We start from the raw sequence: 140,133 nt of genomic DNA on the forward strand, positions 1-140,133 counted from the left end.
ACTGTATGGTCTATGATCTTGACAGTGTTCTTATATGGTACGTAGTATTTTTCCCATCAGTGTTAATGGTGCTGGTGGATGTTTCCGAAGTTTAGTCGCAAACATGACTTGCTTTTCTCTGGTTTAGGAAAGACTCCCCACCTGAAGAAATATGCACAAACCTGGTTCAATGCTGACTGGGCATGAGCTTTCAAAGTCAAAGCCTCTTCCCCTTGAAGTAGAAGTGTCATCAGCATTTACTACTTTTGATGTTCTCGGTGGGACGGTGCGGCTCAGGTTTAACCCTGCCATGCTGCAGGGATAGGCATCTCGCTGTGGTAGTGACCCACCTGCGTCTGATGCCATCCAACTTGCTGGCATCTAATAAGGGAGTATTTTGACAGAGGGCAACACAACAGGGTTTTAGCTTATTGTTTTGCATCGTGCCAGGGCCATATTCACAAGAAAATTGTGTTCTTTCAATTTTTTTTTTTAATTTCTTGTGTAAAACAGTATTGTTTTACAGTGTTATATGAAAATTATTTTAGCTTTGTAACTAAATATTATTTTCTTGTATAATGATATTCATGTTTTGATTTGACAGGGTAATATTTTTCACGAATTATTATTTAATTTACTAAAACACACTGATGCCAACCGCTTGCATCCCTCTGGTTGTTCAGGCAGTTTTGCATCGAGACCTCAATGAGTATTGTGTTTCAGATGTGGGGCCATGCATCGCGCCGAACACTAGCCATAGTAGGCCAGTATAGCAAAGCGGATGTGACAGCCTTGAATACCATGCTGTCTGTCACCCGCGCGATGGTCACAGCTGGAACTATTTTCTTGAGTTACAATTTTACATGTCTGTAGTTACAGGGAACATTTAAAGCAGGCAAAACACCACTCATCTTTGTAAGTTATTTGCAAATTGATGAGAAGGAATGTGTATTTACACAAACATGACCTAGACTGGCCACCGATTGATGCGCGTCTCGCGCGTAAGCCACATGGGTGGTGATTTCCATCCACCAGGGGCAGGCAGTCCTGGCTATGCTCCTCTTGGTAAGGACGCACTTCGCGACCATGGTGATAAAGCTTGTCTGCATCCAGTAGCAGCAATAGTGAGTTCCTCAGATAATCATCTTGTTCATCGGCTTCATCTACACGATCCCTTTCATATATGGACCAATAAATTTAATCAAGACGTGTAACAGTGCATCTTCGAAACCATCTGTAATGTTATGCTGGGACACGAGATTTTCTCTGGCCCTTTTGTAGTGGATTTGGGCCACTTAGGGGTTGTGTGCTAGAATCATTTATGTGCTCCCCAACCAGCCTGCGGGTGTTTAATGGAATTTTACTCTGTACTGAGTTAGGGCAATTGTCTGCATGCTCCCCTGAGTTATGCATTATGCACATCACCGCACCCATTCATTCGTAGAACGGATGCTCTATGTGTTTCGGCGCCAATGGTGTGCTATTAGTATAGCTTTTATAGTTACCCACTGTACTCTCTTTGCACTCCTAGTGCCTAGTCATGCATCAGTGTGACTCACAGACTCAGTGACCAGATCTTTGAACAGCTGTGGTTCGCATCAGAAGGTTCTGTAATGGTGTAGGAACCTGGTTGTCTTCCGAAGATCCTGCAATGGTTTAGGAACCTGATTGACTTATGAAGATCCTGCAATGGTTTAGGTACCTGCTTGCCTTCTGCCCGCTGTGTAACAGCAGGTCCACCGACTTCGCGTAGAGTGGCAGGTTACAGACAAGCATAGTTGCTGTAAAGAGTGTGCAACAATCAATAATTTATAACAGTGTTCCGAGTGTGAGCATGTAAATATTTTAAGTCAAACTGAGAATATGCTAGTGAAAATAAGTTTAAACAAATCTTGTGCGTGGAATAAGAATTTTTATTTTATTTTATCTTTGTGGCAATATTGTTGTAATGTAAAGAATGTAGGTCCATGCCATTTAACTTTCCAATAGCGAAACGGTGGACATGTTGTCATTGTTAATTCATTCGATGGCAGAACACCATTGCTACCTATGAATGCATTGCAGTATGTCTGTGTAGCTTATTGGCAGAATCTGTTGCTCTATATTTCAGTGATAAGGTGATATTTGCAGAACTACAAAATCAGTCTATTAGAATACTCCATCACAATTAACATATACATACTATAAAATTAAATTAAAAACTGGTTTATTATACTTAATCTTATCTTTGTTATTTACTAAAGATATTTTCTTTATGGTGTGTATATATCAACAGTGAGTAATATTTAGTGTTAATTAATCAATATTGATTGATAACTAACTATTGATATCCTTAGCAGATATTTTGAAGTGAGTAATATTTTTTCTAAATTCTTGTTTATTTATAAAAGTGTTTTCTTTCTCTTTCTCTTTCTTTCACTCTCTCTCTTTCTCTCTCTCTCTCTCTCTCTCTCTCTCTCTCTCTCTGCTATTTTACTCCTTACACTATACTTACAAATAAAGGTTTGAATTGTCAAAAAAGTTTTACTTCTATCTCATGTACTGAGCTACATGGGCTCTTTTTTTTGTAAGGTAAATTTCCAAGAAATACCTGCTACCTATTGTATTGTAGTCATTACTGTGGCACAAATTCCGGAAAATGTTTACATATATATGTACTTGTGTTGCTGCATGTATATGTGAGTGTATCACTATGCTATGAGGAATAATAAGTGCAAAAATCACTTCCAAACTGACACATACATTAAAAAGATAAAAAAGATCTCGATCGATTTCGTTAATGAGTTAAATAGCACCAAAGGAGTAGAAATGGGGACATTATTTTGAAAAACAGAAACATTTACTATAGCTACCTTAATATTTAAAATATAATTTTCATTTCAGTTTAATAAACCTCATGAGTCATATTAACAGAAAAAATTGCTATAACTACCTTAATATTTCAAATATAGCATCAGTTTGATGTTATTAAACCTGTAAGAGTAATACCTAAATATTTTGTCAAAGTATATTTTTGATTCTACTAACCATTACTGAAAGGGGTGGGACAGAAACTAGGGTTCAAGAGCCAAAAAATTCATAGCAGGCATACTATAAAATTCAGTCACAATTTTCGTAAAGCTTCAAAATACGAGATGTGGCAATTAAATAATCGGACTGGTGCTGCTACCGTCAAACAGCGATCACGCCGCAGCAGGTTTGAAGATGTCTTTGCCCTGAGCTCGATGGCTAGAGTTGTACGTCGCTCGATCTCGCTGTAACAATCGCCCGTTCAAGTCCTTGCCCTAGCGTCTCGGTAAAGTGCAAAGTGTTCAGATGGAGCAACGAGTTAACCTCGAGTTTCTTGTGAAACTGGGGAAAAGTGATACAGAAGCTCATGCCATGTTAAATGAAGTGTACGGAAGTGAATGTTCATCGCGCACACAAGTTTTTGAGTGGTTAAAAAATGTTTAAGTAGGGACTTGAAACGAAGGAGAACGATCCGCGCCCTGGAAGACGCTCAACATCAAAAGCGGACGACAACATCCAGCAAATGAGTAAATTGATCCGTGACACTCGTCTTCTGAGTGTCCGAGCTCTTTCTGAAACCTCAGGAACTAACAAAGAAAGTACTGCCCATAAGATTTTCCATGAATCATTCAACATGCACAAAGTATGCGCAAACATGGTGCCAAAACGTCTTCCTCCAGAGCGAAAGGAATCGAGAATGAACATTTGTGCTGACCTTTTAAACAACATTGATAATGATCCACAATTGAATCGGTCATTTGAGAAACGTCATGAGTCCAAAAAACTAGTATTGAGATAATCAAGAAAAACCTTCTAGTTTCTTAAAGACTTAAATTAAAAATATACAGCTTGCTTTTTAAGTTGAATAAACATATTAGCTGTGTTTTAATACCGTAACGTCCTTAAAAAAGGTATTATATATTTATTTAAGAATAAATAAAGTTAATGGACTGATGACGTTTCTCAAATGAACATCTTATTATGAAGCTGAAATAATGTTTTGGATGACATTACACCCTGAAAATACTAACTTTAATAACATAAACACAAAAAAGGTCTTGTATTATTATACGGACATCATTTTAAGACGTAAAAAACCTTGTATTATTATACTGACATTATTTTAACATGAAAAATACGTTTCCATGTTTTACTTTTGAAATACATACGGAGTCATTTTTAGTTCTCTTTTTTTAGCTTGTAAGTTTATCATTTCACGAATCGTCTGTTGCTCCAGTTGCTGTTGGCCATTCCAAAATTTCTTGATAAAAACCTGAATGTTCATTAGGGATGTATTTGATGAGTTTTGTGATATCTTCAAGCTTCTTGATGTGGATTGGATTTTTGACTGGGTCCAAATATGTATATTCTGGGCCTAATGGATGAATTAGTATATTTTTAGGGGGAGTGGTGTAGAGTGTGTAATGGATCTTTCATCATTGCTGTATTTTCCGAGTTAATGCTCAGGCAAGATTGGGGTGGATGGCCAGTGGCAATCTATGGTTTTCAGAGGAGAAACGTCACAAGTCAAGGACTTTTCGTTCAGAAGAGAATGTCACAAGTCCAGGACTTGTGACGTTTCTCAATTCACAAAACAATTCTATTGCGCCTAGCACCGAGGATATATCATGGACTCATGCCGTTTCTTGCTGGAATGCTCGGCCTTTGCATTCTGTTTACTTTGTTTGTCATAACTCATTTTCCATAAAAATGGACTCATGACGTTTCTCAAATGACCGATTCAATTGTTAGTCAGAGTGATTACTTGTGATGAGTCGGTTTTTCACCTATGATCCTGAAAAAAAGAAGCACCAATCGATGCATTGGAGTAGCCCAAACTCACTATGGCAAAAAAAAAAAAATCTCAGCCTTGATTATTTTTTATTTCAAGCGCGGAAATGTCTACGTTCTCTGGGTCCTCGGACAGACAGTCACTCAACATAATTACGTCGTTTTGACTGCCCTTCGTGAACGACCGAGGAGACGAAGATCCGATTTGTGGAAGAACAAGTCCTGGATGCTTCACCAAAACAATTCCACCTTGTCTGTAAAGGCGTTATTTGCGAAATACAGCACCAACATGTTGGACCACCAACCCTAATCGTCCAACCTGGCCCCCTGTGACTTTTATTTTAATTACTAAGGTCAAATCGTAGCTTAAGGGAAAAATATTTGACAACATGGAAGCGGTGAAAACAAAAGCGACAAAGGTTCTCAACAAGCTGACAAAAGTGGTTTCCAGCACTGCTCTGAACAATGGAAAATTCGTATGGAGCGGTGCAGGGATTGGCAAGGAGAGTACATTTCTAATGTAATTGGTGATCAATGAAATGTTTTGTAGCAACAGTCCGGTTATTTAATTGCCATACGTCGTATTATTTAAAACTTTTAACTGAAACAATTTTTGATACGACCAACGGTTACCTACTGAAAGGAGTTGAAAAAAAAAGAATGAGTTACAAAGCAAATGCATAACGTACTTACTATGTACACTGTCAATTCCTTTCAGGTTTATTGTAATCCGTCTACATGTTAAAACTTTGTTTGAAACATTTGTTGATACAACTAACCAAACTGTAAAGGGTGGAAAAAACAGGTTTCGAAAGACAAAATATATATATATATATAACCTATGAATTCTGTTTGAATTTATTGTGAGCTTTATAAATATACATATCAATACATTTTTGATACAAGTAACCATCATGCCCACTACAAAAGTGCTGGGGAAAACCGGGGTTTAAACCAAACAAATTTTCACATTCATCCATATAGACCTTGCGTCTGGCGCAAATAAATGTCGATTTTTATTTCTACTTACTATAAACACTATTAAAACTGTTCATATTTATTGTATGCGTATAAATATTATCTAAAACTTTTGTCTGGAACAGTTTTTGATTCAACTAACCATTAATACAAAAGGTGGAAAAAAACAGGGGTTGAAGGACCAAAAAAAATAAATACTTATTAGCGTGCATATTATCAAATCCATTGCATTTTTTGGTTTAACTTTAGAATATATTTTCTAAAACTTTTTCTAAAATATTTTTTTATTATAGGTACCAAAAATTACTGCAAGGAGTTCAGAAAAATGGTGTTGAAATAACTTATATATATACATATATATAACTTTATTACTATGTACATTATCAAATTCATTAACAAATGGCTAATCATATTTACTTAAACTTTATAACAGACACTCATTCCATGGACTTATACCGCCATTGTTGGAACTAAGATGATAGCATTACCTCTGAGGGTCATGCTGTGTATTATTATTATTATTATTATTATTATTATTATTATTTTGGGTCAGAGTAGGTGTAGTGAAACTGAAACTACATGACGCTGTTTCTTTATACTACTGTTATAATGTCGATTTTATTCTTTAAATATTCTTATAAAAAAAAGCCTTTTTAGTTTCGTCTGTTTTATCAATATTGGCTTTATTTGGATTGATTATCTCATTTAGTCTTAAGGAAACCTACGATTTACAAAGTCTTTTTTGTACATGCCCGAATATTGACCTTCATGTAACTTGGACTTGACATGTAATTAACCTTTAAACGTTTTCCTGCGCAATAACGCTGGCGCCATCATGCTGAGCTTGCAAACAGGTTGCCTCAATAATGTCAGGGAATTTGAAATCAAAACCGGTCGCGGAACAGCGATACTTGCTACAATTTTAAAATATTTTTCTCGTATTTAATGGCTTAAGTACCAAGTGTTTATTTGTCTTTTTTTTTTTTTTAAAAAAAAAGTTCAACGAAAGTAAATATTTGGGCCTTTTGAAAAGTCTTTGTGACTTGTAGATTTTCTAATAGTCTTTTGGTATTACTAAATGAGTTTAAGTGTGTCTTATTATTCTTGGTGCGTAATTAATTAATGTGTGTAGGTTTTTCTATTTTTTTAAATTTTAGTTCTGCAGTTCTCTTCTTGTTTTCAGAATAAAAGTGTGTATATTTTAATCCATACGTTATAAAGATCCCTTGCAAGGTTTGTAAAAAAAAAAAAAAAAAGCTCAACGGACCTAGGAGTCCTTAGTATTTGGGAAGCCTTTTGACAGACGAGAGAGCCAAACGCCAGATCGTGCATCTTCGTTTTTTTTTTTTTTTGTTTATTGTAAATGTGTTGATAAGAGGATACTAATGGCCAATTAGGTTAGGTTAGCTACATTATAAATACTTTAAAACACTGTGGACGGTTGATTTGGTTAGGATAGCTACATTAAAGATACGGGGAAAAAAAGCGAGCATGAACTTCGGGGAACTTCGGGTGTGGCTCTCTCGTCTGTGAAAAGAAGGCTTCCCTTAGTATTTTTGTTTTGAGACTCATAGAAGTTGACACAAATAATAATGTCTAGTGTCTGCTTGTAGAAAACAAAGTTAAACAGTTTGATTCATGTTTGCTGCAAAGAGAAAAATATGCAAATGTTATTATTCAGTCCAAGTTGACACCATAGGTGACATTTCCACGTGTGGTTCCACGCGGCTGGCGGCATCAAGGATGTGGTGGTCGCAGTTCGCACGTCGCGACACGCGTGGCCAGCTGGAGCGGGCGGAGGAGGGGTCCTCCTTGTGGGAGGAGATCTGCGCGGAAGGCGAGGCGCTGAGGCGGCGGGTGTGGCCCGAGACGCGGGAGTACCCGGAGCTCCCCGACAACGAGGGCGACTCCGCCGTCGCGTACCTGGAGCGCGAGGTGTTCCCCTGGCTGCTGCCGGCGCTCGAGGCGTGCCTGTTCGGCGCGCGCGACTGGGGCTGCGTGGCGGACCCGCGGCGGTGCGTGTTCGACGGGCTGGACCGCGTCGCCGAGCACCTGTGGAACCGCAACCCGCGCTTCCCCGAGCGCCGCCTCGCCGGCTGGACGGACGTCTACGACATCCCGTTCGCGCGGGAGTGGCTGGCGGACCACCCGCGGCCCTTCTTCCCCAGGTCGTGGCTGTGGTCGCCGGAGGAGGCGAGCGTGGTGCTGCAGGCCGCCTTCAGGGCTTACCTGGTGCGGCGCGACCCCGAGGTGCAGGAGATGAGGCAGTTCTGGAGGGCCGTCAGGCAGGAACAAGCGGCCGAGGCGGCGGCCGAGGGCGCGTCGGACGAGACGCCTGGCGGAGTGGACGAGGCTGCAGCCGAAGACAGGCCGGAGAGACCAGCAGAGGCTGCAGCTGAAGACAAGCCTTAGGCTTAGCAGCTTCCCCCGAGAGTTGTTGCAAGACGCCCGGACACGATCGACACAGCATCCTCAAGTCATAACCAGAAATCAAAGTATTCCGTCTTTGCCAACCAGCCAATTAAAGAGTTGATAACTAACTCGAGCTTCGAAAAAGTCAACGCTTATGTATGAGTAGAGACCTGCAAAATTCGCGGATTCATTGACCTCTAGGATAGACTCCACAGTCCTTTAAATACTCTCGGAAATGACACCTGCTCATTGGCTACTGACGCGTGAGACGTCTGAACTAGGCTGTCCGTAATTCGGCACTTTCTTGATTTAGTGTTTCCCATTGGCTTACAGTTTCCCGGATAAAATTTGGGCCAATCGCAGAAGCGGTACGAAGGTATAGTTGTTTTGATGCTAGCCTATCGCGAAATGAATCCGCGAATTTTGCATGTCTCTATGTATGAGCCTTTGTTACTTTTTTTGTTGTGAATGTTGACCTATGTCTCGCATATCAGCTGCATTTTAGATGGAGGTTCAAGTCCGCCTCTTTACTGGACATGTCTTAGAAGTTTACTTAAAATCAATTTTCAGCACATTTATGTTTTGCATATTTCCAACAAATGTCACAATTAAGTTTGTGTTAATGTGTAAATTAATATGAAAATGTGAATTGTTTGAAGCACTGAATGTTAGGTGCTGTTTCGTAATTTATATTTATGTTGTTTCATAATTTTCATATGACCTAATTGTTGATTAAATGTAATTTAATATAATATCTTGACGGACAAACAACTTGTGACATGTTTGGCAATGCTATACATTTACTGGAAGATAAACATCGGAACTTAAAAAAAATAAAAAACAATATAATTTCCTTTGATACAAAAATCGAACGCAAATTTAGGAGAAAATAATTTGTAACCAATATTAAAATTAAAAGGAAAATATAAGTATCATATTCATTATATAAGGCACACGTGTCAGTCATACTTTTTAGCCCATTACTTAAATTTCAAGTGCAAGCACAAACATTTTAGTGGAAGCACTAACTGGAAAACAGGCTATTTATACATGATCATTCACCTACTTATTCCGAAGTTGAGGAAAACACTGAAATAATATTTAAAAACTTAAAACAATTTTTAAAACAATATTAAAATAATACGAAAACTCATGTTGTATATGATCTTCATTTATTAATTTACAAATCAATTGTATTTTTTTTTTCTTTTTAACTAGCAATAAAAACAAAATTAGTGGTACTTGATATTAGATTTTGGAATGTAGTAATCATCATATCTTAGGAACCTTTTGAGGTATTACCAAATACTATATAACACAGAAAAATAAACATTCAAATTTACTGGGGATACTACTATCTAAACTTTTTTAATTTGACGTATTTAGCAACATCAGTTTTTTTAGTTCAATCATTTCATACTGACCAAAATGGTTTTGACGTGACAACGTCTAATAAATCGATGAACACCGGCTGCACGCACGATAAAGTGTTCCGTTACGCACATTGTCCCGTTTCGCTGTGTCCCGTTACGCTCATTTTATATTGCTCTTTGCTAACCTGAACCTCCTAGCATTGCGACCGAGTCCGTGGCGTAATTCTGTTTTCATGCATTTCAATGTAACATTTTCATTGTTCTTTGCTAGCCCGTTCCTCCTAGCATTGCTGCAGAGTCCGTGGCGCAAATATAATTTTTGACTGCATCTTGGTGTTGGGTAAGCCATTTTCCTTCAAATCATCCTTGAAACACTCCCTTTCGTTTCCTACTTTTCGTATCATCGTTCTATCCTTAACAGAATAACACCGATTGGAAGAAGTTAAATAGCAAACATGTACAAATGTTATAGTTAAAATAATCTATTCGTTAAAGTAATAAACATATATGAATTAATGAGTGCAAATAAAAGTAAATTTATCAATTAGATTGTAGATTTCATTTCACTCCTTCTTTGTATCCATACAAAATAGTGATAATTCAATAAAAATGATTCAATTTTATTCATAAAAGTATGCAATCATTTCATCAATGTTTTGTTATGACGTTGTCACGTTAAACTATCGTCCGTAAACCGACTTTACAGACAACCAATTTCTAATGTTGGATTTAGTTTAGGTATTTAATTTCGTAACGGAAGATATTATTTTGTAACTTAAAATATCATAGACAGGCACTTCAATTTTATTTATTTGTAAAGGTTATGGTGGATGATCACCTAGAATAATTAGCAGTCGTTTGTATTTTTGTGTCCGTTTGGGTTTCCATAAATAACATATAAACCAACCAGTAGTGTATAGTAATTGATAATTTTATTTAATTTCAAAATTTGTATATAATTATTTGTGTAGTATTGCCACAACTTGTGTTTTGGGGAACTTTCTTCTTTTTCTTTTCATTATACTTGATAGTAAATTTTGACAACGATATCTTTGGATTTTAAGTACTTGTTTGCCTATTTCCTCTATTCTTGCTTTTGGTCGATGGAGGGTTTTTATTAGGAATGGTGAATTCGAACAGTGAGCATAAAAAGAAAACGATAAGCAGCAGACTTGACTGAGACTTCGAGATATACGACTCTAAAAATTATATAAAACTTATAGTTCATCGCTGCCAATATTCATCAAGAACTACAAACTCGTCATTGAAGATAGTCAATAACTACATAGTCGTCATCGAAGATAGTCAATAACTACATAGTCGTCATCGAGGATAGTAAAGAACTACATCATTATCAAGAACGTGAACAACTGTCCTTCGTCGTCATCAAGAATCACCGATTTGGAGACCCATCAACTACCAATCGCTGTCCACATCGGAACCTGTTCAACATCAAGCCGTATACACTGAGTGCCGCTGTTCCTGTGGAGCCATCGTCGTGAAGATCGAGAACTAGGACATCACTACGTCATTACGAATGTAGTCACTGAGATGCGCAGTTCACGGTATAGTTGAAATACCCTATCTTAAGGTGGTATTGTCCTTAACTTGCGGCATATTCTGAGGTAACTATGAACTACGAGAACTTGTTACATCTTTTCAACTCCAAAAGTTTCTAATTAGTAACAGTACATAACCCAATAGCAGTTTATCAATCCTATGTCTGATTCACCTACTTACACCCATATAACCTGAGATACTAACCGAAGAGTCCCGATTGAGCTAAAATAAGTTAAAACTTTGCTACATTTGAATATAGCAATATTTGTAATATCAAGTTACAATATATTATTGCAATATAAATAGTAAATTTTTATTTGAAGAGGTGTCCTATTACACAGGTTGTGCAATTTTAATCTTTTAAACCTTTTCTACTGAATATAGTTATTCTTGTATATATATGTATATATTATATGTATATATTCTTGTATATGTATATGTATTCTTGAATATAGTTATTATTGTAATGAAAATTAAGATTAACGATAAAGTATAATTTTGTGTTTGTTAATAATACATATGTATATATATATATATATATATATGTGTGTGTGTGTGTGTGTGTGTGTATATGTATGTATATATATGTATATATATTATATATATATTCTTGTATATGTATATGTATTCTTAAATATAGTTATTATTGTAATGAAAATTAAGATTAACAATAAAGTATAATTTTGTGTTTGTTAATAATACAGTGGATAACCTTAACGTAATGTATTACTGATTGTTTTCGATTCACCACCAATAATTATAAACATATATTCAGAGATCATTTATGTTATTTAGAGCTTCTCAAATTTGGTAGTAACCAAATTACTATCTTTGTTGGTCTGCCAATAACCGGGCTAGGCATATTGTCATCGGCGGTCACAAATAGACATGAGATTTTTTATAATCCTAAAACTGTCATGATAATCACACCAGTTAGCAAGTGTTGACTTCAACACGTAGCAGGTAAGTCATATTCCATATAAAAAAAATAGCATGTAAGTTTTATTGCAAGCGGTATAAAAATATTTTTAATTATCTGAAGTACCCGGCGTTGCCCGGGCTAAACACATCATAATATAAGGAACATTACTACCGGGTTTCAAATCTGCATGACATACACTTGCAAAACGGGGAATTTTGATTTTAAAGTCCGAATTATTGCACAATCTCGGTGCATCAAGGCTACGCATAAGCGAAACCGGGACGCCAATCTTCAGTTTCATTTTTTGGGGAGACAGGTAACCCCTAGGCAAGACGTGACGGATGCACCAAACGATAGCGCGTTACAATTTCAAGGCAACGCCATCTATTGACAAAGTTCTAAATGATTAGTGCCTTTAGTTCGCTAGCAGCCGCGAGCTCCATTAAGCGAATGGGTTTTGCCTAGGAGAATGACAGGAAGTTGCCACAGCTAACTACATGACAGTGTGTGGCGGACATAGAGAAATGACACAAACTCACTGTTTGTGTGTCTATGACCTACCTCCAATGATTTCCTCATAAACTTCAATTGAACCCTTTTTCACTCTCTTTGGGATTTAATTTCATGATTATATGTAGTCTATGTCACTCTCCGGCCCATAAACTACATATATGCCAAAAGTCATGTCGATCCGTTGCGTGAAATAAGGACAAACAGACAAACACACTTTAACGTTTATAATATGAAGTAGGGATAGGGAAATGGATTGCAAGATGGCGGGCAGGGGCGCAACAACAGGGGGGGCAAGGGTATTTTGCCCCCCCCCCCCTTCTCTGAAACCTTGAAGTGGGGGCAAACGGGGGCAAAGAGAGTGCTGTGTAATCAATTTTTAGATAATAAAACTGCTTAAATAGCACCATTTTCCACCTTGAAATACAAATTTTGCGGGGGGAGGACCGGGGGGATCGATGATTCTTTATAAAAAGTATATTGCCCCCCCTTTGGAAATTTAGTTGTTGCGCCCCTGATGGCGGGGGGTCTAATCCTCCCCAAGCGAGCAGGCGTGTTGGGATCGGGAGGTGAATAAGAGAGAAAGAGACGGCGAGGTTGCGTACAAAAAAGGTTTATTGGCGGAGAATAAATAAGAAGGCGGTCGGTGGGGCCACCGTCAGGAGCCCGGCGCCGTGTTGTAGTTGAGGCCGCGGTCGCTGAAGGGCGCGTGCTTGGAGTCCTTGTGTATCACCGCCGGGTTGAACTTGTAGATGAGCTTGCGCGGCAGGTTGCGGGTCCTGGGCACAGGCTGCAGCACCTTCGAGCGGTAGTACGTCCTGTCGCGGGCAGACGTCATCAGTCACTCAATCAGCCAAGTAAACCATTCAATAAAAATGAGTAGCTTAATTGTAAAAAACAAATACACAAAATGTTAATAACCATTGAAGTAAATAATTTAATCAGAAGAAGTAGGTCATTTAAATAGTAAATAAAAATTTAAAATGCTTAAAAAATAATTTAATTAATTAATTAAACGTTAATAAATATTATAATAAATCGTTAAATATGTAAAAATATTCTTATTAAATGTATCTAATTAAATATTCATATGAACATAGTAATGTCATCAGTGATGTAATCTTGTGATTTTTACACACAACTAAATTTTACGGGTTGTTCAAATAACCGATGCAAAGCAGAAATATAGCGTGTTCTGGAGAGGAGAAAAGAGACGCGTATCTTGTTTGTGATGTGGGTAAAGTAAAATAACTCCAAAACTGTCCAAGCGACGAAACACGTGACTTAAGATTTAGTGTAGTTTGAATGTTTTGGATATTGTTTTATCTTAGTTGTAATTACATTTCTGTAAACGGCTGCCATAGGCTAGGTTTTGTTAGATTTAGCAATATTTCTATGGAAAGCCAGAGAAAAACTACCAAACTGACTGTATTGTGGATTACATGTTTTAAAGGTTTAATACATCACGACAACGTCAGCAGTACATATTTCCCTGAGCGTGGAATACCGTTCTGTATGCACGCTGTTCAAGGACATCACGAAAAAACAGCTATATTTATTTTCAATATGCAAACCATCTCTTGGGGTATCGATGGGTCGGACACGCAACATTGATTTCGACATTAGTTTTTTTATAGCGATTATTAAATAAAACTTGTTCTGTTAAAACTATTTATCCAGCCGTGTGAAGTATGTTATCACAGCTAGTCATACATAAATCACAATTTAAATTAATATTTTAATTTACTCATACAAAAAAAAACTACGCTCCTATCTTCAAGTTTTCAATAAACATTTCGTTTGCATTTCTTCTTTCTGGAGGTTTTTTGCTGAAATATATTTTTTCTAATATATATTTTATTTAATTCCGATAATTTTAGACCATAAAAACACATTTCGTCCAAGCGCTTAAAAACATTTTCCATTTTTCGCACATTCACATTTCTTATCATAAGAAAAAGTAAAGTTTACTTTTAAGACCGGGCAGGAAGAGATAAGAACGTACACATAAACTAGATAAGGGTAAAAAGTCCTGCAGCAGTGAGATGAATGGGAGTGGCAAATTTTCTGAAAGAATTTGAGTGACAGCTTGTGGTGTGGTCGGTCATAGGTACAATTGCGAATATACGTATTAAGTAATACGAAATATTATTAATAAAAATGTAACTCTGGATATGAACCAAATATCATTGTTTGCGTTGTATCTAAACATTGTTTTACTCTTTTTTGCTTTAGTTAATGTAATTTTGTAAAATTAGTTGATTCGTTATATTAGGATTTAATTTATTTATATTCAAAATATTTGAATTCAATTAATGTTTATTTTGAAATATTTAAAATCCTATTCTATTTTTTATATTTATAATAATGTCAATCAAGGGAACATGATTATATTTTCATAAACTGATAAAAAAAAGTAAAGTTTCACTGTAAACATTTTACTGAAAGGTATAAAAATATTAAGAACAACATGCTATTTCAAAATTATGGTTCACAATTAACTATTTAATAAGCATGTATATCGGTTTTCACGTCTCATAACAAAGAGATTATTAAAGAGATTGCAAGTATAGAAAATTGGGAGTAAATTCGAGAACTATTGAACCAGGTATCCCGATTTCGACTTTCTTTGATATTGCAATATTACACCAGAAAAATGTTGCAGATTGCTATCACCCTAAGCCACGAAAGTTTCCTTTTCCTCATTTTCCTGAATACGTCAGGTGCATAGCTATTTCCGTGTAATTTGATTGGTGAGAAATGTGTATGTAAACAAAGATGGCAGTTTCAGCGCTCTGTGAAGTGCCGTTAGAGTGTTGACGAAGAACTACAACCAGTCTGTGAAGTTTCACTTCCTACGCACCTAGAAACCATTCATTCGCCCATGAGTTTTTCTTTTAATATTTACTCTGATTTATTTTCAGTGGTTTATATTTTAAACATATTTGTTTTACACATGTTTCCAGGAACAAACGTGAGTCAATCTCTACCTTAAATTGTTGTTCAAGGATCCTTCTTGCTAGATTATGGGTGTCCGTGAGAAATATTCCTATCTAATCTCACGAACAAAACTACGCTGGCAATTATTACAAACTAACTTTCACTGCTCGGATAAGATAGAATCTGATAAAACGTTATTGGGTATTAAAACCCCGTTGTTTCTTTGTAGATAACAGCTAGCCTCTGTCGCAGAACTTGATGGTTAAACTGATAAGGTTGGTCTCAGCTACGGTTTCGATAACGATAAAGAATCACTATTTTATTTTTTACTGTCGACAATGGAATCTTTCACATCTTTAAGGAATGTAGGTATTAGAAGGATTTTTAAATGTTAATTATGGACAGTTAAGCACAATGCACGCAAGAAAAGTGCATTTCCCCAAACCTTGTTGCAAAACACACACAGTAAAACCTGGTCGTGAAACATCTGTTTTACACTGGACTCACAATAATCCATCTCATTCGTCCGTCAATCATGTGACCTGCAGGCAATAAGATGGCCCGAAAATTTTCTTTCACCCGACGGTCTATACCGTACCAAGCTTTAATTTCTGATGTTGGATAAAATATATAACCTTATAATGTTAGCAAGATTCCTATTACCAGCAACATTTCCTACATTAAATGGTTTATAAGTGGTTTATTTGCTTAGCTGCTTCAATTAAATGTTTTTAACTTAGGTTTGAAGTTTGACGTCTGAACAAAAATTTCCTGAGCCATAGAAGTGTAATAAATTACGTATCTAATCTGAAAATATATAAATAAATATCAGAACGGAAAAAAAACTTAGTTTAATGATTTAGAATTGCTTAACTTTAATGATCATCAAAATAGATAAGATAAAGTTTCACCAACATTTAAGCCTTCTAGTCAGTTGGCAGCATTAACGGATCATTGTAAATCGCTCCGCTTTTCGACGGACGGACGGACAGATGGCGGACAGACTGGGGTCTCAGTAATCCGTCGCATCCATTCGTCCGTCAAATACTTGTCCATTTTTATCCTGCCAACTGACTAGAAGGCTTAAATAAAAGTGAATATTTCTCTTGTAAAGGTTGACAATCATGAATACTAAGAACTTATAAATCATTAAACTCTTTTTTTCCGCCCTGACTTTTAAAACATATATTCTCAGATTTACATGCGTAATTTCTTACACTTCTATGGCTCAAGCAATTGTTTTTGAATTAAACATCAAATTTAGAAATTTGTTCAAATACAGGATAAAAACTTTAAGTCTGAGCAGCTAATAAAATAAACAAACTTATAAACCTTATGAGATGGTGAATGTTGCCGGCAACAGGTATCTCGCTAACATTTTGGAGGTTATTTCATCCATCCGTCCGTCCGTCTGTCCGTCAAAAGTTAATCTGGACTCTCAATGATCAGTCGCGTCCGTTCGTCCCCCGTCCGTTCGCCATCCGTCCACCGTCCGTCCGTCAACAAGCCGAAAGATTCGCAATCATCCGCAAGTCCGTCACTATATTTTCTTTACTTGGCTGCTGCCAACTAACTATTAAGGATGACATTTTTGAGAAAATTTCCGTTGTAAAGGTTTACCACACTGACGATCTTGTACGCTAAGCACTTATTGAACAAGCTCTAAAATCTGTATTTAAATATATTTTCGAGTTACCATGCATTGTTAATCACTTTTGTGTCTCAGGAAATTTTTGTTTCACATATTAAACTTAAAACGTGTACAAAACAGTAGCACCAAAACAAATAAACAAACTAAAACACTTTTTTTAAATAAAGACAATGCCTTTCAGACATTTCTGAGGTTATAATTTCATTCGTCCGACCGTCGAAAGTTAAAGCTTGGTAAGGTTTTGACGGACGGGCGGATGAATTTTCCAGGCCATCTCATTGGCTGCAGGTCACGTGATTGACGGACGGAGCACGCCCCTGGGGCAGGTGTTGGCCACGGTAAGTGTGTGAAGGCCTTTTATTTTTCCTTCGTCTAATTGTTGCGCCATATTGGTCAGACGCCCAAAACATTGGCTGGAGTGTAATGTCTGCAGTGTGGAAACATTTTTAAATGACTTTGTTTATTAATAATGTTACCGTTTTTTTTTAAACGGAGATTCTAACCCACACTTACAAACCATCACCAGACTTGGTCAAGCACCATCTCCGGCAACGTTTCGGGCGGAACCACGCGGCGATGGCGAGGTTTTGAAAGTGACTTCAACCGGGTCACGAGCGCGCCGTCCGACTGGGGATTCCTAACTCCTGACTCCACGCCCTGGGTTATCCGTAAAATCATGGATACAGCCGGCCAATCACAGCCGCGCTGCGCAGCCGAGGCCAGATCCCAACCTCGCCCAACCTTGCGGACTGGTGCGAAAATTCCGTCCATAAGATTTGTATTGCTGGCAGTTTGTCATGAATAGTCTAAGTATTAATTTTATATATAATTTCAGTTACAGCTTTTAGGCACAGACACCACGGACGTGTTCTAGCCCAGCGGGGCTCTAAATAAATATACATATAGTAAGTATAGGCTGGCTGGCAGCCTGGCGGGAAACAACGAAAGTCGCCCCCAAAACGACCAGTGTCACCAAAAGAAATGCGGACAGCAATGTCCAAGTTCCCAACCCCTTGTATGGTAGATTCTTTTCTACTCTGTCCAACTCTTTTTCTAGAACCATCCTTCTGTTTCCTGTAAACAACCTGCTCGATATTAGTGCATGAAATTTTTGCACCCCGCATGTAAGTGCCCAGGGTTTTCCCTGTGTCTATGAAGGTTTTTCCTTAGCCAAAACTTGTCTATTTTTAGTCTAGAATAGTCAGTTAGGGGAGTTGGTCATGGTGCCAATCGCTGCCATGGCTGGCCAATGTCCCTCCTAGCACATGAAGCATGCTACCCCTCCTGCATGATTGGAGCGTATGGGCTTCGGTCTGGGATGCACTAACCCGGACCCCTCTCAAACACACTTAGTTCTAACTTTGAATATATATACTGTATAGAAGTCGCGAGTGGATAGGATTTACTCTACGTTTTTCAGGAGCGTATGATGAGCAGCTTGGGAAATTCACCGCTGCAGTGCGCTGCCGTAACGCCCTGTATTGTCTTCGGTAGTTTTTTACGCGTTAGAGCGCAGCACTGTCGCCCGCTGTCATTCCCCCGCACCTCCCACACAACATTCACTGCAGCTCAACGTCGTTCAACAAGGGGTGGGGGGAAGGGGAGTTTTAAGAGTTCGACACTCGTCCGCTAGGGACCACCACAAGTCGAAGCCCTAGAGATGGTGGCGATTGCGGCGGTGAATTAACCAACTACCTCAAAACCGTATTAAAAATTTTAACCTGGGCTGGCGACTTCAATACAGTATATATATTCAAAGGTTCTAACTAGGTTTAAAAAAAAAAAAAAAAAAAAAGCTACCTCATGGCGCGCGCCATCTTCTCGTAGGTCATGCGCGGGTTGCCGTGGCGGCGGCCCCACAGCCGCGCCAGCCAGTCCGTGTTGAGGATGCGGAAGATGCCCTCGTCGCGCTGCACCCAGTGGATGCACGGCCGGTTGCGCGGGTCCTCCAGCAGGTTGAGCAGGAAGCGCCACAGCATCACTCGCTCGATGCGACCTGCCAGGAGTGGGGGAGCGCACACGTGACTTTCATTCCCGCCGCCACCACCACCTGCTCAGCGGTGTCACCGAAATAAACGCGGACAGCAATGTCCAAGTGCCCAACCCCCTCCGCATGGTAGATTCTTTTCTACTCTGTCCAACTCTTCTTCCAGAACCATCCTTCTTTTTTCCCGTAAACAACCTGCTTGATTTTAATGCATGGAATTTTTGCACCCCGCATGTAAGTGCTCCTGCTGCCCCTCATCCTTGGTCTCTCTCTCTTTCCCATGCACGATTCATGCCATTGAAAAAAAAAACAGCAAAGCTATATCATTATGATATTTTTTTTCTACTTGGATGCTGCCAACTAACTATATTAAGGCTTAAATTTCTGAGACAATTTATCTTTTAAAGGTTTACCAGTCTGACGGTCGTGTACGTTAAGCACTTAATAGTGTGCGCAGGCTTTCACGGCCATTGTCTGAAGTAGTAGCTTGGCTTCTGGGCTGTAGCCGTGTCCTTCGGCGGATAATTCACTGACGTTTCGGAAGACATTGCAGTCACCATCATCAGGGAGCAGTTACCTGAGGTAACGTCGGCGAATTATCCGCCAAGGACACGGCTACAACCCAGAAGCCAAGCTAATTCACGTTAAGCACTTATTATAAATGAGTAAACAAACTCTAAAATATTTTTTTTAATATTCCATGCATTATCCTAATTACTTTTGTGTCTCAGACAATGTTTTGTTTCAAATATCAAATTTAAAACATGTTCGTAGGTAAGTTAACAACACAATTTATACGCAAAAGAACAAATGAAAAAAAACTAAATAAAAAGTTATTTTAGTTTGTTTATTTGATAAGCTGCTTAGGTAATATTTTTTTAACTTGTCTGTGAACACGTTTTGAATTTTATATTTGAAACAAAAATTATCTGTGGCACAAAGGTAATTAATAATGCACGGTAAGTTGAAAATAAATTTAAATTAATGTTTTAGAGTTGGTTTAGTCATTTATAAGTGCATCGTTGTCCAACTGGTAAACCTTCACAACAGAAATTTCCTCAAAATATAAGCCTTAACAGTTGTTGGCAGCCACCAAGTAGAAAAAAATATATATTATGAAGGACGTGCGGATCATTGTGAGACCAGCTTAACAGTGACAGTAGGTCGTATGCACAATATTTGATCGCCATGTTTTCGAACCTATTGATTCACCACAAAGCATAGGATGGTCGTGTGCATGGGAGAGAGGTCTTGTGCATAGGAGGAAAATGAAAATATTTAATTTTTGTTGCGAACGCATGGCTCAACAGTCAGTGAGAGAGAGTATGATGCCATTTTGGCGGGGCTAAGAGAACTGTATATAATTATCAATAATATCGTGGCAAGAAGCTGTCGATATATTTTGATGCTTTAAAAATAATTGGCTATTACTCATAAAAAGGTACTATCAATTAAAGTAAATATAAAAAAATATATATTTTGTGGGTAGAAAGGTAAACTAAAAATTTTACATAACCCAAATTAATTTATATGTTGAAAACATGTATTTACAAATTGCTGCTCAGTTGTCGTGGGAAAATCATTTGTTAGTTAATATAATTATTTACTAACACTACCAATAGATGTTTGATACATCGCGAAATTTCATTGGCCGAAATTAACAATAAGGTTTCAATTGCGAACCCATGTTTGCACAGGTCGTGTGCATAGTCATTTGCTGGCCTGTTGTGCACTCGCTTATGTTTTTTTAATTGTGAACACAGAGCTTTAGCGTTGTCCTTGTTTCTTTGTGCTCTGTTACCAGTTGCACGCCATTGAGCGCTAAAGTTTCAGACACAACTTTGTATTGTAATGAAAATTGGTGTTAATGTATCGGAATTTTTTTTAAGGTAAAACTTGAAACGAGAATCGTGGAAATACATTGTCGTTGTGTATTTCATAAAGGGCATCATATGATAATTTCAATCTTTTGTTTATAAGAAGATGTAATTGAAAAACGCCATCTTGGTTCCAATCGTTATTGTTTACATTTTGTTTAAATTATTTAATTTTAAGAAGTTTGGTTATCATCAGCATTGCACATACTTTCATGGAATGCGTTGTTATTAATAGGGACTGACTGTTACGAATAGTTTCTCCTGTGAAATATTAATTGGTGTTTAGCATTTATTTATACTGTCAGAACGACTAAAACTGTTATAATACTGTCAGTAAAGCTAGTATTCCTGTCTCCAACTCTATGGAATGTAAAGCTATTTTACCTGTGCCAACTAAACTTGTGATAAAGAGGTTTCCCCCCCCCCCTCCCCCCAAACTTCACGCAACGTACAGCTATTATTTCTTTCCCCATCTCTATGGAACTTAAAGCTATTTTTCTTTACCCAACTCTATGGAACATTAAGCTGTTTTTTCCTTTCCCCAACTGTACAGAATGTAAAACAATTCATCCTTTCCCCAACTCTACGGAACGTATAGCGATTTATCCTTCCCCCAACTACATGACAGTAGAGCGATTGTTTCTTTCCCCAACTACACAGAATGTAAATTATTTCTGTCCCAAATTCTACGGATCGTAAATAAATATTTCCTGTCCGAAGCTCTATGAAACGTACAGATATTTTTAATTCCTCAGCTCTATGGAACTTTAAGCTATTTTTCCTGTCCCCAACTCTATGGAACGTAAAGCTATTTTTTTTCCTTTCATCAACTCTACGGTGAGTTAAGCTATTTTTCCTGTTCCAAACACTAGGGAATGTAAAGTGGTTTTTGGAAGAGCGATTGATCGCTGGAAACATCGGCTAGTGCGAACACGGGGCGAGCCTTCTGCCTCTGGCCATAATCATCGCCACTCACGTACATGGAACTTATCTACGCCCCGCACTTATCTCCGGCTTATCTCGTGTTTGTCGTTCTCCTTGCGAGTTATCGCTGTAGCATTACAACATACCACTTTCATCGCTGAAGGAAACTGACAGTTTAACTCTGACATCTCGGAGGAAGTTGGGATTTTGAATCAAGACGTTTCTGAGGAAGCCGATGCAATGCAATGAGGTGGTTCTGTTGATAAATATTAAGGATAAATTACTGGGGAAAAAAAGTTTGTACACACGTTTCAAAAACTGGGGAAAAATCACGTAATTTTTAACTACCTGAATCTGACCATATGGCACTATATGAATGCAAAATGCAGACCTAGTTAGTGTTGTGTAAGTTCAACAAAATATAATTGTGTGTACCGTAAAATACGTATGTTAATTGTGAAGACACAGAAATACGACATTCTTGTCATCTCTCAAATGTGATCATAAGAATGAAATAAATTCATTGCCCGTCACATTCGCGGGACACGGGCTGATAGAATCAAACATTATTTCAGACAAAAGTTTTGATAACATTTAAAGTGTTTACAATAACTCGTAAAATGATGCTATATATATATATTTATATATATATATATATATTAATAATCAGGGTGTTACAGTAATTGTTCAGTTTAAAAAAAAATAACTTTCCCCGTTCCCACCTACTTGGACCGGTTTTTATGACCGAGAAATTTTTCAACGAAACACACTTCCCATTTCAGAAAACTTCCCAACAAATGTAACAGTTCCATATAAGTATTACATTACAATCATAAGTGTGTGTTCATCTTGCCTCAGTATTGTTGACATTCTCAGCAAAAAAAAAAAGTAAAACTTAGCAGTTTAGAGGTAGCAACTAGTACTAAGGATGGAGTTTCAAGATATAATTTTTTTCTCTCCTGTAAAATTAGAATGTAGTTTAGTTACGAGGTTTGCCAATTAGACCGACGATATTATTAACCTTTGAAAATCTTTCGAGTTGTCGTGGTTTCGGGATTTAGGGACCAAGAAACTAAAAAAAAAAGTGTAGATATTTTTCCGCGAAAAGAAGGGGGGGGGGGGGGTGGAAGAGGGGAGCACATGGGCATCAGTTAATTTTCGAGATATGTTTATGATGTTTAATGTTTTAATGAGAGGAAGAAATTTAGTAGTGTTTTGTTAATACGAGGGTCATTCTAAAAGCGAAGAACGTTTTGATGTCATGGACCTTTCGCGCCAGTCTGACGTTAACAGCGAGGCGCAACGGTTGTCTACTGTTTAAAGTGTGACTTTTAAATGTGCGGCAAAATTAAATATCCCTCCAAGTGTGAGGTTTCGTATTGTAATGTACTTTATGAATGCGAGGAAAGAAAAAAAGACCACCCTATCAAAATTTACAGATAGATAATAGAGGTTTATGGTAATGTGATGAATGAAGCTTCATTTAGAAAATGGCGAATCACGTTTAAATGGCGGACGCACGAATATTCATGACGAACGCTCGGGCCGACCTTCAGTTGTGACTAACGAACTGAAATCAAGGATTGAGGAAAAAAATTCAACATGATAGACGGGAACTACAATGGAAGTAACAACGAACTAAAAAAAAAAAAAAAGCTTTAACTAGTGGTTCAACGACTTGGCGGTAATTGAGTGTGCAGAAGGCTTATAAAAGCTGGCGATACGCATCAAGTTACACTTATGACCCCAGTAACGCTTACAGTCTTTAGATTTTTTAAAAAATATGTAACATCTTAGCTCTCTGTACAAGGGATTCGGCAGGAGAAATTTCGAGAATGGAACCGAAGTCGCACGGAACGGAAAACGTGTAACCACGGTGCTGCCATCTGTGGGCGTATGGCGCGAACCGAAGGTTAACGAAGCCAATGGGGGAAACCTTATAGTATTAACTGTTTGATGGATTTTTAACAAGATGGGCAGTATTTTTTTTTATAAAATTCCTTAAATTCAGGTTCAAAGCCGATGTGAGGTCTTTTTTTTTTTTTTTTTTTTTTTTTCGCTTTTATCTGAAAACATTATTTGCGTATATATTTATCACGCTCGGCACTTTTTTTTTTTTTTTTTTTTCATATTTTGTGCCCGAGTTTTGTGAATCACGATTGTGTTGAGAGGCAGACGTCACACATCTCCGGAGAGCAGGGAAGGGAACAGTGACTGCGGCGAGCCTCACCCGGGTCGGTCTTGTGGCCGGGCTTGGCCGGACGCCCGCGCTTCTTCTTGGCTGCCTGCGGCGGCGGCGGCTGGCGGCGGCGCGGCGGCGGCGGCGGCGGCCCTGGGACCTCCGCGGGCGCCGCCTCCAGGCGGTCCAGCCGCCGCAGCGCGCCGCGTATCGCCGGAGGCAGGCTCGAGGCCGGCAGCTGGCACAGTCGCGGCCGCAGCTCTGCAAATAAAAAAAATAAAAAAAAATAAAAAAATAATAATCATCACACGTGAGGCGAGTCTTCAAAATTCCTGCTTTTCTTAAAATCTCAACGAGTGTCAGCGGCACAGTTCCCAAGTACTTTGAAAGCGGCCCAACTGGGCCCCAACCCACTGTATAAGAAACATTTATGTTCATGCACATCGCACTCTCAAGAACGGAAACAAAAAAATTCGATCCCCTCAAAAGCCTTCGAAATCATTCAGTCCCAACGAGGAAGGCATAAGACCGTTACTCCTACGATTGCCTTTACAATTAGTTTTTAATGAATATCTCCCTCGTTATGTTGGTTTTTTTCTCAATACTATTTTATAACAAGTATTCCTGTAAATTTATCGTGGCAGATCTTTTGAGTTTCATGTTTCGTGATATTTTTTACCAGACTTACTGAATTTTATCTAAGGGTGTTAGATAGTCACGTTAGAGTTCTTAATTATTATCACTTACGTGACATTTTAAGTTCGCAAATAATCATGAAGTAAATATTTGGTGACAAAATTTGCAACTAAACAACAACCAAAAATTAAACAAGGGAGCAGCCCTTAAATATAAAAAAAGATAGGAAAATTAAATTACTAACTAAAATGGTGCGTGAGATAGAGATTTAGAAGTTTGAAAACTTATTTTATCTTGTATCATGTAATCTTACTAAACTTTGTCAGTTTTCAAAAGTAGTTAAATCTAAGTAGCTTTTTTTCACTGTTATTCTGTCAACATCCATTATGAACAACTTTATATTATTGTCGGTGTTCGTAAAACATTGTGTGCGTATTTGAAAGTGATAGGTGGTAAATGGGTACCACTTGTGTTATACTTTTCAGAACGTGTTCTGAATTTGAGACTAGTTAAAAGACACAGACTATTAAAGAGAATTGTGTTTAGGAATAAATATAGACAAGGCCTAATTTAGTCAAAATATGCGATAAGAAAACATTTACGTTAAAATAATACTTATTCAAATTCATTAAATGTTATTTAAGGGTTTGTGAAAGTTGATTTTAAGTGAAGTTGGAAAAATGTATTTTTCCAGTTTGTAAAGAATTCTACTGAAATATTTTTGAGTAGTATTTTATTTCTGGACTGACACACACAATACATTTTTGTCCTTGCCTTCTTAGCAGCAGTTTCTGTATGATACGCTTACAAAGAAGCTGCTAACAAAAACGCACGCTTGCCATTATCTAACCAGTTGTATGCTGTTATTATCTAAGGCAGTATAAACATTTCTCTAACTAAATTCTAAACTACTATAATTTCCGTTTGTTTTTATTTATCTAGTCTGTAGAACATATATTAGCATTTAGTATAAATTTAACACGCAGGCCTACTAAGCTAGAAGATTCTATTTTTTATTTTTGAAAATAGTAATGCAACTTATTAATTTCTCTGAACGTAATAATAACAACTTTGTGTGTTTTTATGGATCCTCGATTGTGATATTCATCCTCTGTATTTGTGAATTTATTCTAAGGCCTATGTGGCGTGGCTAAGGGCTCATTCTCTGTCATGACTCGACTCACAATAAACGAGCACAAGCCTGTAGTCAAGTACACAGTTCACAAGCCAGCTATAATTTGAAGCGCTCACAGCACCTTAAGCATTTTCGTGCACAGTCATGAGACGTGACATGTTACTAAATTTTATCTTAAAATTTTAGTAGTAAACATTTTACATTTTGTTGGAAGATATGTTATAACTACTCGTCCTGGTATCGATGGACATGACAATTTATATCGGAAGGAAAATTTGTATTAAATTATAACGAAGAATGTAAGTTTAGAAAATGCAACTCATGTAATACTTTTTAACCGACTTCAAAAAAGAAGGAGGTTCTCAATTCGACTGTATTTTTTTTTCTTTTTTACGTTTGTTACCTTTTTTTATTTTTCAATTACATATGATGGACCATGCCGTACCATCATGTCCACATGTGTTAAGAAAAATACTAGATGTTCAATTTGAAACAAGGTGAAATTGAAAAAAAAAATTATAATTACTGTATAAACCCCTCACTTTTTAAACTTTTTTTTGAGATATTGAAAATTTTATGTTAAGTCTCATAATATAATTTTCTTAATTATTACCAGAATTCAGTATTTATGAATATAAAATTCTGGATATTATTTATTTTAAGAAACAAAAAATTTATATCACATTTTAATAAAATTTCACAGTTTTTTTATATCATCTATCAACTTATAATTTTGTCTACATTAAAATTGCTATGCTTTTTTATGCCCTTTTAAAGCACTCGCCTTTTTTCTTTATATAACTGACTACATTTTAAACTTTCGGAAAAAGTAGTAAGGTTTTTTTATTATTATTTTACATGGATTTGTTCATAAAAGTTGAGGAATTCTATGGTGTAGTATTTTTGGCAAACATGTTAAGTCAATACCTATCTCCACAAGGTATGAGCATGAGGTATGAGAAACCTTAAGCATGCGCAGTGCTTTGTTTATTTTAGCTCTAAAAATGTAAGGGACTGCCTAAAGTGTAGAGCTTTTATGAGCTGAACCAAAAAACCAATTACCAAAAAAATATCAAAAATAAATAACTGCATCTACTTACCAAATAAATATTTTGAAGAGCAGTATCGTCCACATATATAATTAAAGTATGAAATATTTAACAAAGCCTTTATTTATTAATTGAAGTTAATTTATAATAGCTTCGCACACAGTCTGTTACTAACGATGGCGCAAGTAATTAACAAGCAACTGAGGGCTAAGTGAAAAAGTGGATTATTGCAACTCGGAAACGTCTGTACAAAAAACTACAACAGCGCATTCGGCGGCCAGATGCTGCACTAGATTGCTGCTATCCAAGTCCATAAACGTTCTGAATATATGTTAAATTAAACTAGTGTTGCGGCATCATTGGCGCCAATTCAGATACGAAAAAATTATTAATTTCATGGGCGTGGGTGTACACCCCCTCCTAAATCCTAAAAAAAAAAAAATCTTAACGTTACTACCAACAAAATGAAAGAATTGGGAAGCAAACATCAAGCAAAGAGATACTATCTCCTACCCCCCCCCCCCCCTTACACAAACACTATTCCTTAGATGGAATTCTGCGAACGCTCTTGCTTAATTTGACCGCAATGATTATCCACACATAAAATAAAGTAACAACTTGTTTATCATGCACAACACGTTTACTACTTAACAAAGTTTATGAACTCTAGGAAATTATACTTAAATTTGGAATATGCGCAGCGCAAATTTGTTTGTTTTATTTTTAATGATACTATAGAGTTTTCCAATATAATTTTATAAGTTGTTCCCTTCCCAATGTCAACATATTTTTTTATTTGTTTTACTCATCTGTATTTAATTAACAATTTTGATACGCATGTGCATCTGTTCCGTATATGTACTTATACAAGAAATTTATGTGGTAAAAAGACGAACTTTTTTGCAATAAATGTCATTTAGTGAAATGTAAGTAATTTAATGGTAATTTTACAATAAAAATTTTTTTATAATAAAAAATTTATCTCTTCTTTAAAATTATGATAAAAATGGATTTATATTTCGTTTGCGTACCTCCGATGTAAAGTGAAATTTTAAAACATTGAACTTCAAGCGTCGAATATTATATTTTGTTAACAATAAAAAAAAACACGTGTAAAAATGTTGATAAAACTTTTTTTTGTTTACTCCGTGAAATAAAAACACATCTGCAAGGGATGGCGCCATTGACTTAAGGGTAGTTAAAGATTAATTACTTTAAATTAACATTAAGAATTAGTCATGTCCTTAAAATATAACTCTGCGTAAACGAGTGGCAATAAAAAAAACCACTTAACTCGTTAACACAGACCAGGAATAATTATTATTAATGTTAATTCTTAAGTATTCAATCGTAAACAAGCCTCTAGAGTGCACAATAAAAATCATTTAGATTTAAGAATGATCCTTACCCCTTGCTTCTTCCTCCTTGTGTCAAACTTATAGGGACTAATCTAAACCTCCTTTTCTGGCCTGATGCTATGGTCGTAAAATATTAAACGAGACATTCTTGTATTTAAATAAAATACATGTTTTCTCTTTCCTTAAAACGGCTTTCATTGGTTAAAATTCACAAAATATTGTTTTTTTTTAAACGAAAAAAATCGTTTTAAAGCACATATTTTTAATATTAAAATACATAAACGCAACAGCACAGATATTATACCAAAGATATATGTACATTTATCTTGGAGACATATATCATGGAAGGAAATATGTGCACCATAGAGATATGGAAGTGCAGATATAAATGCAGCGAGTGTCACACCTTAACCATAGAGTAACGAATGAATTGCAGTCATACAAACGGAACATACTGATTGCATTATAAAGATACTAATTATATCATTTTCACTAAACCTTCAGTCGTGTTCATAAATAAAAATGTAAACATTGACACATTTATGTACAAATTCATAAACTTTAGCTTCGTTTATTTCAAACTCTCCAGCTGTTGTAAGTAAATGTCTGAATGAAACGGATTTTGTGTAGCACTCGCTTAGGTTCAGCGGTGTAGTTAAAAATAAACATTCAAATAAAGGTTCCATTTTTGAGAACAATATCATTGACGAGAAAGACTCTTTGTTACTCATAAATCGCCATACGATGTCATACAATTTCAATAAAACTCATGTATCAGTAAACCCTCTACTTCAACTGCTTTATATAATATGTGTGTGTGTTAAATCACAAAACGCATGATATACATTGGGTGATACATCATGTACGTTTACAGCTACAGAAAATAAATAAATTTACTTCACTTTCGATTATAAATCGTGTCATTTTGAGGCCTATTGAGAGTGGCCTATTTATTTTTCTGACACCGATATAACATGAGAAGTGTTGCAAAACAAGAAATTTCCACTGATGAATCCTTGTTAACTTAACGAATATAGTACAATAAAGAAAAAGGTAAACAGTAAAAACACAAGTTTTATAGGTTGTGTTCTTATTAGGCCTAGTCACTTTGAGATTACGGGTCAACGTTTTAATGAGTTGTATGGCTAGCTTAAACTCAAATGATTTATTTTAATGAGTTGAATAATAAGTATTCAATACTAGTAAGAATTAAATAGTAAAAGTATTTGAACAGTGAACTATAATAATATAATGTGATAGTAACTAGACGATAAAAAATATCAGTAAGATATTTGTGCAGTGTATCATTGTAAAATTATTGTTATTTATGTAATTGGTATAAAGAGAAGAAGCCATGAAATTGTGTTTTTGTGACAAACAATATTTAAAATTAGAAATATCATGCAATAACGCAAATAACCCAATAATTAGAGTAATACGTTTAATTCACATCGTAAAAATATCAAAAAAATATTTGTGTAAATAAATTAATGTTTCAAAACGTTTCGTTGAATAGCAGGTAATAAATATTGAGATAAGTGCTAATTACGAGGTGTATTTTCTATTAATTCATTTATTTAAAGTAAGCGTAGTTTTTGTAGCCTGGTGATGCAAAGGTTTTTTTCTGAGGAAAAGCATATTTTTGTGCTTTTAGGTAACCCATTACATGTGTAACAGGTTACACTTATGTGGAAGTGGTTTGAATGTACAACTTTAAGTCTCTCAAATACATTACGCACTTCACTGATTCGGAAACGTTTTTAATCAATTTTTTGGTCACTGAGGATGGTATTCTGGACAGCCATTTTCTTAGGCTGCTTTAGATCATCATAATGGCTCGCAAACGGATTTAAGTCAACCACAGTGAGGCACTTTGTCATTAAGAATTTATTTATTTAAGGTAAGTTGTGAAAATTTTTCCTCCACGTTTGTGAACCAGAACACTACATGTTAAAAAAAAACAGGGTTGTAGAAAACCATTCAGAGTCATTCCATGTAGAAACAAAGGAAGAAAGCCAACATGACCTAGAAAGTCACTCTAGCTCTCTTCGTACCAAATTAAATTAACTGTTCCTTGAAAGACTGCTAGCTAGGACTGGCACATGAAGACTTACGTCGGTCTTTAGAATTTACTGGCAGTCCCTGGGGTACAGACTGAACATCCGAACAGTGAATAGTACTGTATCGAGTACCAAATCTGCAATTGTCGCCAAAATGGTCTGGAAAACTCTGGCGTCGATAATAATAAGAAAAGAAGCAGACACTGGTGTAGTTGAGAAATTCCAAGTCCTGCTTTACATGACTGCTTTAAACTATACGCCAAAATACAGCTTTTGGATATAAGTTACGCTCTCTCTTTTTCTCTGGGCTTAATGACAAAAGTCGTGCAATACATTTACTTTCATCGCTTGAATATTTTTACACTCACCAGTTAGGCTAATGCTGATTTTAACTTACCTTTGTGGGAATATACTCAGCAGCAACATTAGATATTATAAATTATTCAATTTCCTGAAGTTTAATGAACTACAAAATACTGAATTCATTTAACAGACGGAAAGTATTACAACTGATACCCAAATCAAAAAATAATAATAATTTGTTAAACTAACGCTATTAACTATTTAACTCAAGCAACCGATATTTAGTAAGGCTATATTTTATTTATTTAACACTGCTTTTTTAACAATCAAAACGAAGGATATAAATTATTCATTGGATTTCGTAAATGAACGTATTTAATGTTAATATTTTTCAGGCAATACAATAATTATTAGAAAAATATGAAATATAATTTTATAACATTAGTTAAAAATAACTATAACTTTAATATTTACAATTGAACGTGTTCAGTTAATATGAAGCAGTTGAATAACTGAGTTGAAACGCGCAATGAAAATATAACTCTTTCTATGTTCAGTTTTTATCGTTGGAGGTTCGTACAGGTATATCGATAGATAAGATAGCTTTCTGAGCATTATTAGAATTCGCTAGTTGGTAGCAGTGAAGAGATTTACCTGCAGCCCCGGTATGTATGGCTCACGCAAGTCAGCAGCAACAGCATCCATTTTCCAGTTCATTTATAACACATAAAGCGTGTGGGGTTTCGAAGATAGGGCTGCAAAATGTGGTGCTGTCATTTTCATACACGTGAGCATTTTTAATAAGGAGTACATTTAAAAAACGTTTTCTTATTCTAGCCGAGATTTTATATTTAATTAAGTAGGCCTACATATGTTCAATTTCAATTTCGATTACTGTTAAATTTATTTTAAAATTGCTTTAAATGTCTAAAATAATTAATTTTACGTTTCCGTTCATGTAACAGTATTTTTTTTAATTTTGTAGTCTTGTAATAATAACAAAAACATGCCAAATATGTTAAAAATTATACCACAAATTTCATTGAAATAACTATAAGACTTACTAAATTAAATAAATTATCAGGAAGTTTGCAAAGATCAGGACCGGGAAGATTTTAAATTGTCTGGAAATGTTGGATTACTGGAAAAATCATGAAATAATCAGGAAAATATACCTACGCTATGTAGGGTTAAGTAATTTTAATAAACTTATATTGTTTTGTTAATCCATTAACTGTGATATACATATTTTATTTGGACTCGGTCTTTGCTGCAATACTGTGGTGCTAAGTTTTTTTTTTTTGCATTAGATGCTGAATTTGCCTCGGAGTGCGATGTAAGAAACATCAATTTGTGTGTAGACAATTTTCACGACATTGAAGAATCTGTGAATGTGTTGTGACTACGAAAGAGTTAGGATGTAATGCGAAGATTGATACTAGTTGTTTATATGGGAATATTACATGTTTTTATCAGTGAAATATTATAAATATACTTTATAAATTAGGGAAAATTAAAGGAATTATTATATTAGTGGTTTTAGTTGGACTCATTGAATAATGCAAGAACAGATAATTTTTTTTTTTTTCCATTTTGGTGAGATAGGCCTACTTATAAGAGAATGACATAACCAATCATTGGTTAAAATTTAAAAAAATAATCTTAAATAACTTTTACATTATTCATTCTTTAAAAATTGACGTTTTTACCTAGTTATGCTGTGAATTGTGGGTAGTAAATTTTAGAACCGTGATAAATTTTTTTAGTGTGGATATGCATGCAATTTTAACATTTCAGCAGACATTTTAATACGCTGATTTTTAGAGGCAGGGAAATGTAACTGAACAAATTAGTGAGGCATTATAATGGTTAGGTAAAATTAATTTTCTCAAGGTTTAAAAAATACTTTTTTTAAAAAAGAAAAAAGAAAAAATAACTGTATTAAATTTTTAATAAACTGTTCATTCAAAGATAAATATTTTTTAAAAAATGTTAGAAACATTACGGATATTTGTTTAGTTTCGTATGTCAATTTATTTTTATGTCCTATGATAGAACTGCTCCAGAGATAGCCAAAATTTTGTAAGTTACATAAACGAGCATCGAATAAAGAATATGATAATTTAAGGTTAGGCACTAACCATTATTATAACCAGTCACGAATTTAGATTTGATCTCAGGATTAGAAGATAAAAATATGTTAGTTTGAAATATTTATCGAACGTTTTTGGTAGTGTAATTAATGCATATTTTAAATACTTTTTTCTGAAAACGTTCCTGCATTCCTTCAAAAAATACATTATTTACCTGCTTGTGTGTTGTGCTTACTGCAATAATTTCCCTGAAACGAACGAATAATCTAATAAAACATCCTATTACGCATAAAACTAAGGTTGTGTAATAGAGAGTATTAGAATTTTCAGAACGAGGTTCCTAGAACCTAATTAAACGGTAACATTTTTAGTTTTCAACTATATACAAGGACAAAATAGTACGATATTTTATATTGTGCTTTGCTTGTACACAATTGGTTGTTTTTTATGCCAGTGCAGCCATGTGTTAAAAACACGTGACTTCTCATATCTAGACACGTGAAAAATTCACGCTATTATTTGGAGGAAGGCTGGAATGCATACCATTATGCGCTTGAACTGCGTTCCCATGAAGCATACGGAAAAAAATTCTGTATTTTTTTTACCGAAGATTCCTTTGGAGACCATTTGCCAAGAAATAGTTATTTTTGAGTCTTGGAATACCGGCCTAAGAGATCTGCGTATTCCACGTTATCTTCTGGCAACTGGATGGACTCCACGAACGTGTGTATTATCAAGTGGATGTTTTTATTTGTTTGGCTGATACCCCACGTCACCTACTTGACCAGGGTCGCACGTTTAATGGTTTTTAAAAGGAGCGTTTGTCGTTAACAGGGCGTGTGCAATGACTCTTTGCATTTTAATTTTTTTGTTTTTGGAAATGGAACATAAATATTTAGGTAAAATTACAGATGTTTAAATTGTACATTTACATGAAAACAATCGTATCACTACAAAATAGTGTTCGTTGTATTACTGGGTTCGGATTCTTACCCGGGAATTTATTCTTTTAAGCTACTTTAAATAGTTAATTAACCGAACACATAATAAGCATGATATAACCAAATAACGTCAAATTATTGAATATTCGATTATCTTTTCCATGGTTTAAAAAATCACGTTTGAATGAAACGACAATTAAAATATGAGACAATTTTTTTTTTAAAGAAGTAAGCAGTAATATCTCGAAATTCATTTTTCCTAGATGCAAAAATAACCAGACATGTGTTGGACGATTGTATCAGAAGGGAGGGGCTTTCAAATTCGCCCGGGGATCTAAGCTCACGTGGCAGCCAGGGGCGGCCCAGGATTAATTGTTGCCCGGACTGTACCGTAGCGGCGTATGCACAGTTTTGGGAGACTGGGCCCCACCAAGGATTCGGCCCCCATATGAGAGGGTGGTCCGAGGACGTTTTAAAATTCAGATGTGGCTTTCTGAGGGTAATCTCTGAAGTCCAATACGTATAATATATTAATCATAAGAATTATTATTATAAATATATTTCAACAAAGTACACTTTTATACCCATAAAAGTCACAAAATTAGTTGTTAGGATGAAACTTGTGTTATTTAATATAAAGTGAATATTAGAACACAACTCGTGCGTTAGTGTGAAATGTTAAAAATCTGCAGGCGAATGTATAGTTTTATTTTATTGCAAATTGCCATCCTCAGAAGGACAGACGATAACAGTTTGTAATGAAAATAATAGTTTTATAGGTTTTTTTCAAAATAAACCTAACATTTAGTATGAATAGTGTATTTTTTATAAATGAAATGGGGCGTGGCTGTGTCATGGACATGGCCGTGTGTTGTACGTGAATACGTGTACGTAGCAGGTAATACATATTTTTTTATTTTAACACCATATATATTCACTAATGTGTTATACATGGAATCGATAGCTTTTGACGAGAGCTGACGATTGAAACCCAAACGAACGTCGTAGCTTCTCCGAGTCAAAAGTTATAGCTACTAAATGGAAATCTCGAAACGCAGCAAAATGACCTCAAAATGGCGGCGCTTCCCCCTCCACCGCGCGCGATGCGTCACAGTCCTCACTTAGCGTAACTAATTCTTTGATCCCTTAGATATCCCGTGGTGTAATTAAATTTTGGATGGAGATGATAGATATGTAGCTGCAACACCAAACTGTATCCCCCCAATTTTGTTATCATTCATTAATTTTTTTAATTGCCTCCCACTATGGAAGCAATTTTAAAGGCGTATTCAAGTCAAAAGTATTATTTCCAGTTATTTTTTTAATTTTGAAAATGCTGGGTAGGCCCGGTACTACCGGTTCGTTACCACAACGCCGAAATACCACAACGCCGAACGTACAATAACGCCGAATACCATAACGCCGAATGCCAAATTGACCGCAACGCCGACAGCTAGAAACCTGCTGTGTACCACAACGCCAAAATACAGTAACGCCGAAAAATGTTGCTGCTGGGAAGGGAGGGAGGGGGGGCACAGGAGCAAAATGAAAAACAACTTAATGAATTTGTGTGCTAACCTTACCTAACCTAACCTTTGTGGCAGTCCTGCAATGACTTTTTTTCGGGGATAATGTATTTCGGCGTTGTGGTACACAGCAGTTTTCTAGCTGTCGGCGTTGTAGTCAATTTGGCATTCGGCGTTATGGTTTTCGGCGTTATTGTACGTTCCGCGTTGTGGTATTTCGGCGTTGTGGTGCGTCCGCGGTACTACCCGGCCTGCCCGCTGGCGGGGAATGGATGACTCACCCTCCTCGTAGATCTTCCTGACGACCGCGTCGACAGTGAGACCAGCCCAGCCGAGCTGCTTCCACATGTCCCTGGTCGGCGCGCACACCTCCAGGAACCGGTGCGTGTGGTCCCTGGGCAAGGAACTTTCATTCGACACAAGTAACCAACGGCATAGCTCGTGCCTCTGGAAAGGTTTCAGTCATATTTATTCCATTTGATTCTTCTTATCGACACTCATGGGCGTCGCAACCGTGGGGGGACATGGGGGGACACGTCCCCCCCCCCCAATAATAAAAAGTCTTCAATTTCGTCCCCTCCAATAATATATTTAGTTTCGTAGTTGTATTATTAATATGATTTCTGTAATATAACCCATATGTTGCGCATGGTGCATTTAATCCAATCGTGGTAATGTGAGCACTGTGTTTTTACAAATTTGTTCTCTGAAAATATTTCTTATAAAAAATAAATTATATATTGCAACCAACTATAATTAGAATATTTAGGAAAGAAAAATGCCTAAAAACCACCTTTTTGCACCTTCAAACCCCAAGTTTTCCCGGGGGAGAACCCCCGGACCGCCCACTTTTTCCCCAGGGGATGGATATTCCTCAAACAACTAAATCAATTGCAGTCCCCCCCCCCCCCCCCCCAAAAAAAAAATATATATATATCCTTGCGACGCCGATGTCGACACTGCATAAAAAGTTGCAAGTAAAGTATGTGATATATAAATTTATATTTTGTGAAAGTTCAGCCACTCAAAACGTCAACACGTTTAAACGTGTTAAATATAAATCTGTATCGGGACATAGGCCTACTGCCCTAAGAAAAACCTTTTGGACAGAAATTTTTAAACTGGTGCAATTTGTTGCTATCGTCTTAAGAACACGTAACTGTGTTATGATGGTATGAATACAAACTTTTTTAGACAACACCGCTGAAATGGAAAAGGAAATATGTTTTTAAACATTGAGGCGTTTAGATACGATGAAATGTGATGAGATGCTAATGGAGAATTGAAAGAATAAATGGGTTTGTGGTTAACGGGGCGACCACCAGTTAACCCACAGGCTACAACGTCCAGTAGGTTTCCTACTGGCGAAAAAACATTCTTTTGTCCCACCGGGAATTCAATCCGAATCACAGTAAAAGTATCCAGAAAACTCTACAAACAAAATTCCTTGACCTTTCCTTGATTTTTAGAGTATATTTTGCTATGTATACTTGCGCTACTTGCCAAGACTGTCATAGTCACATTATACATAGATACTAATTATTTAATGTCGGTACAAAACTGTTTTGGAAGATAGCAAAAATCCTGGAAACTGTACACAAAGTTAATTTCATTTTCATCACACAATATGAATTCAGCATCGCCTGTCAAACTAAAAAAATAAAGACAGAAACCCGTTAGGTAATGGATTAGTGAATGCGGTTTATCACTTCATTTAAGTTAATGATGCAAGTTGTGAGCATAAATGTCAACCTGTTCCTCTACCTGTATCAAAAATATTTCTTAAAATTGTTACTAATACTATAGGTGGAGGTAATTATCAGAATATATCATTATTCATAGTACTTATTTAATGCTTTATCAAGTGTTGCAATTAAATTAAGAAGAAATCGATTATAAATCCTCCAATTATAATATATATTTCGTTTAAAAAATAATATTACAAATGTGGGCTCTGTCACGATGGTATTTTAAAAGCGATTATTTCTAAATGTTTTAGGAATTTAAAAAAAATTCCCTGACGTTAGGCCAGTTTTCTCTACTTTCCTCCGATGCCGGACACACTGACAGTTAAGAGAAAGTCTTTTGGGTCGCAAGGTAAACTGCAAACACGTATACCTCCTTATTGCTATGATTATCGGATCACAGTTGTTTGAACACTGCCCTCTACGACAGTGGACAAGTTAACTACCAGCTAGCAGTAGAGTGACCGACCATCCAAAAGAATGGGAAGTTCTGCGGTAAGCAATCAGTAGAGACCTGCAAAACTTCGGTGATAGGCTAGAATTCAAACACATATACCTCTTAGATAATTTTGCCATTGGCTTACTGTTCATCTGGACGAATCTCAACCAGTTATAAACCCTCAACCAAAGAAGGATCGACGACGACGACGACGACTTACAAGTCGGCAGCCAATGAACTCGCGTTATTTGCCCGAGTGTACAGAGGGCATGTGCAGTCTATCCTGAAGGCCATCGGAACCGCGAAGTTTGCAGGTCTCTAGCAATAAGCTAGTACGAAAGCTTATGTGGGCACAGAAAACGCAGACCAGGTGTGTATTGGACATGTAACTAGGTTCACACCTCATAAAAATTTCATCAATACTCCCCCCAGGCATGTGATCCCGTTAGGGCGTTATCCTGGTTAGGGAGAAAGATGGGTCTTTTACATGCCATGACACTGTTACCGGTGCCAAACATGGGTTCCGAGAACCGGGAAATAAATTCGCCATTTACAATCGCAGCATGTTACTGATGGTGAGCGCACGGCTAGGTCGAGAGGTTGAGGATAGGTGTGTATTGGACAGGTTTTGAGGATCTCTCCCCTCCATTTTTGATAACCCAGCCTTCATATCCTATAAGGATGTCCAGACTGGGGCCCCCACGGGCACGGATACGGATACGCCGTATACGCAAAATGGAAAGGCGTTAGAGGTGCGGCTATGCCCAGAGACTGAGGCTACCCATCCCAGCTAACCAGACAAGTGGCTGAACCCCTAAGCTCAAAAGGTGCAGCATTGCTGGACGCACCTGAAGCACAGCATGTCCTCGCGGCAGTCGTGGTCCGAGGCCAGCGGCACGGCGGCGGCGCTCTTCATGCCCGCCACCGAGCAGCACACGTCCACGGTGAGCCACAGCACGCGGTGCACCGGCGCGCGCGGGTACCCCACCTCGGCCAGGCGCGCCTCGCCCAGCAGGAACCACAGCAGCAGCAGCACGCGGTTCCTCAGCAGCAGGTCCTCGGGCGCGAACACCCCCCACCACGCCTCCGCGTCCTGAGGGTCGTCGCAGCCGGGCGAGGGCAGCGGGTCCGAGGACGAGGGGCTGCCGGACGTGGGCGGCGCTGAAGACACCTCCTCGGAGGACGGGCTTGAGCTCCTGGCGGGACCCGGAGGGCGTTACTTCCGCGCGAGGGACATGCACTCTGGTGTGGACTCTGGCTCCGAGGACTTTACGATGCCTGGCGTGGGACATGCGGTTATGCCACTGGAAGGCGAGGCGTCCTCGTGAGGACGATCCGCAGCCCCTGCAGGTTCCGGAGGGCCATTCTTCCGCGCAAGGGACATGGTTTTAGATTCTTATAATTGAGCTCCAGACATACCGTGTTGTCAACACGGTTCCTTGGACGACTAGCTCACAGTCCTGCTGCTAAAAGTCAACATGTTCTTTTGGAGGATGCATTGAGGCTACCTACCGGCACAGGAGAGCGTTACTTCCACACAAAGGGACATAGGGTTAGATTATCATACTGAGCTCTAGATATATGTATATACTGGTGCATACTGTGGCTCTGAGGACTTTGCGCTGCCAGACACGGGGCATGCGACACATCTTTGTAGGACGGGCTGCAGCTCTTGCCAGGATCGGAGGCCGTTATCTACTGTACAAGTGGCATAGGGGTATATTCTTATTCTGAGCTCCATACACACACTGGTGTAGACTCGCTCCTGCTCCGAAGACTTTAGGGTGCCTGATAATGGGGCATGCGGTCACACCACTCGGAGGGCATTACTTGCGTACAACGGACATAGGGGTGTAATATTTGCAACTGAACTTATACTAAATACTGTGAACAGTCTGGAATTCGGACACCGCTCACATTAAAATATTTCTTAATGGATTCCGACCGTTGAACTTGGCTGCCAGGTTACATACTGCACTGCTGGCGTATTTAGTTAGCTCAGAGTTTCCCGCTACTGTCGGTTTTTATTTCAGTACAGTGTTTCATGTTTTACGGCGCGTTACATTTTAAAAATGATATTTCACGTGTGCATTTCCATAACGATTTTTTTATAGATTACCCACACTCATGGATTTTTTTCCACACAGAAAATTATTACAAATTATTTTTAATGCCATTGTACTCAATGTTAATTTTTATTTGGTATTCATGTTAAAAGTCTATCGACGTTTCAAAATCTGGTAATAGCCTACTGATAATCCGTGTTGGCCTTGGTACCAAAGTACCGGATTATAGAGCTTCCACTGTAATACCATCCCGAGCATTCGAACCTTGTTAAAGTACACTGTGGCCCCCCCAGTAAATTAGAGTGAGGGAATTTCATTCGGCTGCCTTCAAGATCATCTGAGTCCGTGTTCAGGGCAGATTAGGCTTTGCTGAGAGCTGGTGTGTTTTCTCTGAGTACTACCAAAACATTCCGTCAATGCTCTATCTCTTCACTTCTCATCGCCGATGCAAATTTGTAAATGCAATTTGCATCCGTTTGCTCTGATATAATTATTTTAAGTCACTGACAGGCGCGCGTTTGCATGAAGTTTAAACAGTCTTTTCTATATACTCTGTGTCGTCTAACTTGTTCTTAAAACTTGCCATTTCTCAGAAGTATTACCAATGACCTATAGTTTGTTCCGATGATTTCTGTCAACAGTGTTTTTAAAACAAAATTTTTGTGGTTGTCAAGGTTTCGTAAACCAACATAAAGGGATGCTCTCAGGGGCGCAACAACTAAATTTCCAAAAGGGGGGGGGGATATACCTTTTTATAAAGAATCATTGATTCCCTCCCCCCCCCCCTATTGAAGCGGGGGGGTTTACTATCTAAAAATTGATTACACAGCACTTTCTTTGCCCCCGTTTGCCCCCACTTCAAGGTTTCAGAGGGCGAGGGGGGGGGGCAAAATACACTCCCCCCCCTTGTTGTAGCGCCCCCGGCATGCTCTGCCAGTGACAGTGGGGAAAATGGGTGATTTACTCTTGAGAACTGTCCAAGTTTGAGGCCGGTTACGTGACGCGGACTGTACCTGGTCACCGGCGCCCGGAGCCTGCAGTCGAGCGGCTGCCCCTCGCAGCTGTCCGAGTCCCCGTCCTTCGCGGTGCTGCTGCAGCTGCTGTCGTCGACGGGCGAGCCGCCGCCGTCGTCGAAGCCGCCGCCCACCACGTCGATGTCCTCGTCCTCGGAGCAGCAGCTGCCGCGGTCTTCCAGGACCCCGCAACCGCCGAGGCGAGGCAGGACGGCGTCCGAGGTCGCGTAGCTCCGCCTCATCTCGAACACCTCCGCCCTGGCGTTGTTGTTGCGCACCGTGTACCGCATGTACTCCAGCCCTCCGCCCGACCCTCTCGCGCGGACCTGGGGCAGCGCGCTCCTCGCGATGACCGTCTCGTGCCGGCGGTGAGGCGGCAGGGCCGCTCCCCCGTGCCCGACGTCATCCAGTACCCGTTGTCCGGCCTGGACCGCAGCGGCAGCTGAGGGCTCCCGGTCGAGTGACGGGCCCAGCCTGGCCGAGCCGAACCTCTTGGAATCGTTCCGCAGGTCGATGGGCTGGTGTTGGCCGTCGTCGTTGGGGTCGCGGAACCTCGGCAGCGGGGACAGGCGGACGACCGTTGGAGGATCCCCGGCCGGGTGGTCCGGCCGTCGCTGGAGCCCGGGCTCCCAGGGGTCGCTGCCCCTCGGGACGTACGCCGTGAACGCCCCCGTGCCCGCGCTGCCGAAGGCGGCCGGCCCCCGCGGCACCGCGCCCGCGCGAGGCTGCAACCCCCCGCGGAGCCGCTTCGGCGTCGGCTTGAGCACCACGTGGTGGCAGGGCTGGCCCTCGCCCGGACCCCTCGGCGCCTCGGGGACTGGCTCCGTCGACACCATCTCTTCCGCGCTGTGTCTCAAGTCAGGTAAGGACAGGTTTCGCGTGTGTCTACTTTCGAATACTCAGTTTATTTTTCTCTCTTCATTTATTTTTCTAGAGTCATCTGCGTAACAGATATATTTTTTTCCCCTCATACAACAGTCTGTCGAATGTTACCAATCCACACTTCCGTTTTCTTCATTAAACATTTTCAGTGCTTCACCGGCAGGTGATTTAACCTGAAAATAAAAGAACATGTTTTTTTTTAATTGGCTGGTTACCACATTAAAAAAAAAAAAACATTTTTTACCTCAAGTCATTTTATCTTAATTTTTTAAAAAAAATGTACAGTGGAATATTTTATGATGCTTTTCGATATTAATCTCCCAACTCACATCCACTGCAAGACATAATTTGCGCTAGTTGCTCTTACAGAATCAAAGCTACAATCTTATAAATAAAACTGGCTTATTTTACAAGTGATGTTTTACTAAAAACAAATAATTTGCAACATTAAACTTTGCTTGCAATTGGAATAAAGAGCAATCTGGAACACAGTGCCTCTTGTCCTGCTTATCAATAAATACGGAGTTTAAGTCTCGTTGAAAACGACAATAAGTAAATTCTTGAATAAAATACTGTTGGAGAACGTTTTAATAACATGTTTTATCGCTCTTTTAGGAGGCGTTAAGTTCAGAATGAGAAGCAAGGTATGAAAATAGAAAATACAAACACAGAACGTTATAAAAAATTATTAGATAGTTTTGGTGTTCATTTGAAAGTACAATAAATCCCTTTGTGCACAGACTACAGGCATAGGCAGATGTGTTTGTGATAAACCAATAAAATTAATTTAGTGGAACGAATACGCCAAAAAAGGTTCTTTGAATGATTCTTGCAATGGTAAAGATGTATTTTAAAAATATTATTTTGGACATACGCCACTGTCGTTTTGCACTATTTGTCACTAGTATGTCCATGATATTATTTTTAATCATCATGACAAAATTCTTACGTTAATTTAATTAAAAGTATGTACTATTTCATTTTATTTTTAAAGCATTCTGTACTATCAATGGCACCTGTTTAAAAACTGCGTAAATAAATTTGTTGTATCAACACTAATTCTGAAATATATATTTTAATAGCACACACACATACATGTATAATATATGACATAAAAAACCATGAGATGAATTCATTGGTTTAAAGAATACGAACAAAACACCCGCTTAAATTGTCTGGAGGACCTTAAAACAAGGTTATGTAGCTTTTGGTATGAATAAAATTTAGTACAATTAATGATCTACAAACGAAGTCATAATTAATTTCAGTGTTGATGTCATGTTCACTAAATTAAAATTAATGCACCAAAATTTTACCTCATTTTGAGAAAAATCCTTCAATAAGGTCAGCACTACATGTATGAAGGTGCATGCAGCTTCTCACATTTTTATACTCTTCTTTGTTAGTTTTTATTTTATTTTTGACGTTTAAAATATCACTCGGTTAAAGTTCATTCTTTAAATAATAACTGGATCGTTTTCTTGGAAACAGTGTGATATTTCACTTTGACATTTACATCGACTCGGTCAAGGAGATGTAAAAACAAACACTAACAGGAAAAGTGATAGTATTTATTTGGTATCAGACAATTTTATCGTGTTATAGACTGTACATCAGCACCATATAAATATATTCTCATAAAACAGGAAAAATGGCTCAAGGAAATCTACTATTATTTGGTGATAACAGTATCAGAAGTGATTATTTAATTTTTATACATTTATTTACGGTGATTTTCTACGTTTACGTATACAATAAATAAAATACAGCTAATTATTGTTCAATTATATTTAACTCGAGTTATTTCTTACTCAAAATTCAGTGCGTTGAAATGTTTGTCGAATATGCAGGTGATTTGCCAACAGAAAATGAAACTAATTTGAACGCTCAGAGAAATCGAACGTCAAACTTACTTGTGCAGGTTATGTTAAACGTAATTTTAGCTCGGTTTTAAAATATTTCAAATATTATGAGGATTTGCCTCATCCTTATTACCTCAACATGTATTAATTAAGAAAAAAAGGGAAATGTACAAGGTTTCAGCAATTTTTGCTGTTTTGTCAAGATATTTTTTTCTTTATCTGATTTACGTTAAAGAACATTTTTGCATGTCCACTTACACTTGGCGTCGATAAAGTGAAAAAAAAATTAAATTTTTGGAGACATAAAAATGTGATTATCAACTCAATTCCTGAATGTATAATTTCTGTAAAACAATCTAATGGAGGCTTGAACTTGTACTTATGCGTGGATTGTGTACAAACAAATTCATCAGTAAACATAAGCAGCTATGAATACACATACAGTTATTTTGCATAGAATGTTTTCGGTTCTGTATGCACACATAATAATAATAATTTGTGTATAATATGACATAGTTTAATATTGAATTATCAATATTTTATAAACCCATATTATTGGTGCCAATTAAGTCTGTAGAGTATAGGTCTTAGATCGTAACTTATAAAACTCTTTATACACATAAAGAAAACATAAGCACTGTTAACTATAGTACTTTAGAATATAAATAAAAATAATAATGTAAAATTATTTAGATCTGCGGTAGTAAAATTTATTGAAAGTCGGCTAAGTACAATATAATTAATTAAGATCAACCGACACTATAAATTGAAATTAAAAATATGGATATGGAATCTTTTAATATTTTTAGTAACTGGTTTGTTGACGAATATAAATATGAAAAAATTTAAATTGTGACATAAATTTACAGTACTTAGTTTATTGCCTTCAAAATATTAAAATAACAATAATATCCCAATTATAATGATCATAATACCTTAACACTGACGGGGACCTCAGACATTGGTTAACTTTCTCGAATGCAGTATATTCTTCGTTCTCCCAATGCCAAGTAACATGTTTTTTTTAGATTCTGTCGGAGTGGGGCTGATAATCAAAAATATTTGGTATAAATTTGGATGGGTATATATTACCATGCCAAGAAATCTCTGTTATTCTTGTGCTGAGTTAGGCTTCGTTCAATGGTTTCTACCATCCCTGCGCTTGACAAAATATGTCCAAGGAACTTTATATGCTCTTGGTTAAATAGACATTTTCTGGTATTTAGTTTCAACCCAGCTTGCTTCAGTTTACCAATAATGTTCCTTGTACGGGCTTTTAACTCATTTTTGGCAGAAGCATGGATTGAAATATCAACCATAGTACACTTCGTACCTTCTGTGTCTGCAGTATGTCATCATGATTTTCTGACACACTTCAGGAGGTGAGGCCAGTCCAAATGGCATGTGTTTACATGCATATCTATCCCAATGTGTTGCAAAAGTAAAGTATTTTTATGACCGGATTGATAACTTTATTTACCAAAAACTCTTTCTGCAGTTCAACAAAGTAAGGTATTTTGATTATTTTTTTAAAAGTTACAATTTCTTCGATTGCTTGAAGAAGATGTGATGCATCTTCAAGATTTTGTTTATGTCAGTTGGGTTAATACATATTCGAATCTTGCTGTTTTGATATAATACCACTATCGGTGAAACAGCTGGAGTGGATTCTGTGATAGGATCAATTGTAGCATGGACTACCATGTTATCTCGTTCTTCCTAAACCTTATATCTTATAGTATAAGGTACCTCCTAGGTGGGTAAACTTTAAAGTTAGATTGATCAACAAGGGGTATACCATATTAAAAACCCTTTAAACATGCAATGCCATCAAACAATGGATCGTACGTGTCAATTTCTTCGAGTCTTTCTTATTAACTCTATATTTGCACATGTCCACCTTCCCAGTACACATTGATGCCCATTTTCAACTGCCAAAAAGTGCACCATGAAAACCATTTTTCTGATAGTTACCACTCGTGAATTTGTTTCACCTAGTACCGGAACCTAGTATTTGTTTTGGTTGGAGAGCCTATTAGTTTACATAAATGTCTACGACTGATGTAGTTAGGATATTGCACTGTCCATCAGTATCAAGTTTAAAACTAACTTAACGATTTGTGGGTAATGTTTGTATTTCCATTCAATTGAGTTCATTTTTATTTTTAGTCAGTCTGGAAAACAGAAATGGCTCTTCAGAATCCCCTCCAATCACAGGTGTATGTAGTTCACCTGGCGAAAATAAACTAGTCATTATACTTGCCTTGCCTTACACTTCTGTGCAAAATGTCCTTGTATTCCACACTCACTGCAAAAATTTTCCTAATGCAGGACATGATCTTGGTGGGTGAGTAAATCCTCACCTGGAGCACTGGTATTCTGCTGGTGACATTTGTTTCTTGAACGTTTGTAATCCTGTCCCCACTTGATCCAAGCGAATTGTATTAATATTTTCTGAATGACATGCCTTCATGGTATTCAGCTGTTGGTTTGTGAGTTCCGCCGTCGCTCTTAAAATTTTCACTGCTTGATCAAAAATCAGTTTCTCTTCTGCCAGGTCGAATTTTGTCACTAGCAATACCCACAATGACTTTATCACAGAGCAAACTGTCAGGTAAATCTCAGAAATAATTTTTTTCCCTCAGCTAATGATTGTTGTGGGAAAATGATCGAAAGGTTAGCTTTCCGCTTGCATGATTTTGTTAAAGAAATATATCTCATAGGTTATGTTGGCCTTGGGTGTGAAGTATGCACCAAAATTTTCTTTAATCACCTGAATGACATTTTCTTCATTACTGTTTAGTGAAAACATGTTGTAAATAGTTGCAGCATCCTGTCCAATTATCGTCATGAATGCAGCAACTTGTATTTCAGGACTTTTATTCATCAGGTTAGTAGCTACTGAATACCATTCAAATTGTTGCATTCACGATTTCCTGGCTATAACTATACCCTGTTCGGTTATTATTTACTTTTTGGGAGGCTTAAGACTCATTCCCTATTCCACTCTGGTTAATTAATTTTTTTCTTATAACATAAGTTTTTCCCGGGTTTCGGCACCGTGTGATCAATTTTACTAACTCTTTAACATTTCACTGTTATATGGGAACTTGTAATAAAACCATTTATAAACTATGAAAGTCACTGCCACACTATGGTCGCCATCTTGACGACTCCCATACCGTAATAGCCTTTCCATGCTGCCTATCGTCTACAGTGGTGGCAACTTACATCCGTAACATTTATTAGTATTTTATTCCCCTGAATATCGTCACAAATAATAGCAATTTACTCTTTGTTGCTAATTTCTTGCCGAATTTATTCTATGCAATATATGCTGTTTGTGAAAAGCCAGGCTAGTATTTACAATTAATATTTTTTCTGAGTTGTAGATTACAAACCAGAATTTTATCTTCGGTCCTCCCACAAGTGAGTATTACACACCTCTTTACTTGGGTCCAGTTTTAAAAGTATTTAATATCAGGAATGTGAAAACAAATTCCAACATGGCGTATGAAACCGAAACTTAATCGAGCGATCACTCTAAATGCTACAAATCACGACTGGCGTAGTTAGGAACCGATTGCATTATAAAACATAAATGATAATGTTGGGTTTATGTTGAACAATCAACATAGAATAGTAAGCCAGACAAGTTTCAGCGTTTTTTTTTTTCATCACAAACTTCCCTCCCCCACTTTTTAATACAACGGTTTTCGAAGCACTTTCGTGTCATATTTTCCACAACCAGAGATACGTTATAAGAAGCACCTTCAACGAAACAAAACGAAAAAGCGTTGCGCAATGTCTCGATACAAGCGTGACAAGCTAGGTTCTTAGGCGTCACCTTTTCAGTTTTGTCTTCACAGATAAAGAGATAACTGCAGTAAATACGATTGCCAAAGTTTTCAGAAGAGCAGGTGTGTTTCGGAAGACACCGCCTGACTAAAACTTCAATCCTACTTGTGAGAGTATTGTTTTGGACGAGAATAGGCTATAACTTAACTTCAGTTAACTTCAGCTGCGCTTCATAGTGAAAAATAAAGTATGGTGTGAAGTGATTCCTTAGGCTTGTATACACTTTTGATGCTATAGGTGAACAACCTTTTTGAAAATGTAAATTATAGAGAACGTATTTAAGATGGACTACTGAGCGTCTGGATAAAGTTTAATTCAACTAATTTCTACAACCACTGCAATACTTCCCGTGAAATTATTTCACTGAAATTATTTTGGGTAATAACTTTATTTTCAATACATTTTTCACATGTGTTGGTACACCAATTTATTTCAAAGAACTCATTTCATTACAGTGACACTTTTGCAATACAAACGTTGTTCAGCTCTAACCTCAAAAGCGAAGGTAGGGCCTTTTGGGAATACGTAATAACATTAGTCGTGTATTTGATCTAGCTACTTTTTTTCAAGATCAACCTGCACCAGAAGTTTTTCGATCGAATTCTGTCTTATTAGAGTGAAATTAAAATGTTGTAGACTCTATCGAAGAATCGAAGAATTTATGTTTTCGTGACTTCAGTTTAGCCAAGACAACTGAATAGGATTTTCTCAAATAAATTTACACACAATTAACAAATAATCTTTTTAGTATCACTTCGAGCAAAGGGTTATCGCTTATGTTAGGTACTTAGATAACTATGTAAATTTCTATCAAATATTCATAAAATTATCAAAAATATAATATTCAAAGAAAATCTATATTCAGTTTTTTATATTTTGTTTTTTTAATTCTCGTCAATGAGTTCTTAAGAGTCAAAAACAGATCAGAAATATTGGGAAGGGTAACCTTATAGTTTTAAAGCTGGAATCAACTCTCAATTTTTATGCTGATCCCAGATATTAACTGCGAAATATTTGAAAGAAGGAAAAAAAGAGATTAATAGGTAAAGTTTTATGCGTTACCATTTGTGGACAAAACGGATAATTATCTTCTAGTTAGGGACTATGTCACATTTAGTCAGGAAAAAAAAATTAAAATATGGATATTTGAAAATAGCAGATAGCTTATAGATAGAGACCTGCAAAATTCGCGGATTCATTCGGTGATAGGCTAGAATTCAAACACATATACCTCTTAGATAATTTTGCTATTGGCTTACTGTTCATCTGGACGAATCTCAACCAGTTATAAACCCTCAACCAAAGAAGGATCGAATCACAGACAAACCAGCTGAGACGACTTACAAGTCGGCAGCCAATGGACTTGCTTTATTGGCCCGAGTGTACAAGGGTATGTGCAGTCCATCCTGAAGGCCATCGAAACCGCGGATTTTTGCAAGTCTCTACTTATAGAATGTGTCTGACTTGGAGAGATAAAAACAAAACAAGCTGTTCTTTGGGATGCTGGCACAGCGAATCGTCGGTGTACCAACTGCAATATAAACCAAAATAATAACGTGAAAAGTCACACAAGAGCACGAGTGACGGTTGAGCGTGCTCCGTCACGCTCGCGGAGCTCGGAACTCACCTGCTCGCGGGAGTACGGGAAGATCGTGTTTACGCGGTTTTCTCTCCAGGGAGCGCGCAGTCCGGTCGACCCGACCGAGGGTCCGCATTGTTCGCCCGGGCCCCGCCAGGCGGGCGAACACTACTTCCCGCGCAGTTCGACGGAAAGGCGGAAGTGGCTTTTAATCAGTAATCACCCATCCCTCCCCCTCTCCTTCATCCCATCCCTCTCTCTCTCTCTCTCTCTCTCTCTCTCTCTTTCTGTTCAGGAGGACACGCATCCTATGAATCGCCGGCGCACCAGACGTCGTTTGACGTCGGCGACGAGGCTATGACGACGACGAGAGCCACGGACTTAAACACGGTTCCGACACCAACACACCCAAGCTGCGCATAGTACAATTTTTCATTAAGGGCTCCGCCTACCTGGTCACACAGACGGTGCGCAGAGCTTCAGGAAAAACAACGCGATTTCAAAACTACTCAAGAAATCCGAGTGGGGTATGTTTACGAAAAGCATTTAAGAGCTCGCTGAGGCCCGAAAAGTACTTTTAATTTTGGATCATGTTTTAAACTGTATTTCTAGAAGAGTTAAAATGGCTAAAACACATGTCTTCAGAGTAATTTTTAGGAGTAAAACAACCAGTACAGATTATTAAAAGCACTTAAGGGACTTGCATTACACCTTTATCTTCATTTATTGGCCATATAATGTTTCGGTCACCGCTAAAATTTCACAGTTATCCTGTGACGACGAGACGACTACGCGTCAATTCAGAGCCTTGCGCTTAGAGGCGATACTGCACTAGAAATACCATCGAGCGTCGCACTTATCATCCCGCCTCACTAACACACATACACCCCTGACGAGGCGAGCCCCTTAAGTGTAAACATCTTGGCTCTTGGTATACAGCATTTGGTAGGAGTAATTATTTCCATGTCCCTCACATTCGATTACGGGTCCTGGACCCAGGATCGGAGGACAACCCCCCCCCCCCCCGCCCCATCATTATAAAGTCACGTGCTACATTATAATTACATGGTTATTTCTTACCTACACTCTTTTTAGAATTTTATTTAACCTAAAAATGCAGGGTATGATTATGGTTACTATTTTATAAGTCCAAACTAAGCTTTATTATATAAAATTATTTTTACTTTAAAATAACAACAGCGAGTATGTATATTTATTCCAACCAGCCCCACCCTTGTGGGGGGGCCATGGTAATTTCGTTAAAACGGAACGGACGCCGATGAACGAAAATATGACACATAACATGGCCGACCCCCGTGTGGCAACATAAACCCGTATATAGTAATTTTCGTGAACTTTAGGGTAGGTACACGTCAAACGTGTTGTTGTCCCGAATGAAACTGCATGACAGTGGGACCACCCCGGAATATATTTGGTAAACTAAAATAGTCATGGTAAAAAGTAAACGGAAGTTATAAAATATCTAAAAAAAAATTGGAATTACAATGATTTTAGTACATATTCTCCTCGCAATATATCACTTGGTAATCTAAAGGGACGTGGTTCAAATTTCGTCAATGGAATTTTTTTTAAAACTTTTTTAAATAACATTATTATAATAACGTATACTAATAATGTTGAATCAGCTTGATGAGGTAAAAGTTTAGTGATGGGGTTTCATATATATTTTTTTTCAACGAATTCGCTCGTTACCGATGTTAGATGTTTACACGTCAATGGCAATACTGAAATACTCGCTCACAATTTTTGTTTTGTTTAAATGACACTTCTTTACAGCTGGTAAGTTCCCGCCCAGTCAGGAGTGTATTTGTGTCGACAAGGCGGGTTTATAAGTGCGACGTTTCCTGGCGCTTCTAACGCGATGTCGCCTCTAAGCGCAAGGTTATGAACTAGCGTTCAGTCTTCTAGGCCAACTGTGATATTTGGCCGATACCAGAAAACTAGATGGTGGAGAAAAGACTATAAAGATGTAGTACAAGTTCCTTGAGTGCTTTTCAAGAATCTGTACCAGATGTTTCTTGCCTACAAATTATTCTAAAAACACTCGTACTAGACATTTTAACTCTTACACAGTTTAAAAACTGAATATGGAAACATAACTAACTGTTCATCCGCCCTCAGGATATTCTTAAACGCTTTTAGTAAACAGACCTCACTCGCATATCCTGATCACTTTTCAAATCGTGTGTTTTTACAGGAAGTTCTACACGCCACATGCGTGCCCAGGTAAGCGGGGGCCTAAGTCGAGGCCATGAGAGATCTAGAGCGTAACGAAAAGTGCAACGGAGTGGGGCCACTCGACGGTGATAATAGAGGCAGGGGAATAACATATGAATTAGAGAGTCAAACAGCTGTAAGAATCTTTGCAGGTTGTTCGCTGTATTTTTTTTTTTTTTTTTTACAATTGTGATCATTTAGTGTGGACCTCAAATGTGTACTGTATGATTATTATTTAGTTTTATCGTTCGAGTAGACAATTGAAGCTGAAGTTTCACGCATGGTTCTTTAAGTCCATCACTGAACGGATTATATATCAATATAACTATCAACGCATATGGTACATCCTCTATATTCTAAAATATATAATCTCTTGCGTTTTCCATGTTTCAATATAGCTTGGGTTTGATTTTTTTTTTTTTACTTTCCTTAAATTTTCATAATTTCTGCGTGTAGTTACTTCTTTATGTTGAATAATTTTAACAAAATTGTGGAACTAGTAGTAGTAGTAGTAGTAGTAGTAGTAGTAGTAGTAGTAGTAGTAGTAGTAGTAGTAGTAGTAGTAGTAGTAGTAGTAGTAGTAGTAGTAGTAGTAGTCGACTTTTTCAAATTCTGATTTATGACAGCTGAGCTGGCACATCATTAACCAATGCTAAACCTCTTGCTCAGAAAACAAGTGTGGCCACGCAAGCATTACTAAACGGACACTGCACGAAGCCGCTGTGCTCTATATCCAGCTGAATACTTGTGCCGTGTTTACGGGACACCCTAAACATAGGTTGAAGTGTAGTGTTTGCTTTGTGTTAAAACAGTTCCAAATGATTTGAATTTACATGAGTGACTGCGTTAAACGGCGGAAATTGTACAGTGAGAGATATCTACTCCCATATTCTGTGGGTTGGCACATTCTGCAATCCGGCACCAAGCGAGCCGCTCGCTGACATATTTTTTTCGGGTGGATTACGGCCAGGACGCGTTACTGCGCTGTCGGCGCGTAATCTCTACTGTCATCTCTACTGTTGGTTTTCATTTCGGTACGGTGTTTCCTGTTTTCTAACGGGTTGAATTTTAAATTTACATTTTAACATTCTTTTTTCCCGTTGTTGTCGTCCGATAATCCGGCAAAATCCGCTAACACGGAATTTCCGTGGTCCCAAAAGAGCCGGAGTATGGGCCCCATCCATCTGGGTACACCTATTTTGCGCAGAGCCTAAGAATAAACCGCATGATTTTAAAACAGGCCCGAGTGGGTTATGTTTAGAATATGCTTAGTGTGGAGAAAGAGAGACCTGAAGCACTCAAGGGACTTGCTTACGCCTTTTTATTCATTTCTCCGCCACATAATGTCATTGTTGCAGCTCAAATATCATAATTTATCTGTACACGACGAGATGAATGCGCGCCAGTCCACAGCCTAGAAGCATCAGCGAGCTTCGCACTTAACATCCTCGCCTCACTAACACTAATACGCCCCTAACTAGACGGGCCCCTTAAATATCTTTAACTGTATTTCGTGTGGTCAAGCAATGTTTAAGGTTGTGGCAGTACGGCGATGGTGAACTATTAAGTGACTCTTAATACGTCACAGCATGCCATATTCTGACAATTCCTGACTCCACGTCTACATCACATGGTCCCGCGCCACCACTTCCTTCTCTGTTCCGCCTGAGACAGTCTGCAGTGATTCGTCGTAAGAATGACGAATAAATGCGTCACATTATTCACCGCCGAATGTGGCGTCATATGCCAGTATACTTATACAAAAAATCCTCCGTGAGTCAGTTGTGATTTGTTGAGACGTAAAAAGTCTTTAAATTAAGACCGAAACATATGGGTACCGGGATATAAATTTTGGACCTAACTTCTAACGCGCTTGGTGGTCACGTACCCTGCATTTTGGTTATATTTACGTATGCATGAAACTTATTCAGTTTCCGGTTGTTGGTATGTATACTTCCACGGGACTGTATAATCAGTTGTTGTTGTCAAAAGTAACGGACGTTTTGATTTTTACCACACGACATTTTTGAAGCGAAACTGTTTTACAGCCGGTAGAGTAATCTTAGAATCATAGGGTAACGGAAGTGGGATTTTGAAAAATTCGAATAAAACAACTTTGCAAACGAATACAGACGGCAGCAACAACGCATGATTTAGAATTCTTCCCAAAAATTTTAATAAATTTTTACCTATTTTCGAAACTCGTGATTTGCACATCTAAGTTCTCACTCTGAGGTTGGATTCGATCTAAGCATTGGAATTGTGACGATTTTTATACACGTTACCATTAGGGTTATGTGTCATATTTTAGCTATCATAAACCCTTTAATTTATTCTTAGATCCCATTGAAGACATGACCAGAAACTAGCACATAAATGTCTATTTTCAGCGTATGATTGCGCGTTTTTCAAATATTAGAGTACTCTATAAAAATTTACGAAGTGTCCACGCAGCTATCTTTTCTTTTCTTTTTTTTTACACTTTCAAATATTTTCGCTACTATTCCTGCGAAGCACGGAAGAATAATAAAAAAAATTCTTCCGCAGTTTCCTGTCTGCGTGCGTATCGCGTACTTCCCCAACCGCTGCTTCTGGTTGTTTCCTGAGCCGACTTCCGGGGGAATATTTCCCTATAAAAAAGTGCGTTGAGACTGAAACATTCCATGGACTCGTTATTAGATTACATAGCACTGCAAGAAGAAAATCATTAAAGCTTCCAAACTTGATTCAAAAGTTTTTTTTTTGTACACACTACATTGCTGGTTCACTCTGTATGTCACAGAAAAACCTCCAGAACAGACAGAAAATATGAAAACACCAACACACAGGAAACAAGCCAAAATCAGTCGATGGCAGAAGTAACATGCATAGACATTACAGTTGATTCAATGGAAGTAATAGATCATAAAAATATCACAGCACAGACGAACACAACCACGCGACGAAAACGTTTCAGCAAGAACAGTAAATACAAAGAAACAACAAACCATGGACAACAAAGCGACAAACAGACAAACCCAACGATGATAATAAAAAGATCGTCTGGACAACACAACGACGACTGTACATATGGACACAGTAGGCTACCTAAGACAAAACAACTGCGACGTTTCGGGAACTGACATCTGCTTCCGTCCTCAGACACAAACAGATTGATAGCGGACAGTGGAAGTTATAGACTTGTAGCTACGTGGTTCGGGAGAGTTTCCATACAAATGTGTTACATTTAGTACGAATTAAACGTTTGCCTGAAAAAAAAACACGGAAGAGATAACACTGGTTCATGGGCATCATCCTTAAGTACCATTAGTAATTTGTTTCTAAGCTTATAGGTCGAACAACTTTTGAGAGTGAGATTATTTTTACATATATCTGACAGCCCGTCATATCTGAGTTTTTGAATTTGTAACACTAAATTATATAATTTCTAAACCTTTTGAAAACTGTATATTATATAGTAAAGTTTACTAAAAGTTTACACTTGAATTCACTCTCTCTCTCTCTCTACAATAATTAAGAAGTGAACACGAACCTTAAAGTAGCTTTCAATGAATAACTATAGCAGATACGAGGAACCATAATTCATTACAGGTTCAGGCTGGCAAGATACGGACCCGCTTTGCATCGGACCTGATTGTTATGCATAAATGGAGAAATTCTCTAAGTTTTATTTTTTTACTTTTTATTTTATACAGTTAATGACTGCAGTGTCTCTTGTAGCGAAATAATGGGGTCATTTTAGCTGCGACTGGTTAGAAAAAAAGTTTCATGTAAGCGATTACGCACTTTTTTTTAATTGTCAGAAATGTACAATAATAAACACAGCGACGAGCGACGAACCCTTTTAAGGCCCCTGTCTACCCGAGCACACACACGGTGCGCAGAGCTTCAGAATAAACCACACCATTTGAAAAATGCTCATGAGTTATCCGAGTGGTGTCTGTTTGAGAAAATCATTTAATAATACGCTGTGTGCGGATGAGTAGTTCTGTTTCCGTATTTCGTTCTTAAACTGTATTTTTAGAAGCGTGAAAAGGGCTAAAACGTGCGTGTTTTCAGAGTAATTTTTAGGCATGAAACGCCCGCTACAGATTCTTGAAAGCACCCAAGGGCCTTGCCATTACACCTTTATCTTCATTTCTCTCCCATATAATGTTATGGTTAACTAGGCTGGATGTTCAACAAATGGAAACGCTGGCTAGAGCCGTGACGAGAGAGACCGCTAGTCACCGCGGGAGCAAACACGGACCCGGAGGACTGTTTGCCGAGCGGCGTTTCCGGCGAGCCCACGATAAAACTTCCTCCTCACCCCCTCCCTCCTTTTTCAAGCACCACTAAACCCACGCGAGCAGAGAACAGCGGCCCCGCTCCGCATCAGAGATAGGGAAGCCCTGTGAGCCACTGACCCCCGGGTCAGTCCACGAATGTACCCGAAGTACGACCGCACGCTCGTGCAACTTCGCCACCGGAATTTAAAATAAAATAAAAAATTTGTCCAAAACTTCATCCATGCATGCCAATTTGCATCCCGCATGAATGTGCCCAGGGTTTTCCCTGTGTCTATACAGGTTTTACCTGGGCCCAACCTATCGCTAGTTATAGTCTAGATTTAAGAGTGAGGGGAGTTATTCAGGGCGCCAATCGTTGCCATGGCTGGCCAATCCCCCTCCTAGCACATGATGCATGCGACCCTCTCCCTGCATGGCTAATCCCAGCATGACTAGGCGTATAGGCTTCGGCCTGAGACGCACCTAGGTCCCTCCCTAACCCGGACCCCTCCAAAATACACTTAGTTTTAGTTAGGTAAATTTAGTTACTAATTTTTTTAATTCCTAAGGCGAAACGAACTCCAAGTGGCTATTGGCCGATATTAATACGAATTCGCATAAACATATTACAATCTAAGAGCCTTAAAAAACAAAACAAAAAATGAAAACAATAAAGAAGTTATTTTAACTTTAGACTAGTTTAAGGCATATACGCCCTTACAAAAATTATAGGCGAAACGGACTCCTAATCGAGGTGTTCTCTTTAGGGCGTACACGTAGTGTAACATGTATTAATAAGTGCCTAGTTTTAATTGTTTCCATTCTGTAGTTTTAAGGTGCTAATGGAAGTCGGGTGGTTGGTGTTTTAGCCACTCAACACCAGAGGCGCGTGCGTCCCTTGTTATGAAAGCTGACCTTGACGTCCAAGCTCCCCCGACCCCCGCATGTAGACTCTTTTCTGCTCTGACCAACAATTCATTCTGGCCATCCTCTGTCTCCTTAACTATCTCAAACGAAATGCATTCCTATTGCACTCCGCATGTCTGAGCACATTGTTTTCCACGTGTATATGCATTTTTTACCTGGTTCCAACTTAACATAGTTTCAATCACATACCAAGGCTGCCAATCGTCGAACAAGGCACAAGATGCATGCGACCCTCTCTCTGCATGACTAATTCCAGCACGACTAGGTGTATAGGCTTCGGTCTTAGACGCACCTAGATTCCTCCCCTAATCCGGACCCCTCCTACAAATACAAAGTTTTAGTTAGGTTAGAAAAATATATATAATATTCACAACTTTTTAGTATGTTTAATGTTGTTAATAAATTATTCATTTCAGTTATGATAATGTAACCGAAATAAAATTAAACCTCCGATATATAGGGAACATATTTTGCGAGAATTTTTATTATTTAACAAAATTTTACGTCTTATTTATGTATCTTACATAGCCTAATCAATATTTCATTTCCATTACAATTTGATGTACGTAAATCTACCCTCCCAGCGAGAATATTATAAATGTAACACACCTAATATAACCTACCTTTTACTTTCACAAAACAAAGAAAAAAAATCCAAAGGTGCAGTAACGGGCATATTTGGGCTTCTGACTTGGGATGAGTGAATAATAGGTTTCCCCGCAGAGATTATCCAGCGTGTTCCAAGAAGCGCAGATGCGGGGATCAGTTATCATGGCAGCGATCAGCGGCAAACTTCGTGTCTAAAAATGCCTCGGCACGATGTGATCCAGAAAAATAGTGCAATTTTAAAGTTTCTTCAGAACAGTACTTCAAGAGATACTTATATAGAGAACCAAAAAATTCGCAAATTCATTTCATTACAAGCTAAAATTCAAATACTCGTATATTTATGCTGCTTCTGCTATTAGACCACAGTTTATCTGAAGGACTCTGGAACAGTGAAACCCCCCTGGGTGAAGAAGTGTCGTATCACATTCTCACCAGTTGGGACGTCTCTCAGGTCAGCGACCAATGAGCAGGGGACGTTTGCCCGAGTGTGCAGAGAACTGTGGAGACTAGCATTGAGACGAATTTTTTGGGTTCTTATTTTGTGCACTCGGCAAGGAAATTTATTCTGCGTACAATTAAGTGAGAGTTTTATCTCCTTTCGCTTGCAACCCAACCCTAAAATCGAATTAATTATGGTTTAACATCTCGTCAAACTCGAAGTCCTTTTAGAATGTTGAGTGAAACAGCATCGGAATGCTTTTGAGGAGGAGGGGGTGTGGATAAACGACCCTTCCTCAAGGCAACGTTCGCCACATTTCCAACTGGCGTACAATCTCGATTCTTGACCCCGTGCATCTAAATATAAACCCGATCGTCTCTGAAGGAGACATGTTAACCTCTGTGTGGAACGTAAATATAAAATAATGACCTGAAACGGGACGTAAGTCCTAAAACGTGGTAACGTACTCGTTTAACATATAAGTACAGTTCGGGAATACATCTCATTAGAATAATGTATTATTTATGCTACAAGCAATGACAAAAAATATATAAAATGTTGCATAAGCTGAAAATAAAAATTAAATTACTGAATATTCTGAAAGGAAAATATAACATATAGCAGTCAAAAACATAAAATATTGAAGGGCGTGCTAAATTATGTTATTTATTCAGTAAAGCTTAATTAAGATGTTAAAAAAAATAGTAATTAGTATATGACCTATATATATCCTCTTTCGTAAGTTATTTTTATCTTCTGGTCTGAAAACGATAATCTCATAATCTGACTGACGCATGTTGCAGGTGCCAAAAGAAGTAGCTAGTTGTCGGATAACTGATCACATGATTGAGATGTGGATATATCTTTGCCTTGGTGAATCAACCACGCTGACAATGTGGAGGACGTGACGAAGGTATTTTCGGTCACTGGTGAATCACTGTGATTAAAAATAAGCTCATTCCATCCCTTCGCTGAAACGTCTTCGAGTTCCGAGACACTTCCATCACTCCCTCGCGGCTCGCCTGATTCCGCCATCGTATCGTTTTCTTCGCTCCTGTCCGTAGAGTGAATGTAGAATATTGTTCGTGATGAAGTTGTATAAGTGACGGAGCTTGACGACTGAAGTTATTTTAACGTTAACTAACTGACTGCCAGCGGCGGGCGCAAGGGAAAATTGGAGAGGGGATGTGGTGTTATTACACCCCCTACCCTCAAGTTATGAAAAAAAAAAAACTGTCAGATTTCGGTGAAGGTGGTATGCTGTTTTGAGTGGTACAATGTGAGATGCCTCAACAAGTGTAGCAACAAACTACTCAGGAAGTGATGCACGTTGGAAATGATAATGTAACACTCCAAGACCCTTTTTATGACATAAGTTTTTTTAAATACAAATTATAATTTTTTCCCTATATTTTAATGTCCCCCCTTTCCCCCACATTTCCCGAAATATATATATATATATATATTTATTTATTTATATATTCTCCTGTATACCGCACGTACGTGAACTGCGCGCGTGTTCTGCGGCGCTGGTCAAACTGCGAGCGCCCTTCACACTGGTGTGTTTCTAAGCGTCAAACCCATTTTGAAACAACATTTTTTTTTATGTGTAACATCTTAACTGTCGGTATTTGGCAGGAGTAATTTTGTGAATGGGAAAGAATGAATGGAAATGTGTAACCACGGTGCTGCCATTTGCGGAAGTATCACAAATCTCGAAAATATCCCGGACCCACTTGATTCGTCTGTATAATATATTGCTTTCATTAACATCGCATAATTTACACAGTGAATAGGTATTAAAAAATAAAACTTAATAATAGTACAACTATCCTTTAATACTTTATGTTATAATTTATAGTCTTGAAAATAAATGACAACTTAGAAAATTACTTTATACTGGTATAGAAATGTAGAGATAGCGCAGCGTTTATCATACTGCAGAGACACAACAAATTGTTAGCCTACACATATTCGATGCCATTAAAAATAAAATAATTTCGTGATTAAATTTTTACTGCTAAATCTTAAATGTTGAATCAGCTCAATAAGGTTCAGGTTTGTATTTAGGAAGTATTTACAAACTGATTCAGTCGTTCAGGTAAAAACAAATTAACAAACACATACTTATTGTTATACATAATATGTGTTTTAAAAAAATGATTCAGGTTAGTATTTTATTTTTAAGAATTCTGATTTCGTGTCCGAGTTTCGAACTATGAGTGTATTTGCAACACACGAGAACAAGTGAATTTGCTCTTTACCGTAGTTAGATATTACACAACTCTAACGAGTACTGAAAGACTCACTCATAATTTATTTAGAAAGATTAAATTCAGTCATCAGAAGGAGCTTAAGCAGAATTTAATACCGAGGGGAGGGGGGGAGATAGAATCACTTTGCCCGCTTTTTGATTTCCAATCATTTCATTTTTGTTTTCGAGAATTAAATATTTTTATGGAGTTTTTAGAATTTGGGTAAGGGGTGATGAACCTATTAATAGCCCCCCCCCCCCCCCCCCCAAATCCTTTTTTTACGTACGATCACTTCATCAGTTCCCTTTTTATTCCACTTCGTCACGAACTAGCTTTTAGAGGTTATGCGATGTCTGTGCTTCGGAGTGGAGAATTTTAGTGGGAACATCACATGGTTTCCTTAATTACGTGACACGTTTCCTTGACCAATCGGTATCGGTACGAAAGAAAAAAAACTTTTTTCCCCACGTAGAAATAACAACAGTCAAACTACTTGGTGTTACATTTAAAATACTTTAAAACTTTTCAACTTGCATTCGCTATTTCATCACCAAAAAATTTGTTTACACATATGCGGCATGAAAAAACAAGTACACACAACTTTTCCTGGAATTTTACCATTGTCAAAATGGGTAAAACCAGTGTTATGAGTAAACAGTGACGTTCATCTCGGCACGGTACCCAAAAGACCCAGCTCGCTCTATCGCAATACTCACAACGAAATTGGTTACTCACTGGAGTTGTATGCATTTGAAACAGTTACTGCTATAAGAATAAATGTAAGTGCGAACATAAAATATTTTAGTATTTTTTTTACATATTAATTAATTTTTATCACATTTAACTATTATAAAAATCTTGGGCTGAGAGGGATATGACATTTTTCATTGCCGGAAAAAAAAACCTTGTGTAAACTTTTAGTAGAGTCCTTCCTGAATCTAAAAACCTAAGTTTTAAGTTTATTATTATTTTCCCCTGGACGTTAAATGCAGCTCTGAGAAGCATTAATGCCTATGCCCTCCCTTAAACATCAAGGTTTGGTTAGTCACATAACTGATACAGATGAAATAATAATTCCACATGCTTATATCCCCATCAAACACAGTGAGTTATGTTGGAAAACACCGACTATAACATAAATTTGATTTTCCATAGTTGCATTTCCTGGTTAGAAGCGTTTTAAGTCGTGCAAGAAGTCGAAGTAAATAAAATATAAAAAAAATATTTAACACTATTTAATAAAAAAACACACCTTCACACCATCTTCTCCCCCTTGTTAAAACAATACCATTCAGAGGGCGTTACCGACCCCCTCCATAACACCCCGCTCCGCAGTACTTTCCATACTAGCCATCAATTTATGATTATGTCTTCAAGAAAAAATGTTGGTCACAGCAATTAAAAAACTGTGGATTTTTTTTTAATTGATGGTCCATAAGGCTCATAACAACTCTGTTGGGAAATATAAACACACCCCTACATAAATTGTATGTCTTTAAAAATAAATGGTGGTCACAACAACAAAATGACTGTGGATTTTGTGAATTTTGTGATTTATTTTAACAAAATTTGTGAATTTTTTGGTCTATTGGGGTCATAACAACACTGGTAGGAAATATAAACTCAACCTTACATACACTAACATACTTTAGAAACCTACACCCGATGACGACATCCATCAGATGAAATCAAGATGGCGGTCTCTACTGAACAAGATGGCTGCCTCCAGCAGACTATAATGCATGGGTAGGAATGGGGAGCTTGATTATGATGGCATCGTAACGAAAAGTGCAACGCACAGGAGTGAGGAGCTCGATGACGAAGTCATCAAGTGTATAAATTAAAATTTTATTGATATTTTTTATAAAATTTTTTCCCGATTTTCTAAGTTAATATTTGAGGATTTTCAAGATGGTGGGTGTGACATCATAATTCGGTGGAATGTTCTAGAAAACAAAATGGCAGAATTTTTTAGAAAACAAACTGGTGGAATCCAAGATGGCCTCCGGAAGTGACGTAATCCAAGATGGTCGCCGCGGATCCCCGGATCCCCCGCCACCAGCCATTGTCCCAGAACTAACTATAATTACTTACTGACAATTCTTGGACGTTCAGTACAGGATGTTCAATTTTGGGATTTCTATTGACTGCACTTTACAGGCCGAAAAGTTTCATGCTGTTTCCGGATAGTAAGTATGTGTGTCTCATGGATCCTTTACTGATGCCTATAAATGATCATTTTATATCAAGGTTACATTCAGTGAGAAACTAAGTTGCTAAAGTATTCATGTATTCTTTTGATGCTAACACAGTCTGCTGTATCAACAAAAAAAAACTTTACCGCAGTCATTTATTGGCGTTTACAAATTTGGAATATTTTCGAATAATTTTCAGTTTTTATACGTTCAAGTCAATCTTTTAACACTACAAGAGTAGACAGCAGTTGGCTGGCTAAGCAAGAGACCATAGTTTTTTTTACTAAAAAAAAATTAGTCACAAACCCTCAAAACCATATAGTTGCATCAAGCAAGCAAGCGACTTTTCTTTGAAGAAAACTTGCATCGGTGATACTTTAATGATCATTGCAGCTATTCTGAAGGTTGACAAAAATAGCAGACATTCTTTAAGATGCACTTATCAAAGATCCTTAATACTAATGGATTCTTTAATGAACTATTACACTGTAAAATATTTGTCTCTAATATATATGACTGTAGAGTTGGAGGGGTAGTGTTGGATGGAAAATGGCTTCCAATAATTTCCATCGAGTACAGTTGGACAGATAACCTCAAATATGCTTTAAATAATGTCACACTTTTAAAGTTTATTTTTGGTTTGAGCTATCTCAAACTTTCCAATTTTAGTCTCAGTGCAGGATTTTAATTTGAACTTGCTACCGGTATGCTATTTCTGAATTTTGATAAGTTTTGAACATTTTTTTTAAATGCATCACATAATGAAATAAACAGTCAGTGATTTTTAAAGTTATAGAAATATAATTTCCATATTACATATAAATATTTTTCGTTCACGACATTCATATTAACTTTATTTTATTTACCTATTTCCCTTTTATAACCTCTTTCATTGGCCAAATGTTCTTCGCCATTTTAAAAATTTGTTGTGGCGGAAACGGATGTCATTTCTGTTTTCGCTAGGCACAATTTTGATTAGCCAATTGCATCCAACATCCAACATATTTTAGAACCTGTTGTATTTTCAAAATATTTGATGGAAACTCAAGTCATCCCAACGTGTCAAACAAACATGGCTGCGCTAGTGACGTCTTCGGTGGCGTCAAAACCCTCCAACTTTATTGGACACAAATTATATTAGAAAGTGTTGTAAGCGAAAATTTGACAGTGTGACAGGTCCTTTAAGTAGGTGTTTGGGACCATCCTTAATGAACCGGGTACCGGGTACCAGGGGGACTCGAATTGTTCATAATTACACTACATTTTCCGAACTTTCAACGCAGAAAGCACCCCAGATTTAAAAAAAAAAAAGAAAAAAAAGTCTTTGTAATCACACGTAAACTCTGCGGCAGATTGCGAACTTTAAGTTTCTTTGTAAACTATGTAAACGCACACATGAAAGAAAGAGGAGTGTGCTGTAGTCTCAACCAGTTTTTACATGCTTTATATTAGCTTCACCTGTATGTTTGTTTGTCTGTCCGTCTGTAACTCTTTCGACTAAGAGTGAGTGTCTCATCACTGTAAAATGTCCCACCCATTTTATTACTTTCGTTAGCCGAACGGTCTAAGGCGCGCGACTACTGTGACGTCAGCTTTCGGATCGAGTGATCGTGGGTTCTACTCTCGGCCACGCCGAAAAAAAAAATTTTCCGGTAAATCCTAAGATTATATCCATACATCTAACTGTAAATGATTCGGAGAGACTTTACCATTTCTTTGTGACGTTGCAACTCCAAATAGTTATCTCAGATGGTAATAGGTAGTGTCGGTAACTCATTTCCCTATGATAATTGTACATAAATATAGTTTAAAAAACTAAAAAAACATGCTTTTAAAGAATATCAAACTAAAAAGTTAAAAATAAATATAGTTTAAAAAACTAAAAAAACATGCTTTTAAAGAATATCAAACTAAAAAGTAAAAATAAATATAGTTAAAAACCAAAGAAACATGCTTTTAAAGATTATCAAACTAAAAAGTAAAAATAATTTTAAAATTTAATTTATGACAATAGTATATAAGCAATACTAGTATAAATGAGAAAAAATCATGGGGCGCTTAATATTCAAAAAATATGGCACAAAACGCCTCAAGCTTTTTTCTCATTTATACTAGTATTGCTTATATACTATTGTCATAAATTAAATTTTAAAATTATTTTTTACTTTTTAGTTTGATAATCTTTAAAAGCATGTTTCTTTAGTTTTTTAAACTATCTTTTTGAATGTGTAGTTAGTACACCATAATTATTCTCGAGGATTCGCGTACAAAGAAAGTTAACCCAGTACCCGTAAATTCACGAATATGTCGGTAAATTTACGAAGATGTCTGTGCAATTTGTAACCAGCGTTCTTCGTAGATTTAAGGTGAAAATATTTAACAGTGAGGTTGAGGTTCAAAATTTGTTTGTCATTGCATATAGTTGTGAGAAATTAATGTTCATTACTAACAGACGAATTATGCAATACACGCAGTTCACATTTATAGTTATGGCCACGCTAACGTTTGCCCTTTTGTTTTTAAGTGTTGAGTTTTGAAAACTTTACATTAAGTTATGAGGAGAGAAGGTCCTGACCAAAATCATTTCCGTCCGGGGAGTTTAATTTCCCTCGAAAAGCCCTGCTTTCACTCACCCTTGTATCCTAGCGTCGGCGACAGACGTACAACCAGGATTGCCACAGTTCCGTTTCAGTTAGCACGTTACGTTCGCCTTCCTATTGGAAGCGATATTCGGAAACGTACTGAGCTTAGCGCAAGCAAAGAGCTCGACATATACGTTTTGTTCCTTTCGGACGTGTTATCCAACTCGGCTTGCTAATGCACAAGAGGAATTTTTTTTTATGATAGCGTTCATATGACGAGAGGAAAGATATTTAAAAAAGAAAAGAAAGAGAGGATGAAAAACGCGGAGTGGAGGGTCGCGATAACCTCCGAGTATCGCGCGAACAGCTAGAGCTCAGTGAACGAGAGACGTCTTCGGCCCAAACAAACAAGCGCGGTGTCAGCGCCCTCTAGAAGGTTCCGGCGGGCCGTCGCGTCGTGTCAGCAGCAACGCGACGGCCGCGATGCGAATGGACGCGACGCGATAGCAAAATATCGCGTCGTCGCGGACATGGCTGTTCATTCCCGCGCGACACAAAAAAAAAAAAAGATTGAGCGTGTCTCTCAGTGCTCGACAGATGTGTGTAACATCCAACCTCGATAACGAGCAAATTCGCGCGGTCTCGCGTTGTAAATACACTTATGATACGGAACTATGACTAAGTTGAACGTAGATTTTTTAAAAACAAAACGATAGACATACGAAAATGGTGTTTTCAATTAAATTTATGGACGCGAATCACACCCGGGGCTAGAAATCGTTACCGGAGCAGATACGACTACTATCGAATAATTTGAATTGCAGACCAAAATGTTAAACTATATAATGAAACGTCTTCAATAAAAGCGAAAAAGACTTGAAACAATACTGAACCCCGGCTTTGGAATTGATTTCCAACAAGAAATTTTATAAACTACTACCTATCTTTTTAAAATTCATTAAACAATTCCCCTTTGACATTGTGAACTTTGATTCGCGCCATCCACCACAGGTGGCAGCACCAAGGTTAAAAATTTCCGTTCTATGCGACTTCCGTTCCATTCACGAAATTACTCCTACTAAATGTCATATACTAAATGTTACACATCAACAGCGAACAATAAAAGATGGTGGGAATTTGCATGTCGCGGGCGACAAACGCGGTGCTGCCATCTGTGGAGGATGGCGCGAATTTAAGTTCACAGAGACAAAGGGAAACTTTCTAGTATCAACGGTTTAATGAATTATAAAAATATGAGCAGTATTTTTTATAAAATTCCTTGTCGAAAATCAGGTTTCAAAGCCGGAGTTCAGTAGTCTTTTTCGCTTGAATCGGAGTCGCTTAGTTATATAGTTTAAAATTTCGTTCTGCAAATCTAATAATTCTTAAGTTGACGTAGCTTCCGCAACGAATTCTAGTGGTGGGTGCGGAAAATACAGTGATTCGCTTCAAAGAAATGTAGTTGAAAACACCATTTGCTTATGTATTTATCAAGCTCGGCATTATTTTTAAGAATTCTACATTAAACTTCGTGTTCTAGTTTCGTATTATAAGTGTATTTGTAACATAAGAACACAGGAGTTTGCTCGTTACCGAGGTTAGATGATGTTTACACATCACTGGCGAGTACTGAATGACTCACTCACATTTTTTTTTGCTATAACTTCAGTTTTTAGTTATTTATGAAAACCCTTTTTTAACATGACAGTGCAGAATTAATATATTCCTTAGTTTATTATATCGATGACACAGTACTATCTGCAACCGCAGTAAAGAAAAAATACTTTTTTATGCAGGGTTCAACTGTCGTAATAATTAGTCCATTCCACGAATGTAATTTTTAAATAGTGCCAAAATCTAGGTACTATGTCCTTGAACCCTAAAGTTGTACGGAAATTGCATTGTTAGTTGTCACCCAATATCATTGTCAATTATTTTCCAATGCGATATAGATAGATACGGAGCCGAACGCATCAAAACGCTTTGCAACGAAACGAATATATTACAAGTCAACAACAGGCAGGTACCACAACTATTAGCTGTTTTTTGTTCGGAAAATGTAATTAGCATGTTGACATTCACCCTAAACATGAATACATTGAAAACTAGTGCGAATCTGTTGCCATCCACTATCCACAGAAGTTTCAACGGTTTAATTATTTAGATTGTAGAACAAAAGCAGTTCTTTCACGGTCACTTAAAAAAAATTGGAATCCAGGAAGAAGAATTCGCCTTGTTATTCTTGCAGCTTGTTCGCCCGTGGACCACTAAAATAGATACAAAAATTTCGCACAGCTGCAAACATAACATTTTCTATCTGCTGACAGTTTTTTTTCAGTTCGATTATTTTTATACTGGCGCCTGCTGGACGTTGGTATCTATGAAACACGTGATTTTCTTCGTAATTCGACGGCTGTCAGCTTGAAACTGACCAGATAACTGGTCTGTGAAGCAAGAGTTCAGCCGTCATGAGCTCCATGAACCACGGAGTGTTATCGCTTAAGGCCAAGGAAAAGTCAGACACAATTCAAACGTTTCAAAAATAAAACTTCTTTGATCCACAACTCAATGAAAAATCAGTTACCCACAAAAAAAAAAGGCGAGTTGTGTAATCTTTCCTAGCCATAAAACATAAAGCACTATTTCACGGAAATGTTTTAATAGAGTGGCTTATCATGCGCTATCATTCCAGTCTTCTAACTGCGTAATTGATTGAAAAGGAAATATTCTGATTCCCATAAATTATTATGTTAACACACATATGTGAACTTATGTTAGCGTACAACTATGTTTCCCAGAATATTCCATAACAATTATCACATTCAAATTAATCACATACAAGAGTATCTCGTGTGTCCGACATAAGGGGCTGACAGAACGTTGGATAGCTGAAAATGTCGAATAGACCTTATAGCAAGGTGTAAAGTAAAAGCCGATTGAATGTCAAACTATTTTAAAAAAGGTGGTTTGTCTGTAAAGTCTGTTTACGGACGATAATTTTACGTGATAACAGTAGTATACGAATGTATGTCCGGAAACAGGCGGCAGGCGGTGGAGCTGTGTGTAAGATCCGCCATATTGGATTGTGACGTCACGGCAACCATCTTGGATGCCGCGTAACGGGACATAACGTAACGGGACATAACGTAAAGGGACATAACGTAACGGGACACAACGTAACGGGACATAACGTAACGGGACAAGTAGATAACGGCGGCCATCTTGGATCCGCCATATTTAAATCGAGCGCCCCACTCATTATGAAGAAATTTTCATCTCTATCGCCATATTGATTTTTTCTGTTCCGCTGGAGGCCGCCATCTTGGATACCGTCGACTCTGTTTCAACTGTTTGTTCCTAGATAGCGCCAGCGTCGCTTTTGATTTTTTTTTCTGTTCCACTGGAGGCCGCCATCTTGGATATGTCGACTTTGTTTCTGTTGTTTGTTCCTAGATAGCGCCAGCATCGCTCTTGATTTTTTTCTGTTCCACTGGGGGCCGCCATCTTGGATACCGTCGATTTTGTTTCTGTTGTTTGTTCCTAGATAGCGCCAGCATCGCTCTTGATTTTTTTTATGTTCCACTGGGGGCCGCCATCTTGGATACCGTCGATTTTGTTTCTGTTGTTTGTTCCTAGATAGCGCCAGCATCGCTCTTGATATTTTTGTTCCACCGCAGGCCGCCATCTTGGATACCGTCGACTTTTTTTTCTGTCGTTTGTTCCTAGAGAGCGCCAGCATCGCTCTGTCTCATCACATAAGGTCGATGTTCCATTACCTAAAATAACTATTATGAATCTTATCGACATTTTAAATTTAATTTTTTATGAAAAATATATTGGAAACGCTGTGTTTCGAACCATCGCAGCTCAATCTTTTACAAACATAATATTTATTACACAATTTCTATCCTACAGAATCACTTGCGAAATCCATCAATCTTATAAACATTTAGCCCTGCATAGACGTGCAACGACTACTTCTTAGCTCCAACAGCTCCAAATGCTCCAACAGCTCCATCAGCTTCAAATGCTCCAAACGGCCTCCAAATGCTTGACAGCTCCAAATGGCTCCAAATGCTCCAAACGGCCTCCAAATGCTTGACAGCTCCAAATGGCTCCAACAGCTCCAAATGGCTCCAAATGCTCCAAACGGCCTCCAAATACTTGACAGCTCCAAATGACTCCATCAGCTCCAAATGCTCCAAATGCTCCAAATGTCTCCATCAGCTCCAAATGCTCCAAATGGTTGACAGCTCCAAATGGCTCCAACAGCTCCAATTGCTCCAAATGGCTCCAAATGTTCCAAACGACCTCCAAATGCTTGACAGCTCCAAATGACTCCAACAGCTCCAAATGCTCCAAATTCTCCAAATGGCTCCAACAGCTCCAACAGCTCCAAATGGCTCCAACAGCTCCAAATGCTCCAAAAGGCTCCAACAGCATCAAATGCTCCAAATGGCTCCAAAAGGCTCAAAATGCTCAAAAGGCTCCAATTGCTCCAACAGCCTCCAAATTCTCCAACAGCCTCCAAATGATTAAGACAGCTCCAAATGGCTCCAACAGCTCAAAATGGCTCCAAATGCTCAAAATTCTCCAAAAGGCTCCAAATGCTACAACAGCCTCCAAATGCTCCAAAGGCTCCAAAGGCTCCAAATGGCTCCAACAGCTCCAAAAGGCTCTAAATGCTTCAAAAGGCTCCAAATGCTCCAACAGCTCCATTTTTAATTGGTTCCAACTGATTCCAATTACTTTTCTTATCGAACTTGGCATGATTACTGACATGACTTTATTATTATACATTTTGACTGGCAGTGGTAACGTTTTTTTACACCTTTAAGTTATAAGTTTTATTTAGAAATCAGATTTAGATAAATGGTAGCTACCATCTGGAAAGAAAATATATTAATTTATCTTCAAGTTTATACACATACATTTAAGCCATTATTGTATGTAGCCAGCTTCCCTCAGTTCTTTGAGTATGAAGGATATTTCTTTAATGTTCGAATAGTTTCCTGCACAAAGCGATCCATGTAGTAGTCGTAGCCTGTCAACCAATATGTTAGGATCTTCCCATGAGGTATAATCAATCTCTTCTGCTGCATTCATCATCCTTGCATGTTTATAATAAATATTATTATCTCTGGTGTCTATCGTTTTAACAGCAACCACAAGGTCACTTTCGACATCTTGCCAGTGATTATCACAAGCTTGATCAGTATAATTTATTTTATTACGACGTTTCCATCGTTTTGGTCTCAAGCCACCATCACAGTCTTCGATCTTGCCTGCTTTAGGTGCTTCAGTACATTACTCAATCATGTCAGCCTCAGATGTGTCACCACAATCTTCAATCATGCCCGCTTCAAATGATTCATCAAAGTCTTCGACCTTGTAAGCTTCAGATGGTTCTCCATCTTTCTCATTTTCATGGAGACGACTAGATATTGGAGTAAATATATTTTCATATCTAATGTGGTTACAACTTCCTTCGTTTGTTTTAAATTTTAAATTATTATCTTGATCCAGATCAGTACTTTAGCATTTGCTTTTTCGCCTTCGTTCCTCTTCCGCGATGTTGTAGCCTAGTCTTCGTTATCTTTATTCATCTTAATTGTACAGGTCTTGTAATGTCTATCCAAGTAATATCTTCTACCAAAGGATTTCTGACACTGACTGCATTAAAATGGTTTTTCACAAGGACCCAAATTACACTCGCTTCTCTCATGTCGTTTAGCATTCTTTCTCAAGGTAAACACCTTGCTACAGTATCTACAGTGTTGACGTTTTGATACAGCAACAAATCCCGTTTCAGGATTCATATTAGTTATTGAGACTAATGCCAGATGCAAACTAAGAGTTTTAAATTAGATATATTACTTAAATAGAATTTTTTAATTATTTCATCAGCGAGAATTAATTTATCTCATTCAAAGGTACTTGTTGCAAGTAGTTCTGCTTTTCAACAACAGATGTCGCCACATGTTACTTGCAGGTAAATATTATTTAGTTCTTTTATGCGGGATGCGGGATGCTCACTAACGATCGCAAAAGAAGGATGGCTTTGCTAGACTCCAAGGAGAAGGAAGTTCGTCCATCCTGTTAGTGCTTCTTAGATTTCTCAGAGATTATTTGACTGAGTAATGACATTTTTTTTTTTAATTTCCACCTGATAAAAATATTACAAGTGCTGATTTATTGGTAGAATTTCAATAATTAAATGCAACCTTGAATAAAAAATGACATGACTCATTAAGTAAAAAATTCTTCATGCAGAGATCAATTCCTCATCAGTAACCAGAAGCACTCGGAGAAAACCATCAGATGTCTAGTCAGGAATAATCAGAAGCACCCAGATAAAACCATCAAAATATTGTCAAGAATAATCAGGAGCACACGGAGAAAACTACCATAATATTGTCAAGAATAATCAGGAGCACACAGAGAAATCCACCATTATTCTGTCAAGAATAAACGGAAGCACACGGAGAAAACCACCATAATATTGACAAGAATAATCAGGAGCACACGGAGAAAACCGCCGCAAGTTTTCTTTGATGTCATAAAATTTCCGGAAAAAATAATAATAATAAATAAAAATAAATTAATAAAAAATTTAAAAAAATAAAATAAAAAAATACATAAATATATTCTGCTAGCTTGTGAACTTCTCATTGTTGAACAAAGATAGAGTTCTAGTACAAGCCAGAATTTTATGTATTTTTTTTTTAATTTTTTATTAATTTATTTTTATTTTTTATTATTATTTTTTCCTGAAATTTTATGATATCAAAGAAAACTTGCGGTGGTTTTCTCCGTGTGCTCCCGTTTATTCTTGACAGAATAATGGTGGATTTCTCCGTGTGCTCCTAATTCTTCTTGACAATATTATGGTAGTTTTCTCCGTGTGCTCCTGATTATTCTTGACAATATTTTGATGGTTTTATCTGGGTGCTTCTGATTATTCCTGACTAGACATCTGATGGTTTTCTCCGAGTGCTTCTGGTTACTGATGAGGAATTGATCTCTGCATGAAGAATTTTTTACTTAATGTGTCATGTCATTTTTTATTCAAGGTTGCATTTAATTATTGAAATTCTACCAATAAATCAGCACTTGTAATATTTTTATCAGGTGGAAATTTAAAAAAAAAAATGTCATTACTCAGTCAAATAATCTCTGAGAAATCTAAGAAGCACTAACAGGATGGACGAACTTCCTTCTCCTTGGAGTCTAGCGAAGCCATCCTTCTTTTGCGATCGTTAGTGAGCATCCCGCATCCCGCATAAAATAACTAAATAATATTTACCTGCAAGTAACATGTGGCGACATCTGTTGTTGAAAAGCAGAACTACTTGCAACAAGTACCTTTGAATGAGATAAATTAATTCTCGCTGATGAAATAATTAAAAAATTCTATTTAAGTAATATATCTAATTTAAAACTCTTAGATTGCATCTGGCATTAGTCTCAATAACTAATATGAATCCTGAAACGGGATTTGTTGCTGTATCAAAACGTCAACACTGTAGATACTGTAGCAAGGTGTTTACCTTGAGAAAGAATGCTAAACGACATGAGAGAAGCGAGTGTAATTTGGGTCCTTGTGAAAAACCATTTTAATGCAGTCAGTGTCAGAAATCCTTTGGTAGAAGATATTACTTGGATAGACATTACAAGACCTGTACAATTAAGATGAATAAAGATAACGAAGACTGGGCTACAACATCGCGGAAGAGGAACGAAGGCGAAAAAGCAAATGCTAAAATTACTGATCTGGATCAAGATAATAATTTAAAATTTAAAACAAACGAAGGAAGTTGTAACCACATTAGATATGAAAATATATTTACTCCAATATCTAGTCGTCTCCATGAAAATGAGTAAGATGGAGAACCATCTGAAACTTACAAGGTCGAAGACTTTGATGAATCATTTGAAGCGGGCATGATTGAAGATTGTGGTGACACATCTGAGGCTGACATGATTGAGTACTGTACTGAAGCACCTAAAGCAGGCAAGATCGAAGACTGTGATGGCGGTCTGAGACCAAATCGATGGAAACGACGTAATAAAATAAATTATCCTGATCAAGTTTGTGATGCTGACATGATTGAAGACTGTGGTGACACATCAGAAGCTGGCATGAACGAAGACTGTGCTGAAACTACTAAGGGTGATATGATTGAGTACTGTGCTGAAGCACCGAAAGCAAGCAAGAGCGAAGACTGTGATGGTGGCTTGAGACCAAAACGATGGAAACGTCGTAATAAAATAAATTATACTGATCAAGCTTGTGATAATCACTGGCAAGATTACGAAAGTGACCTTGTGGTTGCTGTTAAAACGATAGACACCAGAGATAATAATATTTATTATAAACATGCAAGGATGATGAATGCAGCAGAAGAGATTGATTATACCTCATGGGAAGATCCTAACATATTGGTTGACAGGCTACGACTACTACATGGATCGCTTTGTGCAGGAAACTATTCGAACATTAAAGAAATATCCTTCATACTCAAAGAACTGAGGGAAGCTGGCTACATACAATAATGGCTTAAATGTATGTGTATAAACTTGAAGATAAATTAATATATTTTCTTTCCAGATGGTAGCTACCATTTATCTAAATCTGATTTCTAAATAAAACTTATAACTTAAAGGTGTAAAAAAAACGTTACCACTGCCAGTCAAAATGAATACTAATAAAGTCATGTCAGTAATCATACCAAGTTCGATAAGAAAAGTAATTGGAATCAGTTGGAACCAATCAAAGATGGAGCTGTTGCAGCATTTGGAGCCGTTTGAAGCATTTAGAGCCTTTTGGAGCTGTTGGAGCCATTTGGAGCCTTTGGAGCCTTTGGAGCATTTGGAGGCTGTTGTAGCATTTGGAGCCTTTTGGAGAATTTTGAGCATTTGGAGCCATTTTGAGCTGTTGGAGCCATTTGGAGCTGTCTTAATCATTTGGAGGCTGTTGGAGAATTTGGAGGCTGTTGGAGCAAATGGAGCCTTTTGAGCATTTTGAGCCTTTTGGAGCCATTTGGAGCATTTGGAGCTGTTGGAGCCTTTTGGAGCATTTCGAGCTGTTGGAGCCATTTGGAGCTGTTGGAGCTGTTGGAGCCATTTGGAGAATTTGTAGCATTTGGAGCTGTTGGAGTCATTTGGAGCTGTCAAGCATTTGGAGGTCGTTTGGAGCATTTGGAGCCATTTGGAGCATTTGGAGCTGTTGGAGCCATTTGGAGCTGTCAACCATTTGGAGCATTTGGAGCTGATGGAGACATTTGGAGCATTTGGAGCTTTTGGAGCTGATGGAGTCATTTGGAGCTGTCAAGCATTTGGAGGCCGTTTGGAGCATTTGAAGCCATTTGGAGCTGTTGGAGCCATTTGGAGCTGTCAAGCATTTGGAGGCCGTTTGGAGCATTTGGAGCCATTTGGAGCTGTCAAGCATTTGGAGGCCGTTTGGAGCATTTGAAGCTGATGGAGCTGTTGGAGCATTTGGAGCTGTTGGAGCTAAGAAGTAGTCGTTGCACGTCTATGCAGGGCTAAATGTTTATAAGATTGATGGATTTCGCAAGTGATTCTGTAGGATAGAAATTGTGTAATAAATATTATGTTTGTAAAAGACTTTGTGGTGTTTTATTTCTCGAACCTTACGCTTTTCTGGTACTTTTTTAAAATTAAAGTTGTTTTGTATCGACCAGGGATCGAACCAAGGACCTTAGTCGATCTAATCAATCAGTATATAGATTACAAATTTATTTAATGAATTTTGAACTTTTTCCCGACTCTCTAGCATTAAAATTATGAATTACCAATATGTTGGTCTTGATGTTTGATAGGATGAATGTAGTAGAGGATTTAAAGTCTCTTTAAGAACGTTGAACATGGTTTATTAAAGTTATTATTTTTTACATAAAATTAAACATTATTGCATCAATCGAGAATCGAACCAAGGACGGGAATTGATTTAATCAATATGTACATTAATGGGTGATTTTTTTGATGAATTTTGGATTTTTTCCCGCTTTTCTAGCTACATTATTACATGATTTCAAGATGGCGGCCGAATTTCAAGATGGCGGGGGCACCTCGGTAATAAATGATTACTGCACTGTAGCGGGTTAGAATAAAATTATCCAGATGGAAATGTACTCTATAATACGACTACACACACAAGATGGAGTACTCCAGCAGGTGGTAGCTCCTGGTAGCATGTACTAAACATAAAATGACGGATCCATGATGGTCGACAAGAACAAAGTCAAATTTCAAGGACAAAGTCAAATTTCAAGGTCAAGGTCAAAGTTCAAGGTCAAGGTCAAATTTCAAGGTCAAGGTCAAATTTCAAGGTCAAGGTCAAATTTCAAGGTCAAGGTCAAATTTCACGGTCAAGGTCAAAGTTCAAGGTCAAATTTCAAGGTCAAGGTCAAAGTTCAAGGTCAAAGTTCAATGTCAAGGACAAAGGTGTGGTGACTAGATACTTATACTAACATGGTATCAGCACACTAGCAGACGAAAACAAGATGGTGATCTCCAGCGGGTGATTTCAAGATGGCGGTCGTCACGATGAAGTGCAACGGTGGTTTTAAGGATTTTTTTATTATTTAATGAGGTTGATTATTTTTTTTTTTATGATTTTTAAATTTTTTCCCGAATTTCTCGCATTAAAATTACGGATTTTCAAGATGGCGACCATAACGATAATTGCAACAGTTACATCTTAATACAAGATGGTGGTTCTGTCTCGAACAAGTGGTGCTATTATTACTTTAAATTTAAAAAAATTACAAGTCCAAATATGCATGTTATTTTTATATATACCTTATTTAATTTTCAGTCTGGTAAATGTCTCGATGGCCGAACGGTTAAAGGCGTATGTTTTCCAACCTAGAGATCAGAGCTGCGATGGTTCGAATCACAGCGTTTCCAATATATTTTTCATAAAAAATTAAATTTAAAATGTTGATAAGGTTCATAATAGCTATGGTAGGTAATGGAACATCGACCTTATGTGATGAGACAGAGCGACGCTGTCGCTCTCTAGGAACAAACGACAGAAAAAAAAGTCGACGGTATCCAAGATGGCGGCCTGCGGTGGAACAAAAATATCAAGAGCGATGCTGGCGCTATCTAGGAACAAACAACAGAAACAAAATCGACGGTATCCAAGATGGCGGCCCCCAGTGGAACAGAAAAAAATCAAGAGCGATGTTGGCGCTATCTAGGAACAAACAACAGAAACAAAGTCGACGGTATCCAAGATGGCGGCCCCCAGTGGAACAGAAAAAAATCAAGAGCGATGCTGGCGCTATCTAGGAACAAACAACAGAAACAAAGTCGACGGTATCCAAGATGGCGGCCTCCAGTGGAACAGAAAAAAAATCAAAAGCGACGCTGGCGCTATCTAGGAACAAACAGTTGAAACAGAGTCGACGGTATCCAAGATGGCGGCCTCCAGCGGAACAGAAAAAATCAATATGGCGATAGAGATGAAAATTTCATCATAATGAGTGGGGCGCTCGATTTAAATATGGCGGATCCAAGATGGCCGCCGTTATCTACTTGTCCCGTTACGTTGTGTCCCGTTACGCTGCATCCAAGATGGTCGCCGTGACGTCACAATCCAATATGGCGGATCGGACACACAGCTCCATCGCCTGCCGCCTGTTTCCGGACATACATTCGTATACTACTGATAACGTCATACGATTAAATTACTGCTTTTAAAAAGCCCGCCTTTACCTGTTTGATATTATAGAAGATTTTCTCGCACGGTGGTTGGCCGGTTCTTGCACGCTCGGCTCAGGCGGAACGTGACAATGAGTCATGCTTTTTCGTGCGTGCAGCCAGCGTTCATCGACGTTATCACGTCAAAATATTTTACACATTACGAACCTACGTAATATTCATGTTTTACAATAAAACCATAGGAAAATAAATTAACTTACAGTAACAGAATAGTCCGAAATTCAAAACACTCAACCCATCCTCACAATCTGTGGAACGTCAGATAAAATGGAATGTTAATTAAGCAAAAGTCGAATAAAAGACTCAATTGTGTAACAAACAAAAGTGTCTGACTGTAATAACGTGAGTAACGTGAATTTTATTAAGTGTTTGTTTTTCGTCTCATCTGATGTCGCAACTGTCTTGTCGTAGGAAGCCTACTGTGTTATTCTGTGCTGTCGTCGTTGTGTTGACAGTTACATATGTTTAATTCAATCGTTAGTTTTGCCTGAGTGTCGCTGTATTTTCGTTGTGTTGTCCATATTATCTGTTCAGTGCCATATTTTTTGGTTCCCCTGTGTGTCGATATGTTGTCCAAAGTTGTCGTTTGTCTGTGTTTACTTTTCTTGTTGTAACTGTGTTCGTCTGTACTGTGATATGGTTCTGACTGATTCCTTCCACGGAATCCTCTGTGCTGTCTGTGCGCTCGCACTTGGAATAGGCTGATTTTGGCTTGTTTACTGTGTGCTTGTGTGTGCGTCTGTCTCGTCAATGCGTGTGGTTACTCTAAAACACACAGTGAAAAATAGCAAAGTTGTATGCCCATAAAAATGTTTTAAACCAATCTTCCCCAATCTGAGAATCAATTCAGGTGACTGTGGTGGAAGAAGTCAGCTAACTATCTGAACATTTGCTTGGAGTGTTTGCAGTGAACCACAGGAACCGAAAATATGAATGTATGTACAAGTACTGGAAGTTGTGACCTCCTGCATACCAGTCCGACGTTTTTTTTCTCTTTCACCTAACCTTTTTTTATTATTTTTCATAAAACATTTTTGGCTCGCTATCATTTTTCATCGCATTCATTTATTTATTTATTTTTTTAAATTCATGAGGTTGGCCACATAAATATACAGTACACGAGTACACGGTAACCGGGTAAGGCCGTTATCTCTCTCTCCAGATAACGGTCTGCGCCATGTTAATTGGACGACCAAAACATTGGCTGAAGTGTAGTGTTTGCATTGTGAAAACATTTTAAAATAAATTATTATTTTTTTGATGGAAGTTACTGTATTTATCACATATATATAACACACTTAAGAAATATCATCAGACGTGGTCAAGCACCATGTCAACAATGTTTTGGGTGGAACAATGTGGTGATGGCGAGGTAAAAATAAAGTGATTTCAACTACGTCACAACATGCCGCCTCCTGGCAATTCTTAAAGCCATGTATTTTTTTATTGGCGTTGGCCTACCTTTTTGTGACAAATTTAGACGATGAAAATTTACACCCAGACTTTTCCCGAGACTCAAACTGCGCTATGAGGGTCGGCACTCGGGGTAATATTTCTTATAAATTGAAGGAAAGTATTTGTAACAAAAGAGCTGGAATAGAATACGTACCAAATCGACTTCACATAGCTATCAACTGCCATTATTCCAGTTGGCTGGTCTTCTCATGGTGCAAAAATTCGTCTAGAGCCTCAACTGTGATTTTTTAAAAATTATCTGTCGTTGAAGCATGAAAGTTCCATCTAAAGTAATCATAAATATATTGAACTAGTTAAACGCCAATGAAGTAAAATTTAATGTACCTACATGAAAAATTATTTTGAAAAAAAAATTGTGAAATTTCGTATACGAGTCTTACCGCTGTGCAACCAAGCTTTGTTAAAATATATATAAATTGTTTTGTGTGATTTTCATTTAAACACGCAAATGACTTCACTACGGTAAGACCAATATATGGATCAACTATTATGTGTAAGCAAAAACCTTGTACAGCATTACAGATCATCGTTGTAGACAGTTATTACACTACTTTCAGATTATGTACAGTGACAATTTTCAAATGTATGAATGTGATTTTTGACTATGGGATAGCTTTCCGAAGAAAACTTGTATCGGACTCAGCGAAATTACCACGGGAAGCCTGTGATTCACTTCTACCCATTCCAAAACCACGATCATGAAATTTCTGTATTTTTTCTCTTTCCCTGTTTACCTTAAAACAACGTCGATAATTTGAAGTTTGAATTCCATTTATAGCGAAGGTTATTATCTTGGAAGATACTGTCTTCCACAATTGTCCTATAATTTTACGCAATTTGACATTTTTATGGTAAAGGATTGTTCTGAATTTAGTTTGAAGCTTTATGTTTATTGTTTAGACACTGGTAATTCTAAAGGATAGTCTTATTTCTGAAAAATTTTAAAATAACAATTTTTTTTTACTTCCTGGCAAGTTGTGATAATACTTCAAGTAGTTTTCCAGTAGTTTAGCATTTTAACGATTTTTAATCTGTAATATCGTGAGACTGATAGGTTGGGTTAGGTTAGCTACATTTAAAATAAATTAAATAGTGTATATGGTTGGTTAGGTTAGGTAAGCTTAATCAAAAACACTGTAAGCTAATTTTTATGATTTGTTAGGAATATCATATTTAAAAAGTTGCAAACTTTATTAACAAATTATTATCATTTTATAGTATTTTCAATGCAGCTAACTGAAATCAACCAACCGTCCACACTATAATTAAAGTATTTTTTTTTTTTATGTAGCATGTCAATTCTCTCATTTCTCCATCTCTTAGTCCATAAAGGGCGACCAATACATTTTTCTTCGCGCGTTTTTATCCTACAAAAGGTGCTACCGAATTTGCACGCGCGAGTGGTGAACTTCGGAGATGTTGGGGCCTCGGTATTGGACGTACGTGAGTCTCAAGACTTCCTAACCACCGCAGCGCAGCGGTTCGACACAGCATCCACCAAGTTGACAACGCAACAAGAAAACGTCAGCGGGTTGTCCCAGAAAAACGCTTGCCCCCCCCCCCCCCCCCCCCCCCCCCCCATCCGTCGACAGAGAAGCGGTCGAGCGGGCCAAATCCAAACACCGATCTTCGAGTGAACTGGAGCTCTGTCCTCATACCACGAACGGAAGTGTTCGCTCGATGATCCTAGTTAAAGTTCGCGTGAATCTCATTTAGAGCACCCGTTGATGGCACCATAGCTAGAGCGACAGTCGACACAGCAAATGCTCGTACCACGTTGACCTTGAAGTTATCATCTCGAGAGAGAAAATTCATGTTCTCAGAAGAGGCACCATTTAGCATCTCCAATTGAGTAAACGGGCATAAGTTTCTTACGTTGAAAATTGATAACCTACATTTTGCAGGAGAGCGCAAACGTGATAGCCTGGTTTAGTGTAACGCTTTCCTCCATTATTGGACCTCCTCTTTTTTTCCGTGCAAGTACAAATGATAAAAATTAATATACGCCTGGGCGAACTGGAAAAGAACCATTTAGGCCTACACAAATAACGACAAATTCAGCTAATTAAGAAATACAGAACTGTGCATGCCCTGGCAGGAAATATGGACGTTTTCTTACCTGATCAAGAAATATTTGGTCAAGAGATACCGACAGCATGCCTGAACGGGCATTTGGATATGTGCATACCTGGGCTACAATGATGTGGACAAACGCATACCTAAGCAGAAAATACCCTGGATATATGATAGGTGGGACGTCAAAGTGGAATTGTTTTTTACTTTCACCAAATACAGCACTTTTCGGTTATTTCTATGGGGTTAAGTCAAAATCAGTCCATTCCGAATACGATCTAACGGAATTTAATATCTGTCGATTTGTAAAAAAAATTTGATAGGAGAAGTTGCAACGGACATGATGTACAAAAGACGGCCAGAGCTCATGTACACCGCAGCTAATTACAACTTGTTTCAAATAACACTGTACTGTACATTCATTTATCTTTGGTATTCATGTTAAAACAAGTGTTTTCACTGTACTTTCAGGTGTTGGTCAGGTATAACGCGTGTCATAATTAATTTTCTTTACAATGCACGATTTCTGCCAATATCGCTGTCGTTTCGGTGTGCTCTTTGGCCAGATATACGCCAAAGAGCACAAAACCTTCAGACACAACTTGTATGTCATGTAATGTCATGAAATTTTCTTGTAACGTATCTGAAACAATGCAGGCCTATAATATAAAAAAAATATTTGGAATGTGAATTTCGGAAATCTTTTTTTCTGTGTATTTAATGAAGAATATAGTGTGATTTTAAGTTATTATTTCTAAGAAGACATAAATGAAATAAGCAATTTTGGTTCCAACTGTTTTTGTTAAAAAATTATGTATTTTTATATTAAACATTTTGACTCTGCTTGATTGTAGCACGTGCGTAATTAATGGGATGCCTTTTTTATTAATGCTACAAATAGTTCTTCTGTTAAATAATAATTTGTGTTTAGCATTGAACTACTTTTTTCTGTCAGAATTACTAAGACTCTTAATAGACACTAAGTTATGATCTTAGTAAAAATGAAAAATAACAGTAATATTAAAATAAAATTCTAAACTTACTATAATAAACGTGGGGTATGCAAAATAATACATTTAATGTTAACAAGCCGGGTAGTATCAATCTGGCAACAGTGACTGCCGTTTACTCTGTACCTACTGCAAACTAAGCGTGAGACAGACTATAGCAGCCGCCCTGCCTGCTATCGTGTACCGCGTGTGGCCTAACCAGTAGGCGCTAGCAGCCATACTGCTCAGAGGCACGTTGTCTCATCACAAGAGAATGGCCGCCATCGCATGTAAAGCATAGTCGATGCTGAGATAATGCGATTATTTTATATTATGTTTTAAATCGTTCATGCAACCTTATGGTTGGAAAATTTTAATATTATAATTTCAAAAAAAAAAAGAAATTTTAAAAATTGTTTTGCCGTAGCAAAACCAAATATGAAGTGTGTGTGTGTGTGTCTGGATATTTATTTGATATCACATTTTATTCGTATTCTTTCTGCTAAGAACTCCTGGACTTATGGAACGTCAACTATATATTTTCTAAAAATTTGGTACGGAAATTCACAAGTGATGTTTTAAGTTTTCAGTCATACAAAAAGTTAAATAGTTTTTTAAGATTATATAATTTTCTCTGGGGCACTGAGATTGTTTAACGCTCACTATATCTAGTGTCACTCTTCTCTAGAAACATTCATCATTCCTGTCGGATGTTATATTAGTAGCTTTCTTAATGTCTTTTTTATTTCACTTAAAATACGTAAATGTAAAACTGTCATTCACATCTTTGCAGATTAATTTAATCACTCATGGATAAATAAGTACCAACTTTACGCTGTGGTTTCGTAAGTCCGTGATTTGGCGTCTGCGCGACATAGAGATATCAGTCCATGGAGTGGGTGTCGTTTTAAAGTTTGAAGTCTCGGTGGTTAGCAATTGGTTATCAAAACAAACCTTAGCTGCATAAATGCTATTGATGAAAGTGTGTTTTATTTATTTTAAAGGAACTCGCTTGAAAGATTTGTAAAAATGCCACCATGAAATGGGTATTGACACCGGCAAAGAATTGGCGATAAACTACAACGGAGATAAAAAATAAATGGACGTGGGGGTTGGTCTCACTTTTTTGGCTTTAATTACTAACACGGTAATTAATATTGCACTCAATAAATACTAACCTTCGCTCTCGCAACATTCGAGCTACGCTATCACGCCACGGCCACGTTTTTTATCAGTTTCAACTTATTGCTATGACGGCGCATAATCTACTTGGTTACGCACTAGATTAGTCACGGAAGGGATTTTGCCCGCGCCAGACTGCTTCACCGATGTCTCATAGCTAAAACTACACACCTTTAGTAGAGAAACACTATAGAGAAACTCATAATTCAACATAAAATTAGAGTTATGGTTACTGACCTCCCTTTGTCAAAGTGACAATATAACTATTTTCTGTCTTTGTTCAATAGTTAGTGATATTTGTAATGAATTAAAAGTGTTTGAAAAAATTATGAATCGCTGAGATAATTTTGTATTTTCTACCGTGGATAATAAATATGGAATTTTTACACAATTCCCACAACAATTTTTGTGAAGAAAATATTCAGAAACACTCAATTACTCCAGAATTACTACATGATTTATATGTCAATTTCAAATTAATATTAATCACGAAAATTTTGTAATGAGCTTACCTACGCATATTTTGCCTATTCTGCACCTTATTCTATTTTTAAGTTAATACTACTGACTAATTCATAAAATTATGACATTTATCTCAAAAACTTATTTTACTTAATTTGATTATTAAAATTTCTAAAATGATTTTGAAAAAAAATATATATACAATTAATCTAGAAAAATTTATTTTTGAGAAGTTATGATAGTATAATGAAGCAGCCAGTACCAATGACATGTTACCTGATAAACTTAAATTATGATACAGGGTATTTTCGCCAAGGTTTTCACAGAATATTATGCAGAAACAATTGCAGAAGCTGTCTTTTTTTTTAATTTGAGGAAAATTATGCCATTATACAAAAATAATAGTGTTTCAAGTTGATATTAAAAACTCAACTTATGGATATCAAATACCAACATGCCCCACTTATAAGTCTGCTATCGTTGGGGCTGTCATACACTTGGGTTCACCCAAGAAGGATATTAACTAATTGAAGATCAATTTTAGTTTTAAAATTTGAATCGTGGTTTTGTTATCTTTGAATTTGAGAAAATTCGTTGAAAGTAAAATATAATTTTACCACCTATATAGTTCTCTACGCTGTAGTAGCCACATATCGTGTTTTTATTAACAGTTGTACAGTATGGGAGAAATTTCCTGTTTACATGTTGGACAGTGTAGAATTGCAAATAAAAAAGAAATTAACAACTTAAATGGTATGTTTCTACGTACTGAGTATTTAAAACTATATATAAATATACGTGCATTATTTTTCACGCAAATTTATAACTTACCCAAGAATCAGGACTAAAACAAAACTTACAGTTGAAGTTTTCTTTTAAATCCATTGACAATTGCCAGTAAGTATTTCTAATTTAAAAATTAAAAAAAAAACATAAAATATAAAATTACAAGTATCTTCAACCCTGCATTAATTAGTTTATTAAATACGTTTTGATATTTCAGTTGGTCTGAAGCATTGATTGGCAAATAATGTCCTGATACTGAAGTTAAGCTTAACATTGAACTTATAAAGCCCAACAATTTAAATAGTTAGGATGCTTTTTGTAAAATTGCTAATTCTCATTACATATAGAAAATGTTATTTTTTCTTAATATTTTTTATTATTTTTCATCCTTAAACTATACAGATATTTTCCAACCAAACCACTTTTAACTTTAAAAATTACTATCCTCCAATAATGCCGTTTATTAAAAACAAAACGAAGAAATTTAATACTATTGAAGGTTGTGTTTCCCCAGCAGTTTATATAACCACGTACCTCAAGTGCGTACCCAGCTCAAAACGGAATTCAACCTCTTTCAAGTGGAAGCTACATTTCTCTCTTCATGGAGTGAAGCTAATGCTCTACACACACATACGTTAGATAAGAAATTTGATATCTGTACTCTACATTTAAAATAAAGATGCGATTATATCAAATAGCTTAAAATAATCGTGGTATTTATTATAAGGTGAAATTATTTGATTATTCTAAGCATTGCTTTAACCATTATAAATGAAAGAGTAAGTGTAAACTATGACATAAACTTTATTAAAATTAAAACGGCACATATATAGCAATTTTTTTTAAATCGTTCTACCTCATGAAATGAAAAAGGAGGTAAGAGTGTTTTCATCAAGTTAAAATAAATACTCGAACACACTAAAACAGAAGTTATAAAATCAGATAATTAATTTATACTAAAAATTTTAAAAGGCCTACAAATAAACACTTAGAGAAATGTCATTCTTAAATGGTTTTGTTATGAATAAAATATTTTATGCGCCTGAAAATTTAGTGTGACTTTTTTTTAAAATAAAAATGTTAGGAATTAATTCTTTCAATGATAAGATATCAACGATACCGTGAAATTGTGCAAGCAAAGCTGCTAGTTATTAGATATTATATTTATTTTTTATTTTTTCCCCCGCTTCGAAAGGATGGACAGCTGTCCACTACCCCCTCCTTTCCCACCCTTGACAACAACAGTTGGAAACACCCTAATGTTCCTTACTCGCCCAGGCATGTATTAGGTTTATAAAATCACACGCACACACGTTGTTAATAAAGCCTGCAGTGAATGGAAGACATGTGTTGGGTGTGAAAATCTAAACAAAATGTAAATGATGGTCTCTCATCTAGGACTGCTCCAGGGCAGGGTAAATCTATCAGGGTCTCGTGCAGGTGCTTTTAATTTTTATTTCTTTTTGTTTTTCTGGTATTCTGTTAAAAAATGGACATTAATGCGCAAAACCTAATTAATTTTTTATTATATTGTAACCTAATGTGTTGGCCAGTACCAATTTCAATTCATGATTATACCGAAAAATTTGATCTTAAGCATTTATATAACTGATGCGAGGATAATTTACCAGGAAAGAATATCAGAATATCTTAACATAAGTTAGCAAAACCATCGCCAAAAATTTAAGTTCCGGGTCGGGTTAGAAATGTTTGAAAGAGTAAAAAAAAAAAATTCGAATTTTTCCGGGAGAGGGCCTCAAAAACAGTAAACAGCCCAGGGTCCTGCAAGTTCTAGGGTCAATACTGCCTCTCATCGCGTACCTGAATCCTGTTTCAGGCGGCGAACGAAGACACGCCCGTTGAACAGTTACAGCTCTCCCGTGGAACAGCTAGAACCCTCTAGTTGAATAGTTAGAGTCCTCTAGCTGAACAGTTAGAGCTCTTCAGTTGAACAGTTAGATCCCTCCAGCTAAACAGTTAGAGCCGGAGGTCGCACACGCACAGTGGCCGTCCTCAGCTGACGCGGATGTGTCTCGCTCCACAGGCGCTGACCTTTCCGCCGAGTTGTGGTCGACGAATGGGAAACGTAAACGAACGAGACGTCACGCTGTCGCGGTGGATATCACTTCCGCGTAATCATTCCTCTGCCGAGAAAACAAGGCGCGCAGATAGTGCGGTGGGGCCTGTTTCGATAAATAAAAACCCCTTGTGAGTGAAAAAAAACAAACAAATTCGTTGATGATAAATTTCCAAGAGTTTGCGTAAAACCTGCCGCGTAAAAGCACAACAGAGATGTTGACGTAATATTCCCCAACTTTCCGTCTCTACATTCTGCGTCTAGACGCCGTCCGGTTTGCGTTAGTTTTCGCTGCTTCGCTCGGTTTCGTATCCGTTTCCGCTCATCTCTTGTGTTCTGAACGCATTTCCTATTTGTCTAGTCTCGAAACGCGTCATCGTGTCCGGTCGTCTCTTTCTTGATGTCTCTTTCTTGGTTCCTTGTCTTGCGCATGTGTCCGGTCCAGTGCGCTGTCATAAATTACGGTAAAAAGTTTACAAACGTTACAAAGAAGAACGAAGAAAGTCAAACAACTATGGATTTTTTGGTATCTGTAGGTTATAGGATCTACGTAGAAAACTCATGCAATGTTTTGTGGAGGACACAGACTTTTTTTTTCTTTCTCTAGTCATTGATGCGTACAAACTTTTATTAAGGAGGGAATTTGAAAAAAAAAGTGGGTTGGGGGAGTGGGCTTACGTGTACTTACGTAGGCGCGTTAGAAGTTTTACTTACTTGGCGTAAAAAAATTAACTTTAATTCTGCATGCAAATAATAAATATAAACAAAATAATAAAATGACTGGGGTGATGTTATAATTACGGTTGGTAAAGTATAAATTAAATCAAATAAAAAAAGTATAAATAAATACTAAGTAATCAATATTAACATTAACACGTGTATAAAATTAATTATTTAATTTTGTAAAATAACTGAGATAAATTTAAAATAGAATGAAAATCAATGAGTATGCTGAATGTTTATTCCAAATTATTAATTTTAATTATTTATTAAGTAATGTAGTAATCATTTATAATACATAATTCGAATAAATTATACATATGCGAACATAAATTTCACTTATATAAATAGACTTGAAAAAGTTTATAAACATAATTTCTATCACTAATATTCACAATAAATAAAGGATTTTTTGAAATTATATGGGCAAGTATTCAATATCAATACACAAATTATAAGATATAAAAGCACAATCATAATTTAAATTTGTATGTAACCTTTTTTTATCATGTGGAAATTCCGTTGCTGGTGCGCGCTCATCATAAAAGTTCACTGTCATCTTTTTTTTTTTTCAAAACGCGCCTAAAGAAGTACAACTTCCAAATTTTTTTATTAAAAATACTTCCGTCATCAGCGAGTTGTTTGAAAAGTTACATTATCCTTCTCAAAACATATCGCTGCAACTGTGATTTGTGTTTACTGTGTTTTTACAGCGTACGTACCTTGTTTTACAAAAAATAACATACATACTTTCTTCACCGAGATCTCGCTTTGGGAAAGAGGATATATCGCTTCTATCCCCTCCTGGTTTTCCACTGCGGCGCACTATCCAAGCGTAAAGCTACGTCTAAAATATAACTCTAATCTTCACCAACGAAAAGGGGGTAAGATTTAAAGTCGTGTAAGGACTTCTCTTGATTTACATACCAATTTCACAGGGCGTAAACCTACCCGTGTTTGCCTTCAATTATTCGAATTTATGGGCAGTTTTTTTTTTTAACAGTTAGTACCAAAGTTTCTAAGGTAAATACGAACGGGCCGCATGCAGTGACGTCTGTGTAATTCACGACTTGTATACAGCAAGGACAAAGAAAGATGTTTTCCCAACCACGTGCTTTACATTATAATATTAATTTAATTCGTATAGCTGGGTGTTGTAGTATAATTCGAAGCGGCTTGAAAAAGAGCTTCAAGTAATCAAGCATCAATAATTATCAAGCATCAAGGAAAACCGGGAGGGCATGGACAGTCAGCGAGTTCTGAATTTCATGGAAAGATCGGGGAAACTGTCATCAAGGAAATACATGTATCAGAATTTAGGGCGCGTTTACACGGGAGTTTGAACTACTTCAGGTGAACATGTTCAGCTATTGAGTGCGGTTACACACAGACTGAACATGTTTCGTTCGATGCCATTTCCCATTTAACTTAAACAGGTTGGCAAAGTAGTTCAGATCGACATATCTTCTACATTAGTCTCTGATTGGCTGTTTAGAATATAAACAGTCCTTTGCAGAAATTCAAGTTGGAAAGTGTTCCTGGCACAAGTTCGAGTAATATTTTACCGAATGCAACAAAAAAAAAATCAACAGGTAATTATATATATTTTTTTAATTGATCCTGACCTTAATTTTCTTAAAACTGAGATAGGTACTCTCGCTCAAAAAATAATAAAAAATAAGTTTAAAAATTTTTACTGTCCATGTTGTTTGAATTCCCGATTTGTAAAAAAATATTGATCAATATGAAAACACATTCCATTTCTTCTGATAATGCTGTATAAACAAGTGAGAAAATCCCGCGTTTTCTGGATTAAAAAATAGAGAAGATCAACGACACAGTCATTCGTTGACAGTAGACAATCGGTTTTAGAGCTGAACACACTTTTCAGCAACTACCGTGTAGCCGTATACTTTCGCGTTTGTAAACGTGTTTACTTAAACATGTTCACCTGAAGTAGTTCAGGGTCCCGTGTAACCGCCCCCTTAAATGAACTCTTTTTCACGTGATTTTAGCCTATGTCCTAACCCATTAACTGCGTCATTAAAATTGTTTTAGTTCAGTCTTTGTTTCAATTCTGGTGTGCTAAGTATTTATTGGGAATGTGAGGTTGAAGTCCGTGTGTGGTGGTGCCTAGGAGTGGACGTAAGAAACAACACCTTGTTGGTAGTTTCCAGGCATTTCGTTACTGTGTAAAAGTTTTTGTCATACACTGAAGAATCAATTAGTACGTTGTGGCTAATGGTAGGAAAGAATGAAAAAAAATTAACTGATCATTTTCTTTAGAAATATGATATTACCTTTCTTCTAAATAAAACATACTCTCTGTACAGGGGTTTTTTGTTCAAAAAGTCACGCAATATTAGTTCAGTTCGAATTTTTTGGAATATATATATATATATACTCTTAACGTACATTTTTAAAATATAACATTAAGAATATTTCACACTAAATAACAATGTTTGTTTTTCTGAATCATACAAGAAATATTTTAATTTGGGTCTTGAAATATTTGAAAGTAGTTTTACCTCCATCTTGATTCTTGTTGAAGCTACCAGTGTTATCATCCTCTGCTGGGCGAGATGCTTCAGATGTTACTTATGACGTTGTATTTTACTTCTGATTAAACGTTCCACCTAGTTTCAAACCAGCGACTGAGCTGAGTTCCGACAACACTGCACCGCAACAGCCACTAAATTGTACTCGTCTTAGCACCAGGGCTTATGTATTCGAAATATAATTTTGGCCAATAAATAATTTCGTTAAAAGTCTAAAATAAATGTGACTGTCGTTGCAAAGTAGTTGCAAGTAGCTGAAGGGTGGGGGGGGAGAGAGAGAGAGAGAGAGAGAGAGAGAAAGTGGACATGACCACCAAGCGCGTTATAAGTGAAACTTCACAGATAGGGTGATAAAAAAAAATTGTCGATTAAGCAAGTAATTGAAACTCCGTGAACACGAGCGAAAGCATACAAGAGTACATGTGATCGTGCAGGCATGAGAGTGTGATAGTATTGTGAGTACGCAAGTATGCTAGTGTGCAGTAATGCAAACACCACGTCGAGCGCTGCTGCAATCTGTGTTTTCGGAACGTAACTAATTAAGTACACAACAGAGGTTCACAATTATATCAGACATGGCGATGAAAGACGTGCAAAAATTCCGACAGTTGTCCGACTCTATTATTTCTCAGTGTTGCCCCCCCCCCCTTTTTTTTTTATACAAAATTTCTTCTTTCGCTCTAATTCGCCATTGCCTCGAATCACCCTACCGGGCGCGAAGAGTTGAGAACTATTTTCTTTGATTCATGCGCATGGATTACGTAATCATGTCATCGAATAACCTGTTCTTTTGTGTTCCATTTTAAGTTAGAGTTAATAGTGGAATGACTATAAATGTGAGGGAAAATCATTATTTGGTTTTAAAATATATAAATTATTCATGCATTAAAATTAAATGCACATAATTTTGTTAATAAACAACTGTAATCAATAGAATAATAACATTTTCAATAAATGAAATAGAAATGCTTCGGATTAATCTACACTCTACATCAAGGCAACAAATTATTGTATCTGTATTAAGTAAATACTTAATTTCATATGGTCGAAAAATGACTGTTAAGTATCTTCCTAACACTTTCAGCATCCAAACAAATAAAAACTTAACTCACGTAACAATCAAATTACCATAAAATTCATTGCAATACAGTGTTTCTTATTATTTAATAATTTGAGGGTACATTTATATGGTTTAAATTATGCGTTTTCAATATTCATGATTGTCCAACACATGTAAGTACCGCACACATTAATAATTAAAACGTTATTAAAAAACTTTGCCTGTACTTTGTTTGAACAGTGAACTGCGGGATTATTTTTTTACTGTACTTACATTGTTCGATTATATATATATATATATATATATATATATATATATATATATATATATATAAGAATCTTTTGTCGAGTTCAGAATCAAAAGTTGTAAGCTACGTATGATATGTTCAGGTTTATTTTTTGAAACAGTAACGTTTTTAGTGTTGATTTACAAATACTTTTTTTTATATAGAACTTAAGTCAAAAATTATATTTAAACGTGCTTTTGTCTTAGTTAAATATTATATACCACATTTTAAAAATAATCCGTACAAAATTAATTCACTCAAGTTTGGTTTCGTTGTCATTCTCGTAAACTCTTGATGTGAAGCTTAAAATTCTATGAATATATATTTTTTCTTTGTGCTCTTCTTGAGAACAAAATTTTATCGCGTGTACTTTAAAACCTGGAACATATACCGTATTACAGATGAATATATATTTTTAATATTAATATGATTGTGTAAAGGGTGAAAATATATTAGATTATTTAGTGCGTTTACTAAAAATTCAGAAAATACAAATTAAATTATTTTAAAATAGTAATATATTGTGCCAATATTAAGTCATTAAGTCACCATAATGCATGATGAACATTGAACTTTTCAATGAACTTTAAAAGATCACAAAGAGCTGATATTACGTAATAAAAATATAGTCCACACCTAAACGTTTCGGTGAAAAAGGAGTTTGAAAGAAAATATTTGGAATAAAATGATGTAGATTAAATAATCCATAGAATTCTTGGTAAAACACTTTAAATAAAGATTTGAAAAAAAAAAATGTTTTTTGCTGTTCCAGAACCAAAATACATTGTTGTTTTGTGTAAATCATCTCAAAATTTCCATTTAAGTTGTAAAATGGTGCTGCCTTTAAAACTATTTTCTATTAAAGTAATTGTGATTTATTTTATTTACAGATAACCAATGAATGTAAATATTTCTACATTTATCATTTACGCCTACTAATCTTGAAAATTGTTCAAGTACTGTTTGAAGGTTATGATGTCACCAAAAACGTCACTAATGCAGCCATGTTTGATTGAAAAGATTGATGGCTTGAAATTTCATTAAATATTTTGAAAATAGGGCTGATTCTAAAAACAACCGGATTTTTGATGTAACCTGCCAACCAGAATAGTGGTCAGCTAAAATGTAAATTTCCTGCGTTTCCCTCTCAAACAATATTTAAAATAGTAAAATAATGTTAATAGTAATGTCATATGTAATTTAGCTGGAAAAAAAAGCATATTATGTGTTTACAAATTTTGAAAGCTAACTTAACTTTTTTATATAATGCAACTAGTATTAATGCGTTTTTGCATTACAGATGGCTTAAAAGTTAATAAATGTACACAACAACGTACCAAATTCCATTTTACATACAATTCTTTTATGAAATATTTAAATTTAAAAAATAATAAAGTATGAGCTAGCTCAGTTCACCAATTAACATTGATAGTTGACCAGAATTAAAACATGTTTAAGGTGACTAGTCAATTTTTTTAATGGGTGATTTGAAAGGCACTTTTAGTACAATATTTATAACCTCAAAATTTGTTGTCAAAAATGTAGTTGGAGACGAAAATTTGACAATGGGCTCTATCTCACACGCCATGTTCAAGGTATATATATTTTGAAATTTGTTGTTCTGTCTGTCACTGTTTCTACAATAATTTACTCAGTGTAATATAACGGGTGCAAAAGTGGCGCAAGTGATATTAATTACGATAACTTGCGCATATTATTAAGCATATTATATACACGTAATGAAAACCTTTTAAAAATATTTTTGACTTATCAAATGCAAGGAAGGTACTGTGTTAAATTGTCAGAAAGAGCCGTTAAATAATGGTAATGTCGATAAAAATAAATAAAATATGCGAGACTTCAGTATTCGCCAACGACGTGTAACATCTAAACTCGGTAACGAGAGAATTCGTGTGTTCTCATGGGGGCAAATACACTTACAGCACGAAACTCGGACACGAAATTTAACGTATAATTCTTTAAAATAATGCTGAGCCTGATAAATTTAAGCTCACTTTGTTTTCAGCCACATTCCTTGACACGAATCACACGTACTTAGTTTCCTCACCCGCCGCTAGAATTCGTTTCCCGAGCAGTAACATCGACTATTGAATCACAAGTTTTCAGAGCGTAAAGATAAACTATATAGTGAAACATTTCCGATAAAAACTAAAAAAAAAAAATTGAAACACTATTAATCCCCGGATTTAAACTTACTTTTCGACAAAAGATTTTATTTAAATACTGTCCATCTTGTTAAAAATTCACTAAACAATTAATACTTAAGAGGTTTTTCTTTGTCTTAGTGAAGTTTGGTTCGCGCGATCCGCCACAGATAGCAACACCGTCGTTACACATTTCCGTTCCATTCACGAGATTCCCCCTTCCAAATACCGTATACCGAGAGCTAAGAGGTTACATATAATAAAATATAAAAAAATCAACATGGCGGGTGAGACCGAGCCTTAAATAGGCATACATCACCAGTTACTCGTGTCATTTGTTTGCAAGTGCGCTAGGGCAAGAGAGAGCGAGGCTTACTTCTGGGAAGGACGCCTGAAGAGGCCCGCGGGCTGCCATACCCCGCGCGTAGCACCGTCTCCGCTTCTCCCTCCTCGCCCGCTATTCCTGGATACCTGCGCGTTTTTCTCGGAAAAAGGCGACTATTTCCCAGATGCCCTCGACAGTTCCTCCTCCCCGCGGGAGATAGCGCCGGGCCTTGGGTGGCGCGCGATTGGTCGGAAGGCGGGCCGGCGGTATCTGTGCGTGATAACCCAGTCCCAGATAACAGGGGGGCACTGAAAGACAGCGTGTCAGCTCCGACGGAAGGCTGTGCGCTTGCCTTGTGAGGAATTGGACAGTCTCTCTCTCTCTCTCTATCTATCTATCTCTCTCTCTCTCTCTCTCTTTCTGGACAAAGTGCAGCGGGAAGTCCGCTATTTCAATCTCAGCCCTTACGACAGCTCTACGTTCCTGCAAATCAATCTTACTAACACACTAGCTTAAAATCCGCGGCTTCGCACGCGCATGTCAGAGTATTGCTAAATATTAACATTGAAAGAAAAAAAAATGTGGTTGATTCCAAACATTATTACTAAAATAAATACACACAATAGTAGTATGTGAAAGTATTTCCGGGCCCAGTCTTCAAGGCTTGGTGCAGGAGGTGCCAATCGCCATCTTGGATTGTGACGTCACGGCGACCATCTTGAACTCAAAATTCAACAGAAATGACTCAAAATGACTCCAAATTCCTAAAAATTTTCCTGTTTCGAAGGGAAAAAGCCTGTTTTGAGGGAAACATTTCCCGTTCTATTCCTCAAAAATTCAATAATTTGGAATTCAAAAAACCTCAAAAGACTTTTGCCTCAGAAAGAACACAAATCTCTAAAAATGGCTTAAGAAAAAAGCAAGCTGCCAAATCTTCTGACGTCAAGACCTTGACCTTGACATTGACGACCATAAAATTCAAATTCTTTCATTTTCAACCAAGAAATACGAAAAATTAAAAAAAAAAATTGCTTACTTCAATATTTTTATTACTTAATCCTTTTCGGTACTTGGTTCGATTCCGGCGACAGTAAACATGTAATTTATTAATAAACTATAAAAAAATAATAAAAATTTAAAAAATAATAAAAATATCTTATGTCATACTCGCTATCTTCAATTTTGACCTAACCGCAACAATTATCGTTACAGACAACCTCTTTAAAAAAAAAAAACTTAATTTTTATCCTATAAATTCTAAAAAAAAATTCAAATTCATAAACAATTTAATTAATAAAATGTTAATATATTGTTATTTAAAAAACGTACTGACATCATGGAGTCCTCGGTTCAAACTCGGTGATGTAAAAAAACGGTGACCGATCGTTTCTCCACGGAAGCCGTAGACCGGCTGATCTCGGCATATATATTGCTAGTTTGTATGAAATCACGTCCGCCATCTTGTTTTCGTATGCTGGAGGCCACCATCTTGTTTTCGTCTGCTTGAGTGCACTGCCACCATATTAGTTTAATTTTTACCCACTATAGTGCAATAATCATTATTATTACTGTGGCGCCCGGCATCTTGAAATTTGGTCGCCATCTTGGAAATTCGTAATAATTAACCTAGTAATTCAGAACAAATTCCAAAATTCATAAAAAAATCTGCAATTAATATACCGATTGATTTGATCAATTCATGTCCTCGGTTCGATACTTGATCGATGCAAGAATATTATTTTCTGTAAAATATATTACTTTCAATAAATATGCTGGAAAATCCCAAAAGAAGCTTAAATTCCTCTACTAACATACAGTAGTAAGTCAATGAGGACATATTGACCACCATCTTGAAAATTGAGAATAATTAACCTACAAATTCGAGAAAAAGTCCAAAAATCATGAACAAAGTCACTCATTAATTTGCAGTCAGATCATTTGCCTACATAGTCTTTATCTTCCTGACATAGTTTCTTTATACTGTGTTTAACAAACTGTTTCACATCCTCGGATTTGTAAATGGGAGTATTCACTGTCTTGAATGTACACTTATTCACTTTGTCCTCGAACGGTTATGGTTTGCCACATGCACAGTCCAACCATAAGTTATATTTTAAAGGTCCATATTTAGCTACTTCATCAGTAAGCTGATTGATAATTAAGCTCTCTTCTACTGGTGGTAGCACAACTGTAGAAGTCCCCTCTAGTGTTGTCGTCGCTGCTGTCAGGGTTCCCGTAGAAGATGGTAAAACTTTAATCGAGTTCGCTGTTAAAGATAGTAAAGATGCCATCAATACCTCAAAAATAGGTAATTATATGAACTATGTATCATATGAGCCAAATTAGGTGATCCTTACACCGCCGTAGTCAGTAACAAACTGAAAATCCTTTCGTCTGGGACTCGCTTATATACCCGTGACTGATCGCTTAATATGCTAGTCAAAACAAGAACCATTTACTATAATACACGAGTCAAAACAACATTGAATAATGGAAGCTCACTCAAAGAAACTAAGCACATTTGGAAGCAAATTCGACAAAATAAGTAGTCACACACACTGAACACGAAGTGTACACGGAATTACAACAGGGCACGAGTGTACACACAATTACACACACAGAACACGAAGTGTACACACAATTACACACAGGATACGCAATGTACACACAATTACACACACTGGACACGCAATGTTCACACAATACACGCAATGAACACAGAATACACACACTGAACGCCCAATTGACACGCAATGGACACACAGTACACGCAATGAATATACGACATACACAACACACACAAAGAGGGAGAACACACATTTGACTAAAAGAAAGCAGATTGGACGAAAATTCAACTTTGTGTGATACGTCCTCATCAGTAAGATAAGATTATACAGGCTTGACTACGCACGTTTAACGAAAAGGACTTACTTTGTCACGAATATTAAACTCAGTAGGATGCGATCGACAATTTTAAGATAGGATATAATGCCTCCAACAGACATTGGCTCCAGAAGTCTTTTGGCTCCAAATGTCATTGGCTCCAACGGTCATTGGCTCCAACAGACTTTGTTTCAGCAGTCTGTTGGCTCCAAATGTCAATGGCTCCAACAGGCATTGGCTCCTAAAGTCATTGGCTCCAACAATCAGTGGTTCCAACAGTCTTTGACTACAAAACGTATTTGGATCCTTTGACACCAAAAAATTATATTGTCTGCAAAAGTATTTGGCTAAAACTGTCTTTGACTCTAGCTGTCTTAGGCTTAGCTGCTATTTGGCTACGAGATTAGGAGGCTACAAAGCTGCGAGACTACAAAGCTGCGAGGCTCCAATACTATTAGGCTACAAGACCACTAGGCTACAAGACTACTAGGCTACATGTCTACGAGGCTACATGTCTACATGTCTACGTGGCTACGAGACTATTTGGCTCTAACTGTCCTTGACACCATTCAGCTGCGAGAGTTAATTTATCTCATGCAAAAGAACTTTTCGTAAGTAGTCCCGATTCTTGCCAACAGATGGCGCCACGTGTTGCATGTAGGTAAATATTATTTCTTCATCTTACGTGGAATGTGGGATGCTCACTAACGATCGCAAAATAAGGAAGAAAGGAAGCCTTCGCTAGACATGAAGAACAAGGAAGTACGTCTTGCATGTTAGTGCTTCTCAGCTGCCTCAAGGCATATTATTTTACTGAGTAATGGATGTTTCATGTTTGAATTCAACCTGATAAAAAATATTTTAGTGATAATTTGGTAGCAGAAATTCACAATTTAAATGTAATTAAAAAAAAATTTCGTGACTCGTTAAGTAAAAAAAATAATCGTGCAGAGATCGATTTTGCATTAATAACCAGAAGCACTCGCGGAATGTCAGCAGAAGTCTCGACAGGAATAATGAACACACGAAGAATAGCAAATAAATATTGGCTGGATTAATCAGGAGCACACGGAGTAAACTACAGCACGTTTTCCTTAATATCAGAAAATCACAAAAAAATAACATTATAAAAACCATAATGAAGATAATAGAAAATTAAAAAAAAAATAAAAAAATTACAAACCATTTTTGCTTGTACTAGAACTCTATCCTTGCTCAACAAAGGAGAATTTCACAAGCTGTCAAAAGCTGTTTTTTGTAATTTTTCATTCATTTTTTTTAAATTTTTTTATTATTTAATATATTTTTATTTTTTAACTCAGTTCAGCGACGGGTGCCGTGTGATTCTCGCGACGGAGTGAGCCGCGTGAGTTCCGCGACAGTGCGGCGAGAGTTCTCAGTGGATCCCAAACGAAGGGAAGCGCGACATCGTCGAAGAGAGAGTGGCACGACGCGGAGTTCAACTGGATAGTGAGAGTGCGGTGACTGAGTGGCGCGAGACTGTGTGTGTGTGTACAGGCGCGTGGTAAAGGGCGAACCACTGTTGAGCCCAGCTCCAGCAAGTAGTGCGAACTGTTGAACTTTACAGACATTGAGTGACCTGAGAATAAACATTTTTAAGTGCTAGTGACTTGTGATCGAACATTTATAGGTAAAATAATTTACTAATGTAAATATTAGTAATTAATTAAATTGTAATGAAAACTAATTGGGATATTCCTTACGAACCCAGTTCTCTCCAAATTATAAATCCCAACAGTATTTTTTCTACAATATTTATTTTGCATTGATCAAGTTTCGAAGCAAGAACAGTAAACCATCAATTCAATCTGTAAAATAATGAGTGTTTCTTTGATGAATTCTGGAAATTTTCCCGAATTTATAGCTTAATAATCAAGAATTTTCAAGATGACATCCACATTTCAATATGGTAGGCACCGCAGGAATAATAAATGTTTACCACACTCTAGCAGGTAAAAATTACACTAACATTTTAGTAGTACACTCTAGTAGACGAAACCAAGATTGTGGCTTCCAGCAGACAAAAACAAAATGGCAGACGTGACGACAAACTAGCTGGTGATATATACCTTGTCATTAGTGGTGGGTCAGTCTGTCAGTAGCTTTCATGAAAGAAGGATCTGTCATCACTTTTTTTATTTTTCCCAAAACCAGGTTCATACAAAGGACTCCGTGACGTAAGTGTGTTTTTTAATTATTTTTTTATTAAAAATTGATTAATTAATTTTTTTATAAATTTTGATTTATTTCTTAAATTTCTAGCTAAATAATAACGGAATTTTCAAGATGGTGGTCGTGACGAGTACACTCTACTTGCCCAGGTCAAGCGACGTTTAGGAGATATGACTTTTAGGTCAAATGACGCGCACCGGTCGTGACGCCTTAATCCAAGATGGTGAAGTGTTTTTTTAAATTTTTTATTAACTAATTTTTTATAGATTTCAAAATTTTCCCTAATTCTCTAGAATAAAAATTAGGTATTTTCAAGATGGCAGCAGTAAGGAAAATTGCAACGATCTAGAATCCTAGATGGTGTCCGTAACGAAACACACAACGATGATGTCATACACACAACCAATATGATGGGTGTAACGAAATGTGTAATGTTTCTAGAATCCAAGATGGCGACCGTAACTAAATGTGCAATTGTGCTGTCTTAATTCAAGAAAGATTAATTTTAATTTTAATTTTATTAAATTTTTGTAAAACTTTCCCGATTTTCTAGCATAAAATTATGGATTTATCTAGATGGCAGACATAGCAAAACTTGCAAATGTGTTTATTTTATTAAAATTTGATTAATTATATTTTTTAGAAATTTTAAATTTTTTTTCGCATTTCTAGCATAAATATGACGTTTTTCAAGATGGCGCCGTAACAAAAATTGAAACATTAGTGAGTGGGACTTTCGATTCCAAGATGACGGAAAGTTCTAGAAAACTAAAGGTCGGAGTTCAAAATGGCCGAAATTTCATGAAAACAAAATGGCAGATCCAAGATGATGAATCCAAGATGGCCTTCGGGGTCAATGGCAAGGTTCAAAGTTAAGGTCAAAGGTCAAGGAAATCCAAAATGGACACCGTGACGTCACTTTCCAAGATGGCATCGACATGGCCTGGGGCAGGAAATACTTTCTTATTCTACTGACTTGAGTTCTATAGTTTCATGGACAAGATGGCGGACAAGGTGACCCTCTGGTAATAAATACTACTACGGAACTCAATGGGTAAACAATAAACCTTTATGGAGGCATCGAATTTAGGAGACGAAAACAAGATGGCGGTCTAAGATGGCCAAATTTTTGTTTCCAACTATATTTGACAATATGGTTGGAGTGATACTATTGGATGGGAAATGGCTTCAAATTTTCTTAATTAAATAGAGTTGGACAGGTAACTTCAAATATGTTTTATATCATGTCACATTATTAAAGTTTATCTTTTGCCTGATCTATTTCTAACTTTTCAATATAAATCTCATTTGGTAATTAAATAATGCATCACAGTACTGAATGTAATTTTTGAACTTGTCGGCTTTTTGCGTATTTTTAAACTCTTCAAATAGGTATCTTTAAATATAACTGAGATTAATACTCATTAAATACTAAAATGTTTTCAGTGATTTTTAAAATTTATGGACACATAATTAACTTTTTTACTTTTAAAATTATTTTGTAAACGACATTCTTATTAAAATTATTTCAGTTACTAAACCTTTACAAAATCTTTAATCGCCCATTTGTTCTAAATTTTCAAGATTCGTAGTGACCGAAACGGACGCCATTTCCGCTTTCGCTATGCACGATTTTTATTGGTTGATTGCATCCAACATCCAACATATTTATGTATGTGAAATATTTGATGGAAACTCAAGTCATCCAACTTGTAAAACAAACATGGCAGCTGTACTGACACTTCAGAGACGTCATAACCATCCAAATTTGTTTGACAAAACATATTGGAAGCGAAAGTTTGACAGTGTGACAGGGCCTTTAGTCGTAGCCTCTAGAGATTTTCTGGCTAAAATGATTGCGATATTATTTGGTCTTCACCTAATGCAGCTTTGAATATTTATTGTTCTTTTGTAATAATAAATAAATAATGTTTGTGTACTGAGCTTTCTAATTTCTTGTTAAAATTACTTGTGAGTGCAAGAAAGAGTAATGCTGAACTACGTTAAACATACAAATTTTATGCTACTAGGAGTTTCATGAAAAGTTAATTTAATGTTTCTGACACATTTTAAGCAAAACGTGACTAACATAGGCAGTGGTGGTTCTAGACTTCCACCTGCCCTGGGCTATTTACTTTATCGGGGCCCTAATATTTTGGATAGGAGCTTCACTGAGTGGTCTTTTGGGGAGTATTAATTAGTCCCGAGATAGATAGAGAAAGAGAGAGAAAGAGAGAAAGAGAAGGAGTTCCGGGGCCATCCTAAGGATAATTTGAAGAAAAAAACTCCTTAAAGTTACATTTTTTAAGGAATCAGGAACCCAGGAACTTAAAATTTTGACGATGGTTACGTTAATTTATTCATATGTTAAAAGTACATCAAATGAATAAAGAATAATAAAGATTATTTAAGCTTAACGAAAATTCGAATAAATAACGTTTACGTTTTATAATGAAAATGATTCTACAATAGTTACGTTACAAACTCAATTCCAAAATCCAGGACTTATGACTCAGAATTTAATTAAATTTTTGGAAAAAAACATGCATTGAAACCACGTAACGTAGTTTCGTCACATTTTGCCTTTCTGTGCGTTACCATACGTGATAATATATAAATACAAAGCATGGCTGCTTATCGGTTTGATAAGAACATTGTTTTTTTCAAAGGCGTTTTAATCATTTTAAACATCACTTTTCCTGAGTGGTTCAGTGACATATATGTATATATTTTTAAATTAGATAATACAAGTAGAGTGATAAGTTAAAATGTTAATTTATCACAATAAATTCTTTGAATTTTTTTTATAGGAAACTGGAACTAACATATTACAACAAGATTGCGTAAATCATTTGAAAATTAGTCGTCTGTTTTCCTTCATTTAAGAAGTTTGTAACCTGACGAAATTTTCACAACAGGTCGTACAATGTTAAAAATTTTCACTTAAATGTACGAAGATTACTGGTTACAACAATTAACTAAGTACATCAGTAAATTTAATGATATCTTCAGAAATTGACGGTTACTGTGTTACTTTACTTTGAACATGAACTTACAAGAAATATCGTAATTTACAACTGGCTAGGTGTGACAACCCGGCTTCGCACAAGTAGAAAAATAATTTTAACAAAGCAATTTTTTTAGACTCACTATAAAATTTTGATATATAAAGTATTATAAATATCCAACAATATTAGTATCTCGTATTTTCAATTCAAATTAATCTAACGAATACTGCGTCGATATAATGAAAAATACAATTACAGGAAGTATGAATTGAGATCCAAAATTTATGCTCGCTTGCGAATATATGTATAAGTTATAGAATATATATGAGGTATATGAGCTAGTGTATTTCAAACGTACGTATGAAACACGTGCATACTCTCTACTGGTTAAATAAAAGTAAGTCCAGTAAGAAGTTAATTTATATATATAATTATATATAGGCCTATGTATATAAAACTGAAACTCAAGAAAAATTACCTACCAAATTACTTGTATTTAACCAGTACAGGGTATGCAATACACACCTGTCCATACAAACGTTTGAAATACGCTAGCTTATATGCCGCAAATATATTATATAACTTATACATATATGTCGCAAGCAAGCATAAATTTTTGATCTGAACTCAGTCTTTCTGTACTTGTCTTTTCATTATATATTATATATTTAGAGAGATAGGTGTTTCTTAGTTCAAAATTCCGTAAATTGTATATTTTCTGCAATTTTTATCAGTGTTTCTTTTATTCATGACCACATATTGTAAAATAGAAAAGATCATGTAAATTATTTATCTTTGAAACCACTGAGTACATTTATTTAAAAGTTTAACTTACAATATTTTTTGTGTAGAGAAAATTAACGAACACTTGGAATCAGGATTTGAAAACGTGTCTGACAAGAAAATGTTTGCTTATGGCAAACAGATAAAAATTGTTTATTTTGCATAGTCATGATAAATAAGTTTATCTTACACAACGAGCAGTAAAGTATGAGTGAGGATATTGTTTTAGTTTTAAAAAAAAAGAATGCCAAAGTACGATACGGAAATCTTCCACTAACGATTTCCCTCACAAGCATTCACGGGGCATGAACTTTGCAATCTGCTGTGACGGCCACATGAAATCTAAAAGTCACATATGCCAAGGTTGCTTGTCTTCAAGGCGCGCAGAAGACCAATTACAAGATTTTACTCTTCCCAAACTCTTTTATAAACTACTACTGCTTCAAACTTAAAATTTAAAAAAGATTTCAGTGATTGATTGTTTGGATTGAAACTGTTATAAGTAGGCCTACATTTTGCTTCATTTGGGTTAAATATCTCCGAAAGGTACAAGTTATTTTCATAATTAATAAAAATGTACGTGTCGTGACACTCTGGTCATAGTAAGTACCCGCGAGCAGCGAAAGACGAGACGCAGGCATAGAACGCAATATGTATTTGAAAAAAAAAATTGGTTCTCTGTAAAGTCGGTTTACGGAAGATAGTTTAACGTGACAACGTCATAACAAAACATTGATGAAATGATTGCATACTTTTATGAAGAAAATTTAATCATTTTTATTGAATTATCACTATTTTGTATGGATACAAAGGTGTGAAATTAAATCTACAATTTAATTGATAAATTTACTTTTATTTGCACTCATTAATTCAAATATGTGTATTACTTTAGTGAATAGATTATTTTAACTATAACTTTTATACATGGTTGCTATTTAACTTCTTCCAATCTGTGTTATTCTGTTAAGGATAGGACGATTATAGGAAAAGTAGGAAACGAATGGGAGTGTTTCAAGTTTAGTGTGCCTCGAAACAGTCAAATCGATGGTTGTTCCAATCGAGTGGAAGAGAGATAGATGCGGCGCAAGCGTACAATGAGCGTAACGGGACACAGCGTAACGGGACACAGCGTAACGGGACACAGCGTAACGGGACACTTTTTCGTGCGTGCAGCCGGCATTCATCGATTTATTAGACGTCACGTCAAAAAAATGGGATGTGGCTGTGTCATTGACACGGCTGTGTGTTGTACGTGAATACGTATACGTAAAAGGTAATATTTACTATAAAAAATTTAAAATACACTGTATTATGTATGATATAATCATGTTTGAACACTAAGAAGTCATCACCCACTTGCATAATTTCAACCACCCCAGATGCAGATGTAATAGCACCGTCGTTGATCCGCTCGGCCGCATTCATTCTTTAACGTTCCCGGCACTGCTTCACACGGTCATATGATGTTTTATTGGTATCATTCGATTGCTTTTGGGAAGCCCTTTCCAGCCGTTTACGAACTCTGGATTTGGATTTGGCTTTTTGACGCGTATAGGCCGACATTATATATTATTGATTATATGTTTTTATTTTGACACCATATATATTTACTGTAACTATTTTACAATAATGTTTTATATATGCAATCGATATATTTTGTTGAGAGCTGACGATTGAAACATAAACTTTCGTAGCTTCTCATAGTCAAACGTTATACGTTACTAAATAGAAATCTCGAAACGCAGCAAAATGGCCTCAAAATGGCACCGCGCGCGATGCGTCACAGTCCTGACTTAGCGTAACGAATTCTTTGATCGTTTAGCTATCCAGTGGTGTAATTAAATTTTGGTTGGAGATGATATGTATGTATCTGCAACATCGAACTGTATTCCCCGATTTTGTTATCATTCGTTTTTTGAATTGCCTCCCACTATGGAAGCAATTCTAAAAACGTATTCACGTCAAAATACATTAATCCATTTAATTCTGTCTGAAATACGTGTGTATAGCTTTAAGGTGGGATTCCTTTGGTGCTACCGCGACCAGGTGACTGCACTGGACACAGCAGCTCTCACTGCGTCATGTTCATCGAGGCGGCTGCGACCGGCGACCAGAGCGCGACAGCGACTGTGACCTGCGACCAACCACGCTGCTCTTGGAGCGGTCTGGTCGCGGCGCGCCGACCAGAGGACCTGTGTGCTCGTGTGTTGTTACTGTTCGGTGTCCGAGTGGCACCATGATATTACTGAAAGCATCGACAGGGTAATGGTTGAAACACCACTCGATTAATTTTCATATGTTTTCATCATATTTTTTTTTCTATCCTTGCTTTGAAACAATAACGTTACTGTAATTTTACTCTTGATACATTAGTTACATACCTGAGGGTCAAATCCAGCTTTTCGTCTGATGTTATCGGGTACGGTATACACCGAAACGGAAGAATTCCCCTACACTTCTTGTCATCTCTCAGCAAATTCCTGTTTATGAGCGTAGAGAATAAACATTCATCAGCACGTAGCCTGTACCTAACACTAGCTTCCACGTTCAATTTTTCATGATAAATGACCAACATTGCCGTGGACTTAATATCGTCGTCATATACCACCAAAAGGTATATTAAAAATATTTTTTATTAAGTGTCATTGTTCATGCTATCACGAAAGAAAACGCACTTGAAACGCAAGCGAATTGCGGTAGTCAGTCGTTTCAGAGGAACCACTCTGTGCCGGCGACCAGCGACCCGCGACAACAATGGCCGGTCGCTGGTCTCCGGTCGCTGGTCGCCGGTCGCCGTCGCGTCAAAGGGATCCCACCTTTAGCATTCTTTGTAAATTTCAGTTACTGGCGATTCTTACGGCTCGGCGAGACGCGGCGGCTACAATAAAAGAAATCGTTGCACCAACTAAATTATCTAGTTGACTGCAACACAACAAAACATATAATTATCAGAAAGTCTCCACATCTTCTCAGGCAAGCAAAAGTCCCAGGAGATTTTTTTTGACGTGACCACGTCTAATAAATCGATGAACGCCGGCTGCACGCACGAAAATGTGTCCCGTTACGTACATTGTCCCGTTTCGCTGTGTCCCGTTACGCTAATTTTATATTGCTCTTTGCTAACCTGAACCTCCTAGCATTACGACCGAGTCCGTGGCGTAATTCTGTTTTCATGCATTTCAATGTAACATTTTCATTGCTCTTTGCTAACCCGTTCCTCCTAGCATTGCTGCAGAGTCCGTGGCGCAAATAACAGGGTTATTATAAAGTCCTAGAAACATTTCAAAAAATCGGTACAGTGAAATGGCTAAGAATTATGCAACAAATTATATACCACGTGAAAGAAAAACTCTCAAAGTTTTTTTTCACTAGTTATAAATGTTCTATGTGTCCACCTTGCGTCACACGACACACATATAATCGATAGCCCAATTCTGCCTATACCCGACCCAGAATATCAGGAGTGATGGTAAAAGCAGCTGCTACGATGCGGTGTCTCAATTCGTGAAGGTTTTGTGGTAGAGGTGGAACATAAACACTCTCCTTGATGTATCCCCACAAGAAAAAATCGCAAGGTGACAAGTCCGGTAATCGTGGTGGCCACGGGAGTAGCACTTGGTCTGCGGCCGCCCCACGGCCTATCCAGCGATGTGGCAACGTCTCATTCAGATAATCTCGTACCACATTGTGGTAATGAGGTGGAGCACCATCTTGTTGGAAGATGAAGTCCCAGTTATCAGTTTCAAGTTGTGGCATAAGCCACAATTGCAGCATGTCGAGGTAGGTGATACCAGTGACAGTTCTCTCAGCGAAGAAGAAGGTGCCATAAACTGTCTTGTTTGACATGGCACAGAACTCGTTAACTTTTAGTGAATCTCGGACGTGTTCGAGAGTTGCATGTGGATTATCTGTCCCCCATATGCGTGTGTTGTGTCGGTTGACTTTTCCTGAGAGATGAAAAGTGGCTTCGTCACTGAAGATTAATTTGCTTGCAAAGTCATCGTCTTCAAGACGGTTCTGCATGGCAATGCAGAACTGCAGTCTGAGCAATTTGTCATCGTGGCTGATGGCTTGCAGAAGCTGCATTTGTACGGCTTCACTCCTAATCGCTTACGAAGAATTTTCCACACTGTTGGCTGAAGGATGTTCAATTCTGCACTAGCCCGATAAGTTGACTTCTTGGGACTCCGCACCATCACGTCCCGTACACAATCCACTGTCTGTTGTGACACGCCTGGCCGACCCGCCCGTTTTGCGTCGCACAAACAGCCGTCTTCCTCGAATTTCTTGTACCACTTCATTATGTTATTGTAAACTGGTGGTGTTTTGTTAAACTTGCCACGGAAAGCTCTTTGGACACTCACTACCGATTCGCTAAGGGCGTATTCAAGCACACAAAAGGCTTTCTCTGCCTGGTTCGCAGCCATTTTCAGCAACTACATGCACTAGCGCCCTTGTTGGTTGTTTTTTAAAATAGTTTTTTGGCGCTACATTCAAAAAAACTTTGAGAGTTGTTCTTTCACGCCGTATATAATTTGTTACGTTATTCTTTTCCATTTCGCTGTACCGATTTTACGAAATGTTTCACGGACTATATAATTAGCCTGTATATTATTTTTGACTGCATCTTGGTGTTGGGTAAGCCATTTTCCTTCACGTCATCCTTGAAACACTCCCATACGTTTCCTACTTTTCCTATCATCGTCCTATCCTTAACAGAATAACACAGATTGGAAGAAGTTATATAGCAAACATGTATAAAAGTTATAGTTAAAATAATCTCTTCGTTAAAGTAATAAACATATTTGAATTAATGACTGCAAATAAAAGTAAATTTATCAATTAAATTGTAGATTTCATTTCGCTCCTTCTTTGTATCCATTAAAAATAGTGATAATTCAATAAAAATGATTCAATTTTATTCATAAAAGTATGCAATCATTTCATCAATGTTTTGTTATGACGTCACGTTAAACTATCGTCCGTAAACCGACTTTACAGACAACCAATTTTTTTTTTTAATTTTAACGTATGATGTTATAGCAGAAAGTGTGGTTAAGTGTAAGAAAAGGCTTGACGTCGCCACCAATAAAGAAGATAATGAAATAACAGTGCTGGCTGTGTGCTCAACGGCAGGTGGTCGTGACCGCTCTGATTGCAAAAGGGTACACACAGAGGCGGATTTACCAGCAGGCTGAGTAGGCTTGATTCTAGGGCGGCAAATTTGGGGACCGATTTTTTTTTTATGTGTAAACATCTTAGCTCTCAGTATAAGAACATTGGTAGGAGTGATTTCGTGAAAATGGAACGGAAGTCGATGAACGGAAATGTGTCACAACGACGGCGGACCCACATGTAGAAACACAAATCAGTATATAGTCACTTTCGTAAACATTAAAGCATATATCAAACGTAATGGTGTGCCAAATGAAAATTTATGATAGTAAAACTACCCTGGACTATATTTAATAAACTAAAATAGTCAGGGTAAAAAAGTAATCACAAGTTTGAAAATACCCAAGAAAACTACCATTACAATGATTATAATACATATTCGCCTTCTAAATTTCCAAGAGGTTAAGAAGCACAGCGGTATAGCGTGCGTTTGGTAACCTCAAGAAACGTAGTTAATAACTTGTGTCTGGAAAAAGTTTTTGACGAGACAACGTCTAAAATATCGATGAAGGCTGGCTGCACGCACGAAAAATTGTCCCACTACTTAATGGATGACTTCCAATCTAAAGATTATCGGTTCGAATCTCGGCAGCTGCGAATTTATTTTTGTACTTGTAAAAATAAATACGGCGCACGCAACATTTCAAAAGTAATAAATATATTTGAATTAATGAATGCAAATAAAAGTAGATTTATTAATTAAATTGTACATTTAATTTCACTCCTTCTTTGTATCCATACAAAATAGTGATAATTCAATAAAATTGATTCAATATAAATTCATAAATGTATGCAGAGGTAGATTTTATCATACAAAAGATAGAAAAATTTAAAAAAAAATCTGCCTCAAAAAATATAATAATTTTAATGCCTAAATGGTTTGGTTGCAAAAACCTATTACGGCTCAGCTGTCTCAGTCCGAATATATTTCCTTTTCTTCTGGATCAATCATTTCATCAATGTTTTGTTATGACGTTGTCACGTTAAACTATCGTCCGTAAACCGACTTTACAGACCTTTTTTTTTTTTTTTTAGACCGTGTTTCGTAACGATTGAAATAAAAAAATTTATTAATAATGAGCTAACATTTCAAACTAGAATTAACAAAACATGGAGAAAAAAAATTACTGTTTCCGCCCGGGATCGAACCGGGGACCTTCCGCGTGTTAGGCGGATGTGATAACCACTACACCACGGAAACACGATGATATACTTAACTTAAATACTTATATTTTAAAATATAAGTATTCAAGTTAAATATTTTAATAGTTAAGTTATTTCGATGACCTGATTGCAAAACTTTCAAACTGCACGTATTACAGTAAGCGTTCTAATAGAGGCGGAGGCTTACAATATGGGGCGATATATCCCTCCTCCTTTTTCAATCCTAAAAAAAATCTATTAGTCTACTAACACTAATAAAAGGAAATAATTTGAAAGCAAACATCGAGAAAAGTTATATTTCCCCAAAATGAAATAAATTGTGTATACGCTTCTGAGAAGGTGTGTCCGAATGCATCAACACTCTAGTACCTGATTTACCGTACACAGGTAATCAGTAACTTCCTTATAATTTCACGTTGAAATCTTAACAATGTGTCAGTCACCGAGATGAACAGACAGATTTATGGATCTAGCCCCTTTGTTAGTCACCAGTTCAATAGGCGCAGACCTACAAAGTAACTACAATTATTACCTGCAGTTGATACACCGAATCTATGGAAACTAATATATAGAGATGAAGATATCCAAGTATACATGTACTTTAATTAATTTCACTCTTCTAAGGGCTGAATCCACGAATAAGATCTTTTTGCAAAAACAATATCTTATCTTTAACGTTATTCATTAATTAGTCCAGTATAGTAGTTCAAAACATCTGTAAGCTGTGAAGTGGTCATGAACATCAGTGTAACAGAGATGCTGAAAATGAAAGGTGTATTGAAATTTGAATTTTTACTACCAACGTAATTAATTGTGACGCTGGTGACAATACACATTTACACAGACATACCCATTTACACTGCGTACTAAAATAATGAAAACGTGACAAGTGATTATCATTTACAAATATTCCAGATCATTATAGCTCATCATCTTTTTATTGATGATATTCGTAGTATTTAAGTTTGGTAGTTTGTTTATGTTAGATTTCAAACCAAAGATGTTTATAATACTCAGTCGAAGAGCAAGAGTTATAGGAACCTTTGGACTTAGAACTAATAGTAGCATACAAACTCAGTTTACAATTGGAGAGTGGACATTTATATAATTACTTTTATGAATAGCATTATTGGATTGAACTTATGACATTTCAAATCTGTGAGATAACACTTAATTCACCATAGTTTCTTTTGAACAAATTTGACTAATTATTTGTGGGTCAAATAATAAAACAATTATAAATCTTGTGACTGTTCCGTATCAAAGGTTAACACGAACTTTATGCAGTTTGGGATACCTTTGGTTGGGGAAACAAACCTCGTCGAACTGCTACACGATTTGGAATGCTCTGGAAAACCTTTCAAACTCCGTGGCTTCCTTCCTGTGCTGCTGGCTCTGCAACTGCCGAAGTCGAATGTTAGGTTACTCCTCCGGTCCTCTCCCTCTGAAATTGACGTCGGTAAAATTGGAGTCGTCGTAGTGGATGCTGCCTCGGATCCCGTCGTCCGCGATGTCTCCTCTAGTAGATCGACATCCTTCCTTCGCGGCGTGGGTCGGCATCTCTTCTTTCTTGCTTCACGGACATATTTGATTCTCTGGTATCAAGCTAATTAACGTTGCCTGTACCAATCGACGGTCTTGATGTCATGCTCCATAATTGGTCACTACCTCTTCTAATACTTAGTAGTACCGGGTTTCTTGAAATGTATCAATATTATTCCTGGTTTTAGTAGTTCATTCATTGCTACTAAAACTTTACACGTTGATTCTTTGATTCTATAATCTCAAATTACATGGAACTTATTAACGATGTATCTTAATCCCTTGGCCGTCGAAAGAACAATCCAAAACTAAGCTTCCAAATTTTTAAAAAAAATAAACATTTTAATTTTCCTTGTTCCGAGCTCATCGATATATCGCTTGAAATCGCAAATATAGTTTAAGCGGAATATTAATTGTGCCCTAGCCTCCAAGAATAATAATCTCTTAAGTGTTATCTCTCAGGAACAATACATAAATATAGTAACACCGAATTTAATGGGACAATATCAAACAAAGCATTAATAATTATTTTAATCAAGAAACATATTTATAGAAAGTAATAAAATTAACGTCTAAGCTAGAGTGAAATATTCATAGAGAACAAAATTTGGAAATAATTTTCAATATAAGGCAAAGATAAAATTACACAGAGACTAAAATAAAAACATTTAAAAACAAATGTTTTACTTCTATGAGTGCTTCACTATGTACCTCTACAAATGTAAAGTTTATATCCAATGCAAATTAATTTTTTCCCCGCATTATTATAGAACTATTCGTATAAATATTTACAGCTATCAGTCACAGAATTTTTATGATGGAAAATGATTTAAACGGTAGGGATACGGACATAATATTATTTTAAAGGAAATTTTTGCACGCAAAAATAATTACGATAATTTTGTTTGAAGCAATTTACCCTAATAAGATTTCTTTCTTATGATACTATGTAAGCTGTGTGAGTGTATACCTATTTTATTTACATCCGGTAAACTGATTTGAATTAAGTAAATATCGTTAACAGTTTTCCCGCTTCTAAATTTAACTTTCACATATTTTGAGAAAATTTGTTTAAAAACATTTAAAATTATTTAGGCCCTAATTCGTAGATTCCTCAATAGCTTACAAAATATGTATCACATAAAAAAAATGTAACTATACCAAATTATAACAATAAACTTTTGATATTTTATAAAAAAATAGCTAAATTTAATTTTATTTGAGCCGTTTGCCCATTTACTAATAATATAACTGTTCGAAATAAACAGTACCTATGTACATTGGAAGAAATGTTGAGAAAAAGAATGGAAGAGTCTACTGACATTATTTTAAACAAAAAGTATAGTTTTTAGAATTGTTCTATATTTATTTATTTGTCTGTTACGGTATCACTCGAAAACTGCTTGGATTTTGATGTAAAATTGTTTATTAGCACAGTTACATACATTTCTCAACTTAAGGATTTAACATCCCATTAAAAGACACTTTACATACCGGGGACCCAAGTAAAAAGCTCGGTTTTGTACTTTATAGTGTTACAGCGTCCTTGGTGTTTTATAATAGTGTTAGTGTTTTGGATGTGTAAACATTTGACCCACCCTCGTGATTTATCCGTGTGTGTTAGCAAAGTGCGTGTTTATTGTTTTCGTGTATCGCGATAAATTTATTATTTATAATTATTGCGTTTTTTTAGCTCGTGTGTTTTACTAACGAAACTTTTTTTGTGTATATTACCAACATTTACAAGGTAGCTTCCATTAAAAAATATTCTTCCTTAATTTTCTTTTTGCCACGAGTCAATTTTATGTTTTCTTTTCGACTCTGACATTAATTTGCAGGTATTTATTATTTACTTCTTAATTACTTGTCAATTGTTTGCATGAAAACTTCTATGATTTTTACAATTTCGCTATTATTAACAATTTTTTTTTTCTCCCCGACCGGGGTGGTATGTTTAAGTAGATTTTCGCACAGAACTTTATACCAGAATGAAGCCGATATTAATTACACCCTTGGTTATACCGTGCGGACGAACTGCATCGTAGCTGTTCCGAAACTACATGATGCGCACATAGGCGTGCCTACAGGGAGGGCCAGGTGGGCCATGGCCCCCCCTAATGTAATCACTCAGATTGGCATTTTCTCTAATGCGTTCGTTAATATTCGTATATTCCTGGCACTGTGACACTCAAACTGTGTTTCAGTGTTGCAGCATGCTAATTAACAATATTTTTAAACATTTTATCGTTCTGGAAATACAGCCGCCTTAGTTTATTTAAAACACGAGGTCCCTTAAAATGGCCAAGCAAAAAAAAATTTTTTTTAAGAGGTTTGTTAAAGTTCTGTTGTTTGAATTGCTGTGTTTGCATTCACTAAAAAGAAGTTCATTTCAAGGTAGATCTGGACCAAGCTATTGGAAAATTTGAGGGGGGGAAATGTGTAAGTACCCTTTAATCATTGTCTATGAAAAAAAAAACATATTTTCAAGATTGTTAAAATTATACGGATATAAATATTAACTAGTAAACATATCTCGTTGATACTGCACAAAAATATAAACACGGCAATGAGTGAATGTATTTAGGCTATTTAACATTCTAAATTCAGCTTCTGATTTAAAAATTTAGCAGCCCCCCCCCCCCCCCCTTATGGAAATGTCTGGGCACGCCTATGGATGCGCATCAAATGCACCGAATTTGAGAAAAATTGTAGAAATAAATAAAAATTGACCTAACTTGTGTCGGAATGGGTTCGGTTCGGTTCAGTTAGGTTAGGTTAGGTTAAGTTAGGTTACCATCTTGTCAGAATTAAAGTTATATTTTAAAAAGGGGTAAAAATTGTACAGTATTTCCTGGAAATGAATAATGTTTGTATATTTATCTTTCTCGGAATTATTTGAAGGAATTCTAAAATTTCGTGTCCAAGTTTCGTATTACACGTTTATTTGCTACATGGGAACACATTAATTTTCTCGTTACCGTGGTTAAATGTTAACACATCACTGGCGAGTACTGAGCGACTCGCTCAATTTTTTTTGTAACATCTTAACTCTCGCTATACGATATTTCGTGGGAGTAATTTCATGAATGCGACGGAACTGTGTAACGGGAAGTAGACAGAAGCATGCGCCATTCAATTTTTCGGAGCGGCCTGCAGTTGGAGCTTTAAAACCTCCTCAGTGGGAATGTACGCTATACTGTACATTCCAATCTAGTACGCTTTAATGCCAAGAAAGCACTTGTAAAAAATAAATTGTCAGATAGTGGTTTTATGACTAACTAGTAATTTTGGAAGAGGTTCCAGCAAAGAAACCTTAAATATTCTTATTATTATAATAATTATAGCATGTACAGTATATTGTACATTTTCTCAGAGTACAAAAATATTTTTCTGATAAATTGGTACTGAGGAGGTTTTATGCTATAGCGTGTCGGAGCGTAAACATGTCCATGGCGTTTCAAAAGAAATATACGAAAATTGGGTTTACAACTATATTTGTTGACGCAAATCACGCGTAGTTTCCACTCATGCTGGTAAAATTCGCTGCCGGGTTAGCTACATCGACTACTGAATCTTATTTTTTTTGCAGAGAAAAGGGTTAAATTATATAATGAAACGGTTCCGATAAAAGCGAAAAAAGACTTTCAAAAAATTCAAAACAGCTGCTTTGAAATGTATTTTCGACAATAAATTTTATTTAAATATTTCCCATCTTGTTAAAATTCACTAAACAGTTAATACTATAAAGTGTCCCTTCAGCTTTGTGAACTTTGGTTTGCGCCTTTCGCCACAGATAGCAGCACCGTGAGCACACATTTCCGTTCTATGCGACTTCCGTTCCATTTAGGAATTTTCTCCCACCAAATGCCGTGTACCGAGAGCTAAGATCTGCAGTCCGTCTCATCATGACTCTATGATGTCGCGGTGACTCAGTGGTCGGATCACACGCCTTCCACCAAGGCTAGTTGGGGTTGGGGTTGAGGTCATCATTTATTCATGGGTGGGGCATAACATGGCGGACGTTGCCAAGAGCACGTGGGTTTTCCTCAGAGTGCTCCTGCTCTCCCCCACTAATTTAGTCCATCGATGCTCCATCAGCACATAATTTCCCCCTCCCTCACCACTTTTTCTCCCGTCGTCTCTAATGACCACGTCTTAAAATACACGTTAAGGGCAGAAATATGAACCGAACGACGTCACAATAGTTTCAATAGTTTTCATGCTTTAGTATTGAAAAAATTGTCTTCGTAAAGGCAAAGATAGCTCATTAGAGAAGTTTTCAAAGACCACACACAACCCAGTGTCCAGTGACACTTTTACTACAGTTGTGGAAATTTCCCTAAAAATGAATTCAACAATAAACGCCTTTGACTCCACGGGGGATAGTACTATTTTTGAAGTTATCATTTTTTTAGGCACGTTATGAAAATATTATGAGAGTGAATTTTTACAATAAGCGCGCACCATGCAACGAAATTTTCACAGGATGAAAAAAAGACTACCTACAAATAAAAAAAATTATATATGTGGTTTTAAATCATATACCTTAGTGATTCATATTTATTGCTGGTCTATATCATCAAAAACATTTATTTATTGTTAATATTAGTGATATGAAATCTGTTATAAACTTTTTCAAGTGTATTTGTATGAGGTTAAGTTCCCGTATGTAAATTTTACTTTCATTATAAATTATTATTTAATAATTAATTAATTAGATTAAACATTCAGAATATTTATTGATTATAATTTATCAATTAAAATTTATCTCGGTTATTTTATTAAATAAAGTAATTTTTACATGAGTTTATATTAATATAGAATACTGAGTATTTTTTTTTTAAATTTCATAGAATATATACTTGATCAACAGTATTTGTAATATCACACCTGTTATTTTATTATTTTATTTCTGTTAATTATTTGAATGTAAAATAAGTTACTTTTTACTACGCCAAGTGAGTATAACTTTCTATCGCGCCCTTTTTTATCTTCAGACACGTTACTAAATTATGCAACTATTCTTTATCGAAGCCCGTTTTTTATTTTTTTAAATAAAATGTTAGCAAATTATTATGGCCTTAAAACTGTTGTAACCAGGATGTCGCCTGCTGGGTCTCAAGCTATGGCTGTATCCGAATACATAGGGATGCGTCCTTAGCACACACATCCATACATCCCTTAGCAAATGCAGCCACAATGTAGAGGACGCATTTCTAATGGATGGATAGTATCCGAATACTTTTACTGCTAGCACCACCCGTTGACTGTCAGTCGTACTAATGTTCACGCAGCCATTTTGTGTAGGGATATCTACGAATATTCAGCAAAACGTAAATAATAAATACCTACCAATTAAAAAATAATGTAACGTGTATGTTATACATGTTAGCGATCCAAATAAAATACATTTTATAAATTGTAAACTTTAAAAATACTTATGAGTTTTGAATTATCTTTTTAAGTTTAAATTCGTATTTTGATTATATTTATTAACGTCTTCATTTGTCTCTGTTATCACTTTCGCTTATAATGTTTTAAACAAATATTATGCTGAAAATCTGAAGTAATAGTATACACAAACAAAATAAAACCAGATTCCGAAGCTAATGGATGTAGGGACGCGTTAGTGGATGCGAGTGTCGCATCCCTAGAAATCTCGAATTAGTGGATGCGTGAAGGGATGCATCGGCATCCCTTATGATAATTCGGATTCAACACAAAGATGGCTGCGTCCACTACGATGCACTTTTAGTGGATCCCTTAGCTAAGGGATCCATTAGGCCAGTATTCGGATGCAGCCTATGTTGATATTTTTTTCTTTCGCTTTCCCGTCATTAATTTTATTTAATGGCTATTTTAAAATTTTAACTATATAGGTACCTCTCTTGCAATTTTTGTTCTACCAAAAAGTATTTTAACTGTTATTTACTAAGTGGAATATCACGGATTCAAAAATAAGTCACGCAAGTGATGATGATTACAAAGATTTTTGGCGCCTTTTTTTATACCCAACTAAGTGTGAATATGATGTTGGCAATATTTGTGGTTCAACGACACGTGAAGTGGTGTCGAGTTAAAATTTTATAAAAAAAATGTGTGTGAGACCGAGCAAACCCACGGAGTTAGAGGAATTGTCAAGAGATGGCGCGCTGTGACGTAGTTAAAGTTAGTTTTTAACCTCACCATCGCCATGTTGTTCCGCCCGAAACATTGCGGAAAAATGTGCTTGACCACGTCTGGTGATTGGTTTGTTTGTAAGTATGAGTTTGAATCTCCGTTAAAAAAAAAAAAAGAGCAGTTATTTAAGGCAGTGTCCACGATGCAAGCACGGTGTTCTGACCAACACGGCTCGGACAGCGGTTACCACGGGAACACCTCTCCCCCCCAAGTGAAGGATGTGGCGGGGGTGTGTGTAGAGGGGGTTTATTGGCAGTGTTACAAGCGGCGAGGCGAAGCGAGGTCGTGGTTGTCAGTCTCGGAGCGGTAGCGCCTCCGCGCCTCCTGCGCGGGGCTGGCGCGGGCCCCGGCCGTCCCCGGCGGCGGCGCGCGGGTGCGGCGTGGGGCTGCGGCGGCGTCGCGGCGCGCGGGGGCGGGCGTCCCCTTCGCCGGCCGCGGGCTCCGCGAAGCGCACCTTCTTGGCCTCGCGCGCCCTGCAGTCCTGCCGGGGAGGGGCCCCCCACTACATCCGCGTGCAAGTGCTCCGTGGGAGCTTTGAATATATGTATACTGTATAGAAGTCGCCAGCCCAGGTTAAAATTTCTAATACGGTTTTGAGGTAGTTGGTTTAATTCACCTGCCGCAATCGCCACCATCTCTAGGGCATCGACTTGTGGCGGTCCCTAGCGGACAAGTGTCGAACTCTTCAAACACCCCCTTCCCCCCTACCGTTGAACGACCTTGAGCTGCAGTGATAGATTGACGGGGGGGGGGGGGGGGGGGGGGGGAGTGCGGGGAATGACAGCGGGCGACAGTGCTGCGCTCTAACGTGTAAATAACAACTAAGACGATACAGGGCGTTACGGCAGCGCACTGCAGCGGTGAAGTTCCCAAGCTGCTCATCCTACGCCCCTGAAAAACGTAGAGTAAATCCTATCCACTCGCGACTTCTATACAGTATATATATATATATATATATATATATATATATATATATTCAAAGGTGGGAGTGAAGCAATCACAATTAGAAGTAGCTTGGATTCTGGGTTGTAACTAGGTAACTGTTCCCCGATGATGGCGACTCTGCAATGTCGACCGAAACGTCGGTGAATTATTCGCCAAGGACGACACGGCTACAACCCAGATGCCAAGCTACTTCAGACAATGGCCGTGAAAGCTTGCGAACATTATTGTTATATTGTAAATACGCCTGGTAAAGTATATACTCAACCAAATTAAAAATTGTGTGTGCATGTGTGTGCTAAAGTGTGTGTTCAAGCGTGTGAAAAAAATATGTGTGCAAGTGTGTGCAAGAGTGTATGCCGGGCCGTCTCCTCTCCCGGTCCCCCACCACATACCTAGCATTCCCCCCTCATGCGATCGGAATTTTCGTAACGCTCGAAAATTGCTACCTCAACAAAGAAGTTTCACTCCAAAGATTTAAATGAATTCTCAGTAGGAAATTGGTATTGTTAATAAAAAGAAATGTTTTTTTTTTTTTGTCGTCTATGATCGCCAGGAAATTTTTTTATAGAGATGTGTATGCTGATATTATAGAGAGGTAAAATTTGTTTATAAGTTTGTAAATTTGCACACTGGTGATAATCTCACTTATATAAATGCACTTGAAAAAAGTTTATAAACACTTTTCTATCACTAATATTCACAACGAACAAAAAAATTATTATTTCGACCAGATTCAATATCAATCACTAATTAATATGATTTAAAAGCACATGTATAAAAATATATTTTTTTATTTGAATGTAGCTTTCTTTTTTCATTCTGTCAATTTTTGTTGCATGCTGCGCGCGCATAGTAAAACCACGCGATTTGAAAACTAATCAAAGACATCAGCCCGGTGTCTGTTTACAAAAAGCGTTTAGTAATACCCTAGGGGCGAATTTTTGAAATGTGTTTTCAGAAGAGTGAAAATGGTTTAAAAAAAAAAAAAAAAAAAAAAGTGTTTTCAGAATAATTTTTTAGTTGTGAAACTCCCGGTAGGCACGATTGAAAGCACTTAAAGGACTTGCATAACGCATTTACCTTCATTTCTCCATCCACATAATGTTAAGGATATAAGCATATAAGCTAAAAACCACAACGTTACCCTGAGCACCACGAGAAGACTGCGCGCCAGTTTAGAGGCGATACCGCGCTAGAAACACCAGCGAGCGTCGCACTTATCATCCCGCCTCACCAACACGAATGCACCCCTGACTAGGCGGACCCCTGAGGGGGTATAAACTACCCCAAATTATTTTTCTCCTATTTTTTTTCGTATTTTACTAATTTTTAAAAAGTAAATTCAAAATATAAGCTTATGTAATTGTCCGTAAAATATTCCATGAACTTAAAAAGTCCTTATTTAACTGTTTTTATGTTTCCACAAGTATGTCAGTCGTGGCATGTATTGAGTGATTTACAATATTTTGATATGCAGTTTTAAATTAATCGTTGGCTTATGAAAATTGTTTCAAAACTTTTAATTTTTAGTATTTAATTCGTAAATCGATAAATACTAGGTTTTCCGGGGGGAAAAATCATAGAAACCTGAGTTTTCCAGGGTTTTGGGAACATGCATGATATTTAAAGGTTTATATAATTGTAGGATTTTAAACAATTTATATTACGTATTGGGAAAGGGGCAGACAAATTTTTTTTCTCCAGGCCGTTGATTTTCTCGACAGCTCGAGGCTAAAAAGAAGGGCATTGTTTAGTTTTAAAAATATTTCATTCAAATGAGATTTTACTAAACATTGGCAATTCTTAGAGTAGCGACCGGTGCAAGAAAAATTCCATAAATGTCTATTTTATTTGTCCTAACATTTCTTTCGAGGTTGTGTTAAAATTCCTAGATTTAAGTAATACATATTTAAATTGTTTAAGAGGGTTTTTTTATGTGCGGTAAGTGTATTTTTGTGGTAGGTATATAAAAAAATCACTGTTTTGTAGAATATTAGTAGGTTTAAAAAACACCCCTTCCTGAATTTTTTTTTTTTTTCAAAAATGTTGCAACTCTTGCTAATAATCTAAACATGTGTAAACAATTAAATCATTCAAGACGACATATAATAAAAATCCTAATACGAGTATGAGTTTGTTTACTTACCAACTTTTTCTAATAATTATGTAAAAAAAAAAAGTCTTTGCAAAAATAATTCGTCACATATTTTTTTTTATGAAAGTGTTCTGTTTTGTTTCGTTAGGCTAGGTTTGGTTATGAAATTTAAAATATCTACTGAAAATAATTGAAAGTTAGTTAGGCAACCTTCATATGAAATACTGAAAACATTATATTCAAGGTTGGTTCGGTAAGTTCAGCTACGTTTTAAATACTGCAGAACAATGTGGACGGTTGTTGTGGTTAGCTAAATTTTAAATACGTAATTCGTAACAAACCGTTAACACTATTTTACTCTTTGAAAATCATCCCAAGCATTTGTTTTAAGAAAATTATCGTTCGCAAAAACTCCTTGTCAGTTGCTCTAAAGTTTTATTTTTATTTATGAAACATGTTTGCACGTTAGAACATAATCTTTTTCCCTTCCGCATAAAATAGTAATGTTATATAGTCCACTTACAGATCTCATGGCAGACTTCATTCTGACCGGGGAAAGTCCCACAACGTAACTTCAAACGGCCATCGCGTTGGTTCCAAAGTTAAATGCCAAAATACAAAAAGGATTTATTTATTTATTTATTCATTCATTTATTCATAGAGGAATGTGGTTAAGGGGAATTTATTTGCTGTCCAAGTCACGGTGACCGAGACAGTAAGTCAACCAAAATCATTTTTCTCAACGCGTGCGCAGTCACTATATTATTGTTGATCAACCAAAACAAGTATATGGAAATTCAAATGACGGAAATACAACTCGGCGTTTTTTTTTTTTTCGAAAATTCTAAAATTTCAGCTTCAGTAACGGGAATTGATGAAGAATTGATAAAACGATTTCATGTTATATTGCAAGTAAGTTCTTGTGGTTTTGAAATCAATGTACAAATGACGAACGCTATCGGTACGTGGAATCACAAGAGCTTGCATTGCACGTAGTCAGTAGCGCCACCCAGTTCCCTTTTTTTTGTAAATAATTTCATTTTTTAAGTTATGCTTCTGTGGGTGCGTTATGAAAAAATGATGAGAGTGAATTTTTACGATGCACGCGTACCATGCAATGAAATTTTTACGGGATCAAAAAAGGCTACATACATAAAAAAGAGGCTATATACAAATATAAATTATATATGTGCTTTCAAAAATTTATACTTAAAGGATTGATATTGAATACTGGTCCGAATAATTAAAAACATTTATTTATTGTAAATATTTGTGATAGAAAACTTTTTCAAGTGTATTTATATAAGCGAGGTTATGTCCCCGTATGCAAAACAATGTCAGGTTGCTTTTAAGCTTCCATTGTCGCTGGCAAAGAGTGTCTGTGGAAGATTTAGTAGTCTCCTGGACGTTTTCATAAGTGTGCTTGTGCGGTTATGTTCCCGTACGTATAATTGATTCACATAAAATATTACATAATTATTTAATAAATAATTAATATCAATAAATTAGACTAAATATTCAACGTGTGTATGGCACCTATTAATATTCGAGTATTTTACTAAATTAGATAATTAATTGTATATTCAAGGATTTTCTTATGTAATGTTTTCTGTGACTGAACACAAAAAACTCAGATGTTAAGGTTTTTAATGTCTATAATAAATTATTTAAAGTCTACAAGATGTGTTTTTAAGATGCTGAAATGCCAGGGAAATATTTTTGTGTAGTGTAGTTTGTTGGCAGATGGCAAGCAGCCCAGGCGCTCTAGGGGAGACATAAGCTCGTACCTCGAACATTTAGAATGTTGTTGGGCTTTGCACAGGCTTGCAGTCTTTCAAAAATAAACTCTGCTGAAATTTAAGTATTTTTATATTAGGAAATAAAAATATACTACTATGCGTAGCATATTATCCTGCTTCATTAAAACTGTCAGATCGAATTGAAATTCAGTTTTTGTGCCTTACAGCACCTATAAACGAATTATGACATAAAATAACAACAAAAACACATTAATACAAAATATACACATCAATGCGACAAAACACGAAACAACACAACACACAGATAGATAAAGCTTTAGTTAACCAATTGGTTACTTTGGTTTTCACAAAAATCTTAAACCGAAACTAAAATGGTGTATGCAAAATAAATATGTAGATTACAATAGTTTTACTTTTACCAATGAATATTTGTAGATTATTCAAAAGGAGTTATAATTTTTTACACATTTTATAGTTATGAATGGTTTTAAAAGTGTCACTAATTCTGTAATTGCAAGTTGGAATTCTTAGTCCAAACGGAGTCATTATGTCTGAACCAACAAAAATGGTAATAAAATGTTTATAATAAAAAGTGCATCACTGATCGAACGTCTAATAAATAGAAAATGCAAATAGGTTATATAGGAATGTAGCATATTCAAAATAATTTAAATGCCTGAAATTTTTAAATATTAATTTAAGTACTTTTTCTGCATAATTTAAATTCTTTTCTAATTAAAATATTTTGATGCAGAGAAAGATTTAAATTTAATAAGTCCTATAAAGATCTTCATGTGTTGCTAATAGTATTATCTACATGTTGGTGAAAAAAAGCTTGGCATCCAATATAACTCGAAGGTCTTAAAAGAGGACACCACGTTTAATGTCATTACTTACTATGTGATCATTCTAATTAATTAAATAAGTTTTTTTACTAAAGGTTATACAATAAATAATGCTATCGTAGTTCAGAGACGTTTGTTAACTTGAAAATCAGATCCGGACAGCTGAAATATCTTGCTGAATAGTTCCACAAACATATTTACCAATTATATATTTTCCATCAGCAACTTTTCTTGGTCAATTCTGATTACAGTTGGAATATCATTTATTAAATATTAAAGAGTACTTGAGATAAACTACTACTTTGCGGAACACCTGATACCATGAAATTGCGTTTGCAAATTTGACTGCAAAGTGTCTATTTGTAAGATAATTAAAACATATATACCACGCATTGCTTGACGAGGACTAAAATTGACCATTTTTTTATCATAAGATTATGTTGGAAAGTATCAAAGGCTTTTCTCATGTTGAAATAAATAGAATATTTTATTTACATCTGGATTTATACTGGTACACACTCACACGTATATATAAAAAAGGCGTGTGTTAAAGACGATATTCCTGATTGAAAACTATGTGGTTTTACAGAAATAATATTTTTAAGAATAAAATTCATGTGCCTATAAATATGTTTTCGTCATAAACTGCTAAAATACTAGAAAGCAAAGGTTTCTGACTAGAATTTAACCGTCAATAATACTTCAAGAAAATATATACCTACCGATAAATGGTTGAACACACAACCACTCACTGACTGATGCACAATTTAATTAAAATATTTTTGTACAAGAGCAAATTTTTTTTTAAATGTTTTAAATTTTTGTTTCGGCTTTATTTATAACATGTTGGAATGATAATGCTACAGTTACTAAAAACTACAAAAAATATTTTTGCAAAACTCCGTTCCCCCGGAGAAACCTCCGGAATGGCCACCGCATGGGGAGCCCAAGAAAAGAAACAGGCTCTCCATTTGGAAGCCACCTGGAAGGTTTTTTTCTGTTCCATCCACCGTTTCTTTTGTAGCCTGACTTATTGCAAGGGATTGTATTCATACCAGAAAAATGCCACCATTTTGTCAGGGCAATCCGCCTTGGAGGAGCCGGGGCGCGAACCCGGGTCCTATTAGTCACAAGGCAGGCGCTCTACCCGAGAACCAGAGTGGTAGATCGGAATTAAAGTCGGTAAGTATTGTAATAAAATTTAATTTAAAAAAATAGTTTAAAAAATAAAATTATCATTATAACCATAAATAAAATTTCATTAAATGTATTGAATATCAATAACTTAACAAATAAAATTTAAAAAAATTATGTTTTATAAACTTTAGAAAATAATGAATTGATGTTTTTACATTTTATTAAGAATCTAGTAATTACTATTAAATGGAGATGTAATTAATATTTCTATTATTACTTCATAAGTTGAATTATTTAAAATTATGGTGATAAATTACATGGGGAATATAGTAGAGTATATTAGAATTATATACGTTTGAACGGAAAAACCAATTACATAAAACTCACCAAAACTTCAAGAATATGAAGAATAACTTCTTATTGATTGAGTTCACTAAGTTTTTTTCACCCACTTTAAATATCAATAAAATCACTTCTGAATTGAGTAACAATTAACTAAATTATCATCAACTACACTTTAACTAACATTCCACTCAAATAAAAAAATCACAGAAACGAATAAAATTATAAGAACAACTAGCTGCCCGACCCGGCTTCGCACGGCTTTATTAATGGAAAACAATTAAGCCACATCTCCCATTTACAGTAATGGTAAATAAAAAAAATTCCGTGGAAATTTATTACAATGCTGTATAATGTACCGGAGATAAAATTAATAGCACTGATGGTTTCCCGACTCGTGCACGCAACGTACAACTGATGTACCCGTACTTCGCTACGGCGGTCTATAGGCAGATCACTCTTGCGCCGCTCATTATACATGCCCCTCATTGTGGGTACGCCACTGCCGCGCGATGCCCGTTGCCATGGAGACGCAGAAGGCATGAACAATGCAAAATCCTGTTCTCATGGACAAAGTACCCACTGTTGCCTGGTTTTAACCACCCATGGGATCTAATTTTCGGAAAATGTCATCCTGTGTAACATAAGGAACATTACAGTGAAGTTTCAAGTCTGTAAAATATATATACTTGAAAAAAAGGGCAATAAAAACAAATTAAACACACAGAGAGAAAAAAAACAATAGTTTAGGTTTGCGATTTAAAGTGATAAAAAGTATTTAAATACTAATTGAACTCTTATGAGGGTACTGATTGCTTCTTTGTTATTATCACACGGGTGTTTTTTACTTGTATGAGAAAATTAAGAATGATAAGGCATCTAGTGCGTGGCAACAATATTAATAGGCAATAGGAAATAAACTTCTAGCGCCTGCGGCATTGTCAACACACACTTCGTACGTGTACTGCATGTTGTATCTAACCCCCTCCAACGCATTTGGTTCTAAATTGGACTTTTAGTAAGGATCCCTAATGTTATTGATAATATAATATAGCCTATAGCCTTCCTCGATAAATGTACTATCCAACACTGAAAGAATTTTTCAAATCGGACTAGTGGTTCCTGAGATTAGCGCGTTCAGACAAGCAAACAAACTCTTCAGCTTTATAATATTAGTATAGATTATATATCAATAATTAATCTCACTTAATTAAGGTCACTTAAATCAGGTCTACTTGATTTAATTAAATCAATCTGATCAGTTTTTTGAAAATATTTATCGTGACAGCTCTCTGGTTATTTTTTTATTTCGACAGAATAAAAAAAGTATCAAAATGAATGTCATTTGTTTTTAAGAAAGCTTTAATTCTATGAACATAATCAAGTTATACAATACAAATTACAATAAAATCTTATTTCAATAATTTACAAATAAATAACCTAATTCTATTTAATAACTGAAATAAAAATTTATATAGTTACAAATTACAAAATTACTAATTTAAAAAAAAAAAAAATTTCTTGTTAAATAAAATAACCAAATTTAAACCAACTAATTAAAAAAAATTGGCCAATATTTTATAAATAATTAATTTAGATCAATTAATAATAAATGGAGACAATACATTGTGATCTCTAAAAATTAAATGAAATACAATTTATTCTAATTAATTGGTAAAATTTATTCTTTTTCTTCTGATTTTAATCTTTCGAACTGGAGATTTGCAAATTCAGAGGTTAAATAAAAGTCAAAGTACGTAATAAATCGAAAATTGAGAATTGAAAAGGAGAGAAAATAAATGTCATCGTCATCTACGAGCGAAAACTGAACTCCAAGTTTAATAGTTGTATTCTCAGCAATTAAAAGCTATGAATAAGGAAAAAATATTAGATAAGATAAAACATTTAATTTGTAATGTAGTGACAATTATAAAAATAAATACTTGGTTAGCTAAAATCTTCTTCATTTTTTTCAAATAGGCCTACTTAAGACGCCGATTGAAATCAAATAATGAGTTTATTGACAAACAAAGAATTGTGGTTATGTTTTTTACAACGCTTATTCAATTTCTATAACTAAAGGATATTTATGTCAACATCAGCAATCTAAATTGAACCCGCATGGAATTATAGAATCTTAAATATTAATTTTATTATTCATTATAGTCCGAACTGTAATTTATATATTATTTACTTTCATTATAACGCCCCCGCAATCCCCTTCGTGGATGGAATTTCGTAAAATTCGTTTTCAGTTGAACTCAAGATGAAAAAAATAATAATTTCGCCAAATTTAAAATCTGTCGGAGCTAAAGATTTAAAGGGAAATATTTTTTGAACGCCCCCGCACAGCCCTTTGTGGGTGGAATTTCAAAAATTCGTTCTTGGTAAATTTTAACATGACAAAAAGAATATTCTGGCCATGTTTTATACCTATAAGAGATAAAGTTTGAAAATGTGGATTTTTTTTAATGAACGCCCCCGCAACCCCATTTGCGGGTGGAATTTTGTAAAATCCGTTCTTAGCTGACCTCTACTTGGCGAAAGAAATATTCCTACAAAATGTCAAGTCTCTAGGCCTTATGGTTCCAGAGATATCGTGATGAGTTAGTACATAGGTGGAAATCTCTTTTATATATATATATATAATTAAATATTTTACTTACTTAACCGTCGGTTGTCAGGGAATTGTGATTTTCGGTCACTAGATTGCATTTCATTTCAACTAGTGACCTGGAGTTAAAACATTAACTAGAATCACAAGACTTTTTATGCTGCTTATTTATTCAAATTCTTTTGAAGATAATAGACATAATTTACTCATGTCTTTCGAGTATTAGGACTGTATGGTCGCGTTTTAACTTATGGTAGTTTTCCGTCACCCCCAGACGGAATTCTTCGATTATGGTAGTCCTCTAGTATGGCAGTCTTCCAGTATGGTAGTCTTCTAGTATGACAGTCTTCCAGTATGATAGTCTCCCCCGTCAAAACAGGAGGAAAAGTACCATATTTTTATTTTTACAGATCGCGGCTATAAGTATACAGTGCTGCTTCCTGTAACCCATATTTGGAAACATTTGTTTTTATTAGTGCGTGATCTGTTGAGTTGATTTATGACTGGAACAGTGGCGAGGCGTGAGGTTTACATGAGGGGAAGCAATAACTCCGTTCACACCAAAACATGATGAGGTTGGGGGGGGGGGGGGGGTCTGGGGGCCCTCCGCCGGGAAAATATGGATTTCAAGGTACAAAATGGTGCTATTTAAGTAGTTTTCTTAACTGAACATTGACTATTCCACAGGTAGAAAAATTGAAATTTTTTTTAAATACATTATTTTTGAAAAATAATGATTGACTTACATTATTCTGATAGTAAAATACCTACTCTACATTACTTATATACTAAGTGGGAGTGGAGTATCATCGTACGCCCACAAATCCCCCACGCACTGCCAGCCAACAGCCCGCGGGAGAGATGCGCGCGCCCCGAGAGACGACCGCCGACTGAAACGCGACATCGCCACCTGCCCTGCCGAACTGTGGCGGACATAGCCGAAGCAGTCGGCGGAAAAATTCCACAGTCTGCTTCGGCCATGTTCGCTCCAGTTCGGCAAGAAAGCGTTACCTTCGTAGCTTCTAGGAGTTCGCTTCGAGCCTTGGCCGAGGACGGACGCGTCAAGCGGAGCTGCGAGATTCCAGGAACAGCCTGTTTGCTCGCACACAGGCCAGGTGGTATTCCCAGGTTTTTTCTAAGAAGTGTAAGCGTGCAAAACAACCCGGGTTGTAGCTAACCCTACAGCCTAGCCACAACCCGGCTTAATACCGGGTGCGTGGTCAGTGGGTGTTAGTGCGTTGTAGGGTGTAACTAGCGACATGACTGACCAGTTAAGTGACGAGCAGGTGATGCAGGAGTGCATCGATGTGCCCCTGCCGAGCGACGACGAACAAGAAATGTCTAGCGACGACGGCTTTACAACAGTCGTCTCAAAAAAACAAAAAACGGGAGGAAAGGACGAAAGACTGCGCCCCCCACTGACGAACCCCGCGATCGCCAGGCAGCAGGCCGAGCGACTTCGCAAGCAGCCCGTCAGAAGGGCAAACAACTCGGCCAATCAAACGGCCGCCAACACGCCCGCAGGTTCGAGCCCTGCCCCGCCAAACCCTGCCCCTCAGGCAAAGAAAATGCAGGTGAAACCCCTGTATGTATTTGTTGATTCTGGCCACAGCTACCCGGCCATTAAAACAGTGCTGGATGCAGCACTGCAGGAGCGCTGGTCGTGCGTCAGTCGCGGCCATGACCAGCTCATGATTCACACTGCCACTGTGGAGGAATACCACAGGGCAGTGCGTGCACTGGAGCAGGCCGGAGTGCAACACTCTGTGCTGCTGCAACGGGACGAGATCCCGAACAAGTTTGTGTTTTGTCGAGTGCATAGCAGCACCGACAAGCAATTCATTCAGGCCGAGTTCGCCGCAATGGGTCTTCCAGTGCAGAACTTCTGGTTTCTGTACAACAGGCAGACAAGGCAGCCTATAAATAAGTTAGTCGTAGAGCTCCCGAAGGCCGTAAATCCAGAAAGGATTTACGACCTGAAGTCATTCGGAGGCCTCAGCATTCGTGTTGAGGACTATCGACACCCCAAAGGCCCCCTCCAATGTGGCAACTGTCAGAGGTTTGGCCACCCCGCAAAAGGCTGCAGAGCCTCCCCTGTGTGCCGATGGTGCAGCCAAGGGCACAAAACCGAGGTTTGCCCCCAGGGAGGTGACAGGACGAAGGCAAAGTGCGCGCGATGTGAAGGCCCGCATTGCGCCAATTACAGAGGCTGCATGGCCTACAAGAGGGAGAACTGGCGTCACCTCCCGCAACAGGAGCGGAAAGACAGAGAGCTGCAGTCCAAACGCGCATTGCGCGAAAACAAGCGAGCAACAGCCGCGGCTCAAGTCCGCCCGCCCCCACAACAAGCCGGCCCCTCAGGCTACTGCCCCCAGCCCCCAAGGCAGCCGTGGCGAGCCCCGAGTTACCCCGCCCCCCCGCAATGGCAGAGCCCTAACCAATATTCAGTGTTGAGCGATAGACATGAACTGGAGTATCCTGTCTTGGCAAACCTACCCAGGCCTAGAGGCCAGCCCCTGCCCCAGAGGCCCCCGAAGAAACACCATTCGGGGCACAAAAACGGTAAAGGCCGGGTGCAAGGTCAGGTGACGGATCAGCTTAGTACTAAGGCGCCACCCAACTCCACCCCTCCCCCCAGTGATTCCAAGAAAGTCGCGCCTGGGAAACAAGCCAGCCCGGTGCAGACTGACTCACCAACAGAATTGCCAACTGCTTCACCGCAGCTAAAACCCTTGGAGAATCCAGCGATGGGCGCGAGTGACTTTCTGAAGCTCGTAGACCAATCGGATGCCATTGCACAGGACCCTAACCTTGCACACGTCCTGGAACCAATGTGCATTTTAATGGCTATTTGGTGTAATCCGTCCAAGTCAATAGAGGACAAAATAAAAGCCACCACGGGCTTCGTGACAGCATTAGCGGCCAGCTTTAATGCCGCACACCCTTAATTTAGGTTCTGCCATTAATAATACCCCCGTAGACAGTAGATTAAGTACCATCCTTTACTGGAATGCACGAGGAATTAGAAATAAAATAATCGAATTTACCGATCATTTAATTAAACATAATATTAGAATCGCGGCGATAAACGAAACACACTTAATTCCAACAGATCGTCTAACTATCTTAAATTACACTATTTATAGGCGCGACCGCGATACCAGAAGTGGAGGGGTTGCCCTACTAATCCACAGAAGTATACAACATAGTGAATTTCATTTACCTGAATTTAATAAATTAGAAGCTGTTGCAATTACTTTTAAAGTCAATAAACAACAAATAGTTCTTATTTCGATGTATGCACCACCGGGCAGGTCACTAACTGAAAACGAGCTGGACATCTTATATGGCTCAGCTCCCACATTCCTAGCAGTCGGCGATATTAATGCCAAGCATAAAGACTGGAACTGTCGGAGCAATACAGCCAATGGCCTACTGCTGCAAAGACACGAGTCTAACAAAAATTATCAAGTGCATGCTCCCTCAGAGCCCACTCACGATAGCGGAGTACTAAGGCACAACCCCGATATTTTAGATATTGCATTAAATAAGAGAGTTCAAACGGGATTCGAACTCAGAGTCTTTCACGAAATGTCGTCTGACCACTTTCCAGTACATATACTATTCGATGACGTGGACACTGACATCAGTCCTCCGAGAAAAATTAAAGACTACAAGAAAGCCGACTGGAGAGGCTTTCAGACGTATTTAGTCGATAATTTGCCTGCAGCCGATGCTGCCAACTTCGAAACGAAAGATAACATCGAATCAGCAGTCACTGAACTTACAGTTAAAATTCAAACTGCAATTAACTCGTGCATCCCAGAAAAGGTGGTTAGATTTAAGCAAGATGAACTGCCGGTGTATATTAGGGATTTAATTTCTCAGAAAAATAGATTAAGGCGCGAATATACTCGACGTAGGCAGCGCGACATTAAAGCGAGAATTAATGAATTACAGAAAATAATTTCCGATGAAATAACTCTTTGGAGGAACAGCCAATGGGAGACGAAAGTCTCTCAGCTACAGGTGCAAGATGGTAGCACCTGGAGTATGACAAAGCGATTCCTTCATAAGATAGATAAAATACCTCCGCTACAAACTCGCACTGGGTTCGCTTTTACACCGACAGACAAGGCACAAGCCTTCGCGAATACCCTTGAATTAGCCTTTCAACCTAATATCGAACCCTGTGACCCACAATTTAATGCCGGAATATACAGAGACCTTACAATTAAACTTAATCAGCCTTTAACTTCAAAACCTTACTTAACTCAATCTCAGGAAGTTAAACAGGCTATCAGGCGTATGAAACCACGTAAGGCACCGGGAAACGATGGCATTCAGGCAGTAGTCCTTAAGAAACTGCCCGACGAAATTTTGGAATACCTAGCTCAATTAATAAATGGAATACTTAAACTACAGTATTTTCCATTGCAGTGGAAAGAAGCGAATGTGATAGTCTTTCACAAATCCGGAAAAGATAAGACACTACCCCAAAATTATAGGCCCATTAGTCTGCTGAGTACATTGTCAAAAGTAGCCGAATGCATAATTCTGCAGCGACTAAATGCTCACATTAAAGAAAATAACGTACTGCCGGACGAACAATTTGGTTTTCGCAGCGCGCATTCAACAACGCATCAACTGGTCCGTATGACAGAACATATAATAACTGCGTTCAATCAGAATAGCTATAATCTCGCAGCGTTTTTGGACATAGAAAAAGCCTTTGATAGAGTACTTCATGAAGGCTTAATTTATAAATTATATAAAACTGGCTTCCCCGATTGTTATATTAAATTACTGGCCTCGTATTTAGAAAATCGATCGTTTAGAGTCACGACAGAAGGAGCACAGTCCGATTTAAAAATAATTAAAGCAGGAGTCCCACAAGGCAGCATTTTGGGGCCGGTTTTATTCAATATTTATATCCATGATATGCCTAAGCCCGCACACCGATCAGTTCAGTTTGGCTGCTACGCGGACGATACGGTGTTGTTTAGCAGATCTAGTATTCTAGAACTCGCAGCAGACAGATTGCAAACCGCGTTAAATTCAATAGAACAGTGGTGCACAAAATGGCGAATTAAGGTAAACCCTACTAAATCAGAAGCTATAGTTTTTACGCGTAAACATCTCCCGCCACTCGAAGATAGACCACGACTAACACTTTTCAATGAGCAAATTCCCCACAAAAATGTTGTTAAATATTTAGGCGTGCACATGGATAGGAAACTACTATGGCGCGATCACATAGAGGCGAAAAGAAAAACAGCTTTCACTAGGCTCATGGCCCTCTACCCCGTCATGAGCAGACGTTTAGGTAGCTCTGTTAAAAACGGAATAATAATTTATAACGCACTAATAAAACCAATAATCACGTATGCAGCGCCGGTGTGGGCAACAGCAGCGGAATCTCACTTAATCAAGCTGCAGAGAATTCAGAATAAGAGTATTCGTATTGCGACAGATGCGCCTGTGTATTGCCCCGTAAGGGCTATGCACAGAGAGCTCAAACTCGAACTTTTAAAACATTATTATTTCCGAACTGCGCAAAAATTCTATGATAAATGTGCCATAAGCAGAAACCCATATATTTCATCACTGGGCGAACAAGATCCAGAGTTGCATGGAAAATATAAAATGCCAAATTCAATCTTGGCTCACAGACCTCCGTAGTGTGCTGTGGCTGGCTGAGCGACCGGCCAATCAGTCTCCCGCGAGTTGAAACTTTAATTATAGACATTAATGAAATAATTAGCTAATTCAAAATGGTCCGAAGCACGCAGGTGTAGGTTTGACTCCCGGGAGTTCACTGCCTGTGCTGTTAGGGCTGACTCCCTATGTCCGATGGGCATGGCCCGCCTGGCAGGCTTCACCTCCAGTGCCGGTTGTGTTTCTGAAAGGCATGGGATTTTGAATTGCAAGCTTCTAACAAATACCAAAATGCGAATAGGTCTTGACTTAATTCACCTGTAACTTTATACACCGACAGTTCCTCTATATTTAACTAGTAGTATAGTAGTAGATATTAGAGATTTGTAAATTAGTAATAAGTCCTAGATACTAAGTAATAGTCATAAAAAATATATATTTCGAAATTAATAATTTAAAAAAATTAAAAAAAATTAAAAAAAATAAAATTAAAATAATAAAAAATAATACTTATAGTTATTATTGTAGTTTTATCTTAAGCACTGCACGTCCATCCATGAGTTGGGTGTTTGCATATTTCGTAACGAAATGCCTAGTTTGTAAGTCATTTATCTGTTTTCTGTCTTAGTTTCTTAGTTTTTTAGGTGCTGACTGGCGGCGGAGTGAGTGGTCAGTGCAACCACTCACCACCAGGGGCGCTTGCGTCCCTGGTCACTAAATCCAGTGCTGGAAAATTAGTAAAGCGGACCACGAGTCCAAGTGCCCAACCCCCGCATGGTAGACTCTTTTCTACTCTGTCCAACACTTCATCCTGACCATCCTCTGTCTCCTGTAAATTCCTACACGTAATGCATGCCAATTTGCATCCCGCATGAATGTGCCCAGGGTTTTCCCTGTGTCTATGCAGGTTTTACCTGGGCCCAACCTATCTCTAGTTATAGTCTAGATTTAAGAGTGAGGGGAGTTAGTCATGACGCCAATCGCTGCCATGGCTGGCCAATCCCCTCCTAGCACATGATGCATGCGACCCTCTCCCTGCATGGCTAATCCCAGCATGACTAGGCGTATAGGCTTCGGCCTGAGACGCACCTAGGTCCCTCCCTAACCCGGACCCCTCCAAAATACACTTAGTTTTAGTTAGGTTAGGCAAAAAAAAAAAAAAATCGTAGCTTCTACCGCGTATTTTTCTACTGCGGCAGCCTTCCTGCTGAAAGCGGTCCTGCCAGCGCTTCTAAACCTAGCAACGCTTCTAAAACAGCATGTTTTTGTGTCAACGAGTTCTTTTTTTATAGCGCACAGCGCACAGTATTGGGTCCCAAGAAGATAGTGTAAAAAATACATACACCTAACTGCACGAGCCAAAGTAAAATACTATTCTGAATAAAATATTTATTTAAAAAATACAATGTCTGGAAACTGCCTGGGCAAGCACTGCTTGCCTTGCTTGCCCTGATGAGACGCCACTGGACTGGAACTACAGAAAGTAACCGCCAGAACCGCTATCTGTAGCCTTTTAAGTTAACCTAAGAAACAGCTAGGGTGTTAACAGTGCTATTTAGCGACGTATTCTATACACTACTTCGAGAGAAAAGCATCTGTACTCATTCCATGGAATGTATAAGGAAATATGATAGAATTCCGCCTCGTTCTTTGAACTTATGACATATTTCCGTTATGGTACTTTTCCGCCTTTTTCGAAGAGGCCAGGTGGTGTACTGTCATTATGGTATTTTTCCGATATGGCAGTCTTCCGCGCCACCAAATAATATGCACAGAGTGAATCGTAGCCAAATGATGGATCAGCGGCTTGTGTTCCTTCCAGCTGATATCTTCAATTAAAAAATCTGAAACAGAAAGAAAGTACAGAATAATTTAAACAGAAAATTAAACTGAAAATGCGAGAACATTTGTGTTCCTGGTAATTGCAATATTTTTTTTTTGTATATAAAATACAATTCATGATCTACATTATAAAACAGTTAATAACACACAACATATTAAAATAAATTACAACATTCAAATGTTTGATTGTTTAGCTGTTTTCAAAATTATTTCTTAACTTATGTTTGAACACACTTGAAAAGCTGCTTTTTTGAAACAAAATTGGTCTGAGTCACAGAAGCATGGTAACACTGGAAATGTGAAAATAAATACTAGCTTGAAAAAAAAAATTGGTGTTTAATGAGTTATAAGTACTAATTAGTTTACATGATTGTTTAACTAATATAATTACACAAGAGAATTTTGTCCCATATTTAAGTTTCCTCAATAGTTGTCTGTATTTAAATGGAAAAATGATGACGGACGAGCAGAGTGTTGTTTATAGCTCGGACGGACGAACGGTTGTCGGACGGACGGACGATGCAACGAACGCGACAGGCTATTGTAATTTAGGTTCTGGAGAGAAAGAGATAGACTTTGCCCGCTGTTTGCTTTCGAATTATTATCATTTGGTGGTTGGGATGCAAGATTTTTATAGATTTGGGGGAAGGGGGGGATGGGGCTAATATAGTTCCCTTCTCATCCCACCACCTGTGTACGCACCAGCTGTTATTGAATGTGGGCGAAACTGGCAGTGTACGAATAATGAATCGCGAACACACGCGAACGAATGAACACAGAACAAAATAAGAAAGCCTTTAAAAATTTGCTACTGCCGAAACCTTAAATTTAACCAATCTTATGAAAGTTGGTAGTTGTACACGAATTTAACTTGAATAGGATATATTGTGATATTCTATTCCTGATAAATTTTTTTATGGAAGAGGAAAACCATATCACTAAGATGGTGTTTTTATTTATTTCTATGTTTGTCCATAAAAACACATACAATGAATCGCAATCTGTCACAATAAGTATAGGAAAACTGTACAAATAATATGCACAAACATTATATATATGTATATCAGAAATTATTTTCTGTTGCATAATATTAAAATAAATTGAATTTTTAATTAAAATTTCGGTTGTATTAAGTTAAGTGATTATTTTATTCATAATTTTTCAACGGGTGCCTTAGGCGCCATACAACCTTCTAGTTAGATAAATAAAGTAGAATGGATTCTGTGGTTCACAACTCAAGTATGAAAGACTAGAGTCCTCGTTAGAAGATTCATTAGGTCATGGTGAACTTAGATTTTCAATATTGTATTTGTGCAGTAATTTACATAAAGATATAACAATATCACCTTAAGTCTTTCTAGTTTATTGTTTTCAGTTAACTATGTAAGGGTATTTCAAAGTCTATGTAGAATTCTGACATTAAAATATTTTTCTGTATCACATAAGTTAAATTAAGGTAGATGTTGCTATAATATATTTTTTTAATGGAATGAATAGATTATTTGCCTATATTATATGTTAATTTCAAGAAAATAATAATAATAATTTTTTTTAAACCTCTTAATTCCTAAACCAGAAATACGAGATAATTTACACAAGTAATCATTCAACTTTTATTGGAAAACTGACATATTCATATTGATACCGATCATTTAACCTTCTAAAGTAGTTAGTTACTGAACGGATCCATAAAGAATATGATTTTACAATTTTTTCCGTCACAAAATAACATGAATGACTCTAAACATATAACAATTTTAAAAATAAAAATGATCGCCCGAACAGGGACTTGAACCCTGGACCCTTAGGTTAAAAGCCTAATGCTCTACCGACTGAGCTATCCGGGCTCATGCATTCAATTGGGCAGTAAGAATAAATATTATTACAGTATTTTCATATCATGGAAAATATCCATCAAAAGGTTAAATGTTCCGTATCACGTATCCAAATTTAACCCATTGATCCTTATGACATGATCCTGTGGTATATGATGCTTGCTGTTTTAATTAAGTTCGTCGAAAGATTCTGGATTTAAAAATTTTACAGTACTTACAATGTTAGGAAGTAAAGAAAAATTATTTTCAGATTTTATTAGATATAATAAACGATCATTATTCATTATTACATGAAATTTATTGTTGTATCCAAGAGGTTTCGACCTTCGACGTACTAAAATAAACATCAAGCATCGTGTACTACAGGATTATGGATCATACCATTTGGATCAAGGCATGGACTTAGATACGAAATGCAAAACTTTTACCATATTTGTATCAAAAATTCTAATAAATTTAGGTTTATTGTCTTACTGGACAATATCTTTATACATGCAGTAATTATCACGTCCTAAAATAGATCGGCGTGAGAAACGTAAAGCCATAGTGTGTACGTAGCAGATTTGAGAGCGATCTAGCGGCAGTTTAGTAAGTTTACAGTTGTAAGAGCTCAATAATGTTTGTGCTGCGCTCTAGCGTGTGAAGTATTAACTATTACTTGAAGACAGATTATTTAGTGAGGTAATTACAAGGTAGATAGCAGTTCATGAGCATAAATGTTACCGGGATTTTTTTTTTAGTGTACGAACGTGTATATAGTAGTTTTTTTGTATGGTTATTTTTTGAAACAGCCAAAATTATATGTAAAAAAAAGAAATACAATATTAGTGTTATTGATGTTAACTTGTAATGTAAAGTTAATCAAAATAATTTTAGTAAATATTTACAACAATTTTACATTTATGTGATTATGTATACAAATAACTCAAAGTGACTATAATTGGTTGAAATTACTATTTAACAATAAACAGTTTGAAGTGTTTTTATTAATTCGAAACGAAATAGACAAAAATTAATACATTATTTACAATAGGTATAACTTGATTATGAATTGATAAATTTGGGCACATACATTTTGATATTTCCCAAATATCATTGCAATGCTTAGTACCACATTAAAGAAATAAATTAAATTTTGTTATTTTTAACCAATTATGTAAGGAATGCAATACATCCATTTATGCTTTTCATAGAATTAGACAACTTTCAAATAACAGGTATGGTTATCCTAACGATGACAGACAGACAGGGGCGAAGCCAGGGGGGGGTTTTAGGGGTTCAACCCCCCCCCTCTTAGCCCCAAATCTTTAATTAAATTTCTTATTCATCACTCAAACTAATTTCATAAAAAAATAATAAAATTTTTAACATTACAATATTTAAATTTAAGTACCGAAAACTGCTAAAATAGCACTATTTTACACCTTAAAATCCAAATTTTCCCGGGGGAGGACCCCCGGACCACCCAGCTTTAATAGGGGGGGGGGGGGGGGGGGCATGCTTCTTAACACCCCCCATACACAAATCCTGGCTACGCCACTGCAGACAGAAATTCCAATTTTAGCGAAGGGCGAATGAGTGAAGGTTTTTTGTGGTATGGAATGCTTCCTAGTGTTAAATGGGGAATCCAAATTTTTGATAAATGCTCGCCTCTTAAAGGGTTATTTTTAACTTATGTTTGACGTCTTAAAAAGTCGACAAAACGACTCACATTACACGATTACAGAGAAATGATAATATAAAAAGTCTGCAAATGGAATAGTTACTTCCAAAATTTTTGTATTAAGTTTTTACTACCTAATATAACAGAAAGTTCATTTATTTCACGGATTAAAGCTTTTTCAATTAGGTATAATAAATTATGAAACAAAACATGTAATTTGGATTGCAAGAAATGTACATCCTTATCTTTTGGTGTTTGCTATAAAACATTTTTTTAGTATTTTTTGACTGTATTTGAGTATTTATTTAAAAAAAATTAACTTGCAATAAAATCACTGATAAAACGTTGAATACACTCTACATAACAATTCCATGAGAAGTTATTTTTATTGAGGTTTTTTTCTTTGATTTGGGGTAACTTGAAAGGGTTTGTTCAACCTAGTATGGTTTTTCTACGTATACATTATGTAAGTTTACCAGATAAAAAATATTTATTAAAGTGAAATGGAAAGGAAAAAAAGGCGGGTGGGACACCCCTATCGCTGCTTCCATAGGATCATCACCGCGTCCTAACATCTTATACAGCATGTCCATAAAATAATTCTCAGTTTCAATGGTATATTATAGCAATTTAATTTGGACTATTTACAACCAATCATTCATCAAATTGAAGGTAAACTAACATTTTATTCTTACAAATGTTCAATATGTGCACATTTAGTTATATGGCACACATCCAACCTATAGTCAAATTCTTCCCACACTTTGGTTAACAAGTAATGAAGGCAATATACTCTTCAATTCTGTGTCCCTACTCTGGCAAATCATTAGGTAGCGGCGGAACGTAGAAAAGATCTTTTATAAAGCCCCAAAGGAAAAAAAAAAATTCGCATGGCATTATGTCAGGTGAACGCGGAGGCCAGTGAAAAAGAGTTCTGTAATCGCCACCATCGACGGCTGTTTTTGCCACATGGGGAATCACAATTAAACTTTAAACGAATCGCACGTTGAACTGAAATTGCAGATTCACTCTTAGTCAATTGCAGAACACAAAACGCTTTACGCTCAGGAGTCGCCATTTTGCGTAGGTGCCGCTGCAAGCGAGAAAACAACAAAACAGTTCTCTCGCATGTGCTTTTCTATAGCTGTTTGAGTTATTATTTAATTGTAACCTTGAACCAAAACTCTAAAACACTTGCAGTTTATACCATTAAAAGTTATAACTGGGACATTAATTTATGAACATACTGTAGGCCTACGTCTGTGTTTTGAAACACAAAGATCGCTTCTTTGGATTACGGAAATATCTTGATTCATTAGTGACTATAAAGTTCATATGACTCAGGGATTTAAATGTTAACAAATATACAATCCCTCTATGCTTTACAATTACGAATGAGTGACATAAATTGGACATATATCTTGTAATCATAGACATTATTTTAACTCATAAGCACGAAGTGGTGGTAAATATGTAGAATTGACGTTCCAGGACATCTTTCTTATGTTGAAATACTTGGTAATAACATCCAGATGTCACATTTTTTTGGAGATGTCGCTCAAAACGATGTATAATATCATGGGTGCAAAAAGTCGTGTGAGTGATGATAATTACGAAGACCTGCGCGCCTTTTTACATCCACGATATTTCACTACGTTGAAAATATATGCGGTGGAACAAATAATGCAAGGGAGGTATAGAGTTAAAATTGTTTAAACAGACCTTAAATAAAAGTTATGACGAAAAAAAAAGATAGCGTGTGAGACCTAGCCTTAATGTCTCTTTGACACTGAGCTCATTAGTAAAGAGCGGAAATATTCGCGGTTTCAGTGACCTTTAGGATAGTCTCCACATGCAAATATGTCCCTGCTCATTTGCTGCTGACTCGGGAGTCTTGTGGGCGGCTGGGTTGCTCCGTGATTCGACACTTGTTTGGATCAGAGTCTTCCAGGTAAATCATGTGCCAATGGCAGACGAAGTACAAATTGTATGTATTTGAATTTTTGCGTATCGCGAAATGTCTCCGCGAATTTTTCCGGTCTTTGCTAATTAGAGACCCCGAGGGTTAGCAAGAAAGGTGCATTGACGGAACAAATGTGTTCGAGGGGGGAAATGAACATCTGTGGTAAACCCAAAACAGGCTCACGGCAACGTCGGCCACATTTCCCGCTTACGGAAATCCTCCGGGAATCGAAGTTGGGTCACTCTGGCGAGAGGCGGTCCACGTGACCACTAAACTACCACGGGCCGGCAGTTCTCGCCCTAGGTACATGGTACAAGTACCTGGAACATACAGAGAAAAAAAGTACTGTACTTTTACAAAAGATCCCTTACGAAACAAGTTGCCAAGAAATAGTTTGTAATACTGCAAGAAAGATATTGTAACTTTTTACAACTCGTGGCTATGGTTAATTTTTGCTCATATGAAATACGTTTTTCGAGATAATACTGTTACGAACGTGAGCAAGGCCGCGACACGTGCAGGTGCACAGCTGGCTGACATCACATGTGGCCGCCGCAACATGATATGCGCGGTAGATTACAAGGAGCGCCGTTTCCCCTCCCGCCAACCCAACGCTCCCCCTGCTGCGCTGTTAGTTTGACATCCGAAACCTGACAGATGCGGAGTTACGCGAGCCGCCAACACGTGTTTCGAGAGATTTCTGCCGTCGGGTCGGCGCGGAATGACGTGACTGGCCCCAGCGGCGCTCGTGATTTCTGGAAAGCGCCTGGGCTGATATATAAGACGAGGACGCCGGCCTGAGTGAGTTCAGTGAGAGTTCAGGAGGGAGCCTCCCCGCAGCGGAGTTTCCAGGGTGATAGTGCCGCGGGTGCGGCAGAGTGGCGAAGTACTTGGACGAAGGTTCCAGGGCGAAGAGTTCAGTTTCGGGTGGTAGTGTCGCGGGCGGGGCGGAGTCCTGAGCGAAGTTCGGAGCGAGGCGTCGAGTGGATCCTCAGCGAAGGCAAGTGCGTCGGCGGCGGCGGAGTGCGGCGACGGAGTCCTGCGGCGGAGACCCACGAGGGGTGCTGTGGCGAGAGTTGCACCAGAGGTGCGGCCCAGCGAGGTGTGCGGTGTGTGAAAATGAGTGACTGGGGAAGTTACATTTTTAAGTACAATTTATTAATGGGCATTTTTAAATTATTTGCTTGTAATGTAAATAGTGGCAATAAATAAAACTGTGTGTGTAGTAAAATCTATTAATTGGGCTATACTATACGAGCCCGCGGTAAATCGTAACAATACTGTGAACTTCTTACAAAAATTTGTGCATAATATTATATATTATTTAGTGTTTCATTCAAGCATAATTTTTTAAACCATGGAAAAGTTTATCTTATTTTTGAACAATTTGATTTTGTTTTGTTTTATCATGCTTAATAATGTGCGCAGTTAATTACTGGAATACTGTTCAGGGAACGGTTTACAAATAACTCTAACTGTTGGAGGTACTGGGACAACACACAGCATAAATACCCGGGCAAGAATCCAAACCCAGTACCTAATACTGCAAACACTATTTTGTAGTGATGCTGTTGCTTTCATGTAAAGGTATAAATTTACAAATATCGGTTAGTTTACATGAATAAATCTCTGTTCCATTTGCCAAAAAAATTTACCGTGTGTTTATTCAAGACGATGACATGCGTTCACAGGCTGTTGCGACACTTCTCCTCCTCTCCTAGTCAGACATCAGTTGATCAGTTGTTTTGAAAGGTCAGTGACTTGGGTTCCTCGCGGCCAGGCAACTCGCGATAAAACGTCTAGAAAACCTGCAAAAAACGCAAGCTGGATTGAATACCATAATACCAGTAGCGGATCCAGAGGGGGGGCTAAGGGGCTCAAGCCCCCTCCAAAAGCATCTGGGTCCACTATTGTTTTAGTGTTTGCCTTGATAAAGCCTAGCCTCAGCTGGGTCAAGCCCCTCCCAAACCAAAATCCTGGATCCCGCCACTGCATAATACACTTAACCTGTGTTCTCATTGGACCCTCTCTCCCTGCCCCTTCCCACCCCCACTGACCCTCCAAAGGACAAAAAACTACAAAAACATTACAAAATTCAAATAACCTAATCATTTGTAATCAGACCGGAATTGAAACTGTGGCAGCAGTGAACGGACAGAAGACAACTATTTGTTTGCGTGCAAGTGCGAAAGAGTTTTTTTTTTTTAAATTTATTTAACTGATTGCCGGCTGATGCGCCCGTGCTTCGCTGCGGGAGTCCACAGGCAGGTCACTCTCGCACCACTCACTGTACTTACCCCTTCTCGTGGGCACGCCACTGCCGCGCCTCGAACAAAAATTAAAATAAAACTAAATCTAAATTTTGATAATCATCTCTCGGAGTACAGAAAAAAAATCGTTAGAACCAAGGTAAACCGGAAGAAATATTGGATCCAACAGTCTTGTA

At 37.0% G+C, this 140,133-nt stretch overlaps 2 protein-coding genes and 2 non-coding genes across 7 annotated transcripts; 1 reads left to right on the forward strand and 3 right to left on the reverse strand.

Annotated features, from left to right (window-relative positions):
- The first annotated feature begins 7,500 nt into the window (after positions 1-7,500).
- LOC134532262 (IQ domain-containing protein K-like) lies at positions 7,501-8,169 on the forward strand. The gene has a single exon (XM_063368682.1). The coding sequence runs from the start codon at positions 7,501-7,503 to the stop codon at positions 8,167-8,169; it is 669 nt and encodes a 222-aa protein (XP_063224752.1).
- Positions 8,170-13,131: 4,962 nt separating this feature from the next.
- Positions 13,132-92,202, reverse strand: LOC134531788 (uncharacterized). 4 transcript variants are annotated; one of them, XM_063367713.1, is made up of 7 exons: positions 92,112-92,202; positions 40,457-41,511; positions 38,226-38,573; positions 35,475-35,587; positions 24,144-24,353; positions 18,926-19,121; positions 13,132-13,352 (listed from the first exon to the last, which is right to left on the reverse strand). In XM_063367713.1, the coding sequence occupies exons 2-7, from the start codon at positions 41,290-41,292 to the stop codon at positions 13,193-13,195; spliced, it is 1,863 nt and encodes a 620-aa protein (XP_063223783.1). In that variant the 5' UTR covers positions 41,293-41,511; positions 92,112-92,202; the 3' UTR covers positions 13,132-13,192. The 4 variants fall into 4 exon arrangements, with proteins under 4 accessions (XP_063223783.1, XP_063223784.1, XP_063223782.1 ...); XM_063367714.1 differs by lacking the exon at positions 92,112-92,202 and adding an exon at positions 84,691-84,838; XM_063367712.1 differs by lacking the exon at positions 92,112-92,202 and adding an exon at positions 64,202-64,489.
- Positions 92,203-107,230: 15,028 nt separating this feature from the next.
- On the reverse strand, positions 107,231-107,303 carry Trnav-aac (transfer RNA valine (anticodon AAC)). The gene has a single exon. It is a non-coding gene; the product is annotated as a tRNA-Val (tRNA).
- A 26,697-nt stretch (positions 107,304-134,000) lies between these two features.
- Trnak-uuu (transfer RNA lysine (anticodon UUU)) lies at positions 134,001-134,073 on the reverse strand. Its single transcript has one exon. It is a non-coding gene; the product is annotated as a tRNA-Lys (tRNA).
- Between the last annotated feature and the right edge of the window lie 6,060 nt (positions 134,074-140,133).

The sequence above is a fragment of the Bacillus rossius genome, chromosome 5 (assembly GCF_032445375.1).
Source record: "Bacillus rossius redtenbacheri isolate Brsri chromosome 5, Brsri_v3, whole genome shotgun sequence".
Taxonomy (NCBI): Eukaryota; Metazoa; Arthropoda; class Insecta; order Phasmatodea; family Bacillidae; genus Bacillus; species Bacillus rossius.

What these genes read in the sequence shown, in the direction of transcription:
- LOC134532262 (XM_063368682.1), top strand. Translation starts at nt 7,501, where the DNA reads ATGTGGTGGTCGCAGTTCGCACGTCGCGACACGCGTGGCCAGCTGGAG.
- LOC134531788 (XM_063367713.1), bottom strand. Translation starts at nt 41,292, where the DNA reads ATGGTGTCGACGGAGCCAGTCCCCGAGGCGCCGAGGGGTCCGGGCGAG. An exon ending in CTCCGGGCGCCGGTGACCAG is followed by an intron (nt 38,574 to 40,456) that starts GTACAGTCCGCG and finishes GGGTCCCGCCAG; the next exon opens with GAGCTCAAGCCCGTCCTCCG. An exon ending in AAGATGGCGCGCGCCATGAG is followed by an intron (nt 13,353 to 18,925) that starts GTAGCTTTTTTT and finishes TGCCCGCGACAG; the next exon opens with GACGTACTACCGCTCGAAGG.